Below are 144,179 nucleotides of genomic sequence, written 5' to 3' on the forward strand. Positions count from 1 at the left end.
AGTATTTAACTCGTTTTAAAAGCGCGGAAGACTGTAGCCCAGGGCAGAATCAAAAAAACAACCGCAATTTCGACAGTACTGACTGAAACGCTAAAGAAAGCATTGCGCATGCGTCAAAAAGCAGCTCCACGTCCTTAGTAAAAATGGCGCGCACAGAACACTTTCAGCCAGGCGCTTGCGCGATACTTTCACTTGTTGGCAAGCAAAAAAAGTTAGTGACCATAAAACTGACAGTTCAAAAAGATTCTTGTTTCTAACCCTCGGAGATTCTAATGCCATGGCTGAGTAAATTTCCCAGACGTTTGTGCTATCACTCCCATCAGCCGCTGCCAACTTTAGAGGAGCAATTGGAAACTTTCCCCTCCAGATGTCTCTCGGTCTAAAGTCTCCGCCCTGACTTAAGATGGCGGATAGAATCAAACGGCAGGCTTTTCTCCGCCGGGTTGCAGTGACGTAAGCTTGCAGTTCCGGGTGAGTGACAGCGGGCGCCATTTTGTGTGGTTAACGCAAAGCTAACCGGAGAGACGGGGCAGCTGAAGTGCTGCGAGTGTTACCGGTCAGCGCAGAAGGCGCGGGCGGGGTGAGTAACTGCCTGCGTAGCGGCTGCGTTTGAGAACAGGCGGAAGCCGGTCGGAGAGTTGATTATCCTTCCACCACTATTTGGATTCGGCGCTGAATTCCGAACAGGCGGAGTTCGCTGCGGCGAGGCAAAGGGGGTGGGGAAGAAGGTGCAAGGCTGGTGCTCTGGGTTCGGATTAAGAACCCGAGGGTGGGGGCGCTAGTCTACTTCGCTTCTCCGGGATGGCCGATCGTTTCCTAACAGGCGCATTCGCGGTAGTCGTAACCGGGCGGCGGGGGGGGGAGGGGAGGGGCGGGGCGGGAAGAGGGGAAAAAACCCGACCCCGTTGTGCGCATGCGCCCTGATCTTGCTGGACTATCCAGGCGGCGGGCTGAGATTGGGCTCGTTACGAGCCTTATGTGCGCGTGCGTTGAGGCCCCCTAATCTCAACGGGATAAATAGCCTGGATTGACACTTGGGGCGACGGCTTAGTTCTGTTGCCATGGTTGCCACGTGAGAAGGCCAAGAGCCAGGCGCGCGCTCACATTGTGTTGTAAACATGCTGGGCCGACCTTGTGTGGGGTTGCTGATAGCTAGGAGATGTGTGAAAGGTGTGTGTGTGTCTCTCGCAATGGAAAAAAAAACTTGTACTTAATATATATAGTCTGATGTGAGTCTCACCCTATGGGTGTTTATTCAGAAGGAGGCATTTTCTAGTTTTAATAGGATTTCCCCTGTCCACAAATGATTAAAATAGTACCCAAAATTCTGGATAGAGGGTGTGTGTGGCATACAACAAAAAGAACTGCTTACTTTCTGGACAATTATTGGAAGTCATTTGCCCAACCTCATAGGACGTTGATATGAAACACTAGAACTGCTCTGGGTCTGGATTTTGGTTTCAAAATGTAGAGTGGGATTCTGCCTGCCCCAGTTCAGGGTGTCCCAATCCATAACAACTGAAAAAGTAATAACCTCACTTCGGTTGTACGAAAGGGAACAAAAAGCAACTCTGATGAGAAGCGCAAGCTAAGTTGTAAGCAACCATTGCTTTGCTGTCTCTAGATTAGGTCCCCCTTTTTGTCCTTGTGGGCTGCAGGTGACTAACAGAGATTTGTCATTTTAGTGGAATAAATAACCCTGGTCAATTTACTTTCAGAAATGTTGGTGTTGTAAACAAAAGCAGCATAATTAGATGTATTATTGCATATATCCATGTCATATTCCTAATTTTGTAATGTAATGCCATTTTCATATCAAATTTCAGACTGTACATTTCTAGAATATGTTCTTAAAATAGGAATAGGATTAGTCATCTGTGGCAGAGGACTATTTTTTTAACTTTCAATTTCTAAACGAAATCAGAAATACAGGTAGTCCTCAGCTTACCATATTTGAAATCAAAATTTCTGTTGCCAAACAAGACATTTGTTAAATGAATTTTGCCCCATTTTATGACCTTTCTTGCCACAGTTAAGTGAATCATTGCAGTTGTTAAGTTAGTAACACAGTGTTTAAGTGAATCTGGCTTCCACATTGACTTTGCTTGTCAGAAGGTTGCAAAAGATGATCATGACCACGGGATGCTGCAGCTGTCATAAATATGAACCAGTTGCCAAGCGTTCAAATTTTGATCACATGACCATGGGGACACTGCAACACTTGTAAGTGAAAAATGGTCATATCACTTTTTTCATAGCTGTTGTAACTTCGAACGGTCACTAAATGAACTGTTGTAATTCGAGGACTATCTATATTTGTTTTAGATTAATTGATGCTTTTGCATGAATCTGTCATTATTTTTCAAGTTTACTGATTGTACTATGTTAGGAAAATATGTATGTGGTGCTTAAGAGGTTTTTGAGCTTACAAACTTTATTTACCATACTTCTACCCAATGTTCAGTAAACTGAAGGTATTTTGTATTAAGTTTATTGTTATTTTTTTTTGTAAAGAAGCATTGTGATATGTTGAACCAGTGGCTGAGAGAAATATCATAAATGAAAATAGCATGAACTAAGGGATTCTTTCTTGCACGCTTATTATATACTCAATATTATTTTGTCAGTGGTTTGCTCTCCCAAGCTTGTTTCAATTTAGTTTCTGAACATTTTGTTACCAGACTAGGTAGCATCATCAGCATAATGTTTTTGTCCTATTCTTCTTAGCGTATAATGTTTTGTGTGTCAGTGTGGTCAGTTGGACCAACAAAGATAAATAATTTCTTTATAGACAGAAAACAGCTAGAAGTGGCTATATTTCATGGAATGTGTGTTCTCGCTTAAATGTTAGAAGATTTTCTCTTCATCTGAAGAATTTTGTACTTCTACTACTTCAATTTTCCCAGCACTTTCTACTGTTACTGATTTTCCAACTAACTTGCCTATTTCTGAACTTTCCTGAAACATAAAACCTTGATTTAACAGATTTTTCTCCATTATTTCAGGGAGGTGTGCAGGCCCAAATGTTGTCTATTGCATCCAGATTTGATTTTATCTTCCATAAAAATGGAAAGTGGAAGCAGGAAGTTTTAAAGTTGTAGGCATCTAGTAATGTGCATGTTGTGACTATTAAGTTATAATCTTCTTTTCTTTTTGGCATATTTTAGGTGAGTCCTAGGTTTGCTGCAAAAATACATAGAGAAAGTGCATGCCACCAATAGGGAGAGGACAAAATCATAAATACTGGCATTGTGACATTGGAGCTATGTTTTGTCTGTTAGGAGTTGTAGGATTGTTCTTGATTCTTCTGGGTGTTGAAACACTTTATATATCCACCAAAGCTTTATTCAGAGATATAAGCAAATTCTGAGATAAAGTAGTATTTTGATAATTAGAGGTACTCAACTAATATACCTTACAATCAATTAGATTCTGAATTCCATGATAAAATTACTGTGATGGAACCAAGAAAATTAAGCAATTTGAATATGATTTAAAAAGATATGTGAAATTATAAAATAAATATGTAAGAAAGATTATGATTAGGATAACTTTGCAGATTTATGCCTGTTTGCTAGAAACATTTGTATACCAAATAAACCATTGCATTTTATGTAGTCTGAATGCAGTATTTAATGGTGCAAAGGGATTGAAAATTAAACTTTTATACTATATATAATGTGATGTAGCATTGTTCAGAGTTGTGTAATCTGCAAAGGAACCATGTGAAGAGAGGAGAAAATAATTTTCTAACAGCGATTATCTGGTTTATAGTTATCAGATTAGTTTTTATGATTTATAAGGCCACTGAGCTAAAATGGTATGACTCAAAGAAAAGCATTCTTAGCCCCAGTAAATAAGATTTTTTTGTATTTATTCCTTCTGTTTTCCAAAGATTTTTGTATAAATGATGGTTGTTTAAAAAATATAGCAGAAAATCAAATCAAATTAAAATAATTAGGAACTAAAACTCATGGCTTTTAAATTCTGAAGGTCAACCCAGGATGGCAGATCTTGTTACTTTACATTGGATAGATAATTTTTGCAATCAGAATGGTAAAATACCTACATTAAAATATTTTTGTTTGATGTTGCAAATTTCCGGGAAATCCTATATAGTTTCTGTGGAATGTTTTGCTTACAAGAATATAATTAAAAAAATCTTTTGGAACAAGGTTCAGATAGCTTTGAGTGGGTAGTTTGGAAAAGGTTGGATGTCACAGTACATAGATGAATGACTTAAAGTGAAGCTTGTACTCAAATTTGAAATGTTATTTTTGCTCCAGTAGAGAACATATAAATAATTAAAGATGTGGGATCAAGGTGGGCAGCCTTGGCAACAGTGGCCTTTGAATCAGCAACAATGGATGCAGTCATTTCAGCATCAGCAAGATCCAAGTAAGTAAATAGCTGTGATTTTGCCTTCAGCATTAAAGTTAAGATATTAATCCACATTTTATAAACTGGGTTAGAATGTTACTCTTTCATTCATATAAAAAAGATTGCTAGTGATGAGTTCACACAAATAAATATAACCTGTTAAATCGAAACCCAACAAACTATTCTTTAGTGTTTACAATCTTTGAAAGTTGTTACAGGTTGCTTCTATATTGCTTGTAAGTACTCCTTCAGACTCTTAGTGAATAGGAGAAAATGCTGCTAAGCAGCAATATGTGCTGAGCTAATGATTTATTCTCTATCCCAGTATGCCTTTATTGAAATTCTTAAACAACATCTTCTTTCAATGACCATTTTCCAACTTGCTAGTATACAATGAAGGTGTTTTGAACTATTACAATATCTATGTCAGCTATATGTATGTAACAATACTGACAAATACAGAAAGGCTATAAATCTTTTGAATCTTATGCATAATGGAAGTTCTGGTGGTTCTCAAAAAATGTATTTTCAAAATACATTGTATTGTAGACTTTCTAAACACTTTTCTCTTTTAAATTTGAGGTATTCATTTTATAGTGCAGCCCTCAAACAAATTTTAAATTGTTCAGTATTTTGCCCAAATGTGTGCTTCTCCTTCAACAATAATATGCAAAATAATGCAGGGAGAAGCTGGTTAAGAGTTTCTTGCTCTTTGATCCTTACCCCTTTAAGACAGGGTTGTTCAAAAAGTGAGGTGTAGCTGCCTCAGGGAGGTGCAGACTGAACTCAGAGGAGGTATGAAGAACTTTTTAGTTACACTGTTGAAATAAATCCACCTTTCTCAAAGTTTCATTGTATTGTTTTCATAGTTCATTATGTTCATTTTGGTGTTTGGATTTTTAGTGGAGGTGTGTACGTTAATATTACATTAAGGGAGGTTTGATGGCAAAAAGTGGGCAACTTTCTTGTGACAGGAGCTTTACTAATTTTTTTTTAACTTAACTTCTGAGACTTAGAAAGAATATATTCAATAATGTTATGACACATCTCTGGAATTGGAGGGTCCTCTTTTTTGGCCTTCTATTTATTGGTAATAGAGTTAAGGGGCAAAAAGGAACAACTTTATACTTCAAGAAGCTTAAGTCACCCATTTTGGTATTTAAAATCCCCCTACTCTTAAGAAATGTTGGGCCCATCCACTGCAAGTGGTGGGATCTCTACTTTTCTTTTAAAATGTGCTTTATTTTATCCAAACAAGCTATATGCATGCCTTTTCCTTTGTATGCCTATACTATTTTTCTGTTATGTTTTAATAGCTTTTTATTCTTTTATAAAACAAAGTAGAAAAGAATAAATAGTCTATATATTCATCATATCCTGCAGATCTGGATGTACTAACTTGAGGCCAGTGTTCCAGTTCTGTTAATTGTTACATTGTTGCAACAAACCAATACTCTGTTTGCCTGACTATTACAATTATTTCTTTCAGAAGTAGTGTTTTGTAGAAGAGTAAGAAGAAAAGACACATCTATGTCAGTGATCTCTCTTGTTTGATCTCTCTCATTCATTCACTCTCATGGATATCAGTTTATATCTGAATATCCATATACTGTAGGTGCTTAAATTTTTTAAACTCACTGAAACTGGCCCATGTTCAGGATTGAGTTGTAAAGCTTTAATAATAATAATAATAATTTAATTTTTATACCGCCCTTCTCCCAAAGGACTCAGGGCGGTGAACAGGCAGATAAAATAATACCATATATTACAATAAATTAAATTGCATATTTTTTCAGTAATAAGTTCTTAATTCAGGAAAGTTCAAATTTCTCAGTAGGTCAGTGGAGAATTGCTATATGGGGTGTGGTATCAATGTTTAGAGGCCTCCAAAATATAGTCATAAATGATGCAGATTTTTTAAATGGAGGATTGGAATATGAATAAAATTCAATACTTGATTGTGTTTTGGAAAGTTGTATATTGAAAATCTAATTCTGTTTCTAGGCCAAATTGACTGGGCTGCATTAGCTCAGGCATGGATTGCTCAGCGGGAAGCGTCGGGGCAGCAGGGTGTGGTAGAACAGCAAGGAATGATGCCAAATGGCCAGGAGATGACAGGAATGGAACCTGGACCAAACAACCATGGTAATTTTCAGAATGATCCAAATTTCAACAGGATGTGGCAGCCAGGTATGTTATTGGTCCTTTTTTTTCCACTGCACTTGGAATCTTCCTAGTTGTGGATACAATTCTTACAAGAGCACTACTACAAATTAAATCTGATTTAGTTTGCAAAATTCTTATCAATACTAGCCAGAATTAAGTTAGGACAAAATTTCTTTTCTGATAAGGACAAGAAGTATTGATTCTTCCAAATAACTGTTGCTTATAAAGATATATGATATATTATGGATTTCTCTGCCTCAGACTTCATATATTGATTCAGATTGTGATCAGAAAATAATCTGCAGATGCTTTGAAAATCAAGCTTTGTAATGTGATTATACTATAAATTATTAGAAAGATTACATAAATTCAGAGTTGTTTAGATAGGCATAAAAATTGAAAAGGACTAGCAATAAACCAACAGGACAGAGTTATTCCCATAGTTCCCCAACAATTTTATTCGGTTCAATGCTAGTTCCCCAAAACATTTTAGAATAGTTTTTATTGAAACAGTTTCTCTGCTTGAATTTCACTCAGAATTATCTTTCTGAGTGAAAGTAAAGAATATTCATTGGTTTTTGAATTTAACAGAAATTTATAGTAGAAATTACCCTTGATAAAGGAATATATATACTGTAAAAAGGTTGCAATAAGCAATTGAATCAATTTTTAAAAATACATTTTTAGACAATAGTATTTCAAAGAGCACTTCACCTTCAATCAAGGCGTAATATCAATTTATGTTGGACACATGTAAGGAAATTTTTCACTGGGTCAGCCATAGTTCTCCTTGTTTCAGACAAGTTGCACATTTTTATTTTTATTTTTTTATTTGCATTTATATCCCGCCCTTCTCCGAAGACTCAGGGCGGTTTACACTATGTTAAGCAATAGTCTTCATCCATTTGTATATTTTTTATTTTATTTCTTTTGTCACAACAGTATACACAAACAATTATCATAGATATAACAACATATCTTGAAGAAATATCGATAGATAGATATATATGAGTAAAAAAATATGCATCAACTATATTAATTTGATATAATGAAGGGAACAATATTATATACAATATTATATACAAAGTCAACTTATTGCCCCCAACAATCTGGGTCCTCATTTTACCTACCTTATAAAGGATGGAAGGCTGAGTCAACCTTGGGCCTGGTGGGACTTGAACTTGCAGTAATTGCAAGCAGCTGTGTTAATAACAGCAGTCTGAGCCACCAGAGGCCCCATTGCCATGTTTATCTTATACAAATACCTGCATGCCTTTTAAAGGATTTGCAAAAACTGGATTTGTTCTCTTTGGACTGTTTGTGTGTGTATGTGTGTTGACATCTTGGCATTCAACCTTATTCCTGCCTTTTTGCCATTTTGGGATTAATTGTACTATTTGTAGAACAGGTTTTTCAAAGTGTTCACTAGAATAACACAAAATATTTATTTTAAGTATTGTGGTGTTATTGCAGGTGGTCTTACTACTTTAAAATTTTAAATATGTCCATATTCTGTAACATAGATGAAAGAATTGTGTCTTCAAAAACATCACTGAATTTCAGTTTCTGATATCCATTATTTTACTATACTTGCTAGGACTCTTGTGAGTTGAACTTCAGAAACATGGAATACCATAATTTCTGCTGTGTAAGATAACCAGTTTCTACAAAAATGACGTTCTTTTGGGCCTCTTTTTTCACCTAAAGTTGATCCCTAGAAAGTGCTCTCCAGATTCGTTGAACTGCTTCTTTGTCAGCCATATCGAGAATTGCCATTAGTTATAAGCACTGCGAATGCTGAAAGTGATAATCCACAATAGCTGGAGATGCTGATATAATTATTCTCCAGAGGGATAATGTGTTAGTTTAGCCAGCATAAACAAGAGTTTTGTGGCAACTTAAACACTAATAAATGTATTATTACAAAGTTTTTGTAGCTCACATCCATTTTATTTGACATCAATATTTTCTTTGATGATTGGAGATTATTCTTATCTCTATCCTTGAAATTGCATTTCAGATCTGAAAGGCCAGATTGAGTTGGAAAAAATAGCTGATATAATATAGACTTTCCCTGTAATAGATGTTGTGATTTGGATAAATACTGTTCATACAAAGGACTACTAAACATAGTTTGGATTCATACAAAAATGAAAACCAGAAATGTTTAATGATATATCCTTCATTATAAAAATCAATAAAGCCTGATTAAACACTGATTAAAATGATTATTAACATTTTTTGTTATGACATCAAAACAGAATGGAACATACCCCACCAGCCGCCTCATCCGCCTCCAGAACAGCCATGGATTCCTCCAGCCCCTGGATCAATGGATATTGTTCCTCCATCTGAAGACAGTAACAGTCAGGACAGTGGGGAATTTGCCCCTGACAACAGGCATATATTTAATCAAAATAATCACAACTTTGGGGGACCACCACCTGATAACTTTGCAATGGGGCCAGTGAACCAGTTTGACTATCAGGTGAAAAATTTGTTATTTTAATATAAGCATGTGGAGTTCCGGCAGCATTGCTCTAAAGCAGATTTCAACAGAGTTTACTTGTTTATTAAAATAGATTTGTTTACAAACATTTACCCAGCTCAATTAGTTGTTTTACCAACTGTATTCTTTATCAGATTGGCTGTGATACTGTACATATGTTGAGCTACACTGGATTAGTGTGATGTGTTCTGTTTGGGATCATTTATGAAAGGTCTGAGAAAGTTCAGCTACAGGCAAATGTAAATTTTATTTATATGATATTTCTTTTTTTCTGCTTTTATAATTTTTACTAAGCTTTTTTTGGGTGGTAGTGTCTTTTTTGGTTTTTGTTTTGCTTTTAAATTCCCCATGTGATATTTATATGTTAAAAGTATATAGGGGATAGCTGTGTTTATATAAAACAGATTTATGTTTTGTAAAGGAGAAAAATATTAACATCACAAGGATGAGATTAATTACTTATTCCTAAAACTAAGAAAATAAGCCTGAAAATATGTTGAGATTCTCCCTATTAAGTCTCTGAATAAATAATACTTTTATAAATAAAATTATGTATAAAGAATATAAAGGTTAACATAAAGGTAAATATTGTATAGAATCGTGATGCATACACCTTTAACCACTCTGAAATTGGACTTGTCAGAACTTTAGAATACAATTTTATTTAGTTCATCTGTTTTGGGCTAGTTAGTTAAAAAACATGCTGGAGTACTTTTATATACCTAGGCATTCCCATTCATTTTGGTGAAAGCAGAGAATTAGTCTCTACATTGAAAGGGGGTGGGGCATGAGAATTTCTGCACATCTGTTATCTGTGCATGTTTCTGGATGTTATATCTATGAATGGAGTCTAGATGTCTAGACTAAATGTCTAGACAGCATTAAGTGTATTGTTTCAGGAGCACAAGGTATGGCTACATTTTTCTCAATTATTTGTTAGTGCTGTACTAAAATTTGGTGTTACATTTCATAGATATTTATAAAGTAAATGAAGAGACTGTTCATAATAAGTTAGCTTTTTATGTCCTTATATAGTTTGTTAAAAGTTGCAAACTTTAATTTATTAGGTAGATTGGTCATCTGAAGTTTTGAATAAAGTATATCCCATCCCATAGACCCACATTTGTATTAATGGAACTGAGATTGAAGACTCAATTGATAAAGGCTATATACACTATCTAATAATTAGATATAATTTAGGGAAGGTAGAATAATGACATAATTGACTAGCTATCTGTAGCAGCTTTTCTTTTTAACAGTAACAACATGCAACTGAAATGTATTATTTATTTAGCATATGGCAAATCCATAGATTTATAGTAGTTCAAATGTTAATATCCAGACCACCCATTGTGATGGATATTTTGCCGAGGAGCGCCACACACGGATCCTGTTCAGAGTTGACAAGAAAGCTGGCAAGAAAGGTCAAAACCTGGCACCTTTTATGTAGGGTCATCTACATAACTGCCTGTATCTGGGCATTCAGCAGTCCATTTTGTGTGTTGATGTCAAAGTTGTTAGATAATTTTGTTGTACTCCTTCACTAAGGCTTCCTGCCTTTATAGAGCTGGTGGAGCAATGTGGCTCAAGACGGGGAGCCAGCAGGCAGGAGTAGATTTTAATCCATTGCCATGTATATAGCGAGCCAGGAGTTCTACAAAGATGTCTGGCTGCCAACTGTCGTTAACTGCCAATTCTTCAAGGTAGTCTGGCTGCCAATTGTTGCTAGACGTTTGGTTCACATGACTGTGTTATCCAGGATGCACTGCGAGGAGCGAACTAGCATCACACCCTGCAACTGAAATGAATTTCTTAAATCCACATTTCCAGAAGAGATGATAGCACTTATAAGAGAAAATCCCAAATCTAATGATTAGATGGCTTTATTTCTGATAATGAGTGAATTTTCTTTCCTGAAATCATGATTCATGTTTAAAAGAATGCATATTCCCCCTCCTCACACATACTCTGAAAAACGGTTATACTCGGATTTCAGTACTATGCAAATACTTTTAAAAAAGACAAAAATTGCTTGATTGTACAGATCGTTTAAAAACAGTATGGACAGTTTTCTTACAATTACCTTTCATTAAAAGAAAAAAACCAATGCGCATCAATTCATGTACATCGTGCTCTTAATGACCAGCATTGTAAATGGAGTATTTGACAACTGATGTTAAACATATCCTTTAACCATAAACAGGTTATTTACTCACTTAAATAAAATATATCAATTTTTGCTTAAGAAGTGAGAATTGATCATAAGAATTTGACCTAATAAATCACTTATATTTGTTCGCTTGCACATGCATGATAATTCATTTATATAATAGAAACGCCATATAATATTATACGATCATTAGAAGAGCAGGTGATTTAATTCCCTTTCCCTGTCAAAATTACTTCAGAAAAATAAAATAAGAATATTAGGTATATCCTGATGACCTACAAATAAATGCCAAACCCCCAATAAAATAAAAAATAATGTATGTTCTTATAGATCTCTTGGGCCTCTATTTCCTCAATGGAAGATTCCAGCTCCATATTATATATTGTTTTTAAAACTTTCTAATGTCATAGTGTAATACAGCATGGGCTTCTCTTTTACAAAATTACTTTTTTAAATGGTAAAAATCCCTTTTTTGGTTCATTAATCTTTGCGTTCTCCCTAAAGTACTCCGGACTCTCTAGTAGAAACAAAAAATATTCTATACAGAGATCAAGTCCTTTTCTTTTCTTTTCTTTTCTTTTCTTTTCTTTTCTTTTCTTTTCTTTTCTTTTCTTTTCTTTTCTCTTTTCTTTTCCTATTCTTTTCTCTTTTCTTTTCCTATCCTTTCCTCTTTTCTTTTCTTTTATTTCACCTTTTTACTGAGAAACTGTTAGGGCAATCTGTAGCATTGGGTTAAAGAAAAATGAACTTCATTACTTTTTCAGCATGGGACCACTTTTGGTCCACCTCAAGGTGGGTTTCATCCACCTTACTGGCAGCCTGGACCGCCAGGGCCCCCAGGACCTCCAGCACCTCCTGCGCCTCCTCCAAATAGAAGGGAAAGGCCAGCATTTAGAGATCGCCAGCGATCACCGATCACATTACCCGTGAAACAGGAACCCCCTCAAATTGGTATGTCTTCAGCATATTTAGTTCAATGTATGTGATACACACATTTTGAAAATACAAGCTGTTGGTCGCTGAGTTTCAAGGCTTGTAACTGAGTTATGCATACTATACTTAATTTCACTTATCTGTGCTTCATCTTAAATAGAACAACTTATGGACCTTCAGCTACAGCCTAACAAATGTTCTATGATATGGCCCATGGAAAGAATTATAAAACTTATTAGAGATGGTTAACTTTTAAAAACCCTGATAGGGCTCAGAAAGTATGCATTTATTAAGTAATTTATTTTATGATGCTGTAGATGCTGTTAAACGTAGAACTCTACCTGCTTGGATTCGTGAGGGCTTAGAGAAAATGGAAAGGGAAAAACAGAAGAAGCTAGAAAAAGAGAGAATGGAACAGCAGCGTTCTCAACTGTCTAAAAAGGAAAAGAAGGAAATTACAGAACCAGGAGAAGAGGGTGGACCTCGGTTACCACAGAAAAGTAAATTTGTAAGTGGGAAAATTCCCGTATAGTATGTACAAGTTTGCATATTTAAAATGCTTTATTTTAATATATTTTTTTTAGAAAATAAAGTATTTTACCAACAGTGTTGGTAGCACAGGCAGTAGTTTGTCCATACTTTTCTTAATTTGTCAGGCTTCTAAAGCAGATGGGTAATTTTAATTGCAAGGTCCTGCCCAAAATACTGGTTTTGTCCTTGCAAAATGATGGAATGTATCAGGCAGTCTTGATCGGGCAAAATAGGCCTTAACCTTGTCATTTCTTTTTGCATCAATATCTTTTTTGATTTTGTCAGTGTGAATAGTTAATATTTGAAATATGAAAGTTCCTTGTTGAAGAGCTACATTTTTTGTTGTTTTATAGGATAGTGATGAAGAAGAGGATTTTGATAACATAGAGGCTGTAAGTAGTGGAAAAGTCACCAGAAGCCCATCTCCAACTGCTCATGAGGAGCAGAGTGAACCAGAAATGACAGAGGAAGAAAAGGATTATCAGATGGTACAATTCATTTTTGGATCACTGTATTTACAATACATTTTACTGTTGATATAATAGGAACCATACTTAAGAAAAAACAATTTCATATTAAATTCTAATTTTTTAAACTTAATTGATAAAATTTAATTATAAATTTGTAATTTGAAATAAATATATTTAAGCTTAACTTAGGAAAGTTTCTTTTGATTGTTAATCGTTATTGAAATAAATCAAAGATTTCATCCTTAGATATTCAGGCAAGTTGCTATTCTTTAGTCAAATTATTCTAATGGAGACATCAAGCAACCGTTGCTAAATTGAAATTTTATTTGTGTGCTGATACATCTGTTGCATCAAAATGTGTTAAACTGAGATCTGTTACAATGAGAGTTTACTGTGGAACATTTTTTTTCTTGGTATTCTGCATAGGATGCCATATAACTAGTTGGTATAAATATGCTGTTTCTTTTACTGTTAGCAAGTCCTTTGCGATTTCTTTTTCAAGAAGTGAGATGCCTTGAATTTGGGTAGTTGAGAATAGCGTCTGAATGAATGTTTATCTTTAAATTTGTTCAGATGTTGCTGACAAAAATGTTGCTGACAGAAATTCTCCTAGATGTCACCAATGAAGAAATTTATTATGTGGCTAAAGATGTCCATCGTAAAGCAATAAAAGGTATGTTTAGGCTTCTAATAGGTTCATTAATTGTCCTTGTGCATGTCTTGTAATAGTTTAAAGTATATAAGCATATGTTCATATATAATATCTGTATCTAAAATAATTTAAATGTAAAGTTCCAAAAATTCATTTGTAATCATATATTGTTGTTCTGCGCAGTTTATAGCGTTAAATATTTCATTTTTTCAATTTAACTTCTTAAAAATTGTGTTGAGTTTTTGACTAGCATTTTCTAGTTGAAATTTAGATGAGCAAAAAAACTCCTATAAGTCAAACTTGTATAATTAAATGTTTTTGTGATCCTGCTATTCAGCTTTTTTAAAAAACAGTAATCTTATTTCATATAACTGAATAAATTAATTAATATACTGATTGCAGGTATAATGTATTAATCTGTTAATGCCTTACTCTAAAGAACTGCCTTTTTAATTGTATTCATTATTAATTTACAGTTTAAATTTCTAAACTATCATGGCCAGAAATTACTGGGCTTTCAATGGATGATACGTGTTTAATGTTTTTTCTCTCCTCCACAAAACAGCAATAGTAGTAGATTTAACAATACCATATACTCTCATGACTATGAAAACGTGGCTATTTGTGTTAACATGTTGTTCCTGTTGTTGATGTGATACAAAGCTCCTGCAAAACAGCTGGCACAGTCCAGTGCATTGGCTTCCCTCACTGGACTTGGTAAGTATGTTCCTGATTTTGAGAGGGACTTAATGGGGAGAGCTGTTGCTTGCATTCCTAAATATGTATTGAAACAAGAGTGAAACTATCCAATATGCATTAGGCAGGCATCAAGTGACTTAGGACTTATCTCACAAAAGTTATACTGAAATCTGTGAAAACTGTAGTACTCTTTCTGGGCAAGCCTTCCCTGAGGTTGGAGGTTGGGTGTTTTTGGCCAGATATCTAATATGGTATCTAAAATACAATGGACTTGAATGATTTGTATTATTTTTTTTTAACTTTACTGTCTTAGTGTATGTTTAAATTAAAAAAAACCACAATAACACCTACTACTTTGTCTTGCCAAAAATCCCACACAACAAAATGCATATTTTGAATTCTCATAGCTAGTGCTTAACATGCTGGATATGAAATTCAGAATTGCATCCTATATTGTAATAGATTGTGTAAAAACTTTGCATGTCAGTGTAACATTGATAATGCTGTCGTATTATTGTGACATTAAATAAATATATTATTTTGACCCCTATGATGAATTCTTTTGTTAGTTTAAATGTATTTGGAAAATAATTCTAAAATTAAGAACCTGGGAAAGAAAGTAAAGATGCTTCTGAACCAGATGCTCAAGATTACTTTCTACCAGTTTTCCAGATCTATCTTTTGGGGGAAGAGAAGTCCATTCCTATTGCATATCTGTACCTTTTTAATGTACAGTCTTTTCTGAATGCTAGACAATTGATTGGCATTAGGACTTTTTAAAGCCCTGGATATTGAAGCTGACTGAAATCACTGTAACAATATCTTGAAGGACAGATCTTAGGCATTGCACTTCAGAGTCTATTTTCTTGCTGATGTATTCTAAGCATTTGGTACTGGCTCTGTAAAGAGCTTTTTCACTCATATTGAGCAGAAAGTATGTAATCTTAGCAATTGCTTGCTGGAAAACATGGCAAGCTATTCCGGATGAAGTAAAACCAGATACTGAGCAGCAGGTCAGATGTGTGGGCCTTGAACACTCCAGTCAACCAGCATTGGCACTTCCTCCAGAATAAGTGGCTTCTTCAGTGAAGAAGTGAAAGATGGGCAATATGCACTCCTCTTTGCCCTGCAGAAATATTAAGAACCAGGATTGATCTTTCCTCGTGATAGACTAGGCTTTATGCACGCAGGTGGACTGGGTGGTTATGGATCAGGAGACAGTGACGATGAGAGGAGTGACAGAGGCTCTGAGTCATCTGATACTGATGATGAGGAACTACGACACAGAATCAGGCAAAAACAAGAAGCATTTTGGAGGAAGGAGAGAGAACAGCAACTACTGCTAGAGAAACAACTGGAAGGTATGTATATATGCATAGGGAGAGGGACTCTTATGCTTAAATGAATATTTTATTTTATTATTTTAACCTCTTAATGTTAACCTCTATGTGTAGCATTTCATGAGATAGTTAGGGCAGCAGCCTCTTTTGTTCACACATGCACAGATAAGGCCATGAAATAGCCCTGCCATGCTAGGTGCTTATTTTATACCTTAGTGATACAGATCCATAGAGGCCTTTCACAACCACTGAATCAGATGATCTGCACAGGTCTAACTTACTATGTGATACTATATACCCAAGCAAAGCTGTTGAATTTATGGTAAACTAATTGTAGGAAATAGGGTTATGGTTTTTCCTGAGAGTCATCCAGTGATTTTTGCTGCCATGGAACAATTGTGGAAGAATTACTATTCTAACACATTTTATCTTGACATTGTTACTGGCCAGAAGCAGTGGGGAAATTTCGATTTTTTTTACTACAGGTTCTGTGGGCGTGGTGTGGCTTGGTAGGTGTGGTTTGGTGGGCGTGGCAGGGGAAGGATATTGCAAAATCCCCATTCCCACTCCACTCTGGGATCAGCCAGAGGTGGTATTTGCTGGTTCTCTGAACTACTCAAAATTTCCGCTACCGGTTCTCCAGAACCTGTCAGAACCTGCTGGATTTCACCCCTGGCCAGAAGAATAGAAATATTATGTATCAGTTCCACTTTATTTGTATGATTTGGGATCTGTTTCTCTGGCACATATTTTACAGAAGAAAAGCTCCAAAATGAGAGAATTGCAAAAGAGATGAGTGAACTTGCCAGTAAAGAGCAAGGCAGCAATTCACCAATAGAAGATGTTAAAGAAGCTGAGGAGGAGGATGCATTTGGTGAAAAGAAAAAGTCTCCAAAAGAAACAACGCCAGACATCGAACCCAAAAAAGAGATTAAAGAAAAAGAGAGAGCAGGAAGGAGTAGGTCAAAAAGTTCAAGTAGTGCTAGTTCAAGTAATAATAGCAGAAGTAGCAGCAGTAGCAGCAGTAGCAGCACAGCTAGTAGTTCATCTTATAGTAGTAGTTCAGGTAGCAGTCGCAGCTCTACACATTCTTCCTCCCCCAAAAGAAAAAAAAGACGTAGTCACAGTAGGTCACCTAAAGTTAGGCGTAGCAGAAGTAGGAGCTATTCACATAGAAATAGAAGAGAAAGGAGCAGGAGCAGGGGTAAAGTAAGAGAGAGACAAAGATCTAGTAGACACAAGAGTATAGAAAGAAGGGAGAGGAGACGAAATCATAGTCCTTCCCATGACCGAAACTGGGAGAGACGTAGAAGTGATAGTCACTCAAGAGATAGACTTACTAGCCATTCCACTTGTAGTGGGAGTCGAGATAGGCATAAAAGTGAAGATCAGCACAGGAGCATAAGCGGGAACAGGCACAAACATAGTCACGATAGCAAAATTCAAGAAAGAAAAAAGGAACGCAGTAGGAGCATAGAGAAAGATAAAAAAAAGAACAGGGAGAGGGACCGAGATCAGGAAAAGCGCAGAGAGAAACAGAAAAAAGAAGACAAAGAAAGTAAAATTGGGAATCATGAAGAGAGATTAAAAAGAAAAAGAGATAGCGAAAGAACTTTCTCTCGCAGTGATTCCTTGTCTTCAAAAATGTTAAGGCGTGATTCTAGGCAGGAAAGCAAGAAAAGTTCTACCAAAGAGAGCAAAAAGCATTCAGGTTCAGAATCTAGCACAAGAAGCAGTTCTGAGTCACGAGGCAGCAGCAAAGAAAAGAAGCCGAAGAAATCAAAGCATAGTCGGTCACGGTCCATGGAGAAATCTCAAAGGTCTGGTAAGAAGGCAAGCCGCAAACACAAGTCTAAATCACGATCAAGGTAGTATTCTTTTAAGTATTTTGCTTGATTTATGTATTTCTTTGTATTTCAATTCTTCATCATGCTTGCCTGCAACATATATATAAATATTTTGCAAATTAAATTAATTTCCATAGATTATCCTTCTGGTGGGATGGGGAGATACCTTTGATCACTTAAAAAAAAAGAGTTATTAAGCCTAACGTGTATGCTCTTTATGATTCTTTTCCCTTTAATTTTCCCCACTTTTTCTTTATTTTTCAGATCAATGACTCCTCGTCGTAAACGCTGAGGAATGATATGACATTAGTCATAATGATTTAAAAATTCCATGAGTTTTTAAGGGCTTGTCTCATTATAGAGGCTCATTATAGAGGCTACAGTTGTGGCTATGTAGATGGAAGCTGACCCCTTTTTTAACGAAAAGATCTGTAAATAGCTGTATTTTTTGGAAACACTGCTCGGAGTTAAGTACTTGCTAGGAATTCTTTGTATTTACATTTTTCAAAACAGTAGTGCTTACCTAAGGCTATGAAATATGTCATTCTCTTTCAGCTGTAATGTTCTTAAATTGCTATTGAATGTATTGTGATGTCAATAAAGTTCTTTAGTTCATTTTTTTGTTTAAATTCTTCTATTTTTATTTATTTTAAATATTTATTTGAAAGGCATTTTTCTTTTGTAAAATTCTTAATAGTAGTTTAACTTCTGGGTTTCATTTTTGGATAAATCCAAGTCAATTCTCTAATAAAAGAGAGAATTTGGGGAAAACCCCCAAAGGTTTTTGTTTTATTTTAATGGTATGCTTCGTCATACTATGTGTGAATGAAATGTTGATAATTACTGTAAGACATACCAAGACTAGCCAAACAAAAATAGTAAGTTCAAGTAACTTAACGTAATGAAACAAGTTTATAGTTTTGCAACACTCTTCCTCGGAGAAGTTAATACTGCTTTTGACTCAGTTTCTTTCTGTAATTATAACGATAAAGATCACTAAAATAACCTTGTGTTAAGAAGTTTAAATAGGTCCAATCTTACAACTTACCAACTAATACGATGATTGCAAAATAAAAATGCTGTTTATAACATCTTAGAAAATGCTAAAGTAAGCAGTTTTTTGCTTGGTAAACATGAATTCTAAAGAGATCTTGATGTTGAAAGTAGTCTTAAGCATCTTCCATCTTCCTATCAGAGATGGGAACTTTCATTTTGATTTTTCATTTATTTCAGAAAGTTACAGCATATCCTGATATTTAGCTTATAATTATGCAGACTAAATTTGTAGGGTTCAGGGAAGTAGAGTTGATACAATCCTAATGAACATACCAGCTGAAAAAATAGGAACTAAGATGTCAATATCATGCTATGTACTTGGAGTAACCTTCATGTATCGTACCTTCCAGGTGCATAATACCGATAGTCCTTGCTTAATGACTGGTTGCTAAGCAATTGAAGTTACAGTGGAACTTCTGTAAGCTACTTACAACCTGGTCCCAAAGTTAGAGCTGCTGCAGCACCTCTCCAGTCATTTGCCTTTACAACCAATTGCAGGGATACTGCCAGGCTCCCCCTATTTTATCCCCACCAATTCCCAGCAGCGCTTGGGCCTCATCCCCACCCTCCCCATCAAGCACTGCATACTTACCTTTTGAAGATATCCAGAGCTTTCTGCAGCTTTGTGATCTGGGCAGCCATATGGCATGATTCCAGAAGAGACCACAATTGTTTGAGCAACCTTCTAGTCGCTTGTTTGAGTTGGTAGTTTCTTGATTGATCGATTGTTTTCCACTTGACAAACAGTAAACAATCAAGGAACCATAAAGAAGAAAACAGCCCTCCCACATTTGCAGAGCATGCCACTTACATGTAAACAAAGAGGAATCCCTCTCCTTTCTAGCACTGATGATATTATCTAGTTAGGTAATGAAACGTCTGCAAGAAAACAACCAAGCTCAGAGAGCACCAATCACCCCACACACCCCAAACTTCCAGGACAAGAAAAATGATACATTTTTTTCTAAACAAATAAAAACTTGAAGCACCCAGTGTATATTAACTGTAGGTGAATGTAATACACATTTTGTAGCATATTAACAGATAGCGTTTCCTCTATTTTATTTCTCCCATTTTCCTACTTGGAAAAAGAAAATAACGCCCAAAAAGAAGAGTTCTGTAATAATGGAAAATTAAATGTTTGTTTCTGTATTTAACTTGCTCCAATAAAAGAACTACACTACTGTTTCAGTTTGTTCTTTTTAACATACACTTAACATGCTTAACATTTTAAAAGAAACTAATGAGATTATTAGGTTATAAGAGAACGCAAGAGAAGCAAACACTAAGTGTCAAGGTTATCTTGACTAGAGAACTTTGAACTTCACTAACCTCTCCCTTACGTAATTGTTGTACAATATTGTTAAGATAGAGGAGAAAGGTATTTATTTACATATAATACTTTATTTACATATATTTTTATATATCCAGTTTCCAAGACACTGGTAGAATCAAGGTGACTGGATGAAGTGGAGCATTTACTGGCCAGATACCCTTCCTGACACCCTGTGGAGTTGGCAGCAGATATTTTTTGTTTGGCCCTACAGGATAAAAATCAGAGAAAAATAGTACATAATTTATTGCATTCCTTATTGTACCTGTGTCTGTCTCCTCCGCACATCCTCTGTTCCAGCATTGAAATGGCTTGCTAACAGATTTTTTTTAAAAAAATTGCTGTGCCCTTATATTTATTCCCCCCATGCCGTCCTGAGGAAGGTTAAACTAAGGGCGACCAGCCCAAAATCAATGAAATTTCTGTGAGTCAAGTGGATCCAGAAGATGAATGTCGCTATTTAACCAACACACATTGGCTTTCTTTCTATGGAGATTCTCAATCGTCTAGGTCATGGTTGTCCAAAATGTGCTTTTCCAAAAGCAGCTGCACTTGGTTTTTTTTCAATTCTGAAGAAACTTCTTGGATGAGAAGTGAAACATTTTCAAGGAAAAAACTTCTAGTTGCTGTTTGGAAAAGCACATTTGGGACATGCTGCCTTTCACAAAGCCTCACAACAACGCCCCCAACCTTTGTGCCAGCTTACCTCTGAGCCGGTCTAAGATGAAGTATTTCTCTACTGAGTAACAAAGCAATCTCCTCAGAACACTTAATTCGCCACGGAAGTGGAAAGCTCAGCCATCTCCAGGTTGTCCTGGACTGGCTGCAGGACTGCCCCTCTCATTTTGGTCAAGGGGCTCTGCTTTAACTGCTGGAGAAAATAGAGCCTCACTAAGCTACCTGGTGGTGTCTCCTCCCTCGCCTCTTAATTAGCCAGCATTATCAGCTCTGGCAGCAGAATAGCCAGCGTCTGCTAAGAGCCTCGGTTATCTTCCACAACGCTGGTGAGTCACTCAGAAACAAACTTCAGCTCTTAATCAGTGGATTTTGCCTGTTACAAAGAGACAGCAGCTCTCGCTGTCTTTTATATCCTGTGGGGTGTGGCTCCATGACTCAGCACTTCCTGGGCCTGCCCCACCCTTGCTTCTGTTGTTCCCTCCTCCACCTGGCCTGCTTCTGGCTCCTAGAGCTGAGCCAGGGAAGCCGGTGCTCCCGAGGGTAAGTCCTGACGGCCCTTCCCCCTCGCTGTCCAAGTCACTTTCTGGCAGCAGGCCCGGCTCCAAGTCACTTTCTGGCAGCAGGCCCGGCTTGGGGGGCGCAGACACAACACCTGGAGAGTCCATGACACTGTTCTTCCTATTGCTAACCTGTGCAGCTATATCCCACTGGGTAATCCCTGTCACCTTAGGTCTTCCTCCTCTCCACAAAGCACAGCTCCTTTGCCCGCCATGCATCGATTTAGAGCCATGGTGACCAAGTGGTTAGAATGTGGCTAGAATGAAGAATAGGCTAATTTTGCTGACTGCCTGCATTTCAATTCTCACTGGCTCAAAGTTGATTCAGCTTTCCATCCTTCGGAGGTCTGTAAAGTGAGGACCGATAGTTGGAGGCAATACAGGTAGACATCAACTTGCAAGGGTTTGTTTAATGACCCTTCAAAGTTACAAAGGCAATGAAAAAAGTGACTTATTTTTTAATTATTATTATTTTTATTTATATTTATATCCCGCCCTTCTCCGAAGACTCAGGGCGGCTTACAGTGTGTAAGGCAATAGTCTCATTCTATTTGTATATTTACAAAGTCAACTTATTGCCCCCCCCAACAATCTGGGTCCTCATTTTACCTAGCTTATAAAGGATGGAAGGCTGAGTCAACCTTGGGCCTGGTGGGACTAGAACCTGCAGTAATTGCAGGCAGCTGTGTTTTAATAACAGGCTATCTTACAACCTGAGCCACTCAAGGACCCTTATGACCATTTTTCAGAGTTATGACCTTTCTAGCATCTCCATGATCACGTGATCAAAATTCAGATGCTTGGCAATTGGTTCATATTTATGACGGTTGTAGTGTCCCAGCGTCATGTGATCACCTTTTGCGACCTGGCAAGCAAAGTCAGTGGGGAAGTCAGATTCACTTAACAGCTGAGGCAATAAAGGTTGTAAAATGGGGCACAACTCATTGAATAAATGTGTCACTTGACAGAAATTTTCGTCTCAATTTTGGTCGTAAGTCAAGGACTACCTGTATGCAGACTAACCCACTTAGAAGTGGCTGTGAAGCAGGTGAAGCAGTATATAAGTCTAAGTGCTTTTGTTATTTAGAAGCAAGCAAAAATGTAGAGGCAGCTCCCCCCCCTTTTTTCCCCCTAGAAATGTGGAGGAAACTCCCACAACACATTGCACAATTCGCTTTACAGGGTCGCTTTGTTTTCATTCCTTCATTGCTTTGTTCTCATTTCTTATTTGTAGCCTATGACTATCATTAAGTGTTAAATTTGTACCCTATGACTATCATTAAGTGTTGTAAGTGCTGTACCTTGATGAAGGTATCTTTTCTTTTATGTACACTGAGAAGAGTATGCACCAAGACAAATTCCTTGTGTGTCCAATCTCACTTGGCCAATAAAAAATTCTATTCTATTCTATTCTATTCTATTCTATTCTATTCTATTCTATTCTATTCTATTCGCCGCCTTTTCTGTCAAAAGTTCAAGGCGGACTACGCGAGTGCCTCCTCTTCATTTTAATCTGGCAACAATCACAACAAGCTGCTTGGTCTGAAAAGACTCCAAGCTCCCCAACGATTGCAGTCCCGGTCCCGGTCCCGGCCATCTCCCCTCCCTACAATTACATTGCACCGGCTCCCGCTTTTGGTCTTCGGTACCCAGAGCCGCTGCAGGCGGGCTCTAGTCCCCACCCAACCCCCGAAAATACTGAGCACGTTTGCTTGGCCTGTGGGGGAGAAGCTTTGCTACGCTTAGGCTTCTTGGCGCCCAGCTTGCCTCCCAAACCGAAGTCCGTTTTGAGGATTTGGAGGTCAGAAGAAAAGCTTGCGAGGATCTTCGGTCGGGTCTGCTCTGCTCTCCCTTCAACGACCGGCCGGGGCGCTTCCACTCTCCCGCCGAAGCTATTTCGACGAAGGTCAGGTCAAAAGCGACGAAACATCTCCTTCCCGGAACTGGAGGCTGGAGCCGAGACGAGAAACTGCCAGGCCTATTGGCGAACGGGAGGCCGGAGGTGGAGCCGCGTTTGGCAGAGCCAGCCCACCGCTCCTCTACTCCGGGTACCCGGGAAGCCGTCGTAGCTCATGGAGGGCTGGGCTAGGAGCTCGCTATGGGGGACAAGGCGGCTGTGGGCTCCCCACGCCCACATGACGCGAAGCCGGGTGGTCTGTGGGCGCCCCTTGAATCTCTGGGCGTCGTCGGGTGAGTCCAAGACCTTTTTCCTCGCCTCGGCCTCCGCCTCGGCTGCCTGCAACCGAGGGGTAACTGCGGGGAGATTTGGGGTTGGTTGGCCTTTAAATTCTTTGAAGGTTTTTTTCGGAGGAGGATGAGAAAAACCTCTTCGAAGAGTCTTTGGGAGCCTTTGCCGAGTTTACCGCCACCCTTGGGGGCTTACGGGTGCTGATCTTCGGCCTGTCTTTAAAAGCTTCAGGTGGGAAGGCTATCCGAAGTATATGGACTTATAGGCGGTGATCTATTTGCCTGTCTTTGGGCGCCGGGCTTAAAATTGAAAGAAATCTTTCTCCTCCCTCCCCATTTTAACAAATCAACATAGACTGCATCTGTTGCATTTCTGCCTAATTGGTCGTTTTTGTCTGCTTCTGAGCCTTTGTATCCCTAGGTGAAAGTTATGCAGATCCATTCAGGGGTGAAATCCAGCAGGTTCTGACAGGTTCTGGAGAACCCGTAGCAGAAATTTTGAGCAGTTCGGAGAACCAGCAAATACGACCTCTGGCTGGCCCCAGAGTGGGGAGGGAATAAAGATTTTGCAATATCCTTCCTCCAGGAGTGGGGAGGGAATGGGGATTTTGCAGTATCCTTCCCCTGCCATGCCCACTAAGGCACACCACATCCACCAAGCCACGGCCACAGAACCGGTAGCAAAAAAACTGGATTTCACCACTGGATTCATTGGTATTTGCTTCTTACATAACATTCTTGTATTGGTTAGAAATATGCATTTCATAATTAGGTCTCACCTTGAATTATAAGACTGATAACGATAATACAGAATGTGCTATTTTGGGGTGTGTTGTCAGACTGGAATAAAATTTCCACAAATTTGAAAGAACTTTCTTTTTTAGTTGCAGCCGTAGACAGGCAAAAATAATGCAATTGTCACACAGAATTAAATTCTTACGGGCTAGTAATGGTAACATAAAAAGAACAGGGACTGTTGTTCCATTTTCAAATGAAGAAAAAGATCCTTACTTGTAAACATGGTCAGTCAGTCCTAATACTTCAGACGAGTATTTGGACTGATTGATCATATTTATCATTACTAGCAGGTAAGAATTTAATCCAAGTGCTGCCTGACTTTTAGACCTCATATAATCCTGCGATTAACGTCTTCTGTCATAGCTAACTCTTCAGACCAGAGACCTGTTTATCCTGTTCAGTCAGTGGTAGAGATACTGTACATACCAGTAATAAATAAAATAGATTAAGAGAGATAAATAAATTTGCCTTTGGATATGTCTTTTCACATCATTAATCTGTTTATCACTAGTTAATTAATTTTGTACATATATCTATCTACATACTTACATGTATGTTACATTGGTAAATAAATAAATAAATAAATAAATAAATAAATAAATAATTTTAATATTAGAAGTGAGGGTGAGTGAGGTGAAATTTGTCCAAGAATACTAACCACTGTAGAAGCAAACATGTATTTGTGACATTAGGTGTAATGTCAGGTTTCTTGATAATTTTTGTTCAATTTTTGTTCAAAAATGCATTTAAAATGTAAAGTAAAAATAAAATTGGAATGCATATGAAGCAATGCCTTATGTATTAAGATAATCACTTCACAGTACACATATGTAAATCCTAAGATTTCCTGAATCCAGTATTCTATAAATGGATTTCCATTCATGCTCCTGTCTCCGCTATATATATCCTGTAAACATCTCTGCAGATCTCAGGGATGAATGGGAAATTGGAGAAACGAGGAATCTGGTTTGTTAATGGATTTTAGTCAACCAATATTTATTATTGGAATTAGTCTGTGGTCACAAACAAATTAATTATGGCTGTAATAAATGTGCCCTTAAAAATATGTTTCTTATAATAACTCTTTGGAAAATCTGTAAATTAAAAATATTGCTTTTCATTAGGTAATCGCAGAAGTCAACTTCATCAGATATTTCAAGAATCCTTTTGTATTAAAGTTCAGTTAAACTATGGTAAACTTGTAAATTTGACTAAAGTGATAAACAAAATGTAAGTATAGTATTTTGGTTTACTGGTAATTATTCATAATTATTTTATAGAAAATGTGCTTCATAATAAATTATCATTTGTAAGAACATTCTAATAAGAATGGCAATTCAAGTCTTTTTTTTAAATTAGTCTTCATATGTAGGAAATTATATTGCACTAAACTAATGCCCTCTGGATGCGCTGGGATTTCCAATTTTGGTCATCATGATGTTAAAAAAGATGTTGGAACTCCTGAAAGAGTGCAGAGAAGAACAACAAAGATGATTAAGGGACTGGAGGCTAAAACATATAAAGAATGGTTACAGGAATTGGGGATGTCTAGTTTAATGAAAAGAAGGACTAGAACTGACATGATAGCAGTGTTCCAATATCTAAGGGGCTGGCAAAAGAAGAAGAGGTCAAGCTATTCTCCAAAGCAGCTATAGGCAAGACAAGAAGCAATGGGTGGAAACTAATCAAGGAGAGAACCAACCTAGAACTAAGGAGAAATTTCCTGACAGTTAGAACAACCAGTGGAACAACCTGTCTTCAGAAGTTGTGGGTGCTCCATCACTGGAAGTTTTTAAGAAGAGATTGGCAACCATTTATCTGAAATGGTATAGGGTTTCCTGCTTGAGCAAGGGATTGGACTAGAAGACCTCCAAGGTCCCTCCCAATTCTTGTTATTCTGTTAACTTGAAATTTCACATCTTCCAACAAACCAAGCATCACACTAGATAAAGAATATTACTTCCCCAGCATATGGACTGCCTGTAGCATATGGATTCAAAGTTCCAACATCTGAAACTTGTTATAATTATGTATTACGTACTATAAAGTTGTTATAATACGTTATACATACTATGAGCAGGACTTTAAGAAGTGTTTTGCTGGGCCTAACCAAAGTATCATTAACCCAACAGAAGTTGGGCAGATGCTTTTTTGATGTTCAAAAACAGGACATGAAGGTCATCTGTTGTGCCCACTGATATTCAAACTCTCATAGAATAGAATAGAATAGAATAGAATAGAATAGAATAGAATAGAATAGAATAGAACTTTTTATTGGCCAAGTGTGACTGGACACACAAGGAATTTGTCTTGGTGCATATGCTCTCAGTGTACATAAAAGAAAAGATACCTTCATCAAGGTACAACATTTACAACACAAATGATGGTCAATATATCAATATAAATCATAAGGATTACCAGCAACAAAGTTACAGTCATACAGTCATAAGTGGAAAGAGATTGGTGATGGGAACGATGAGATTAATAGTAGTTAATTATTTAATTAATAATTTAATTAATTAATCATTTAATTTTAATTAATTTCTTTAATTAATTAATTAATTAATAATTAATTAACCATTTCTTGAATATGGAGATTCTATTACCTAACTTTAAGATTTAATTCTTGTTTGTTTGCATCCTTTAAATTATTTAAGGCAATGTATGTCACCACCTGTTGTAACACTACATGTATTAATTCATTATAGAATGCCTGAAATATTGCCTTTTATCAGTCAGTGGAACTGTAGTTCCAAAATACTATTCGAAAGAGAAGCTTTTCTTTTGCTGTTTCCATTTTCATTCATATTTTTTATATATTAGTGTTGTGTTGTCCTAAAATAAACGTCCCAAATGCCTCAGCATTTTCTCAGCAACACCTCCATGCCTAGAATGAACATTTGTTCCTGCTGCAATCTAAATTTATCTACTTCTTCCACTTTTTGAATAGAATAAAAATTATAGTATTGAAATTATAGTATTGATAATATATCATGTTTACCTGATGATAAGACCATGTCTTACATTCTTTTGAACCCTGAAATAAGCGTTTGGCCTTATTTTTGGGGAAGTCTTATTTTGGGGCGCGTGGAGGAAACCAGAGGAAATGGCAGTGACTGACTGTGCACACGTTTAAATATTTTCAAGGAGGGCTTATTTTCGGGGGGGAGGCTTATTTTAGTGCATGTGCTCAAAAGCCCGATTGGATTTATGTCTTATTTTTGGGGAAACAGTATGGGGTTGACAAATCCATGTTTTCCGCAAACAAAGTTACTTGCTGTTGCACTTTACAATCATTTTTGCTAATTTTGTTTGACCAGATGAAACTTTTGTTTAGAAAATTTACAGGTCAACCATACAGCACTTCGCAAACAGTAGATCCAGGAGAACTTAGAAAATTCCAACGACTGGCACAGAAATGGTGGAATGAGGATGGAGAATATGCAGCCTTGCATTCTATGAATGATATTAGAGTTCCTTTTATTAGGTAAATTTTTAAAATACGTTGATATTTTCAAGCTCTTGCCAGAAATTTGATATTAGTAAGAATTATCAACTTTTGAAACGGAATCATAGCCTTAGTTACTACTATTTAATTAAAGCTTGCGTGGATCCCAAAACTAAAGCATAATGGTTATAAAAAGTCTACACACCCCTGTTAAAATGCCAGTTTTTTGAGATATAAAAAAATCAGACCAAAATAAATCACTTCAGAATTTTTTCCCCACCTGTAATATAATGTAAGCTGTACAATTCAATTGAAAAACAAATTTTGAAAATTTTGTAGGGGGAAAAAGTAAAAAAATAAATAAATTCTTGCAATTACATGGTTGCATAAGTGTGCCCACCCTGAAACTAATACTTTGTTGAAGCACCTTTTGATTTTAAAACAAATTCAGTCTACCAGAATGGCACATCTTGCCTTAAGAAACTTTGCCCGCTCTTCCTTGCACAAGCGCTCCAAATCTGTCAGATTGTAAGGGCATCTCTTGAGCGCAGCCCTTTTTTCTGTCCACCCCGTACATTTTCAGTTGGATTCAAGTCTGGACTCTGGACCATTCCAAAAGTTTGATCTTCTGGTGAAGCCATCCCTTCGTTGCAGTGGTGAAATCCAATTTTTTTTACTACCGGTTCTGTGGGTGTGGCTTGGTGGGCGTGGCATGGGAAGGATACTGCAAAATCTCCATTCCCTCCCCACTCTGGGGCCAGCCAGAGGTAGTATTTGCCAGTTCTCCGAACTACTCAAAATTTCCGCTACCGGTTCTCCAGAACCTCTCAGAACCTGCTGGATTTTACCACTACTTTGTTGGTTTGTAGGTATGCTTTGAGTGCTTGTGGTGTTGAAAGGTGAAATTCTTCTTCCTCTTCTGCATTTTAGCAACGGTCTGTAGTTTTTGTGCCAAAATTGACTGATGGAACTGTTCCTGATTCCCTCCACCGTGACTAAAGCCCCAGTTCCAGCTGAAGAAAAGCAGCCCTGAAGCATAATGCTGCCATCATCATACTTCACTGTGGATATGGTGTATTTTTTGGTGATGCAGAGTGTTCTTTTTGCATCAAACATACTTTTTGGAATTATGCCCAAAAGTTCAACCTGATCTCTTCAGACTATAACACATTTTCCACATGCTTTTTCTCAGATTTGATGTAGTTATTGCAAAATGTAGCTGGGCTTGGATGTTTTTTTGTTTGTAAGAAAGGACTTCTGTTTTGCACCCTACCTCACAGCCCATACATACAAAGACTATGGGAGATTATTGTTCCATGTAGTAAGCAATCAATCAGTATTTGCCAGAAATTCCTGCAACTCCTTTAATGTTATTGTAGATCTTTTGGCAGGCAGCCTCTTAGACGAGTTTTCTTCTTTTTCATCAATTTTGGAGGGACACCCAGTTCTTGGTAATGTCATTGTTGTGCCATATTTTCTCCATTTGTTGATGACTATCTTTACTGTGTTCTATGGTATATCCAATGCTTTGGAAAACTTTTTGTACTCTTCTCTGACTGATACCTTCCAACAATGAGATTGCATTGATGCTTTGTAAGTTCACTTTAATTGATGGCAGATGTATACTGATTACTATTTAACATCAGTTTGAGTGTGATTGGTTAATTCTGAACACAGCCACAGCCCTACTTATAAGATGGTGTGCACAGATATTCAACCATGTTATTGTGTTTTTATTTTTCCCTGAAAAGATTTGTTTGTTTTTAAACGAATTGTACAGCTTATATGTTATATGAAAGGTGGAAGCAATTATGAAGTGATTTATCTTGGTCTATTTTTTTTTACATCTCAAAAACTTGCCATTTTAGTAGGGATGCACGGACTTTAGATCCACTGTATAATTAATGGTAAATTAAACAAATAGTGGAATATATATCTATATATCTATATATCTATATATTTGTTTTCTGAGGTTTTCGCGGGTGTTTGTATGTAGGTCTTTGGTTATTCGGGTTGTCTCCCGCGTAAAATTGGAAGTGTCTTGGCGACGTTTCGACGAAGTCTCATTCGTCATCTTCAGGCTTCAGCTTCGTGCTTCTGGGAGCAATGTACATATATATGGTTTTCACGGGTATAGGTATGTAGGTCTTGGCATATTTGGGTCTTTTCCCGTGTAAGGTTGAGAGTATCTTGGCGACGTTTTGGTGAGGTCTCACTCATCATCTTCAGGCTGGTGCTTTCGGCTTCGAGCTTCTGTGGGCAAAGCGTGGTCGGAGCTGCCGTCCCTCTATAAATACTGGTAGGGAGGTGGGGAGTGTTGCTGTGAGCGGGTTGGTTGGCTGTGTGGTTGCATCTTGATTGGTAGATGGAGTGGGTGTTTGCAGATTGGTCCGCTGCCTCGCAGCATCCTGTGTGGGTGTGGTCCTAGTCTTTTGTTCCTGAGCTTTGGTGTTGTGGCCTCTGGAGTTCTGTGATATGATGTCTTGATCAGATGGCTGTGATGCAGCATCCTGGGCCCTGGCCTGGCTCCGAGTCCGAGGTCCTGTCATGTGTTCCTGTCCTGTGTCAGTTTGCTTTGCATGGGGATCAGAGGGGGGTGCAGCAGCCAGTGGTGCAAGCATGGTCTCGCTTCTGGATGGTGGTTGTGTTTCATCTGTGGGATGGGTTTGGGTTTGAATCTGGTAAGGATGATCGGTGGTGGCGTTTTGTGTTATCCTGAGTCCAGTGTCAATTTTCGTGGCTGGGACTCATTTGTTGACTAAGGCCAGTTTCCAGATGTCTGGTAGGCGGGTGGTGTCATCCCATTTGTTCATGTTGTGGGGGTGTTTCTCTATTTCGATGGCTTCCATAATTATTCTCTTGTTATAGTGTTCAGTTTTGGAGATTAATTTGGTTCCTTCAAAATCAATTTCATGTCCTGTGGTTTTAAGGTGCTGGAAAAGGGAGGAGGTTTTTCCTTCTTTCTTCTGCGTTCTTCTGTTCTGCGATTCATGCATTTATTCTCCTATTAGTTTGTCCAATGTATGTGGCTGGGCAGACTTTGCATGGTATTTCATAGACTCCTTGGTTTTCTAGATGGATCTTGTCTTTGGGGTTTCTTAAAGTGTTGGCTATTTTTTGGTCTGTGCAGAAGGCTGTCTTGATGTTGTGTTTGTGGAGAATTTTGCTGATTTTATCTGTGGTGCCTTTGATGTACGGGAGGAGGGCGATACCGTTGTCTTGTTCTGTGTTTTGGTTCTTGGGCGGTGTCTCCCTTTGGATTAGGTTGGTAATTGTGTTTCTTTAGAATCAGTTGGAGATTAATACGTTTGTGAGAGTGTGTAATTCAGTTTTCAGGTGGTCTTTGTCGGCTAGGCGTTTGGTTCTGGAGATCGCAGAAAAGACCCGAAAATGCGAAGACTTACATATATATATGTATATGTATATGTATATGTATATATGTATGTATGTGTGTATATATATATATATATATATATATATATGTATGTATGTATGTATGTATGTATGTATGTATGTAGGTCTTTGGTTATTCGGGTTTTCTCCCGCGTAAAATTGGAAGTGTCTTGGCGACGTTTCGACGAAGTCTCATTCGTCATCTTCAGGCTTCAGCTTTGTGCTTCTGGGAGCAATGTGTGATTGCAGCTGTTTCTTCCTTTTTAACTGCTAGTGGGGGTTTGAACTGATTGGGTGGGAGCTTGGCTGTGCTCTGATTGGATGGGGGGTTTTTTGTGCTCTGATTGGCTGGGGGTGTGTCCTGTTTGGGTGGGGGTTTGGTTGTGCTCAGATTAGTCTGAGTTGCAGGGGGATTTGAGCTGGTGAGCTGCACTGCTGCTGTTTGGTTTCGTGGTCGTGGTCGTGCTACATCTTCGTAGTGGGTGTCAGTCTGCTGCATGTATGGATTGGAGGGGTTTGAAATGGCTAATGTTGCAGCTGCGGTCTGGCTTTTGGTCCTACATACAAACACCCGCGAAAACCTCAGAAAACAAATATGTATGTATATATATATATATATGTATGTGTATATATATAAACTGAGAAACCAGTCCCTGGATTTTACCATCACTGTTTGCAAGATGGTGACAATATTAATTAGGGAATATTTTAATCAGTTACAGTTATTTTTTTTGAGTAAATGTTTCTGGAGGTGTGTGGTGGTAAATATTATAATAGTGTATGTTGAAAACAAAGATGCTGATATTAAATTGATTTTTCTCTTTACGACACTTTAAAAGAATAAAATGTTGCAGTTGTGATAATATGCAAAAGTCTTGTTTTTTTGTTTTTAATTAAATCATGTTTGTTTTCTATTTTGTATAAGAGATACTATATTGAATCTGAGAAATGACCATGAGCTAGGAAGCCCACTCTTTAGCATGAAGATCCTAGATGTTGGCTGTGGTGGTGGACTACTTACTGAGGTAGTAATTGCACATTTGATGATGATGAATGTTCTTCTCTTCTTCCTTTAATTAATAGGAGGAAACACCAAGCTTTTAGATATGTTTTTAATTCTTTAAAAACCCTATGTAGCTAGTTAACTCTCCTTGAAACCACAAAGACATTTGCTTTTAGCATCATAGAAATTGCTGTCACATTTTATCCAGATTAGGTAGCTAGCAAGAAACAGGCTACAAGTTTTATATTGCCATTTAGCACAGGAAACCTGATCCTTACCAACCAGTAAAACACTTTATCGGGGGGGGGGGGGCTGGATAGCTGGTTTCACCATTGCTGATTACAGAGGGAATTCCACCATCTGCAATAGGTTATTAAGACAGAAAGGAACTAAGGAGGGAGAGTATATGGCAAAAGTAAGGGAATTTAATATATCTGTGTTTGTGAAGATGTGCAGGCATTAGAATGACTCTATAGAACGTGTGTGATTCCTAACTCAGAAATTGTGGATCTCTTGGTTATGATAGAATGTTTCCAAACACTATAGCATGGAAAGCTGGCTTTAAATCTTTCTTTATTGCTTTATTGAAACTACTGCCACATTTGTGATTACTCCATTTGAGTGATATTAAATTTCAGTTTGGGGCAGATGTCCCTTTTTTTCTTCTAAACCTTTAAAAATGATATTAGTATACTTAAATACTGTAATTTCAATTTAATTATAATTATATGTGTCTCATTTAATCAATTAGAAAATAAGAGGCAGAATTAGTCTAAGGCAACAGGTCTGAGAAACATTTTGGGGGGTGGTCAACATTTTAGGAGTACCCAACTTGATAATCAATGAAATAGTTCCCTAACAAAATGTTAGGATTCATATTTTATTAGTGCAATATTTATTTTTAGAGGGCAAGGAAGTATGAGCATTAAGTTTAAATAACTTTAGTTATATTTGTCAGTGATATGGAGACTTTTTCATAGTTTAATACAGGATAAAATGACATATTTATGGTATTAGCCCCTAGCTAGACTGGGAGCTTCAGTTACCGGAATTGATCCTTTGGAAGAAAACATCCGGACAGCAGAACTGCATAAATCTTATGATCCAGCCCTTACCAAAAGGATTCAGTACAGAGCCTGTACACTGGAGGATATTGTGGAAGAGGGATCAGAAAAATTTGACATAGTTGTTGCCTCTGAAGTAGTAGAACATGTGGCTGACGTTGAAAAGTTCATCAAATGCTTTGGTGAAGTATTAAAAGTAAGTTTAAAAATGATAAAGTAGATCTCAGTGCTATACTTTTTTTTTTACTATATATTTTTTACATTTATGTTTCATTTTAGTAGCTCATTTCTCTAAGGTAAAATTTGGCTCATAATATATTCTGATTATCTAGATTGAATGCAATCAGGAGTATTCCTGTCATAGTATGTCCTTTCTATTCTGAAAATATTGATCTAGACTATCTGAATAGTGAATACATATGAATTTTATTCTTTTATTTTATTTTGTACAATACTCAATTTTTTCAACTACATGACTTTTTTTTCCAGTAGAGTCCTTTTATCCATATGCAGATGTCATTGACTTAAGCTTTTTATATTAACTTTTTTAACCCAAATCTTGTAATTATATTCTTTATATGCTTTTTATTGGTAGTTGTATAAATAACCAAGTTGCCTTTTGTTTTACATTAGCCCGAAGGTTCCCTCTTTATTACTACACTGAACAAAACTCAACTGTCCTATGTTTTTGGCATTATCGTTGCTGAGAAATTACTGGGTATTGTTCCGGTAGGCACTCATGACTGGGAGAAATTCATATCACCTGAAGAGTTAGAGCGTCTTCTGGAATCAAGTAAGTATTATTCAAGGAGGCAAGCAATCATATGGCATCCTTTAAATATGACTAATTGTTGACTTCGAGTTATCTGTAACAAGGATGTTGCGTAAAGAAAAGACACTTCGGTCAGATGATTTTGAAAAATGAAAAGTTAATACTCCGGTATTTATTTATTTATTATTTATTTATTTATTTATTTATTATTTAGATTTTTATACCGCACTTCTCCCGAAGGACTCAGGGAGCCAGATTTAAAACAATACAATATACAGATTAAAACAACAGTTAAAATAACATATTCTATTAGTGGCCGAAAATTTAAAACCGTCAAATTTGACCCATAAATAAAATACCCCAATTAAAATTATTAAAATTCAAAAAATTTAAAAAATTAAGAAATTAAGCCAGTCCCGCTTGGATAAACAAGTGCGTTTTCAATTCACGGCGAAAGGTCCGAAGGTCAGGTAATTGACGCAAACGTAGTGTATCTTTGGTCAGCCTGGTCTCTTCCAGCTCTGCCAATTCATTGTTAGCATTACTGGTTGAGAATTCAGGGAGTTGAAGTCATAGCACATCTGGAGAATTCCAAGTTGAAGGATAATCTAACAGCAATTTGGTGCCTTCATGATAAATTGATCGGCAACTTTTATCATTACTGATTCATAGGAGATTTGAATAAAGCTGGTTATTTTACAGAGGAGATTAAAAAAATGTTCCTTTCACATGAACCTGCTTTTCTAAGGCATATTTCATTTCATGTTAAAATTGTCTGATTAAATATTTTGCAATTTTAATATCAGCTCCACTAGTACTGCTACTACTAGTATTACTGCTGCTACTACTTTTTGCATATATTCCCCATTGGGTTCATGTTTGTGTTTTCATAATCCCTTTCTCTCCAATTTCTTCATTCTTCAGTGGGAGGACAGGAGAATAAAAAAAGGCAGCATGCAAGAGATTGTTTTCAGAAATTGCTTGGGTCCCCCCCACCCCATACCTCCAGAGTGGTGAGATTGGAGAGGAAGGGATTACAAAAGAGTAAATAGACACACAATAGAGAATACACTGGATTGGTCTCCCAGCACCAGCACATTGCTTTCAATGTGTTTTCCCACTATTTGTTTACTTCTCTCTCACCAATGCATATAAATACAAACATTAGTTCCCTTCCTGCTCTACCCTAATGCCAGGGTTAACATTCCGAAGGAGTGGATTTGGAAGCAGACAAAAGCCAGACATGTAAAACTGATTAGAATAGAATAGAATTTTAGAATAGAATTTTTTTTATTGGCCAAGTGTGATTGGACACACAAGGAATTTGTCTTGGTGCATATGCTCTCAGTGTACATAAAAGAAAAGAAACGTTCATCAAGGTACAACATTTACAACACAATTGATGGTCAATATCTCAATATAAATCATAAGGATTGCCAGCAACAAAGTTACAGTCATATAGTCATAAGTGGAAAGAGATTGGTGATGGGAACTATGAGAAGATTAATAGTAGTGCAGATTCAGTAAATAGTTTGACATTGTTGATGGAATTATTTGTTTAGCAGAGTGATGGCCTTTGGGAAAAAACTGTTCTTGTGTCTAGTTGTTCTGGTGTGCAGTGCTCTATAGCGTCGTTTTGAGGGTAGGAGTTGAAACAGTTTATGTCCAGGATGCGAGGAGTCTGTAAATACTTTCACGGCCCTCTTCTTGATTCGTGCAGTATACAGGTCCTCAGTGGAAGGCAGGTTGGTAGCAATTATTTTTTCTGCAGTTCTAATTATCCTCTGAAGTCTGTGTTTTTCTTGTTGGGTTGCAGAACCGAACCAGACAGTTATAGAGGTGCAAATGACAGACTCAATAATTCCTCTGTAGAACTGAATCAGCAGCTCCTTGGGCAGTTTGAGCTTACTGAGTTGGCGCAGAAAGAACATTCTTTGTTGTCCTTTTTTAATGTTTTTGATGTTAGCTGTCCATTTTAGATCTTGCGATATGATAGAACCTAGGAATTTGAAGGTTTCTACTGTTGATACTGTGTTGTCTAGTATTGTGAGAGGTGGAAGTATGGAAGGGTTTCTCCTAAAGTCTACCACCATTTCTATGGTTTTGAGTGTGTTCAGTTCCAGATTGTTTTGGTTGCACCACAAGGCTAGTCGTTCGACCTCTCGTCTATATGCGGATTCGTCATTGTCTCGAATGAGACCAATCACTGTTGTGTCATCTGCGAACTTCAGTAGCTTAACAGATGGATCATTGGAGATGCAGTCATTAGTATACAGAGAGAAGAGAAGTGGGGAGAGCACACAGCCTTGGGGGGCCCCTGTGCTAATTGTACAGGTATTTGATGTGATCTTGCTTAGTTTCACCTGCTGCTTCCTGTTTGTTAGGAAGCTTGTGATCCACTTACAAGTCTGTTCCGGTACCTGTAGCTGGTTTAGTTTAGTTAGAAGAATGTCTGGAATGATGGTATTGAATGGGCCGGTTTAGCTCTGCCTGGTAAGGCCTGTTATTAAGAACACAAAGCCTGCAATTACTGCAGGTTCGAGCCCGGCCCAAGGTTGACTCAGCCTTCCATCCTTTATAAGGTAGGTAAAATGAGGACCCAGATTGTTGGGGGGGCAATAAGTTGACTTTGTAAATATATACAAATAGAATGAGACTATTGCCCTATACATTGTAAGCCGCCCTGAGTCTTCGGAGAAGGGCGGGGTATAAATGTAAACAAAAAAAAAAAAAAAAAAAAAAAAAGAATGCTGAACTAAAGTCTACAAAAAGTCTTGTCACTTTCAAGCTGGCTATCACTGCAGACCCAGCTGAGCTTTCCAAAGGGTGGAGGAGTTGAGAAAAGGAAAGCACAGCCATGGTCACATGGTTTCCCACTTAGTGACCTCTTCACTTAGCAGAGCTGCTGGTCCCAATTGTAGTCAATAAATGAGGACTCCCTATAGTAATTTCACCATTGTGTCAGAATTATATTGCAGGAACTTGGAGGCATTCAATGTAAATGATAGCTTTTTAAAAAAAATATTTTGTCCTCAATCTGTCCCCTTTCTTTTCCTTACCTGCAGATGGTTTTTCAGTTAAGGTGGTCAAAGGCATGTTATACAACCCCCTTTTTGGATCCTGGAGTTGGACTGGAAATACTAGCATTAACTATGCACTCCATGCAATTAAATCAAGCATGCAAGAACAACTGGATCTGAAGGAACCCTCCACAGAGAATCAACAGGCGGAAGCTAACTTCAGAACTGCTAGCTAAGGCAAAGTCCATAGTTGCTACAGAAGCACGGAAGATGATGTGATAAATAGCTGTAATAAATCAGAAAGGCGAAAGAAATCTTGTTTTCAAGTGTTGGCTAAAGAATTTGCTGCCATCTCAGCATACGTGGTAGAGGAATTATAGTTTCAGATATTTGTGGATAAACATTCTGTGCAACTTGCTGGAAATCTGACATAATTGTCAGAATGAATTGTTTTTAAAACTTTAGAATTATTGGCTTTTATTGCCATTTGTAAAATCATTGCTCAAATTCAACAGGTGGCCTATGTTTAAATGTAAAATCATATACATCACTAACTTGGTTTTTTCCCACCAGGGTTAACTTTGTCTAAGCATGATGTTACAGTTCTAAAGAGAGTGAGGCCAAATTCTGTGCAAAGACCAATTTTTTTGAGCCTAGAATTCGTAATTGGAAGTTCCAAGTTACCCATTTATTCAGATACTATAGGGCACAGGTGTCAAGCTCACTGTGTCATGTTGCCATCATGTGATGTATTGTGATGTTTTTCCTTTTTGTGGAGTGGGCGTGGCCTGCATATGACGCATTTGGCTCGCGGGCTGCCAGTGTGACACCCTTGCTGTAGGGCCACCAAATCAAATTCAAAAATTCAGATGACCACTAGAGGGCAGAAAAGTGATGCAAAAAATTAACTCTCTGCTGTTGTCTAGTGGCTATGTGGAACTTGAATCCCAAATCTGGTAGTGCTAATTGCCAAGCCTCACCTGCCTGTTGTATCCTCCCCCTCTCAAAAACTGTTTTAATTAGAGTGACATTGAAATGCTGCAGAAAGCATCTTGTCCATACCATCACCTTTATTTCTAAAAATGCAGTGGGAACCAAACAGGTTTCATGCACTTATTTAGTAATAAAAATAATGGGCAGCTGTAACCATCTACTAAAAAAAAAAGAACTGAAATAAATAGTGGTAGTATGGAATCGCCTTTATGTGTGGGGAGATAAATGGGTGGCCTGCTAGTTTGGTGCTTTGTTGCTGAGTTCATATGTATATATGTTCATATGTATATATGTTATGGATTTGTGGATAAATCTCACACAAATCAGTTGCAGAAGTGCCCATGACAGGTTGTTGAAGTTTAAAATATATGTGCTGCCCTGAATGCTTTAGGGACAAATTGTGACTAGCTGGTACATTGAATGATACAATGGTTTTTAAACAGGTTTTATGAAATAAATAAAATTTGAGTTCACATACCATGTAAGACAAAATACAAAGATTACATGGTTTAGTGTGATGTATGAGTCTGATTCTGTTACAGCATTGGTTCATGACATTGATGCAATATAAATCCTTCATGTTTTATCAGATTTTCTTCCCTACACAGAGATTTTCTAGGTTTTAGAAAATAACCATCACTTTTTCTATATCTGTTTCAATAGCTATCTGCTTTATGGTGGAAAGTAGTAATGGAGTGTTAAATGAGGAAATTTGAGGTGGTAGGAGGGGAGGAGATGATCATAACTGGTGGGAGATGATCATAGCTTGCTTCTTTGAATGCATGGTTACTTTATGGGCAGAAAGAAACTATGACACCAGTAAATAGATCACTGATGGTCTAGTCAGACTTGCATCCTTGAAAAATACTTTTGAAGTGTCTGGGTTTTGCCACTGTTTCATCTTCACATTATAACTTGGCTACAAAAATGCTCAGAATTATTTTGTTGGATGTTGATGTCACCTACTTTAAGAAACATGGGCTGCAAAATATGCTTCACAAGGGATGAAACATATTTTATATTGAAAGGACAGTAATTACAGACCACTTCAAAAATATTTTGAAATAGAAATAGATAAGGTATAGTCTTAGACGATCTAAGATCTGCATTGTACGTATCATGTTTAAGAACAAGCCGCATACTTTTTAAGCATTACCAAGCATAAATATTTTATATGAGGTTATGATAGAGCCATTGATGCCCAATAGTTAGAGTAATGGCCCTCTTTCCATATATAGCAAGAAAAAGACAATGACAGTACATGTCAGTAGTTGTTTACAAGGAGAAACTGTTTGCCAAGTTTAATTTATTCAGTGAACTTCAAGTTACTATATTCTATTTCTTGAATGGAGACTTCTACAGTATCATCTGCTCTGATCTATTAAAGCAGCTAAGCTCCTGCATCAAAAGGATCTTTCCAAAGGCTGTCTTCAACAATAATATCCAAAAACTGATTTTGGAGAAGGCTCATGAATATTCCTTGGACAGCAAAGGTGATTAACAAGCAAGTACCAGAGTGCATAACACCAGACATGTCACTGGAAGGCATAATCACAAAACTGCATCTTGCTTATTTTGGCTATGTCACACACAGGAATTCACTGGAGAAAGCAATTATGTTTGGAAAAGGTAGTGTAAAAGGAAACCAGGCCCCCAAAGAACATGGTGGCTGGACACCATCAAAGATGATATCAACCAGAGCATAGAACAACTCAGAGTTGTAGTGCAAGATTGGAAGATGTGGAGAGACCTTAGAATTGCCAAGAGTTGGACACAACTAAATGGATAACATCATCATCATCATCATTTATATCTAAACAATAGCAGTCCAGGGGGTGAGAGATAAAGCTGTTTCTGCTTCTTCCCTAAATAGATAAGCTTTTAGGATTTATGTATGTGAGGAAGAACTTCATACTGGCAGTTCTGCTATAAATTTTTCCTAGTTCTCAAGAGCAAGGAGCAATGGAGTGCTGTACTATTTTCAACTTGAATTTGGCTTGGAAGCAGGCCCTTCAAACTGAGTCTTAGAAATGTTTCAACTATTTAATCTGTTCCTGTTTAGGATAAACAAAGTGTTCCAAAGATACGTGAAAGCTGGTGATTTCCAAAGTAAAATCAAAGTAATGAAACCAAAGTTATGAAACCAAAGTAAAATCCATCTTGGCAACCCAAGAATTAAACCTTTTTAATCTTACGAGTATAAGATTGAGAGGAAATATCTTACTAAGATGTCACTAGAGAATATTAAATACTATATGTATTTGCTAGTTAAAGAAACATCCTCCTCCACTCCTTACTATTATTTTGTTTAGAGCACTTAAGCTGACACAAAGATTTGCTAGCAGAGACAGGCCCCTTATTAATGTATAGCTTATTGTAGAATCTATACTTTGTATAGATTGTACTGAAATAATGAGGTTAGGACAGCTTTCTGTCATCTCGGTAATGGCTGGATAATATTAGGAAATCCTTTATGTCAGTGGTCTCAACCTTTGCGGCTTGGTGGCCTGGCTGGGGGGTGGGGGGAGGGGAGCTGGGCTGCATAAGCATGGCCCAATTCCAATAGGCCACAGCCTGGTAGTGGACCTCAGCCCAAGAGTTAGGGACCTCTGCTTTAAGTCATAAACTGGGATCCTGCTATAAACTCAAGAGAGGCAAGAGAAGTAGAACAAGTCTGCTGGGTTTGTCTTTGGCAATCTTGCAGCTCAGCTACTCAATTTTTTCATCCAAATTTGGCTAATTTTTGCAAAAAGAGGTCAATGTGTACATTCGGTTGTATGTAATACGGTTTTTCTGTGTGCAAAGACCCTGCAAAGAATTACAGATGTGGATGGATACTTTCTGGAACCGGTACAAGAATATTTCTAAGTATAAATAGGGAAATGTGGGAATTTGATTATAGAAAAGGCCAATTGCCTTCATAAGAGAAATGGCTGCAAGGAGTCTCATTAGGCTTGCAGAAGAAACGGAACTGGGGAATGGCTTCTATCATCTCCCTTACAACCTTTAAGGAGATTTATGTTCAAAATTACCTGTTGTAACTTCACAGGCACAGTGACCTTGTATTCCCCAATTCCCCCATGATATTGTGTTCAGCCAAATCAAGCCTGAAGAATAGAAACGCCAATCTCTAAAAGGTGAAAGCAGAGATTAAAACTGGAAAGGGAGAAAAACAAAGGGGAGAGGGGGGGGGGGTTTCGTATAAAAATGCGGAAACACGTAGATACTTAAGGCACACAGGTCGCAGTGTACCAAACGGAAGCGATTATATTTTGGGCTCCGAAGGTGCAGCTCACCGCTTGAAGGGGGGAGACCACGTGACACAACCCTTGGCTGATGCCACCAAAGATGCAGGGCACAACAACAACAACAACAACAACAACAGCAGCAGCAAAATGAACCAATAGAACAGAACTCCGCTTCCATCCGGAAGGGTGTGTGTATATATATATATATATATATGCTAATCTCCCAACCATCCTTCGGTCTGCTTGCCGGGAGCCGCGCAGCTCCCCCTTAAATCGTGTCCTTCGCTCTTAATGGGTGACCTCCGCCTTCCTCACTCCGCTAAGCTCGCTGCTTTCGTGTTTAATTCTCCACGGACCGGACTCGGGCGCTGGTTTTTTTAGGCAGATTGAAAGCCATGACATCACCTCCCTCCCTCCTTCCCTTCTCCTCCTCCTCCGGGCGAAGACATAAAGACCGAGAGGTAGCGGCAAGGAAAAAGTACCGCCGCTGTTGCCGCTGCCGGTGATGTTGGTGCTGATGTTGCAGAGCTCGCCAAGGACACTCGGCAGAGCCGCCGCCGCCGCCGCCGCGCTCTTCCTTTTCTCTTCCTCTTCCTCCTCCTCCTCCTCCTCCTCTTCCTCTTCCTCTATTGTCGAACTCCCGGCTTGCCCCTGCCGTCCGCACCTTGACGCCGCCCGCTTTCTCCCCCATGCAGACGGCCTTGGCGGCGTCGATCCGTGGGCAAACGGGAGCTAGCAACGCCCGCGTCGCGCAGCATGCCCTGGGGGGTTGGCTTCGCCTCATCCAGGTCGTGCGTGGTGGATCTAAGCAGGAATCAGAGCCTTTGGTGCGCGAGGTCGGACGATCAATTTTCCTTTTATGGGGAAATCCTTGCTTTCCCACTGCAGGATTACGGCGGGATCATGACAGGGCTGGGATCTGATTCGTGGTGGAAGAAAACCCTTTATTTGACTGGGGGGGCCCTGCTCGCCGCTGCCGCCTATCTATTCCACGAACTCCTGGCTATTAGGTGAGCGAGAGACCCGGGGTGTTTTTTTGGTTTTTTTTTTGGAAGGAAGTCATAGATGGCGATAACACAGCAGGGGCCCGATTGTGTGGATTATGTTTTCATTAGAGCAAGGTTTCTTTGACTTGGGCCGGGAAGGGGAGGAGAGGGCAGGGTTATTGGCCCACCCGGATAGGATACAGAATATCATCGGGTTTTAAGAATGCAGGCCTTCATTTAAGAGGAGGCTCTGTTCTGTTCTGCAAAAATCTACTTTGGATGTCAGCCTTTAAGCCCCTGGGCAGGGCCTCTGAACATAGGCAGAGTGTTTTTCTAGTGGTGGGCCAATGCATTCTGGGATTAAATGGTAAACTGATTTGCAGACTGCCATGATCTCTTTCCAGCAAGTACCCTCCTAAAACTGGGATTACACATTTACGTCGATTAGAAGGGAGTTTGCTTATATAGCCTGCATATTTTAAAATGGAAGATCGATTGTAAAAGAAATAATATCACCATAAAACATTAGGAGTCGACATTCAATTGTGCTCTAGTTTAGAGAACCAGTTTGGGTGATGTAGTTATGAGTACTTTGTTACACAAAATGAAGTCTTCCGGTCAACCTGCACTTCGGATGGTCACATCCTTGTAGCTTTCTCTGACAATAATGAACATGTTTTTAATTCCCCAGTCTAGGCAACGCCTATTGTGTTCCTCAATGTCTCCCATGCAACATAGAAATCGGGCCTAGGCCTGTTTAGCTGCCATATTGGATAGACATATAGAAACAGGCCCACTACAAGATTTCCCACAATCTTCACTGAGTTAATGGAAACACCACAAGAACAGTTGTACAGAACTGTGGCAATGTGATTTATACAGACTTGCATACTAAAGCAAATAATATTTATATTGAAATGTATTAAGTAAATATGAGATATGTGGTGATATTTAACAATAGCTGTTTCTATTTCCTTTAAAGTAGAGTTTGATAAAGAATTTGATAAAACAAATAAATAGAATGGGGAGAAAAGTTGGGATGGTGATGGAAATAGAAGAATATTTCCTCATTTTAAAGACCACTAAATATGCTGGACTACATACCCAATCATCAAAAGTCAGTACTGTTCTAGGGAAGTCTGTTTTCTCTTTGTTTGTATGAGAATTGCTAATCTTAATAGGAAACTGTTAAAATGCTATTGCCAACCTCTATTGTGACCTGCCTCTTTCCCCAAGGGTTTAGCATCCCTCGTGAAAAAAGAAATTCTGGACAACATTGAAACCTTTCTTCCTATATTGTAATAGTTTTATGGGTGCCGATAAAAATTTGTTGTGGTTTTTGCCACTCTCAACTCTGGATTAACCAGCATGAGTAATTGCAACTTTTAAAATGCTTTGCAAATGCTAAGACCAGGAGTTCAGCCACATACTGACTTTATATCCAGTATCAGTTCAGTTATTGGTCACAAATCATAATGTTTTAAAGTTCAGATTTCTCTTCATAACAGTTTTCTCTTCATTAACCTTAACTTCATTAAGATAGTTTTTCCCCCCCATAAGCTGCAAATATTGGAGACAATACCTCATAAGAAAAAAACAATTTTTTTTCAGACCAAGAGTCATTTTTGGGGTTTGGAGTGCTGAGAGCCAGATTCCAAAAGTAGGCAGGACCGTGGCAAATAGATGCAGCCAGACAAAAAATAAATTTTGTTTAATTAAACTTGCATTTATTTGAGTGAAATTAATGATGACTTCCTATGTATTTAAATAATTTTGTCTTTCAGTCACATTAAAATTGACAGTTTTATGGAAACTTTTGGAGAGGCACTAAAAGACTATCCATTGAAGTATGCAACTAACAAAAGAAAACCCTGCCTTCTTTTCTGTCACAATTCAGACTTTATTGTAATCAGTGTTTTGCTGAAAGCAATACAAAAATTTAAAGCATATAACATAAAGTGAAGAAAAAATAGAAAAAGTTGTATGATCAATATGATGAGGTCATGGCAACTTTTACAAACAGTAAAATAGAATTTGACCACATTCAGTGAAACTGAGTCTTATTGATTACTGAACAGCAGCATATATCCAAATTACCTGAAAATGTAAAAAAAGGAGTTCTAAAATATAGCTTGCAACAAAATGTTTTCAGTATTTTGAAATTCTCTACCAGGGCACAGTCTTAATATGAATGATTTTTCCCCTTAAATTTCCCTTCAAGAACAAATTTCCATCGAATTATATTAAAAAATGCTAGTGTTAATGTCTTTCTGAATTTGAAGATAGTTATTTAAACATTTTGCAGGAACAACTGTTGTACTCAAAAACACATCTCTAGAGAAGGCTGACAGATTTAATTGCCCTTCTGTGCCCATAACACTTAAAATGCTTGACAGTGCTTACTTGTAGCCCAAATGGCACAGCTTTCCTTTGGGCACCACAACATCTTATGCATGCACAAAAGTAGTAGAGTTGTGGCACAGTGTTGCTTTTGTCATTTTAATGGCACTAAACTAATTCAATCTCTTCACAAGAAAGCACCTCTAAACTCAAGGCAGTATAGAACCAAATAAGTAGATATATCATTTGGGGATTTTTGTAGGGTGCTTCAAGAAAGAGGATTCCTAGAATTACCAAAGTCCAGCTATTCCATCTTTTGATCTTCCAATGTTTGATAGTTTTGAAATCATGATAAATCTGAGGATCAGTTTATTTGGAGCTGATTAGATATATTTGTTTTATTTCATTTATATTGTACTTGTCCTGCATTTCCCCCCCTCTTCCCCTCTTTCTCCCTCTTCAATTTTATTTTCACAAGTACTCTGTTTGGTAGGGTAGACTGATAAATAATGATGGCCCTAAAAGCAATTAAAGAGGCTTATATAACTGGGCAGAAATTCAAAGCTGAGTTTATCCAGATCTAGTCTATATTAGCATTGTTTCATGTAGTACATTCTGAATAATATATTTGTGGTTGTTTTGATGTTAAAAGTTGGCTAATCAGGTCTTGAACTCTCAACAATGATACATTACAAAGTAAGATTAGTGACTATCATAATTGCATAACTACTAAATTATCTTCTCAGTATAATAAAGTATAAGAAAGGAAGTTGATATTAATTTAATCAATGAATGCTAAATGTGAATTGCTTTATATTCTCTTGACCTGGTGATAAAATTATTTAAACATGGTGGCGAAACTTTCACAAATTGCTAGTGGAGACATTGAAGCATACATTTTTACATATTTGATTAATTATTTTCCAATGACTAAATTTCAAACATAAGAAATTATATATAATTGTTTTAAAGGAGATCATTTTATATCTTTCTTACTTGGGTAGTATATAGCTCTTCCATAATGGCTCATGGGATTTAGATTTTGTTATAGAAATCTCTTAAATGTGTTTCTTTAAGGCAACAATCTGTTAGATGTGTTTTATCATAAATCCAGAATTTTTAAATATCTGAAGAAAATATTTTGGGAAAAATTAATATAGGTGATTAACGTACCTTTAACTGATCTGATTTATTACTGGTTGATTTTTAAATCCTAAGCAAATGCATAGATGATTATATATTTGAGAGTAAGTCCCAATAAATTCAGGGGGCAGAGGTTGAACAGATATGTCTAGCACTATTTCGTAATAGCATAATCCTAATCATGAATAGATCCCGCTTAATAGGCTCTTTTCTAAGAAAGTACACATGTACGGCTACCTTGAATTAAATTACTTCTGGAGAATATATTTACTGCCTTGAATTCAAACTAATCTCTAAGGCAACTTGTTGTGGTTGTTGTAAAGCTGGAAAGAACTTAAAATGAACATAAGAGAGTAAGAATGTTCTGGTTAGGTCAGCCTTTGGAGGTAGAACAGACTTTACAAGAATGTCTGTAGGTAGGCTATCATAACAGAAGCTTCAAAGCTTGACTGTGTTTTCCCTTAGTATACCTCAGGGAGTTAAGAAAGAGTCACTTTGAATTTCTTTCCGAAGTTTTCTTTGCTTTCCAGGCTTAAAACATGTTTTTGTAATTGACAAAAGGTCATCTCGGTGACTCTCCATAGTTTAGTTATGTGACTCTGGCTGCTGTACCCCAGAATATGAGATTGTTTGGTCTAGTTAAGGTGTTAGACTAGCACCAGAGAGATTTAAGCTCAAGTCCGTCTTCAGTCCACTGGGTGACTGGATGCTGCTGATGGCTCTTTCTCAATCCAACCTGTGTATCTCATAACGTTTTTGTGGGAAGAAAGGGGAGAGGGAAGGTTAGGTATAACAATTTGAATTTTGGAAGCAAACTCAGTTTATGAATATAATTAAAATAACTCCATAAGGCATAGTAGTTTTTATCATTGCTGCTAACCCTAAATAAACTGGGGGAAGCTACAAAAAAGAATTCCATTAGTTATGTTGGGTGGGAATTCTGGGAATCCCATTATTTCGGAACAGTTTTATATCAGAGAAGGTTGCTATTTGAGAACCATGGCTTCAGATCTTAATTGTTATGGGGTGGTACCTGGTGCAGCAATCTACAGGTAAATTTATTGATTAATGGGAGGGAATAGTCCTGGAGGCTGTTCCCACAGATTAATTCTGCTAGGTAAAATGGCCATTATTTGGATAAGTCGGATAAAACAAATACCTGTTATATCTAAAAGCTTTGTCCATATATAGACAAATAAAGACAAATTTAGTTACATATAATACTAAATGAGTTATCAGCTATTATGGATTATTGATGGAAATCCCATACCCTGAGTTGTGCTTGGATATTATTTTTTTTCCATAGGCTTAGGCTTAGTCTAGACCTTAGTCTAGTTCTGTTATTTTGTTATACTGTTCTAACTGAAGAAAGGAATGTGAACTTTTCAGAGTCTTGTTGGATTGGAGTGGCCTTTAAGCCCCAGTAAATAAATAAAAATAGATAAATAATTAGAATCAGCTAACTCAAAGTAGGGAAAACGTGTCTTTGTGCTATATTTTCAGCAAGCTTGTAGAATTAGTAAGATGGATTGATCCTGAAATATGATTTGTGTTGGTCTGAGTCATCATAAAAGCATATTCTTGTAACAACAACAATCAGTCAATGTTTCAAAATATCATTAGCTACAGAGTATGTTTGAGAGCAGGAAATATAGCCATAAAGCATATTCACTTACAGTGTAGATACCAATACTGTAAAATCCCTCATGAATTACCTATCCATCATGAGCAGCACAGATAAGAACACAAAAGCAAGGAGAACCTGATGGAGGGTTGTGTTCTCTGGATCCCAGTTCCTAAACACAGAGAGACACTGTACTCAGCCTCAATTAATATTCTGTTGCAAAACAGAGCTCAGAAGCCTGCGGATCACAAGTTGTCCCAAGAATTCTCAAGGTTGCATTGTTGACATTTGATGTCGTATTTTCGCCTTTCTTTCTTGCTATTAATAAATTAAGCCATAAGACAGATTCATTAAACCTCTTTAGGGTTGTCAGACATGTCTATTGAGCAAGCCCCTACTTATCCCTCTCCAAAGTCTAAAACTAAAAAATAATAAATATCTAGCTCTCAGAAGCTCTTTGATCCAGTAAATAAAAGGGCTTGACCAGCTGAAAGAAAGTTGCCCATGTTGTAGACGATGGAGTCTCTAAAGCATTAAAATTGCCCCACCGAATCATGAGTATTATGAGAGTTTCTCTCAGTGGCCTGCAAGAAGGAAATAGTTCCACAGGAGAATTTAGAACAGAGGTGTCAAACTTGATTTCATTGAGGGCCACATCAGGGTTGTGTTTGACCTTGGGGCGGGGGATGTGGCCAGGGTGAGCATAGCCAGTTTGACGTCACTTGTGTTGGGGGCACCTGTGGTGGCCAAGTGCTAAGGCAGACCCTCCCTTTTCCCTCATTATAATCCTTCCTTCCTTCCTTCCTTCCTTCCTTCCTTCCTTCCTTCCTTCCTTCCTTCCTTCCTTCCTTCCTTCCTTCCTTCCTTCCTTCCTTCCTCTTCTTCTTTTTCCTTCCCTCTTCATTCTCCTTTCTGCTTCCTTCCCCTCTTTCCTTATTTTTCCTTCTTTGCTTTCTTCTCATCTTTCCATCTTCCATTCTTCTTTTTTTTTGGTCTTTCCTCTTTCCCTTCTTAGATGTTCCTTTTGTTTTGTTTTGTTTTTAGTTTGTTTTGCTAGTCCTCTGCCAGTGAAAACGGAGCTGAGTGGGGGGGGGGCATTTTTGCTGGCAGAGGGCTGCAGGATGCTGCTGTAGCTGAAAATGGAGCCCACGCGCAGCCCACCCAATCTCTGTTTTCGCTGGCAGGGGCACCACAGGCCAGTCCTTTGCTATTTTCAGGCTGGCCCTGTGGGTCAGATCTAAGCACCCTGTAGGCCGGAACTGGCCCGGATGCCTTGAGTTTGACACTCCTGATCTAGAACAAGCCATTTTTGTTTTGGCTACTTCAGAGAAAGTTGAAGAATCCATAGGTTGAAGTGACAAAACTCCCTCAGTAAGATGAGAGAAGGATAAATAGGAAAGGAGATTGTTTTTTCTTTCTTGTCCTCTTTGTGGCTTTTTTTTTTAGAATTTATATTTCAGCCTAAAAGCCAATGTCTGCTCTGAGTCTCTTGGTATTGATGTAATTGTTTATTTTCTGGAACTGAAGCTAAATTTTGGTCCAATCTCCTGGAAGTTGGCTGGAACATATCCACAGCAAATTCTGAAACTGGGATAATGCATTATTAGCCTATACCGCTGGAAGAAGATGTTTCCCTAAGTGCTGAGTAGAGGGAGGCAAAGGGACTCAAGAGTTAAGGCACGTGATGACAAGGGTGTTGTGGCTAAAATGCAGAATCATGCATATGATGTTTGTAAATAATGTAACTGATTGTAATGACGGAAGTGTTTATATACAATGTCAAGTCATGATAAATTTTGCCTTTTTTCTAATTGGGCAGTGATTTAAAACAAAGACTAGGATTATTAAGCAATCTTAATACGTTACTGATGATTTTGCATTCTTTGGGCACAAATACAAAGGACCATCAAAAGTTGGTCCTTGGCTATTGAATTTCAGTATGGCGGCTTGGAGGCCTTACATAGCCCTTAGGCTATGGATTGTTCATCTTTGTACTAAGTCAAAACAAAAGCAAAGCAGATTACAGGTAGTCCCTTGACTTAAAGCCACTTGTTTAGTAACCATTCAAAGTTACAAGTGGTACTGAAGAAACTGACTTAAAACCAATCCTCGTACTTATGGCTATCACAGCACTCCTGTGGTCGTGTGATCAAAATTCAGACACTTAGCAACCGGCAATTCTACAACAGTTGCAGTATCCCAGGATTAGGTGATCACCATTTCCCACCTGCCCAGCCGGCTTCCAAGAAGCAAAATCAGTGGGAGAAGCTGGATTTTCTTAACAACTGCATGATTTGCTTAACAATTGTGGCACAAAGGTCACACGATTGGGTTAACTCAATTGCCTTGGTTAGCAATGGAAATTCTGGTCCCAATTATTGTCATAAGTTAAGGACTTTTTGTATATCATAGCATAGTGTGTGAATCCAACAAGACAATCAAAGGCAGTACTGGCAGTATGGGAACAAAGGTCTATAATTCTCTTTGAAATGATCTTCTAGTTTATGAAGACATCTGTCTTGGTATCAGACCAAGTGAAACAATTGGATGAACAATGCACAGTATTCTAATGACTTCTTCAGGGTGATGTCTCTTTTTATCAATAGTTCAACTAAAGTCTGCATGTTCTATCTGGAATTTGAGAGATATGCAACAATAATTCCACTGTGCTTTTGGTGTATACTTTTTAAAAAAAAATATGATTACTTGTTTTATTTTTTATTTATTATGTAGTGGCATGGGCTTTTGGGGGAAAGAACAGAATAGAAATAAAATGAATATTAAATAAAATAAATACCGTATATACTCGAATATAAGCCGATCCGAGTATAAGCCGAGGTCCCCAATTTTACCCCAAAAAACTGGGGTAAACTGGGGACTCGAGTATAAGCCGAGGGAGGGAAATGAGGCAGCTACCGGTCAGGGAAAGCCTCCCTCCCTCAGCCGAGAAGGCTGGCGGCTCCCCCGCCCCGCCCTCTCACTGCACCGGCAGGGCTTCCCCGCGCTAATGCAAAAGCCCGCCAAGTTTGCACCATCCGGTATAATGTGAAAAAAAGAAGAAAGAAAAAAAACTCGAGTATAAGCCGTATATACTCGAGTATAAGCCGAGGGGACGTTTTTCAGCACAAAAAACGTGCTGAAAAACTCGGCTTATACTCGAGTATATACGGTAATTATTTTATAACTGACCCGTTAAACCATCTACAACAGTAAAACTAAACAATTAGTAATACTAAATGTAGATCAGTCTGCTGATTTCTGTGTTGTGAAGTCCAAATAATAAGTTTGTCCCCAGCAAGATTGCATTCCTAGTTAAAATTTATTTTGAAACCATTTTCCGCTAAGTTGAAAAAAAATGGATTATTTATGGTACAAGGCTAATTCAGTTGACTAAAATCGTGAAAGTAGATATAAAATGAACTCATCTAATACCATAAAGATGAATGGCTTATCTGAAAGAAATAAAATAGAAATAAAACCCAAGTTAAAATTAAGCTGAATAGTTTAGGATTAGAGTTGCAAACTGCTTTCCCCACTACAAGTGTGTATTGTTTTTAATTAACTTTAATATTCATATGCTTTTAATTTACTGTAGTGTGAAGTTTGCTATATGGTATCAACTCAGTGGAATCAAGACTTGAACCTTCAATGCAAGCCATACCTAGAGATCATCATCATCATTATCATCACAATGTTATCACAATCACATCAATATATATATATATATATCAGTGAAACTTGGAAAGGCTTGTAATTTCCAATACAAATTCAGTTTGGCTTATTGGCTTACTTTGCTATTGCTAAGTGCCTCTTAGAAACTTCAGAAATGATGAATAACAATGACAGTAATCTAAGACAAGACAGATAGAGTTCCTGCCTGAGCAACTGCATTGTAGTTTGTGTGTGTTATGTACTTTGATGCTCTCCAAGATGCAATTTTTTCTGCTTTTTAAACCACCTTGCTTATTTTTCTTCTAGGAAAGAACAAGAAGTTGATTCAAAAGATGCCATCATCCTACATCAATTCTCAAGGCCAAATAATGGCATTCCCAGTTTATCTCCTTTCTGCTTGAAAATGGAGACTTACTTGAGGATGGCTGATTTGCCTTACCAGGTAACCTGGTGCATCATGAAATTTGGACCAGAATTATTTAGCTTTCCTAAATAGATGTACTTTAATGTTCTTTTTGGTTCTAAAGATATAATCAGAAGCAGCGGCATCTGCAGTGTGGGGGTGTCAAAATTAGCAAAGATTGAAGACAAAGGATTATTATGGAAGTTCCACCCCTTTTTTTGAATGTCCATGTGAGAGTTACAAATGGACAAAAAGAAAAATTCCATCACAACTCTTTGTTTGCTATCTTTGACTTCCTCATCCAATAGGCGCTGTATATAAAATTACATTATTTGTATCTTTAAATTATATAAAATTAAGCATACAATATCATATGGAAATATCTATGTGTTATGTACACTTTTCTGGATTCTTGTATTATTATTGCAGCATCTAATCTGGGTCAGTTACTGGCACCAGAAGTTTTGTCATCTGAGCTTTTGGACCAGTGTTGGGTTTCAAATTTTTTTACTACTGGTTCTGTGGGCATGGCTTGGTGGGTGTGGCAGGGGAAGGATACTGTAAAATCTCCAGTCCCTCCCCACTCCAGGGGAAGGATACTGCAAAATCCCCATTTCCTCCTGATCAGCTGGGACTTGGGAGGCAGAGAATAGATGGGGGTGGGGCCAGTCAGAATTTTTACTACCGGTTCTCCAAACTACTCAAAATTTCCACTATCGGTTCTACAGAACTGGTCAGAACCTCCTGAAACCCACTTCTGTTTTGGAGGCCATCTTTAGGGAGGCCATCTTTAGGGAACTTCTCTCTAGCCCTAATTCTAGAGAGAAGTATGTACGTGCATACATATCCTAACTCTAGAGAGAAGTTCCCTGAGGATGGGCTCTAGGATGCATCTGAAACCTTGAAGACAAAACCTCTGGTCCCGCTGACTGACACAGATTGGATCCTGCAACATTATCCTGGGACACCAGGGGTGAAATGCTCCTGGTTCTGACCAGCTCGCCCAATCCGGTAGCGATAGTGGTAGATGGTTCGGAGAACCGGTAGCAAAAATCCCTGGCCCCGCCCCCTGCCTCTGCTGAGCCGAGCCATGAGGGTTTTTTTTTTTTACTTTTAAAAGCAGTTTTTCTTCAGCCGAAAACATGTCTTTAAAAGTTAAAAAAAAAAAAGCCTTTGAGGATCCCGCGTTTCAGCTGAGACCGTCAGAACCCTTAAAAAAATTTTTTTTAACAACCTCTTCGGCCGGAAAAAAAAAAGTTTTAAAAGGCTCCTCTGGCAATCCCAGTTGAGTTCCACATCACCAGAGAACCTTAAAAAATATGCTGAATTACATTCAGCCGAAGAGCTTGTAGAAAACCTCCTTTTAAGAGGTTCTGGGCTGCTATGAAGGATTTACCTTATTACTGCTCCTTTCCGGCTTGCAAAGCCATGTTTTACATCAGTTGCATTACCTAGCAACTGATTCTGCTTGCCTAAAATCCATCTCCTCAGTGCCTCCTCAATCTGCCTGCTTTCCTGGCTGAGGAACTCTGGGAATTGAAGTCCACAAACCTTAAAGTTACTAAGGTTGGAGACCCCTGATCTAAAAAATATAAATAAAATAAAATAATAAAATAAAATATTTGTGCAGCTTTCTGAGATTTGGTGTGTTTCTGTAGTGTTTCATTCTACCTACACAAACACACAAAATCTCACAAAGCTGTATGTGGAATTTTGTGTGTTTGTGTGTGTGTGTGTGAGTCAGTTGTGTTGTGTTGTGTGTGTGTGTAAAGTGTGAAAGTTGGTTTTTGAGCTTTTTGTGGCTGTGTGAGATTCCTGCTTGTTGCAGGGGCCATTCTGGGTACAGTGCAGCTGCTTTTACATTGTGTGTGAGTCAGTTGTGTTGTGTTGTGTTTTGTGTGTGTGTGCGTGTGCGTGTGTGTGTGTGTAAAGTGTGAAAGTTGTTTTTTGAGCTTTTTGTGGCTGTGTGAGGTTTCTGCTTGTTGCAGGGGCCATTCTGGGTGAAGTGCAGCTGCTTTTACATTGTGTGTGAGCCAGTTGTGTTGTGTTGTGTGTGTGTAAAGTGTGAAAGTTGGTTTTTGGTACTTCTTATTGTTTTGTATACTTTGTTTATTATTTTTATTATTTATTGTTATTGGCCACACCCACCCAGTCATCTGACCACCAAGCCATGCCCACCAAGTAAGCCACGCCCACAGAACCGGTAGGGAAAATTTTTAGACCCCTTTAATACAATTCCCCGCGATGTGGCGACCCCAACCATAAAATTATTTTTGCAGCGATCTCAGCGCGCCTCAGCAGCTGCAGAAGGGGGGAAAAAGTGGCAAACTGTTTTTTTGAATTTATCGCGCACGAAGCCGTATTGGCTAGCGATCTGAACTGCTTGCGATTGCCTTGAGGACGGAGGCATTAAAGCGGAGACTCCTCCCCTATTAAATTTATCACACCTGAAGCCAGATTAGGCTAGCAATTGGGAGTGATTGCTTGTGGAGTCAACCATTGGAGCGCGATTCTTCGACTCGCAAGTATACTTCCCATATTTCCGATGGTCTTAGGCGACCCCTGGCAAATCGTCATTCGACCTCCAATGGGGTCGCGACCCACAGGTTGAGAACCGCTGCATTAGGTGATCATGCCAACTTTTTGGAGGAGTGAAATTGAATTCATTGCAAGAGCTGAACCTGACTTAGCTTCCATGTGATTGCTTTATTTTTGTTTTGTTGTTTTGCTTCACAGAACTACTTTGATGGAAAGCTTTCTCCCCAAGGGAAAATGCCATGGATCGAATACAATCGCAAAAAGGTATCCGGCACAGAGTTCATTATTGATTTTTTGGAAGAGAAGCTTGGAGTGAATTTAAACAAACACCTTGGCCCACATGAGAGAGCTGTTTCTAGAGCAGTAACAAAAATGGTGGAGGAGCACTTCTACTGGTAAGTTGACATAGGAATAGGAGTGCTCTTGAAAGATTTAAAGGATGTAGCTGTGAGACATTTACAATGGACAACATACTTTTTGTGAGGAACATAGGACTGCATGCAGTGTGTGCAGTGGGCCTGCTGCCAATGTGTTTCTCCCTTTAGCTACCTGTATGGCAAGATCTTAAGGCAGATTTTGCTCAAAGTACTTGAACACACTTAGACTTAATGCACATTTGGGAGTTCTCTGTTGTAAGAGTCTCTAACCCCATGGAAAGTTTTACCTACTTTTAGAAGAAGACATCCATCTCTCCAATTTAACCCTTGTTAACTCAGCTTGGTGGTGCCTGGGCCTGTTGGCACAAATTAGCAAACTTTTTGTAGTCGCAGTGGGCAGGGACATAATAAAAAGTGGGATAAACGAGGAATAAAACCAAAATGAAGAAATTAAAATAATTGCTCACCCCTATTTTAAAGGAGAAAAGGAGTGCAAATGTGCAAAACACACACACACACACACACACACATACACACACATGCACATCTACCGCTTTTTAGATTTTCCAGTGATTCTCCAAACATCCTAAGTTTATATCCATTTAGTTTATTTAATGGGCTAGAAAGGGATGCAGTAGTTATAAAACATAGAGGTGTCAAACTCGAGGCCCAGGGGTGGGCCTGCGGGGTGCTTAGATCTAGCCCGCAGGGCCACCTGGAAACAGCAGAGGACTGGCTTGCGGTGCCTCTGCTGGCGAAAATGGAGCTTGGGAGGGCCGTCCATGTTTTCACTGGCAGAGGTTTGCAGGAGGCTGTCGCAGCCGAAAATGGAGCTTAGGAGCCCGTTTTCACTGGCAGAGCACTAGGGCCACCAGAAGTGCCCCTGTCACAAGTGATGTCTAGCTGGCCATGCCCATCCTAGCCAGGCCTAGCCCCGAGGTGACACAGAACCCTGATGCGGCCTTCAATCAAATCGAGTTTGACATCCCGTTATAAAACAATTGGGTGAAAGGATAATAAAAGTGACTGAAAATATATAGCCCAGTTTCCTCTCATTAATTTGCACCCAGATTATTCTTTTTTAAAAATTCATTCTCATTGAGCCGACATAATGTTTTCTTCTTCTTGATCTGGAGGATCGATGATAATTAAATAAGCAAAGCACCACAGAGGCAGTGGTGGGATTCAAGTAATTCAACAACCGGTTCTCTGCCCTAATGATTTCTTCCAATGACCAGTTTGCCAAACTGCTCAGAAAGTTAACAACTCCCGAAGTGGTGCGAACTGGCTGAATCCCACCACTGCATAGAGGGATTTTGTGTTCCTAAAAATGCTTTGTCTTCTGTGGAGTTAATTTTCCTTCCCACCAAAGTGTTTCCCAAAATAGGCTAATGCGTCAATTAGTTGATGGGGTAGAAGGAGGAGATGAATACATAAAACACTGGTTGGCTTCCATAATATATAGTCCAGGATTTGAGACAGTGGATGCATATTTGTCTTTAACAAAACTAGCAGATGCAAGTTGAAGAACATAATTCTAGTTGTACTTTTCAAAATATGCCCGCAGGCAAGCAACAGAGTCTTTCTCTTGGTTTGTTTGAAAGGATGGCTTTTTGGCAAAAGCATTTGGAGCAGTCTTAGAATCATTTTCTAAGATCCTGAAGGCTCTCATGCCGCATTCACATAAAGTGAATAAGGAGGGAAAAAGATAAATGAGTCAAATAGTGGATAGGGCAGAAAACGAGAAGGAACCAAAATACCTACATACAAATGCAATTGTTCTTGGTAACTTTAAGGAAAACACATCAGCGCAGGTCAAATGTAAAATATTGTTACATCTTCGGTACCTTTCTTAAGCCTTCCTGCTCAGCAGCAGAGGCTCAGGCCACCGGAGTAAAAGACAAACTCCCTTGTTATCCGCTTTGTACGTGCCTCTATTGATGTGTGTTTTTTTTCTTCCATTTGAATGAGATGCTTCTCTTTGTAAATAATTTAAGATGCAGATCCACAAAATCTGCAGCAAAGCATCTGCTCTTTCTCCTGGTGTTTTTCTCTCTTCTCTCCAAGCTCTCAGCAGCTCTAATTTGTATGGCTCAGTGTGCTCTGGATGAACCCCACCCCCATCCCTAACTCTAACGCTTCACAAAATAACTGAACTTGGGTCATTTTGAAGCTATTCCCGAATGATTTCCGCCAGCACTAATGAAACTATTGAGCTGTCAATATCAATCTTTTCAAAAGAATTCCCAAAATCGCCTGGTGGGAGTGCTTGATAGCTGTATTTGGTGTTAGCAGGTAGTCCTTGACTTATAGAAATTTGTTTAGTGCTCATTTAATGGCACTGAAAAGGGTTTACTTGTGATTGTTTTTCACATTTACGACTGTTGCAACATCCCCATGGTCATATGATCAGAACTGGGATGCTTGGTAACTGGTTCATATTTGTGACCGTTGTACTGTCCTGGGGCCTGTGATCACCTTTTATGACCTGATCAGCAAAGCCAATGGGGAAGCCATATTGATTTGACATCTGTGTGACTAACTTAACACCTGCAGTGGGTCACTGAACAAGTGTGGCAAGAAAGATCGCAAAATGGAGCAAAACTTACTTAATGAATCTCTTGTTTAGCAACAAAAATGTTGGCCTCAATTGTTGTCATAAGTCGAGGACTACCAGTATTTAGGTTACTCAAAGCATATGTTGTGAGAAAGGCCTATCATCAGCCATAATGGTCACCTGATATTCTGCATTCCCTTGTGTTCGTTCCCAGCCAAGTTCTCTAATATCAGCTGAGGTGATTTAACTTGATTCAGAAGTTGTGAGCAATGGGAGAGATAGTAGATAAGCTCTGTCAGGATGTGACCTGACCTGATCCCACTTAGAAAATAATCTGGGCTTTATAAATATTTCATCCCGCATATTGCTGGGAAACTACTGAGCCTATTTTCATGGCAGTCTCTCCCTCTCCTTTTGAAGCTAGGGTTTATTCTGCTTTCCAAATAATCATGTGACATATTCAGGAGAGGGTTGTGTGAGGTTACTGCTGTGAAGGAGAATTCACAATCACACGCAACATAATTTTCACACTCGAATATTTGTGCCATCTGTTATTATCAGTCTGCATTGACAATTGCTTTGCTTCACAACTTTTTCCTCGTCATTCATTTGCAGTTGCTGACATTGGAAGAGCAAAAAGGGATCAACTCACTTTTACAATAGAGGTTGTACTTTCATCAGTTTTCCATAGCTAGAATATTTGTTTTTATGTCAAGCAGCTTCATCCTGCTCTTCCACCAAAGATCACCTGGCAGGCTCACCAACAATAATAAACACGAGATACTTGATGTCTGCAAGCCAGCAATCTAAACAATATGATTTTTAAAAATGAAAAAAAAAATAGGGATTGAGAGGAAAGAGAAAAGGAATATATGAAACAGGAGCATCAATCCTTAAAGTTGAAAGAGAATGTGAGGTGTGGAGTAACACTAGATGGCTCCAAAAAACTGACCAATGGCAAAAATTGTAATGTGGGCATATAAAATCCTTTCAGGAAAATTACAACCATGAATTCTCCAACCTGCACTCTTCCAGTTGTTTTGAATCCCACCTTTGCAAATGTTCACCTTTTTAGCTGTGGTTTATAGAGAAGTCGAAGTATCAATAGGACATTAGTTTGGCGGAAGCTGCAGTAGACAGTTGAACCGTTTCAACTTCTGCATGAAAATCCTTTAGACAAACCGCAGTCTTTTAAGAAAATGTTGAAAATTTTATTAAAGCGAATAATTTAGTAAATCATTTAATCACCCAGTTCTCCCCCTCCCTTTTTTGAAAGTGCAATCAACAGTAAGACGTTGTAGTCCATTCTTTCCTAACCTGGTATTTTCCATAAGAGCTTGATTGCTAAAGTTTGTTTCTGGACACAAAGATAGGTTGGTGCTGCCCGATAGTCGGTGCTTCTTCTTTGAAGTACTTTTTCCATCTAGTACAATAAAGGTCAATGGTGGGGAAGCTACTGCCTTCTCATATTCTGTATTTTTTTACTGCAGTTATAGCACTGCTGGAAATCAATGTTGTGGTTGTCTTCAATGTTTAGGACCTTAGCCTATTGCCAATGGGTGGACAATCTCCATGAGACCCAGAAGATGCTTTCTTTTGGTGGGCCCTTTAGTGACCTACTGAAGTGGATTCTCTGCCACATAACCAAAGGAATTGTGAAGCGGGAAATGTACGGACACGGCATTGGCCGCTTCTCTGAGGAAGACATATACAAGCTGATGGAGAAAGATATGCGCTCGTTGGCCAGTCTTCTGGGTAATGAATAGTACATTTCATTAAGTTCTCTAGGCACAATCGTTCTTCCTTTGCAATTTCTGGTATTTGGTTAAACTTCAGATTATTACTTTTAGCTAGTCATGCGACTGTCATGAACTTTCTGAATTTACATGGGCCTGCATGACTAATGACCCATTCAGTTAAACTGATATGAAGTACAGAGAATCTTTGACTTATTGTTACCACAAAAAAGGTGGTAGAATCCAATAGGCTACATGACTGACCCATTTTACAACTTTACAGAGACATAAGACCATAATGGGGCAGGCTCCATTAAGGGTCTATATTGAGGACTACGTATGTTATAGTACAACTTTTCCTGTTCCACTGTGAACAGTCCTATAGAATAAAGCTTCTATTAAGTCAATATTTCTCTGTTATACTAGCTTGGTTAAACGTTTTGGAGTTAATGGGCCACAAACTGTGCAGGCTAGATGCTATTTGTCAGCTTGGTACTGGAATTGACAAGTCATTCAATAGTAATAATTACTTATGATTTATTTGATAATTAAGGATCAGTTTGACTTACCTATCCAAATAGTTTGGAAGTATTATTCTTTGTGCAGTTCCTTGTGTAGCTTATAGTACTGCAATTCATTGGAATGGAATGAGTTGAAATGTATATATTCATTGAAACTTGAAACTTCTAACTTAGAATGAAGAGTTGGCCCAAGTCAGAAGCTGTCAAATTTCTTTCCAGAAACCTCTTAATTTCTTGAGAGGATGTGAAGGCTCCTGGCTTATCATTATGGCCTATGTTCAGCAATACTCTAAAGCAGTTTCAGCAGTAGGATTTAATATGAGATATTATAAGAAGCATTCATTTTATTTAATAGTACAATATCTGGAAAGATTTGCATCTGTCATTTGTACTTCTATAACTGTCTGGTTTGGTACAGCAACCGATGGATAATTAAGACTTCAGAAAAAAATGATTGCAACCAGCCTGCCTTCCATAGAAGAACTGTACATTGCACAGGTCAGAAGGAGGGCTAAAAAAATATTTGCAGACTCCTCAAATCCTGGACATAAACTGTTTCAATTCCTCCCCTTGAGATAGTGCTATAGAGCATTGCATACCAAAACAAAACACAGGGGCAATTTTTTCCTTTGGGCCATCACTCTTCTGAACACCTAATTCATACAGTGCTATTTAACGTCTATGTATATCTTACTCATGTAGTACAGCTATAGTATTATTATTTATGCTTATTATCTTCTTTACTACCCTCACATATTGGTATTATGATGATGATTATTATCATTATTCTGTTGCTTTGCATATACACTGAGAGCTTCTGTACCAGAGATAAATTTGTTGTGTGTGTAATCATACTTGGCCAAATAAAGTATTCAATCCAATCCAATCCAATCCAATCCAATCCAATCCAATCCAATCCAATCCAATCCAATCCAATCCAATCCAGCGTTGCCTGTTAAATCTGAATCACATCTGTGCAAAGTAACTTTCTGATGAAAGAGACAGCAAATTAGAGGTTACTGGAGGCCTGAATCAGAATTCTAAGATTCAGATTGTTTTCCGGAAAGTATAATGAGTTATTATAAAACTCTCCTGTCATTAAAAATAAAAGCCTCTTTGAGTCACCTAAATGTTCCATGCCTATTGAAGCCCTACTGGAGGAACTTCATGGCTGAGTTGTGTCACACGAGTTGTTCCTTGAAGATACATTTCTCCATTTCTATTAGTGAGGTTGCCGAATTCAGTTCTGTTCCAACAATTGCAGAGGGATTGCTCTTCCCATTTATAGACTCAGTCTGTTTGGCGTGATATCATTCCTGCTGCAAAAAGTGCACAAGGAATTTCTTTGGGCAGGAAATTCATAGTGAGATTTTGAATTGCCCAAAAATCTCATGCTGCATAAGTTCTTACCGTTGTTGGGACTGTGAGGAAATGTTATGTTCCTAGGATTAGCCATCGTCACCTGCATTTTGCCTAGTCACCTGGAAAGACTATTGCTTACCGTCTAAAAAAATGTTGTTTGAAAATTATGATTTTTGCCATAAGTAAAAGTCAACTGCATTTGGGGAAACAAATTGCCAAGCTCCCTGATCTTCGGACCTTTTGACGCGAGCTGAAAACATTTTTGTTTCACCGTGCAGGACTGGCCTAGTGGGGTTTTAATAAGGGGTTTTATTGGTTTTAAGTTCTTCAACCAACTCTAAATTTTCCTTTTAAACTGATCTTAAAAATTGTACTAACTGTCTTTACTTTGGCTGTAAACCGCCCCGAGTCCTTTGGGAGAAGGGCGGTATAGAAATTGAAGCAATAAATAAATAAATAAATAAGCAGAGGAAAATCAGGAAGTCCACGCAGTTTAAAATGAATATAAAGGTTTATTGCAGGCTCATGCTTTGTACAAGAATATGAACTACTAACTGTCAAAGCAAAGTGGCAGTAGATAGGAGTCAAGAATTCAAGGGGGGCTGGATTTAGATCTCTTATGGGCATGAAGAGACTTGAGACTGATGATATGTTTGATCCCTCCCTCGGGTTCAGCCTAGTCATCTCCTACACAAGCCTTACAAATGCAACAATGCATATGCAATGGAGTTTGTGTATATGTGTGTTTTTATGTATGTATGTATGTATGTATGTATGTATGTATGTATGTATGTATGTATATATATATATATATATATATATATATATATATATATATACACATATACATATACATATATATATGTATATATATATATATATATATATACACACGTTTTCTGAGGTTTTCGCAGGTGTTTGTATGTAGGTCTTTGGTTATTCAGGTTTTCTCCCGCGTAAAATTGGAAGTGTCTTGGCGACGTTTCGACGAAGTCTCATTCATCATCATCAGGCTTCAGCTTCGTGCTTCTGGGAGCAATTGCTCTCAGAAGCACGGTTGAAGCCTGAAGATGCCGAATGAGACTTCGTCAAACGCCGCCAAGACACTTCCATATATATATATATATATATATTTGTTTTCTGATATATATATATATATATATATATATACACATACATACATACATACATACATACATACATACATACATACATACATACATAATAGTAAATTTGGCTGTGGAAAAAAACTGTGTCAATACAAATCTGTAAAATTCTTAAGAGCAACAGGCTTCAGATATAGCCAAACATATACTGAATGTTCCATACTCTTTAAAAAAAAAAAAAAAGGTTAATTAATGAAACATCCATGAAGGACTAGAGGTCACAACAACTTGTTCCATTTTACAGAATCATTGTATGTATCAGTGCAAACCGTCATGTGGTGACTGCTACGTTTATTTTTTTGACGGCGTTAGCAAGCATGAAGCAATATGAGACTGAAACATAGGCCATGCATTAAGAAAGACAAGCGAAATAAAATATCACAACCCACTTAAATGTTTGTTGACATCTGTTTATTTTTCTAGGTGATAAAAAGTACATCATGGGACCCAGACTTTCTACTTTAGATGCTACGGTGTTTGGTCATCTGGCTCAAGCAATGTGGACGTTGCCTGGAACTAGACCGGAGCGCCTCATTAAAGGTATGAATGCTTTAAATCCAGCAACAATAGTGATAAGAAAAAACATCAACACAGCTCCTGTTTTGGGTTAGCTTCAAGCCTTAGTCATGCACTAACCAAAAATGTGTGAATAAGGAGATTGGAGTCCACGCTCATCCTTCCTATCCAGCATCTGCTTTTTGAGAAAGGTCCAAAATGAGAGCCCTTTGGAAAGGATTTGCCAACAGATTGGAAGTCCTGAGCAATAAATTGTGTGGGCAAAGTGATGCAATTCATATGTTAAATCTTTTTTTTTTTTATTAAAGAGTTTTATATAAAAAATTTTTAAATACATCCCACTCCCCTCTCCCCCCTTCACCCCCCCTCCCCCGGACTTCCCAGAGCAAAATACAGGGTATAAAATCTAAAAACCATAAGCTAGAATACACTATTTATCCATAAATTCCCATCCCTCCCCTATAACCTCAATTCTCCTTCTCCATAATAAAGAAAAAAAAAGGAAATGTTCATTCATAAGATATTTGATATTTCTTCATCCAATAATTGTTCTAATTGTAGTCAGTCTATCTTCTTCATTCCAGTATATTTTCTTGTGAGTATTCATTCAGGTACACTGAAATTTCCGCCACTTCCAAGAGTTCAGTACTTTTAACCAGTGATGAGATTCAAGTAATTTAACAACCGGTTCTCTGCCCTAATGATTTATTCCAACAACCAGTTTGCCAAACTGGCCAGAAAGTTAACAACCGGTTGTCCCGAAGTGGTGCGAACTGGCTGAATCCCACCACTGCTTTTAATATCCATACCCAATAACATCAATTACTAAATAAACATTATCTTCTTCTAATTTTTTTATATAATCAACCAAACTTTAACATTTATAAAATTTTCTCTCTTAACTTTTTAACTTATATAAAATTTAACTTTTAACCCAATTTTTTCCTCCCCCATATTTCCATATCAATAAATTACCAAATATTTTATAACCATTTTCTCATACATGCCTTAACCAATTCCATTTCTTTCTTTTTTTTAATTTTTTCCCAACGCTTTATATGACCCAACATCAATTTTTGTCTAACATAACTAAATCCACCATATATAATAAAATAACATCAATATAATCTATCTCCCACATTTAAGTTACAGATTAAGACCTATACACCTCTCATATGTTAAATCTGATCATGGAACCAGGGAAGTAGATCAGATCTGATGAACACTAGGAAGGAAGGAAGGAAGGAAGGAAGGAAGGAAGGAAGGAAGGAAGGAAGGAAGGAAGGAAGGAAGGAAGGAAGGAAGGAAGGAAGGAAGGAAGGAAGGAAGGAAGGAAGCATGGCCATATTTTTTCAGCATTGGATGTTTTCCATATCTCAGTTCATTTGTCATGAGAGAAACAAAGGATCCCTCTATGTAGGTGCCGCTTCTAAATCTAACAACTTATATCAGTCATTGAAAACTCTGCTGCATCTCTTCAACATGCTTTCAAACTTATAATGAGAGCATAAGAATGTTTTTTAAAAAAATGAAACCTGGGATTTTCAGGGAGCGATTGGGAAACTCTGCTGCTCTTCAGGAAGAGCTGCCCTAAAATGACATCTGAAAATGTTGACCAAAGTAATGATGTAGGAATCCGAAAGACAGAAAATAGGTGAGTGGTATATCAAACATTGGGAGAAGGGAAGAGTTTTCTCATTCTTGTTTTTGGAAACATTTCCATTGATTGTGCCAACTGGATGATGAGTTCTGATTTTCTGCATCCTATGGCCAGATGTCCTTGATCATTCCAGAATATGTACTGGTATGTATGTATACCCATGCATATATACATACATGCACAAGCACAGAAATACTCGGCCAGCATGGAAATAAAAAGATATCAAACAGAGGTGTGTATAAGGCAGGTTGTATAATATATTACAGTTTTTAGTACAGTAAATACCACTTTCTAGTAGCATGGAGTAATTTGAGCTCTCGGAGAAAGTAACAGGTGCTCCAACTTCTAGCTGCAGTTACGAAAGTTAAAATGGAAGCTTCCTTCTCTGTAACTAGGAATAAAGTGAATTGCTACAAGCAAAATAGTAAGATAATTAAAAGTTTTATTTGCTCTACTAAGCTCAGTACCTATTAGTTCTTTGGCAAAATATCTTGAGTTTTTATTATTAAGCAGCTAGTTTGAGCTAATGGTTTAAGGCACCAGGCTAGAAACCAGGAGAATGTGAGTTCTAGTCATACCTTAGGCATAACACACAGTTGTGTGACTTTGGGCCAATCACTCTCTCTCAGCCCAACATGCCTCATAGGGTTACTGGTGTGTGGAAAAATTGGAGGAGGAAGAAGTATTAGTGCAGTGATGGCTAACCTTTTTGCCGTCGTGTGCCAAAAGCGGGGGGAACATGCTGTGTGTGTGTGTATCATGCGTGCATGCCCACACTCATAATCCAATATGCCCCACGCACGACACCCCCCCCCCCGTGCTCCCCTCGCTTTTGGCACATGATGGCACAGTAGGCCCCTTTTTTGCCTTCGCCAAGCTCCAGAGGTTTTCTTGGAGCCTGGGGAGGGCGAAAATGGCCTTCCCCACCACCCCGGAGGCCCTCCGGAGGCCGGAAATGGCCCGTTTCCCGCCTTCCAATAGGACTGGAAGTCCCGTTTTTCATCCTTCCCAAGCTCTAGAAGCTTTCTAGGAGCCTGGGGAGGGAGCAAACGGCCTTCCCCACCCCACCCTCCAGAGGCCAGAAACAGCTTGTTTTCCAACTTCCGGTGGGCCCAGAAGGCTGAAAATCAGCTGGCCGGGACGTGCTTGCACACTGGAGCTGAGCTAGGGCAACACACGTGCCATAGGTTCACCATCACAGTATTAGTGTGTTTGCTGCCCTGAATTATTTATAAAAATAATAAAGGCAGAATGAAAATATAAAATAAAATGCTATCATTTTCTATTTTCCTACTTCCTTTCATCCCGAAACACCAATCTGCCTATAACTTTCAAAGGGACAATTTGCATTTGTTCTGAATACAATGTCTGTGGAACAGAAGCCTAACTTAAGCTTCTAAACTTAGTAGATGCTCCGTTTCTACTAAAATGGAAGTTGCCTTTGCATTGCAGTGACAGAGATCTGGATTCAGTGCAACTAAAGTTTACCAGCCAAAGATATAAAGGTGTTGTGAGATTAAGAGACAAATTTAATGGTTTAGCTGCTAAAGTACAGTGCCTCTCAGTACCTAAGAATAGATTTAGAAACTAGCTTTTTGGTGATAATGCTATAATTTAAATAATTGTCAGTGATAGCTGACAGCTTCTTCAGAGTTTAAAGCTGTTTCAAGAGGAAGGATATTTCGCCATCATTTTAACTAGATTATTTTAGATAATATCCTGATTGCTTTAGCTAGCATAGTGCTTTGTTGATTAAGAAAATAAGTATTCAGAATTCCTCATATGCGAGTAACATCTACTAATACAGTAAAAAGATGCAAAGGTTATGAACTGTGGGTATAATGGATCGTATAGTGTTACTTTGCAAATAAATTCAGTGGAATTTCATGCTGTCTCCAAGGTTTTTGCTTTAACAGCCTTCTAGAGTGCCATAGACAATTTAAACCACTTTCTTCAGATTGATATTGGAATCCAAGTTCCTGTTTATCTGATCAACGCTAATGGAGATTCCTGGGACTTGTAATTCAACAAATCTAAAGGCAACAGTGTTGTATAAAGTTAATTTATTAAAAAAATGTTAGGGTGAACCTCACAAATAATGCATGGAAGGCAATATGACAAGGCTTCTCATTAACCTGTCCCATGGGCCAGGAATTCACTGGTTAATGGGATGGAATGTTGCACAAGGACTATTTGTTCAAGGAAGAGTGAAATAATATGGAGAACAAGCACCATCGCTGCTTTTGATATAGTTCTGATGTTGCAATTCATTGTGTGTTCAAGTCATTTATTTATTCTGAAAGCATATACCCCATTTTTTTCTATTAAAAATTGACAGCTGCCTTTGATAATCCTAGCAACAAATGTTGGCAATAAATGGTGCACAGGCTGCACATTAAATGCGCATTACTATTGCTCTAAAGCAGGGGTGTCAAACTTGCAATGACATGTTGTTGTCATGTGACATATCACAACTTTTTCTCCCTTCGCTAAACTTTTTTTTTTTTAATTTACATTTATATCCCGCCCTTCTCCAAAGACTCAGGGCGGCTTACAGTGTATAAGGCAATAGTCTCATTCTATTTGTATATTTACAAAGTCAACTTATTGCCCCCCACAACAATCTGGCTCCTCATTTTACCTACCTTATAAAGGATGGAAGGCTGAGTCAACCTCGGGCCGGGCCTGAACCTGCAGTAATTGCAGGCTGCTATGTTCTAATAACAGGCTTCTTACAGCCTGAGCTATTATGGCCCCTCTGGGGGGTGGGCGTGGCCAGCAGGTGATGCAGGTGATGCAGGTGATGCATCTGGCCTGCGGGTCGGGAGTTTGACACCCCTGCTCTAAAGTGAAACTGAGTCTTACAGTATGGGCAAATATAACAACTCTTGAAGACTCTACATCATGGGCATCCACTCTTTACCCTATTCTCCCAAAAGTTGAATATGTTTGTGATTTATATGTTCATTTTCTTTTTATATGTGTGCAGGTTATTTTTAGCAACAGGACCGCAGCATCACCTTTTTACATCAATATTACAATTCTATTTGAATTGAATCGAATTGTTAAATAATTTGTCATTAAAAGGCCTATGTTCTAGAATAAGAACATGGAAGTCATAAATAACTCGCCCCTATACTGTGGAAACCAACTGGCCTGGTGTCAGACTTCCATGAAGGTTTTGGATAAGATCCAGAACCTTTCTGTAAGTGAGCTGCTACTGAGAACAGTTGTTTACTTTATCTTGGAAAGAACTTTCTATAAAGAGTGGAAAAAGAAACCTGATATGGTTAAAGAACTGCAATTATTTATAGCAGTTCCTGTGATCTAGGAGACTGAGTAGTAAGTCTACCAAGATAAATAAGTCTGATCTTGGGGACATTGGTATATTAGGTCCTCTCTTCTTTTTCACTGGTAAATCTGGCATCTAGATATTTTGCCGCTAAAAACTATAATGATTGAAATCTGAGAAAGCTATCCAGATCCAAACATAACCCATAATACCAGTCTTGGACTGGATAAAGGAAAACAATTATAATATTTAATAAGGTGAGGCAAATGGTTACTTTATGCCATTGTGAAGAGAAAGAGAAATATAAAACAAATACATAAATAAAAGCCTTTTTCCCCAGTTTCTTTTACCTTTTAGCACTTGATATGGCTTGCTGCCTATCAGTAACTTTTGTTCTCTTGTAAAGATTAGATGTCTCCACAAAAAGTTATGTCCTACCTAGAGTGACACAGAAAAGAGTTCCTCAGGCTGACCTGAGGAACAACAACATGGAAGAAGGATCCTTTGGCTTTCTCTGGGGATTTTGTCACCACTTCCCAATGTCGGCCTGACTCTGGAATTTTCCGCTAGTCTCTCATCCAAACACTTAGCAAAACTTCAAATCACCCAAGGGCAGCTAGTTGTTGGAAAAGAGATTAATTTATGAGCTAAACCCTCCTTGGCACCAAAGAGGAGGAAAATCCTCGCCCAGAAGGCAAGAGAAAAGAAAATTTGATGCCTTGTTTAATTCTACTCATAACAACCCCCCCTTCACTGGTCAACTTCACTGTGTTAATGACTCCCATTGTTCTATACAAAAATACAAGACTTTGTATGGGCACGTATAATGAAATATGAACTCATTTGTACAGAATAAAGTAGGTTAAGAGAAAAGATAAATGTATTAGAAAGATACACATCCTTGAACAATATTTGCATTAGACAAGTGTATATAGAATTGCAATTGTTTATTGTTGTAATGACATATACTATGGGGATTTTTGTTGTATTTTTTTCACTTTTTGCTAGAGCACTTTTTGTGTGTTCTCCCCCCCCCCTTTCTTTTTAATAATGGATGCATCACTATCACTATCATTTTTATATTTTGCTCTTTTGCTGCTTCTTTTTGTTATTATGGTAATTAGAAAACAATAGAAAATACATAAATAAACAAGTGAACTTCATAGTATCCCCCCCTCCAAGTCCCAATATATCAAGAGACTAAATCACAAGCACTAGAGCAGGGGTCTCCAACCTTGGCAACTTTAAGCCTGGTGAACTTCAACTTCCAGAATTCCCCAGCCAGCAAAGCTGGCTGGGGAATTCTGGGAGTTGAAGTTCACCAGGCTTAAAGTTGCCAAGGTTGGAGACCCCTGCACTAGAGGATTGTGCAGAATCCTCATACTCCATTCCCCACCCTCCACTCTTGAAGATGGTCTTTACCTTATTGGATTAGCTTGCAGGACTATCATAATCTCTCACTCACCATCCTGCTTTTTGCAACAAGAATATTACACTGATAGATTTTCTCCACAGGCATTGGAATAGAACCCTTTGCATGTTTAGAAATTCAGGGGGAAAAAATCACTGGCTTTTTTTTTAAAGGTTCAAGCTTCTGTCTTTGACTTGATTAGACACATTACTGAGATATCACAGCAACACCAAGCTGTGGATCTCTGAATTGTTTTGCAGGAAAAAGCAATTTCTTCCCACCGGGAAGATTAAAACCCTTCTTTTAGACTAGCTCTGTGTGAATCATTGCTAGGACTCTTCACTCAGGAGCTAAAGACATTGAAAAGCTTCCAAACCCATCAGAAAATTGATTATATGTTTTCTTTTATATTTCTACAGGCTAGCTCTTTTTAAAAATGAAAAGAGGGACATTTGGGATTTATGGCTTATTAGGAGTGGGAGGGAAGTACCGATTGCCCATGGCTCTCCATCATAGATGCTGCTACAGGTCCCCCACCCCCCACCCCAGGCAGATCAAATCATTATGCATAAAACTAAAGCTGTAATTTTGGGGCCATACCAGTAAGACAGTTCATACTGTGACAAGCAATGCACAAATGATGTTCATATGCAAAGCATCCTGCTGTTTTGAGAGAAATTTCTACAGCTATTACTTTTTTCTCCTCTGCTTTCTTTCTATGTCCTTCTCTCATGTTCTTAGACATTCTGGAGAAGAATGGACAATGGAATCTCTCTCTCTCCCTCCCTCCTTCCCTCCCTCCCTCCCTCCCTCCCCATCCTTCCCTCTCTCTCTCTCTCTCTCTCTCTCTCTCTCTCTCTCTCTCTGGAATTTTTAAACAATGCTGCCATCTGGTGGTTCAAATATATCACCAACATATTCTCTTATACGTCTCCATTCTTTTTGAGAATGTAAAATACAGGTAGGCCTCAATTTACGACCACAATTGAGCCCAAAATTTATGCTGCTAAGTGAGACATTTGCTGAGGGAGTTTTGCATCATTTTACGACTTGTCTTACCACAGTTGTTAAGTGAACCGCTGCAGTTGTTAAGTTAGTAGCACAGTTGTTAAGGGAATCTGATTTTCCCATTGGCTTTGCTCGTCAGAAGGTCGCCAAAGGGGATCACTTGATCCTGGGACATTGTAATCGCCATAAATATGAACCAGTTGTCAAGCATCCGAATGTAAATCACACGACCATGGGGATGCCGCAACGGTCATAAGTGTAAAAAATGGTCATAAGTCACTTTTTCAGTGCCGTCGTAATGTCGAATGGCCACTAAACCAACCATTGTAAGTCTGTACATTGCCTGTGTTCTAGTTTGAAGATTCACAGTGTGGTAACCATATTCTCCGTCCCCCTTTTTCCCCCCAGGAGAATTAATTAACCTGGCTATGTACTGTGAGAGAATAAGAAGGAAATTCTGGCCGGAGTGGCATCACGATGAAGACAACACGCTGTACGAATCAGAAGAAAGCAGCGAAGCGAGCAAAAGTCACCCACTGCTGGACTTCAGTTTTTATTCAAGGACAGAAACATTTGATGACGAAGGACCTGAAAACAGTTTTTCCCGAACGCCTGATACTGATTACACAGGGCACTCCCTCTTTGATTCTGACGTGGATATGGATGACTGCACAGATCACGAACCCTGCAAATGACGTATCTAAAATACCCTCCGCCATTTTATGTCAGAAGCATCAGTACTTCTTGGGACTCAGGCAAACTGACTCAGGTTTCAAAGAGCCCCTTGTTGGTTGGGAAGAGACCGTTACGTGCAACGCTATCTTCATCTGTTCTTTGGACCATTTCACCTTTTTTCCATCTTAGGAAAGAGCCCTCATGGATCCTAGGCAAACCGGTTTTAATAACGGTCACTATGGAATTGAAAAGATGACAAGAAGGTAATGGGAGTGGGAACGAGGATTCATGTTAAAAAAATAAATAAATACGCAGAACTTCCCAGAATGACGGAGGGAAGCCAAGGGTCAAGAAAATCTCATTTGGATGTTCTAACCTCCTCCTCAGTGGACTTCCTGTCCCCCAGGATACGTTGTGGTGAAATCAGCATAATGAGGAATGGGAAACGTCTTTCCACTTAGGGTGCGCTGGGTAATCCCTTGCACAGGTGATAAAACAGGTTCTTCGAATACATGGTCTCGAGGAAATGTTTTGCAAAAGAAAAAAAGTAACGTATGTTTTTACATTGAAATCAATCATTTATTGGTCCTCTCTGATCAAAACTACTTTTTTTTATTTTTAAATGTATTTTGATAGCCTTGCATTTTTCAAAGGAGAAAATGCATCCTTCTTGGTTTGTTCCTTTGTATCAATTCTGCTGCGGTAATTATTCAGACTACAATATAATAATTATACCAAAAATCTTGCAAGGTCAAGTTATAGGAGGGTGAAGAATTGGTTGGGCATATTGAAGCAGGCTTGATTCTCGTTGGCCACCAGAACGCAGAAGCAGACAGTCTTTATCCAAGAGCAGTTGCCAACTTTTACTTTCTTTCATTGAGATGTATTCATTTAGTTCTGCCTTGGATTTATGCCCTGCCTTTCCACTTACACATGGATTCTCTTACTTAGTAAGATCTTGCAATAGACTGCATCTTCCCACTGATAGCATTGCAGCCCACGAATGTCTTTCCATACAACACCTATTGATTATAATCATAGCAAGATTTTTGTTCGGGGCCAATCACTTGGACAATCAGGTTTGGCTAGATGCATATTGTAAACATTTCTGTATATCGGGGTATAGTAGTATAACAATTGTATATGTAAAATACAGGTAGTTCTCGACTTGCTACAGTTCGTTTAGTGACCCTTCAGAGTTACACGACGATGTTGAAAAAAGTGGCTTACGACTGTTTTTTGCACTTATGATTGTTGCAGCATCCCCATGGTCTTGTGATCGAAATTCAGATGTTTGGCAACTGACTCAGGTTTATGATGCTTGCAGTGTCCTGTGGCCATGCGATCAGCTTTTGCAACCTTCTGACGAGCAAATTCAACGGGGAAGTCAGATTCAACTAAGAGCCATGTTACTAACTTAACGGCTGCAACTGAGTCACTTAAAACATGTGGCAAGAAAGGTCGTAAAAAGGGCAAAATTCACTTCATAAACATCTCACTTAGTAACAGAAGTTTTGGGGTCAATTGTGGTCGTAAGTTGAAAACTACCTGTATTTTGTTTTTAGTTCTTTTGTCCACCGTGTAGGCAACTTTCTAAAACATTTTCAAAAACTATCAATGTTACTATATAACTATGCAGGGTTTAATTTTGGGAAGAGGAAATGCTGCTAGGAACTAGAACTTCTGCTCCTTGGGTCGATATCTGGTAGGTATGTTTACAGTTATTTAAGGGAAATGATAGATGTTTTACTGTAGGATCCTATTTATTATGCCTCTCATTGCAAAACACATGCCTGTGTTTTGTGGAGATGGATTCTGGACTTTATTTGATTATATTGATATTGATATTGATATTCCTACTCTATTTTTTGAATCCAAAACAGTTTTCAAGAGGCTTTAGTATCTTTTAAGCTTTAATATCTGTTAAGATTCCCCCTCCCCTCATTTTTCCTAAAATGAACTTCTGCCTTTCATCAGACATAGATGCTGTCGCTTTTTTCCCTTCCACTTTTAGTGGCTTTTGTTTGTTATGTCACCTATGTACCTGTTGCATGCAGTCCTGAGATCAGTGCTTATTTATTTTTTTATCAGTATGTATAACCCATCCTAATAGATTCTGGATGTGGTGCAACAAAATCAAGAGCAAAAGAGAAATGCAAAAATAAAAGCTCAGTTGTTAAAAAAAAAACCTGTTAAAATAATATCATTCAAAATCAACAATAACCATCATAGTTGCCCTTAGACTAGTCTGATCAACTGGCTCAGTGCATGCTGCAATTAAACTATTTTAGCCTGTTTACTAAATGCCAGAAGGTTCGGGGCCATCCATTCTTTGGGTGGAAGGAGGTTTCTGGTGTAGCTCTGGAGGAGGGGATCTAAATCAGATCCACTCAAGGTGATTGGATAGCATAGACAGGTTCAATTCTAATTTAAGCATCGGCTTCAAAAGCCCAGAGTTCAAAAGTGAAGAACTTTTCAGGGAACATCATTTTGAAGTGAGCTTGAAACCCTTCTGGCAACCTGTGTAGTGACTTCCCATCAGGAGTCCAGCTGCTGCATTTTATACCAGCTGTAACTAACGTAGAAAACATAGAGCATGACTCTATGGTAAGGATTATTATGATCCTCCTACCATCATGTGGTGATCAAGGCATGGATTACCATTACCAGGCATCTTGGCCCAAGTAATGTCACAACAGGCTTGTCCAGATGGAGCTGAGCTAAGATTACTTTGACCACAGTTATTTGCTATGTAAACAGAAGTGAAGAGTCTAAGTGAAACCCCCATCCAGATCCTCACAGTCTCCAGGGTCTAGTTCAAGACTTTTAGGGCTTGGGCTAGGGTGACAATGTCTACTGATGACGCATCACACCCCAATGCTGATTGACCTCCTCTTTTGTTTTCACCACATCAGGAGATGTTAAAGAAAATGGGGAAGGTCATGGAGTCCTGAAGAACCTTTATTGGAGTTCCTGGAGCTTGAGTGCAGGCTCTGACTTCTGAAAATGCCCATTGATGTGGGAGCAGAACCACCATAAAATAGTGCCCCTAATTCCTGCAAGTGGTCCGGAAGAATAGTATGGTCGATGGTACTGAATACCATTGATGAGTCTAATAGGCACAAGAGGGACACACTTCCACCGTTTAGTTGCAAAGAAAAGTAATTGACAAAGCATGCAATGCCATTTCTGTTTCATTAAACCATTGGTTCAATCCACTGAATAATCCACATCTTCTTCACGGTATAGGATATGAATAATAGCTGATCTTAGAAATCTATAGAAATGTGGTTGCTTCTGTTAGATTTCAAAATTTGGAATAATAATAACATGCGCCTATCTCAGAATCTTGAGAAGCACTCGGGTGGATAACAATGCCAAATCCAGTATAAACTTCTGGCTGACTGTGTGACCAACCCTATAAGAGTGCAGCATTCTGGAATTTTCAGTGAAGTTAACAAGACCTCTTTCTCTCTCACCTTCCTTCCCTCTTATGTTCTCTCTTTGCTGGTTTCACAAATACCCCAAAGAACTGGAAGGTTGACAGTTGTATTAAATCCCTTGTGCCTTGTCGATGGTCTTATTATTTGGAGATGGCTCCAATGGAAGCCTTAAGTTTTGTGAAGGAAGGAATCTTGTTTCCTTCCTTCCTCTGAAATACTGTTGCGTTGCAAGGGCCAGGTAGCCTTTGATATGCAGAGTAATATCTTTATTTTACAAATATCCTTCTCTTCAATAAAATGACACTATTTCCAGAAAGCCTTCCAATTCATGTAAGTATATCTGAATGAATATACAGATGACTAAATATAATACATGACACCGACCTAATCCAAATAAAATTCTACACCAAATGAAATCTGAGAGGCCCATTAGAAAAAAAAAATCCAATTTATTGAAAAGAGAGCAATAGCAATAGCACTTAGATTTATATATCGCTTCATAGTGCTTTTACAGCCCTCTCTAAGCGGTTTGCACAGTCAACATATCGCCCCCAACAATCTGGGTCCTCATTTTACCCACTTCAGAAGGATGGAAGGCTGAGTCAACCTTGAGCCTGGTGAGATTCGAACTGCTGAACTGCTGGCAGCCAGCAGTCAGCAGAAGTATCCTGCAGTACTACATTCTAATCACTGCACCACCATGGCAATGTGTTATATGATTTAGTTTCTAGCAGAAATTAAATCATATAACACATTGAGACAAAATGTCGTTTGTTTGACTTTGGCTTAGCATAGTACATGAATTCATTGGGTCGTAAACCTTGGTATACTGTAAAACTTAGATGCATGATTCTAGGTTCTATAATTCTCAGGTTTTAAAAAAACACATAGTTCTCAATGTACTACCATAATTGTGACCGGAATTATGGTGTTAAGCGAGGCAGTCATTAAATGAGTCACACTTGATTTTACAACCATTTTTGCCATGGTTGCTAAGTGAATCATGTGGTTAAGCGAATCCAGCTTCCCTCATTGACTTTGCTCATTGGAAGCTGGCTGGGAAGGTCACAAATGGGGGTCTGGGACAACTCACCATGGCCAATTCGCCGTGGGACAACTTGCTACGGGACAAGAGTTACACTAATATTGAAGAATTGTTGGAATAGAATCATTAAGTAAAGAATGCAAATGGAGGTACAAAATGAAATGTGAATGGCAAAAATTAAAATGTTTTTAAAATTATTTTAAATAATTCTGTTTAAATTGTTGAATTGTCCTGCAGCAAGCTGGCCCACAGTGAGTTGACCATGGCGAGTTTTCCAATTTTGCACAAATGGTGGCTACGAGATCCCAGGTTGCTGCAACCATTGTAAATACTTGCTGGTTGCCAAATGTCCAAATTTTGATCCCATGACTATGAGGATGGTGCAATGGATGTTAAGTGCCAAGGACTGTTCATAAGTGACTTTCTTCAGTGCTGTTGGAACTTTGAATGTTCTTTAAGTAAATGGTCATAAGTCAAGGACTACTGTAATCAAGACAAGGCTTAGCACAGTTATGAACCCAGTTTTTAGAGTACCTGGACTGTGCATTACTCCACTTTTGTCAAATCAGGCAAAGGACCTCTGGACCAGATCTGAATATCTGAGAGAGGTTTAGCTTAGAGATAAAAGAGCTTGAATTATTCGACTGCTAAGCAATTTATTGCTTTGTATAAGACTATCAGTACTTGAAATTGTGTCTGATATAGCTATTTCAAATCTGATCATCTTTGCTTGTCAGCCATGGATCAGCTTGATCATCTGTATGATCATGGAACAGAATGCCATCTTCTGTTCCCACTAGTAAATTTATCACTTTGTTCCACTGACTTGTAAGATACGGAGTTTCTGAAAGCAAGCATAAGGCGATCCTTTCTTCTACTTTCCTGCCATCCAGCTGTGGTAAATTTGCTGCTATGCATTAGTTTAGCACACACTGGGTGCCTTCATTTAGACAATGGCATCTCTTGGGACCCTGAAGTGTGCCTTCTCTGTTGCCCTATAAAGTTCCCTCAAGATCCCACTCTGCTTTGGAAGGTCTTTTGAAGATTTGACTTTTTTTTTTAGGATGACTCTTAAAGCCTCTTTTGAGCCACATGGGCATATTTCTTGTTATCTGGTTTGCTATGTTTTGTTCCTTTTGTTTTTATTGTTATATTTGTTATTTTTCTATGTTTATCTCTGGTGAACTGCCCAGAGTCACTGGGAGTGAGGCAGTGAAGAAATAAAATTAATAACAACCAAAAAATTAGAGCATAGTAGAAAAGTCATTTGGGCCTAGAACAGGGGTGTCAAACTTGATTTCATTTTTTTTTTTTTTACATTTATACCCCGCCCTTCTCCGAAGACACAGGGCGGCTTACAATGTATAAGGCAATAGTCTCATTCTATTTGTATATTTTTGAGGGCTGTATATCATTGAGGGCTGCGTCAGGATTGTGTTTGACCTTGGGGCCGGGGGAGGGGCCGGGGGGCGTGGCCAGGGGGCATGGCCAGCTCAATGTCACTTGTGTTGGGGATGCCTGTGGAGGCCCAAGTGCTCTGCCAGTGAAAAAAGGTTCCCAAGCGGCCTCCTGCAACCCTCTGCCAACGTTTTCGCTGGCAGAGGCACCATGGGGCGGTCCTTTGCTGTTTCCAGGGCAGTCCCATGGGTCAGATCTAAGCACTCCCTGGGCTGGATCCGGCTCATGGGCCTTGAGTTTGACACCCCTGGCCTAGAAGATCCAAATCTACTAGCACTCCTGGTCTATCTTTAGGAAAAGGATCTAGAAGAAGCTGAATACCGTATCTCAGAACAGGACAATTAAAAATCTGGTGAAAGAGGTGCCCTTTTCACATTTTCTCAGTGCTGAGAGACAAATATAGCAAAGCAGAAATAAGCTTTCTTGTATATGCCAGAAACACAGGCTTCTGACAATTGGGGGCATCTTTAAAATATGGGTGACTATTGGATGGGGTATTTGAAATGTGATGTGGCAATGTACAATCGTTTCCTTTTCTTTTGCGTTGTGACAAGTAGGTATGAAGAAGAGGTTTTGCTGTTCATTTGCTATAGTTGTCTGTGTTCTGGAAGGGCTTCTCCTCCTGATCTTAACAATTGGAAGATTTATAAGGAGAGATGGGGTCGCTTATAGTCAGTCCCTAAGTTAAACTACTTAGGACTTTAAAGGTTATTTCCAATATATAAAGTTGTGCTTTGTAAGCAGTTGGCGACCACTTCAATTGTTTCAGTACAGGACCATTCATTCATTTCATATTTCAGTTTTGTAGATGTCAGCCCTCCTCTACAGACCGTAGATATTGGGCAGCGATCTGTCACATGGTCTCTGTATCTTATATCAATTAGCTGCATCTTTCAGATGCTTATCAAGGGTAGCCTCGTATAGAAGATAATGCGATAGTCAAGAGGGATATATCTGAAGACATGCTGGAGAACAGTGGCGAAATCCAAATTTTTTTACTACTGGTTCTCTGGGTGTGGCTTGGTGGATATGGTGTGGCTTGGTAGGTGTGACTTGGTGGGTGTGGTGGGGAAGGATACTGTAAAATCTCCATTCCCACCCCTCTCCAGTGTAAGGATACTGCAAAATCCCCATTTCCTCCCCACTCTGGGGCCAGCCAGAGATGGTATTTGCTGGTTGTCCGAACTACTCAAAATTTCCACTACCAGTTCTCCAGAACCTGTCGGAACCTGCTGGATTTCACCTCTGGTGGAGAACCATTATTGAATCTCAACAGCTCAGGAAAGGAAACAGCTGCTATACTAGACAATATTTTGCAAAATGTTGTCCCACCAGTCCTACTAGCAAATTTTACCACAGCTGATGATCAAGGATCACTCCCTTTCAGCAAACGTCTTTCAAGAAAGCTTCAAATGCATTCCGAACAGACAGAAATGCTGAGAATCTCAGAATTTCTGAGATAATTTCTTCACTGATTCCCATTTACATAATTGCTATAGACAAATAGTTGGGTTAATGATCTGCTCTTTAGATTTTCTGTGGGCTGAGTGAGTGTCATTTGCTTTATTGGATTCTTTTCCATCCTGAGGAAAAGAAAATGCAGGATAGCTGTATCAAAAATGTGTTTTAAAATATATAGTTACAAAAGAAGTTAAATTTGGGGAGGGGAATTAGTGCAGAAACATACATGAATATACACATATTTATATATGTATAAATATATACATGTTTTTATACAGGAACTGCAGAAAGACTGTGTAGCACCCAGACACACAGTGCAGATTATTTAAGTTCAAAGCATTGCCTTCTTTGCATACTATTAAAATTAATAAACAAATAGCATCATTTTCCTTCAAATACCTTCACATCTCTCTGTATAAATCAGGGGTCTCCAAACCTGGCAACCTTAAGACTTGTGGACTTCAACTCCCAGAACTCCCAGCAAAGCTGGCTGAGGAATTTTGGGAGTTGAAGTCCACAAGTCTTAAAGTTGCCAAGTTTGGAGACCCCTGGTATAAATAATGCCCCATTGTGCTAGTTTAAATTAGAACAATACCAGTGCATATATTTTATTGAGTTCTGTCACCTACTATACAGCTAGACATATGTATGTAGTGTGATCTAGTCTAGAGCAGGTGGTCCTAAGGCTTTTGGTGTTCGGCCCGTCCTGACTTCAACAGTTATTTTTCCTAGTCCCAGAGTCTGAAAAACTGAGTATTTAATTTGGATCTTGGTGCCTTTAAATCTCTTTATGGAGTAGTCGTCTTCTTTTTCCTCCTCTTTCTCCTTCTCTGATTTTTTTTTTTAAAATTGCCACAGAACTTTCTAGTCTTTAATATTTTTAGCTGCCAGCTTTTTTTTATTCCCCCCCCCCAATTTTTTTGGGGAAAATTTTGGAAAGCTCAAGTTATAATGAAACATTTTTTTTAAAAAAAGTTATTTTCCTCTATTATCCAAGTTGATAATTAAAATTTAAATATAATTACAACATGGAACCTGAAGGTACAATGTCAATATATTACTTAAATAACTATATTTATTCTAAAATACTGTTGGAGAATTATTTAAGAAATGTAGTTCTTAAAGAATGCTTCACATTTGATTATAAAGTCTTTTTAGAATCTGAACTTCCTTTAAGTTTTGGAGATGAATTGATCTGGTTAATAATTATCATTTGGATAAATTGGATTGGTTCACCCAGACCAAAAAAAATCTGTACCCTTCCCCCCAAATAATAAAGCAAAATAATTTAGTTTTTTTTAAAAATCTGAAAGTATTTTAAATATAGCCTAAGGAAAAATATTCCAAGTTAACTCATTGAGGAACTGGAAACAGCCCTTCTCATCTGACAATCCATTACTTGTTTATTGAATTTATACTCTACCTTTCTGTCAAAAGTGGTTCTCAAAGATGGAAGTCAAATCTAAGGGGAAAAAATCCAATATAATATCTGTCCAAGTAAATAATAATATTTTTTTAAGGAAAAATCAAAGGGACAAGGAAGTTTAATTAAGATAGTTTGTCAATAAATCCTATTATAACCATTCTTTTCTCTCTTTCAATTTTCTCCTTGTCATCCATAATCAATGATGGGGAAGTTGACTAGTTCCTTGTCTTGCTCACTACAAACCACTCAATATAATAATTTAATTTTGCACTGTAAACCCAATAATGGTTTCAGGTAAATTATGACCACTTCAATAGTACTTTTCCTTCACCAAAAAAATGCTAAAAAAGCAATTTTGGGTTTGCAAATCTAAGAGAGGGCATGTATCTTTACTAATATGTATTAACTTAAAGTTAGCAATAGCTTGGCAGATTTTTAAAAATATTTCCAGGGTTTCTGTTTGTTCTTGTTCTTGCTGCTGTCCAAGATTAAACCTCTTTGGATTTTCCATTTCACATCTAGAATATAATGGAATTTTGTATGGAGCTATGTTGATAACATACGGTAAATGCTCAATATTCATCACATTAGCTAGAAGCATTGTGTATTTTGCTTTTATGCCATTAACAACTACATATATCCTATTACCCAACAAGAATAAATGAATGAAAGAATGAATGAATGAAATTTCCTGGTGGAATGAATTTCAATAGGAAAGCATCACCTTAAATTGGTATTTTCTTTATACTATGTGAGTTAATGGAAGCCTCCTTGAAAATCTTTTGCATTTGCTCTATATATTTATATTTATTCTCATGAAATTATGTTCATAATGCCCGCCACTATACAGTTAAATATAAATTTAGCAAATGGAGATATATACAGATGAAAGTTCAGTTATACATATTTGATTGAGGTACGTTAACATGAAATATCTTTCCTTGGTATAAATGAAGACATCAACTGCCTGAGAAGCTGATGTCACCATATTGTGCTGCACAATATGTATAGTTAAAGCAAAGTTTGCTGCAAGTTATGTAAGGGAGCATTTCAAGGTCAAAAAATTAAATTAGTAATGTACCGTATGTGTAAATTCAGTTAAATGTATCCTTTCCAAATATCATAATTGCTGTTGTTTGTTTGCTAAATTTATATCTTGCCTTTCCTTCAGGACTTAAAGCAGTGTAAATGCAACTCTCTCTTCCCCTTTGCCATGTAATGTAGTGATTGTTGGGTTAAAAAAGAGACTAGCTAAAGTATCTGGTGAACTTCTATGCCAGCAGATAGAAGTTGTTCTCACTCTTCAAACAATTAACCGCTACATCACATTGTCTCCCATATAAAATGGATCTTACATCCACTTCAATAATGTTTTGATAAATTAGTGATAGAACATCCTTCATGTTCATTGGTTCAACCATTGAATGTAATGCCTGTATTACAAAATAACCAGGATTTTGACTGCTATGATTTTGGTGCTATTGCTTAAACCTCACTAAAGAATGCAGGAATTTATGCTGTTGCACTTTTCTTTTCTTTTTTTTTCCGGAGTGTTTTCTCTCATAACTCGTCTGAATTTATTGTCCCAATAACTTGTTCATGATTTCAATTTTAGGAACATTGAAAAATGACAGGGTCATTGTGATGGTGAAAAGAATGCGATGCACATAGCTGGTATGAAAATAGAAGCCAACATTGTTTTACTGAAACTATCAGCATTATGTGTAAAACTACCAATCACACATTGGTAGGCGACTAACCAATGCTGTGGATTGTTACATGAGGCGTTCATTATTCTAGCACTGTTATGACTACTAGTTTTTAAAGCCATGTTTAAACTTGTGCACTTGAGTGTAACATACTTTTAAATTGTGCACTCTGTTGATTAATGTGTGTGTGTACATACATATACATATATGTGGAATTCTGTATATTTGGCTTCAATGCATATGTAGTTGAAGTGTAAATTATAATGAATAGCTATCCAAAATGTTGTCATGTTTTTCTTCTTGTCTCAAGTATTGAGAAATAGAAAGTTGCACAATCTACAAATCTTAGATCTTTCTCTTTCCCTCTCCCCCCCATTTCTTTCTTTCTTTCTTTCTCTCTCTCTCTCTCTCTTTCTCCATCCATCCATCCATCCATCCATCCCTTACTCAGTACATTAATGTTTGCAAAGGAAGGAGTCAAAGACCAGGTTGTGAATGTTTTCACAAATGGCAGTGATGCTGAATATGGCTGGTCATAATACACAGATTTATTAGAAGACAAAGTGGTGAAGAAATTTGGCACTTCCTCAGAACTCTTTGATGATGGCCATGCCTTTAAAGGAAGTACCGGTATTATATACTTGGCAATAAAATTAATGCTGGGCTCTGATGCTTTTCTTTGCAGCATCCAAGCTTCTAATTATAAACTCATTTATATTTTTAATCAGTTGGGGCAGAGTTTGGCAGGGGCTAACTGAGGTGCCTATAGGAGGTAAATGCCTGTAGATGCCATACTGAGAACAACAGAAATATTGGAAGGGTCTGATCTCTCTTGCTAGATCTGTATTGTTTTCATACTGATAATATTTGAGTGTGGTGCCATATTTGGACTAGATGACCTACAAGGTCCCTTCCAACTCTGTTAATCTGTTTAATTTGGATGCAAGGACAGAATGGTCCTCAAGATGTGGTCACAGCACTTGTTTCCTTAACGCAATATTCTCCCCTAGGATTTCATGACTGCCTCCCACAGTTGTTGCAAGATCTTAGGAAAAATGTGTTTGATTTAAGGAACATATTCTCATCCCTACTCCGTGGACTTAAAATTACTTTTTGCTTTCAGGTACAAGTATTGCTGTGCCCTACTGCTGTCAACTCTCAGTGTCCTTGGTGCTTTTATTTTAATTTAATGTCATTTCCCAACATTGCCATGTCCTTGCCAACAAACTGGAAAGTGTCAGTTATTTTTGCCACAAAACATTTTCAGGAATTAAAAGGAACAATAAATATATTTTTCAAGATATATTTAATGCATAGGAAATCTAGATTATTTCTAGTTTTAAAAAAAAAGGAAATTGGTACCAAATAGTGTGACTTGTCTGTGGTGGCACTGTCATTTGTTATCAATTTGTATCCCATCTTCCACCCAGACCAGCAAGGATTCATATAAATCTGGATTGTGGATACTGGATACATATTATTTTGACAACAACATCTAAATATTTCTCTCTGGTTGCATATTTGTATCTCTCTCCTTCCTTCCTTCCTTCCTTCCTTCCTTCCTTCCTTCCTTCCTTCCTTCCTTCCTTCCTTCCTTCCTTCCTTCCTTCCTTCCTTCCTTCCTTCCTTCCTTCTTCTTCCACTAATGCACATATTATACATTTGCTAGAATTTCAGCATACACCATTTCAAGTTTAGAAAAATCTGTCTGCATAAAAACAGCAACATGGTTACAACCACTGCAATCATCTCAAAATTGGATAACTATATATATATATAAAAAGGCTGTCCAAGTATGTAATCTGAAGTTCCTTTGTTCTTAATGGTAAATTTGACTCTAATATGCAGAAAATAAAAACTAATCTGGCTCTTTTTAATTCTTTCCAACTCAGTCAAATATTGGAAAGAAATTGTAGGAAGTTTGATTGACTTTGATTGTATGAAATAGATTCCATCTATTTGTCTGCCTGTCTGTCACTCACTAGAATAACTTTGCAAAAAGTGAACTGAATAGCCACCAACTTTGATAAGGGGAGGAGAAGCTAATTGAAAAAAGATTAAAAAATTAATCCAAAAATGATCTGGATTTAACCTGGGGCTGTGCAGAAAAATATCCTAGGAAAAAAAGCCCAATTTACCTCTATGGAAGAAACAATTAGCTAGAAAGTCTATTTGTTGTTTGTATAATTTATTGGCCACCCATCTTACCACAGGATAACTCTGGGCAGCTTGTCATTTTCTCTATTTGATGCCCTCCTTTCCTGCTCCATCCTGGTCATGTGATTCAGAGCAGAGCAGTGGTGCAATTCAGCCGGTTCTATTCAGATCGTGTGAACCGGTAGCGGCAGCTGCGGGAGGCTCCGCCCACTTCCCCTGACATCGGTTTTTACCCTCTGCACATGCATGAAACGCTCTGCGCATGTGTATAGGTGGTGCGTGCGCTTACATTTGCGAGCCAGTAGCGAAGGTAAGTGAATACCACCCCGGAGCAGAGGGTATGTAAACTGCTCCATGCTTTCCAATGTGTACACAAGCATTGAGAACCCAGTACAAACACAAAGCTATAAGAAGTCACTTTGTTACACAGAAGAAAACATTATCATTGCTTATGGACACTGCTGCTCATGGTGTTGGAAGGAATTCTAGAAGCCACACTTTGCACAATTTCCCTAACTTCTATTTTTCCCCAATCCAACAGAATTTGGAAAGAATTATCTTAGGGACTCTCTGCCTACCCATTTGCTAGCAGGATAATGTTCTAAACCAGAGCAGAATGCTACCAAATTTGTTATGGCAGAAGAGGCTGGCAAAAGAAAGTTCAGGTTAGACAAATAAGCCAGATCTGGTCAAGGCCTAAAGAGCAAACATTTCACCAATGCTGCCCCATGGGGGAGACACAATGGGGGAGAAGCTGGAATGCCATAAGCTCTTCCATTCTAAGTCACCCCTCTTACTTCTTGGTGATATGACCCAGAACAGAACAGATGCTGTCTGCCCCATGCTTCCCAGTGGACACCACAAACACACCCACAGACACAACACATACATCCAAACTCTCAGGCACACAGAAGCAACACACGCATGCATCCTGGGGAGCAAGGTCCCATGTGCTTATACATACATGCATAACTGCTTGATCACACACAACACAATTCCTGTCCAATTGTAGCCTTTGCCGAGAAGCAGTTGGAAAGAATTCCGGAAGACGTGCTTTGCCTAACTTGCCTTTTAATTTAATGAAATTAGTAAACAATTAAAACGGTTAGCTCCCTTATTTTTCTCCTTCTCCTGACTGGCTCATAACTGTCTCAACTAAAATGGACAAAGGAAAGAGGCATAAAAGAGTTCAAATTGGCATCTAGTATGGGATTTTTTGTGTGGGTGAAGGCACTGGATGTCCTTCCCTTCAGAGAAGCATTGTTAACTAAAGGCCTTTTTCTATCATGGATTTTCTATTTCTTGCTTAGGATAAAAGATAAAACAGAGGACTAGGACTTACAAAGCATCTGAGCCAGTCTTACAAAGCGTGCTGAGGTGAAAATCCTTCTTGTGAGCTATTACAACAGTCACATCTTCTGTAAGGCTTGGCATGGTTGCTTTCAAGACATCCTGGTTGTCTGTGCACTTGACTGTGTACACAACTACTTTACTTTGTCAGCATCCCAGTGCTGAGATGTTTCTTGGGAAGCCTGAAACATCTATCTATTTCTATCCATGGTATGTGACTTTCCATCCCTTAAAGAAGGGTAGGTGACTTGTTCTAAAATTTGCTGGACAAGGGACAAATTTTTGGCCAATTTGCAATGCAGAAGTGTCATGGGGAATAGATAGGACCAGTTTTTTTGGGTGAGTGAATTATTAAATGCTATGTTTAGAGCTACAGGTAGTCCTTGCCTACTGACCACTTGTTCAGCAATCATTTGAAATTGGACGCTGCTGCATGAATGTACTTTTGACCATTCCTCAAGTTTTGCTGTTTGGAGCATCTCCTGCTGTCATGTGATCACAATTAAAATGCTTGGCAACCAGTTTGCACGTACAAAGGTTGAGGAGTCCCACACTCATTTGATCACCATTTGCAACTCACTTTCCCACAAGGAAAGTCAATGGGGAAGCTGGCAAGGAAAGTGATCAATTGCTCTGGTAATTTCCCTTAACATTCTGTATTTGCACTCACCATCCATGTCCCAGGCTTCCTGCATTCATGCCATGCCATTCTATCCACCCCTTCAGTCTTCCTATGCTTGTACTACACCACACAATTTAGCTGGCGCTAAGGAAATTTAATGACATTGACTATCCAACCTCCCTCCCTGCCTGGCCTTCCTGTACTCATAATCCCATGTTCATTTTCAAAGGCCTGCAGACAGAACAGTACAGAACAGAATAACAGAGATGGAAGGGACCTTGTAGGTCATCTAGTCCAGCCCCCGCTCAAGCAGGAGACCCTTCACCATTTCTGACAGATAGCAGTCCAGTCTTCTTAAAAGCTTCCAGTGATGAAGCACCCACAACTTCTGAAGGCAAGCTGTTTCATTGGTTGATTGTTGTCACTGTCAGAAAATTTCTCCTTATTTCTGGGTTGAATCCCTCCTTGATCAGTTTTCACCCATTATTCCTTGGCTGGCCTTCAGGTGCTGTGGAAATTAGGTTGACCCCCCTCCTCTCTGTGACAGCTCCTCAAATATTGAAACATTACTATTATGGTCCTTCTCTTCACTAGACTAGCTATGCCCAGTTCCTGCAACCATTCTTCATATGTTTTAGCTTCCAGTCCCCTAATCATCTTTATTGCTCTTCTCCGTACTCTTTCTAGAGTCTCAACATCTTTTTGTAGTGTGGTGACCAAAACTGGATGCAGTATTCTAAGTGTGGTCTTACTAAGGCTTTATAGTGATATTAGTACCTCACGTGATCTTGATTGAATCCCTCTGTTAATGCAACTTTGGATTGCATTGGCTCTTTTGGCTGCCGCTGCACCCTGTTGGCTCATATTTAATTGGTTGTCCACTAAGACTCCAAGATCCCTCTCACAGTTACTGCTATGGTATTAAGCCTGGTTTCTGCTGTAAAGCCTGAAAACCCCTGAAGGCCAGCTGCTACCTGAGAAGAGAGACTGCTATTTACGACACCTTTTTAATGCTCCTACTGACCTTCTTTTGCTTTCATTCTCATTCATATCTTTTGCCATGTTTTCCACAAGTTATATTCAACAATGTGCTGCAAAATACTAAACCGTACCGAACCAACCAGTATTTTACTGCTGCTGCTAAGGTGACATTGACTATTAGCTTGAAAATACCCTTTATATTTTGGTTATTAATTCAGACCAACGCTTGAATACCATGCATTATTATATAAATTGCTTTTTAGGGTTTTTTTTTAAAATACCTTCTTTTTGGTTTTGCTTTTCTTACAGGGAAACTGTCCTATGCTATTCTGACAGAGACCACTGGAGGGTAGTCAAACACTTGAATTAAATGAACAGCCTCCAGTATATTTATTTGTATATTGTAATCAGTTGGCCCCTTTCCCTGTTGAACTTTTAATGTTAGAAGGACTGATGCAGAAAGGGGATGAGATTTTTCAGTTCTGTACCATGCTTTACACCTTTTCTGTATACTTTGATTGGTTTATTGGTTTTACATGACAAATGAAGGCTAGCACCACCATCTCTGGTCTTCTTCACTGTGAAAATTTGTAAGGAATAATCAGGGCTAAAGACTGTTCAAGGTCAGGATTTGCTCCTCAAAAAGAAAGCAAACAGCTAGGGGGGAAAATTAAGCTATACACATGCAGTATTTTCTTTCTTTGTTGTCTTTTCCTAGTGGAGCCCTCAGGCTCTATGGCTTTATTTCTTTAACATCACAAACCAGGTGATAGGTCACTGAATAATATCAAAAAAGAACTAAGAAGGATCTCCAGTTGTGAAACATATATCAACACACAATGATCACACTGACACCTTTCAAAATCTTGCTATCTGCCCAACTTAAAGTATATCATTTATATTCTTTATGTCAAATCTATTCCTCAGTAGAAAAAAAATACAAATAAGATGTAAACCTAATCCTTCACTTTGGCGTACAAGGCTTTAACCTGACCTTTTTCAGTCCCAATGATCCCACTCCCTTATTGGGTCTATTTCCACCTCTAAATTTGCATTTAGTAAGAAGTCATTAAGCATCACCTACTGAGTTTTTTCTGCTTTTGTCTAACGTCACAGAATTTCTATTACAGAAATGTACTTTTACTTTACTTTACTTTTAATGCATATCAAATAGTACTATAAAATAATTTGTGTCTTCTTAATACTGTGGTCACAGCCTTGTACAAAGTGGGAAACTCTTTAAGCATCAGGGTCAATTAACCAATCTCAGCTGTCTCTTTCCTTTTTTTCCTTTTCTACCAGGAAGGTAATTCAATGTACCTAATTATTTTTCCTACCCAATGCCACTGTTGTCCCCTGTCAACAAAGTTTTGTGAAAGTCCTCCTAAACTATTTTTTCCTGAATTCTTTCTTTCTTGTCCTGTCTTCATGTATCATCCTTTTTTGGTCTCTTCTGAGCAAAGTGAATTTTCATGGAATCTGCTAGTACCAACTCAATTTCCCCCCCTTCATTTATGTGTATCAGACAATAAAAAAAAAAGGATGAAATGACATTATTGGAGCAGCCTGAGCCCTCAAGAAAATCAGGAAGTAAAATTATGACACCCAAACCAGGGGTGAAATCCAACAGGTTCTGACAGGTTCTGGAGAACCGGTAGCGGAAATTTTGAGTAGTTAGGAGAACTGGCAAATACCACTCTGGCTGGTCCCAGAGTGGGGTGGGAATGGAGATTTTGCAATATCCTTCCCCCAGGAATGGGGAGGGAATGGGGATTTTGCAGTATCCTTCCCCTGAAGTTGCGCGGGAATGGAGATTTTGCAGTATCCTTCCACTGGAGTGGGGTGGGAATGGAGATTTTGCAATATCCTTCCCCCAGGAATGGGGAGGGAATGGGGATTTTGCAGTATCCTTCCCCTGAAGTTGCGCGGGAATGGAGATTTTGCAGTATCCTTCCACTGGAGTGGGGTGGGAATGGAGATTTTGCAGAATCCTTCCCTTGCCATGCCCACCAAGCCACCCACACGCACCAAGCCACACCCACAGAACCGGTAGTAAAAAAAATGGATTTCACCACTGACCCAAACCATAAATATTATCTATGCTTTACTTTAACGCATCCTGTTTTTTACTAGATTTCTTTGGGGAAATCTCATTCTCAGGTGCTGGTCATCACATCCAAAGATTCGTAGTATTACTGTGTAGGGGTAGGGTTATCGACACACAGTCTAAAGCAGTGGTTCTTAAACTGGGAGAATTCCCCCCAAGAGGATAATTTGGCCATATCCTGGGGTAACAGAGCAATTTATAATTGCTTGTTTGTGAGTTGACAATTTCGGCCTGCTGTTGCCAAGAGGCTTGTGCAAAAAAAAAAATAGTCTGATTTTTCTATATGTGCATGTGTACATTAGTGAAGATTGAGAAACAGGGTAATTGGGTCCAATAGTTTAAAAACCACTGGCTTCGTGGCATTTAAAAACATGCCTTCTATATTACAGTAGAACCTCTGGTCACAGCCATAATTTGTTCTTTAACTTTGGTCACAAACTGATTTGGTCGTGACCTGAACTTAATTTTGGAAATTTGGCGCTTACAAAAGAAATGGTGCGGAAGCTGAAAATCAGCTGCGGAAAAAAAATATGGTGATTTTTTTTTGCTCAGAACACGATTTGGTCAAGGTCAGAAGCGTTTGTGACCTGAAGTTCTACTGTAAATTGGTCCAGCCTAATATGCCGTCTGTTGCCACTGTCCATAATTATTGCCACTAGACAGGCTGTTTTCAGACGCTTCTAAACTGTTTATGAAGAAAGGGTATTGTTTCTATACTGCTATTGCCTTCAAGTACAATGGCTTTATTTCAAGTAATTGTTAGACCTATTTTCCTCCTGCTGTACCACTGCTGTTTTGTTGAAAGAAAAGATAAGCCAGTGCAAATTCTTCTCTCCAATCATGATTGTGCAGCATTGATTCTGGGCACATGGAGCCTGAATCTTTCAGTTTATGACCTCACAGGCAAAATTCATGTGAGTCACAGAGGTGAAATGTGTGAGTGTAATGCCAATGGTATAAAAGTCAGGTAACCCTGTAGTATATGTGCAACTGTTATGCTACAGGCAGAGAAAACTGAACATAATGGATTCAGCTGGAAAAAGCTGCTCCAGGCTACTTTCTTAGATTAACAATGCACTGCGCATGTTAGCTATAACATAGAGAACAGACCTCAAGAAGGAATATTCATTATTTTTCATAAATTCATTTGCTTTGAAATGCCTTGAAGAGATGTGTTTTATGTGATGTTCCCAAAGCTGTTTCTTGAGCAATCCTGATCCACTGTGTCATTTTGTTGCCCCTGTTCTATGTTGTGGCCTGCTGAAAATGACACAATGTACCATCAATGCTAGGATATGGCTGACATTTTTGGACGTGACCTCCTTATTGAATATTGTATATTCTGCCCTAGTTCAGGATTGCACTAAGATTGCACTAAGCTGGTCCTTCCATGAGATTGACCTAGCCTGAGGTAGGAGATACTGAATAGCAATAAGTGGCTTGCGCTTATTTTATTTTCACTGCATTTTTCATTGCCATCAATGGAAAGATATCACAGGCCAAAAATCATTCAACAACCTTTTGGTACTTTGCATCCTGACTTGAGCAGACAGAATCCCAGCAACATCTTAAGAGTGGCAGATTGTTGTGTCTGCGCCCCCAGAGCCGGGCCCCCTGCCAGAAAGTGACTTGGAAAGTGAGGGGGAAGGGCCATCAGGACTTACCTTGGGAGCACCGGCTTCCCTGGCTCAGCTCCAGGAGCCAGAGGCAGGCCAGGTGGAAGAGATAACGAGACCTCTGTCCCCTGACTCTTCCCCCCCCAGGCCACACCTCCAGACTCAGCTGATGGCAATCAGGCCTGGCTGGACCCTAGGTTTCGTAGGCAGGAGAGGTGGGAACAACAGAAGCAGGGGTGGGGCAGGCCTAGGAAGTGCTGAGTCATGGAGCCACACCCCACAGGATATGAAACCAGCGAGAGCTGCTATGCCTCTTCGTAGCAGGCAAATCAACTGCTTAACTAAGAGCTGAAGTACTGTTTGTTCCTGGGTGACTCATTGGCATCAAGGGAGATAACAGAGTCACTTGGCATACACTCGCTAGTTTGCTGCCAGAGCTGATAGTGCCAGCTAATTAAGCCATCACTTGGATGGAGGCGAGGGGGGACAGAACACAGATACAATGGTATACAACAGGGGTGAAATTCACTTACCTTTCCCTACCGGCTTGCAAATGTGCGTGTGCACACGTGCTTGCTATGCTCACGCGCACCTCCTCCATGCATACACAGAGCCTTCTGTGCAAGTGCAGAGGGTAAAAAATGGGATGTGATGACGTCCCAGCAGGTGGGCAGAGCTTCCCGCCGCTGGCGCTACCAGATCATGCAATCTGGATAGATCCGGCTGAATTTCACCCCTGGTCTACAACATGGATCTATCTATTTGAGTAGCTTCCAAGAGGAAATATCAGAGCTTAGTAGGAAAATTCATGCTTCATGCCAGCGTTTCAGGTTTAATTCCCAAAATCTCAAGTGAAAAGGATCAGTGATGCAGGCATATTCGCCTAACAACAGGGGTGCCAAAATGATGAAAGCTGTGACATGACACTATAGCGAAAACTCTAACACTGCTTTGCACTGTGGCACGTAAGAACTTATTATTGTGATGTTGCTATGTATGTTTGTCCCCTTTCTGGAATGCTATGCCAGAAAGGGGAGGGTCAACATGAGCATTGCATTGTGGCAATGCAAGCTCCTGAGGTATCAAAACACACAAGGCTTGCATCACATCATTGTGCTGATCATGTCTTCATCTGATATAATTGTTAAATTCTTTGGGTGTATCACTGGCTCACGTGTCAATATCCACAATATTGCTTCCAATGAGCTATATGCATCAATACTTAGTGTGAATTTAACTAGTGGCTGATTTTGTAAGATCCAATCTGAAATAAAATCTCAAATCTGCAATGAACTCTACAAGCGAACTAGGAAACAGGAAATAGTTTGAATCTTTTTCACAAATGCCATAGATGTCACAGAACAAATCACATTCTCTCTGTGCGCAGAGTTATTACCAGAAATACAGTGTTGGAAGAAATATCCATCTGGTTCAGTTCCAAGAAGGGAGAAAGGCACTGGAGACAAAATGGAGGCTGGAGGCTGATTGGAAAGATGGTTAAAAGGTGAAGAAGAACCACATGGGTTCTGGTGCAGCTGACTACATGGAGTTGAGAGTGAGGGGGTTTTCTTGGGCTTTGTACTTGAGCTTCCTGTTCCTGTGCATGGACATATATTCTATTAGCTGTTGTCAGGCTCCCATGGTACCATATAGAGGTTATGTCCTTCGGGAGAAGGGCGGTATAGAAATTTAAATAATAAATAAATAAATAAATAAATGTAGGGGTCATAGCTGGCTCTATAGGCAAAATACAAATCCTAGGTGTTTGTCTGAGCTAAGTTTGGTTGATGTTGGAGGGTGATGCAATGAAGGGGTGTTGGGCAATTCCTATTGTGGCTAAGGGCTAATCCTACCTTCATTGGATCTTTGGTGAGGGTATTTGCCTATGAATAGAGCTATCTATCTCTTTATCTCTTAAGTGCTGACATCTGCTGTGGGCTATTAAGGAAGAGGGGGGCTGCTTTCCAAGAGCATGTTTCTCCATTTCTCATCCAGGGAAATACAATATTCTGCCTTTTTAATATTTCTCAAAATATTTCATTCTTCTAGGAGAGGGGTGGGTGCTAACTTTCTACAACAGCTATCATGACATATTTCTTAATCAGCAAAATGCCTTATCAAAAAAGATGGTATTATATTTATTGTTAGATTTACGGGCCACTTTTTCTCCAAGAACTTAAGGCAAGTTACATGAGGATCTTCTTTATTCTCCACTAGAGGAAGTTTGTGCGGAAGGCTGGACTGAAAGAGAACAACTGCACAACTGAAAGAGAACAAGGTCAACATGAACTTTTGTGGTTTAGGAATGGATCTGAAAAGGTGACTTGATCAACACCTTAGCCACTACATCGTGTTGGCTTTCACATTTATTTTCACATGTTAAGAAGGTTACACCTTATTTAAAGTGAAATGTTTAACCTTTCTACTAAATGTGTTCCTTTCTCACTTTCACTAGGAACAAAAATTCTCTCTATATGACCAATATCCTTTTTTCACATGGGTCCCTCACAGTTGCAAAACCAACAGTGATTCAGTTACATGCAGGTGAAGGCAACGTTTGATCTGGCTTTTAGGAGGTGCTTGGCAGGTTTGCTTCTGATGTCAAAGACCTTAAATTGCTTATTAGTCCACTTCTGGACCAGGAAGTGTGGGGGTTTCTCTGACTGATAATAGAAAAATTATTTTGAAGCATCACTTATTATACAGGGCAGGGCTTTTCTGATTTAGATGGAAATTTTTATTTTGAACCACTGCCTATTATTCCAGAGAAAGGATTGTTTTATTTAGAAGAGAGATTTTATTTTCAAGTACTGCTCATCAAGTACTGCTTTGCTACGGTTTGGCTTTATCTCCAAATGATGCCTCAGAGTGTGAATGTAGCACTCATGGGCAACGTTATAAAGCATCTTTCCCCAGCTTTACATAGCAATTTTCAGGGGAAAGGTGCCGCTTTTTGGGTATGTTGTAGTCAGGTGTTCTGTTCATGCTCCAGCAGGCTCCAAAGCACTTTTTAAGATCAACTCCAAAGCACTGCACAACTCCAATATATTATGCTCCCTGTGATACAGGAGGCAAAGCCTACCTTCTTTCCCCCCCTCTTTTTTGGGCTTCATATTTATAAATATTATAAACAATACAAAGAACACAATGTTTATAGGTGTGTATGTTGCTCGTGTTATAGCCTTCTTACCCATTCTGTATGCTTAGACTTCATTATTATGTCAGATATATTACCGCATGCCTCCCACCGACCCGTACGCTCTCACAGAGAGGGACTTCTCAGGGTGCCATCCGCCAAGCAATGTCGGCTGGCGGCCCCCAGGGGAAGGTCCTTCTCTGTGGGGGCTCCCACATTCTGGAACGAGCTTCCCCCGGGTTTACGCCAAATACCTGACCTTCGGACCTTCCACCGTGAACTGAAGACACATCTTTTCATTCGCGCGGGGCTGGCTTAAATTTTATCGATTTTAAATTTTTTAATATTAATTTTAATGGGGTTTTAGTTTTATATATTTTAAAGTTTTTTAGGCCAATTATAAAATAAGTTTTTTAATTTGTATTTTAAATTGTATATTGTATCGTCTGTTTTTACTTTTGGCTGTACACCGCCCTGAGTCCTTCGGGAGAAGGGCAGTATAAAAATCGAATAAATAATAATAATAATAATAATAATAATAATAATAATAATAATAATAATAATGATGATGATGATGATAATGATAATGATAATAATAATAATATATATAATGAATAGATAGCAATAGAACTTAGATTTATATAGCACTTCACAGTGCTTTCCAGCCCTCTGTAAGCGGTTTACAGAGTCAGCATATTGCCCCCCAACAATCTGGCTCCTTATTTTACCGACCTCGGAAAGATGGATGGCTGAGTCAACCCTGAGCCATTCAGAATCGAACTCCTGGTTGTGTGAGCAGTGTTAGCCTGCAATACTGCATTCTAACCACTGCACCATCAAGGCTCTTAATATATAACAGACAAATGTATGAGATAAGCTACAATTTCTTAAGTATGGTCTAAAAGGATTCCTGAGAGTCTCCCAAGAATGTCTCAGGGGTCAGCAAAATGGTACGCACATCTTGTTGTCTGATAAAAAGTGCTACATCATGTCACTTGCTTACTATCTGACCTCCCCTCCTTTTTTATTCTTTCCAGCTCAATGGAATTCTGGAACAAAAATATGTAAACAGACTTGTGATTCTAAAACTGTCCATCTGTCCATCGGCAGGATAATTCTCTAAAACCGGAAAGGAATGGAACCAAATTTGGTACAGTAGAAGAAGCTGGCAAAAGAAATATCAAGTAGATCAACAGCTTAGATTTGATTGGAGCTGCAATGAAAAACGCCAAGCAAAATAATTAAAATTCTTCCATGAATCCCTATGAGAAAGGCAATTGGGCAGTAGCTTAGAATGCTGTCAACTGCTCCGTCCTTCTCCATCTAGTCATGTGACTTGAAGAGAGCTTACGCTCCCCTGTCCTGATCTTCCCAGAGAACATATACCATGCACAGATGCTGCACAACACACATACCTGAACACACATTTTCTTTCATTTTGTAGGAGAAAAGAGAGACACCTGCTGGCAAAAATTTGGGAAATAATTCTAAAGGCCATGTTTTGCTTGCTTTCCTTGATTGATTTCATTTCTTCAAAGTGTAATCGGCAGAACAGGAATAGGACAACCACCATGTTGAAAACTGAGGCTGTGTGTTGAAGCTACTGTTCTGTCTCCCTCGCCTCAGTCTGAGCGATGGCTTAATTAGCCGGCACTATCAGCTCTGGCAGCAAACTAGCGAGTGTCTGCCAAGTGTCTCTGTTATCTCCCTTGATGCCGATGAGTCAACAAACAGTACTTCAGCTCTAGTCAAGCAGTTGATTTGCCTGCTACGAAGAGGCATAGCAGCCCTTGCTGCTTTTATGGAGTGTGGGTCCATGACTGAGCACTTCCTAGGCCTGCCCCACCCCTGCTTCTGTTGTTCCCGCCTCTCCTGCCTACGAAACCTAGGCTCCAGCCAGGCCTGATTGCCATCAGCTGGGTCTGGAGGCGTGGCCTGGGGAGAAAAGAGTCAGGGGACGGAGGCCTCGTTATCTCTTCCACCTGGCCTGCCTTTGGCTCCTGGAGTGAGCCAGGGAAGCCGGTGCTCCTGAGGTAAGTCCTGATGGCCCTTCCCCTACACTTTCCAAGTCACTTTCTGGCAGGGGGCCCGGCTCAGGGGATGCAGACACAACAGCTACCAAGACATGTTCAGATAAAAGAAATCTGAATCCAGAACAGAACTATAATCTGATTGAACACCTTCGACAAGACTCTCCTTAATTCTCATGAAAATAAAGGCATGGAGGGGGAAACACACTCGGATTTGCAAGATTCTGTTAGTGTGATCTTATAATAAAAATAGTGATAGCATTCATAAATTTGGTGTCCTAGTCTGTTTACCTTGAAGGCTGACAAAACATCACAAATTGTCTTCTCTTTTTGTTTCTGAAAGTCCATGATTAATACTTCCAGACACCAACTCAGGCAAATGCAGGTCAAGGTATTTTTTTAATGTGTTCATTCTCTGCTAGGAAACTATGCGAACCCACCAGAACATACTTATTCTTTGTTTCTTATGGTTGTGTCTGTAGAATTGTTCCATGCAGGGCATTTTTACCATACTTCAGTGATGCAATATTAATATTTTCCACTCTCTTAATTTTAATTGTATTTTACTATCTGCTTGCAACTTCCAGAATAGCACTTGAACTATAAGAAGGCTGGAGCTTATTATTTTTTTGAAGGCTAAATAGGAATATTTTATTTAACTAAAATAGGAGCATATTAGTGAACAGGTTTTGTGGATGTTATTAAGGTTACTCAATCTTGTCTTCCATCATTTGCATAGAGCTTGACTTAGACAAGGTGTATAGGAAATTAAAAAAAAAGAAACAGAGAGAAAGAAGAAAAAGTAGAATGAAGTTTTTGAGATTCTATGTTTAGATAATGTATTCTTTTTTCAGAAAAGAAAGGGAGGCCTTCATGGCAAAATGTGAAAGCAATTTATTTTAAACTACAGAGAAGAGGGTTGAAGCAAGAAAGAGGAAAAAAAGGGGAGAAAATGTCTAATCAAATAATTGGTAAATGGAGAAATAGCTTTTTAATAAATGTCAGGGAAAATTGTAAGTGAAAATATTTTGCCATTTCTAGTTAGAGTGGCTGAGTTCTGAGGTGTCTCTGAAGGCAGTGTAAAAAGACAAAGAGAAAGAAAAAAAACCTCCATTTTCCCCTCCATTTTCAGGGGAAAGATGAGACAGAAATCTAGTGGAATTGGAATAAGACAGTTTAAGAATTTGGGAGGTAATAGGATGTGGGTGAACATGTTTCCTAGACAACTGTGTAAAATTATTGTTGTCGAAGTTCGGAAGACAAATAATTTTTTCAGGGAATTTTTTTCTCCCACTCTTCTTGAAGCCACTGAGTATTTTCAGCAGAATGCTACCATGTTCATTCCCTGGGGAAATGGAGTGTCCAAAGGAGTATGTGACTGCCTAATTCAGATTCTGCCCAGAATTACTCCACACAGCTACATTTTGTTTCAGGTGCCTCTTTTCTAGTGCCTTTTGCAAACTTAAGATTTAAATCCTTCCCGAGACCATAGAAAAGAGATGAGAAAGAGAGAAAAAGAAAGAAAAAAGAAAAATATGGATCCCTTCTTCACCCTTGTACATTCTCAAAGTATTTAATAAATGTACGTTTTAAGGGATATTGCATGCTTTCCTTTCGACTCTAAAAGAAAATGCTCAGAGTATTGCTGCTATCTTTTAACTTTCCTTTCATTCTTCCATGTTATTATTACTAGTAATGGACATTAAAAAAAACGAACCAAGAATAAACGTTTAGCTACCATGAACAATTTTTGAAGCAGAAGGCATTTTGGTTTATGAGATGTTTTCAACAATGTGGGCTTGACCACATCTTTGAGGTTTATTTTATTTATTTATTTTATTTTATTTTATTAGATTTTTATACCGCCCTTCTCCCGAAGGACTCAGGGCGGTGTACAGCCGAATAAAACCCACAATATACACATTAAAATAAGATTAAAACCGAACATATTACAAAGACGGCCAGAATTTAAACCAATTTAAAAACCCTAAAATATAAATAGCCCCAATTAAAAATTTAATAAAACTTTTAAGCCAGTCCCGCTTGAATAAATAGGTGCGTTTTCAGCTCATGGCGAAAAGTCCGAAGATCAGGCACTTGACGTAAACCAGGGGGAAGTTTGTTCCAAAGCATAGGAGCTCCAACAGAGAAGGCCCTACCCTGGGGGCCGCCAGCCAACATTGCTTGGCGGACGGCACCCTGAGAAGGCCCTCTCTGTGTGAGCGTATGGGTCGGTGGGAGGCATAAGGTAACAGCAGGCGGTCCCGTAAGTACCCGGGCCCTAAGCCATGGAGCGCTTTAAAGATTGTCCATATTCTAAAAATCCATGTCTTAACAGTCTAAATGAGAAGCTTAATAGGTGGTAAAAAGCTACATGGGTGAAGTGTGGATCCATCAATCTAATCCAGGGGTGAAATGCTCCTGGTTCGGACTGGATTGCCTGATTCGGTAGTGATGGTGACGGGTGGTTTGGAGAACTGGTAGCAAAAATCCCTGCCCCCCCTCATTTTTTCTTCTGCTGAAAAAAAGCTTTTAAAAGTAAAAAAAAAGCCTCTGATGATCGCGCAGCTCAGCTGGGATCGTCAGAACCCTTTAAAAGCTTTTTTTCTTCTGGCGATCCCAGCTGAGTTGCCTGATCATCACAGGCTTTTAAAAGCATGTTTTCTACAAGTTCTTCGGCTGAAGAGGTTGTAGAAAAAATGCTTTTAAAAGTAAAAAAAAGAGAGAAAAAGTTGGCCACGCCCATCCAGTCATATTACCCCCCCACCAAGCCACGCCCACAGAACCGGTAGTAACAAATTTTACATTTCACCCCTGATCCAATCTACCAATCCATACTTGACTTATATCTAGATAACCTAATCCACAAAGAACAACTATAAACTTTGTTTTATGTAGAGACTTAGTATAGGTAGCCCTTGACTTACGACAGGTCGTTTAACTACCATTTGCAGTCATTATAGTCTTGGAACAGGGGCACTGAGCATAGTGGTCATGTGGCATCTTGCTTAATGTCCAATTTACTCAACAACTGTAAGTGGAGGACTACCTATATAGAAGAATTAGCTACGAATGTTTTATCTTGTACCAATCTAGAGAGTCTGGCAAAGTTTTGAGGAAATACAGTCTGATTTGTAGATAATCAGGACTACAGGTAGTCTTTGCTTACTGAACACTTGTTTGACAACAATTTGAAGTAACGACAACATTGAACAAATGACACTTACAACTGGTCCTCAAAATTCCAGCTGTTGCAGCTCTCACAGTCATGTGATCACAATTCAGATGCTTGGCAGCTGGTTCATACTTATGGTGGTTGCAGTATCCTACCGTAATGTTCTTGCTACTTGTTACCTTCTCTGCCAATTTCCCACAGGCAAAGATGGTAGGGGAAGATTGCAAATCATTCCATTAAATCCCCTGTGCCTTCTTACACATGTGTGTACCCTGTGCTGGTCCTCCCAAGCCTCTTCCAGTCTCTCCCAACTCACATGCAATATGCGCAGGCCCTCCCAGGCCATCCCCCAGCCTCTCTCATTCCCCACACTTCTATAGCACCCTTGCAGCATCCCTATGCTTCTTATCTGGGACACCTTCCACTTCCCACTTAATGACTGTCATGTCTTGGGGTTACGACTGCAACCGGGATTGCTGGGATTGTTATCGTTAAGTGATGCAGTCACATGACACCGTGCCTTACAAACACCTCACTTCACAATGGCAAACCCTAACCCAAAGACTATGTATTGTCAAACTACGACCAAACCAGGACAGAGAGAAATCAGCTGGATATAGGAAGCATGCAATAGTATTTCAGCAAGGGACTGAAGATATATTAAATAGACATTTTTTATGAGTGTTTATTAAGTTTTAAGTTCTATCTCCTCTGAGAAAGGAGATTGGTTTAAAGAGGATAAACCTATACTCTCAGATATTGGCCCTAGTAGAACTAGGGAGTTTCCTGTTGGTATTATGATCACAGAGACCTTTCATGAATTGCTTAGGGATCTGATCTGGATGGGTTTATGTGAATGACAGCATTGTCACTTGTATGACTATTACAGTTTGTGTTGAGTTCTATGACTTCCAAAGAATAATGTAATGGTTAAGGCATTAGGTGAGGACTAAGGAAATGCAGCTTCAAATTCCTCCTCAGCCATGTAAACACTGCTACCAGACTGAGGAAAGCTATTATAGAAGAAAGATTTTAGATACTTCGAAAGGAAGATATAGTTCTGGATATAATGGTTTAAATTATCCAAAGCATCTACAATTGCCTGAAAGTGACAATGCAGCCAATTCAATGTGATGGCAGTTTCTTCTCACAGTGGGAGAACACTTTCAGACCTATTTGCAAATGTTAAATCCAAAATCCCGAATATGCCAGTTAAAGGAGAAAAATATCACGAAAACATTGGTATTCCCTTGAACACATGCCATCATACTGACATACTCTGAATAAGAACATGAGATGGAAGATACATGCATCACCTGTTACTGTCCTATCTTGGAAAACTCTTGGGGAAAAAAAGAGTTGGGGAAACAAGACTAAAAGTTTCGGTGGAGACATATTCTAAAGAACTATATACAAATAGAATGAGACTATTGCCCTATACATTGTAAGCCGCCCTGAGTCTTCGGAGAAGGGCGGGATATAAATGTAAACAAAACAAAAAACAAAAAAAAAACTAAGAGTAATCTCCATCTCAATCAGAACAGAGCTGGATCTTGGAGGTATTTTAGTCCAACCCGCTGCTCAAGTAAGAGACCCTATACCATTTCAGACAAGTGACTGTCCAGCCTCTTCTTAAAAACCTCCAATGATGAAGCACCCACAACTTCTGAAGGGAAGCTGTTCCACTGGTTAATTATCCTCACTGTTAAGTTCGGGAAGTAGCGAGGCTGGAGACCAGGGTAGTGACAACAGCTCTTTAATATAGGGTGAACCCAGCAACAGGCTGGGGGAAAAACCTCTCCTTTTATACAGTTCTACTGGAGGCTTCGTCCAATCAGCAACGTGCTGATTTCCCGCTCAAATATTTAAAGGTACAAACATGAATACATAACACTCCTCCCCTCCCAGAAAACACTTTGCCTCTATTTACATATTTATTTACATGTTATTTTTCGACGTAGTCACGCAAATAACCTGGGCGTCTCCTAGTTCTTTCTGACCTGCGCGGTTCAGTTCTGGGTGGTGTTTTGAGCTGGTCGGAGGGGCTGTTTTCTCCTCCCAGCTCTTTCTCTGAGCCAACGGGCTCTGGATTATTGGCTGACTCTTTTTCTTGGCCATCCGGCCTTGGATTATTTTGGAAACTGTCCCTGCTGTTTCCCTCGGGAACCTGATGGCGTCGCTGGAACTCTGGGACCTCAGCTAAGTCTTGCGCCTCCCCCGGGTCATTGTCAGCTGTGAATTCAAATTGGTATTGGTCATGATTTGTTTCATTTGGTTCGGTTTGATCAGTTATTCGTTTCCTTAACTGATCTATGTGGCGCCTCCACACTCGGTTGTCTGGTAGCTCTACCACGTACGATTTTGGCCCGGTTATCTTTATTATTTGGCCTGCGAACCAACTAGGGCCGTCCCCATAGTTTCGGGCCCACACCCGGTCGCCTATGCTCATTTCCCTTGTCTTTTCTAGTTCCCCCTTGTAACCCTCTGGTGTGTAATGGGGGTTCAAACGGTCAAGTGGGCACCGGAGTTTCCGTCCCATTAGTAATTCGGCTGGGCTTTTTCCGGTGGCCGTGCTTGGGGTTCTGTGCTGGACGGCTAGGAAAAAGTCTATCTTTGTTTGCCAGTCACCTGGCTTGAGCCTGGACAATGCCTCCTTAGCGCTCCGGACGGAACGCTCTGCAAGGCCATTCGACGCAGGGTGGAAAGGCGCAGAGAGGGCATGTCGGATGCCCTCCTCTGCCAGGTATTCTTCAAACTGGGCTGCCGTGAATTGAGGCCCATTGTCGGACACCAGAGTGTCCGGCAACCCGTGAGTTGCGAATAGGTGGCGCAGGGCTGCGATTACTGCTTCGGCCGTAGTGGATTTCATGAGTATGATCTCCAACCATTTAGAGAATGCATCAACAACCACTAGGAACGTTTGGCCGTGGAAAGGGCCAGCAAAATCAATGTGGATTCTTGACCAGGGCCCTTGGGGCTTTTCCCATTCCCTGACTGGGGCCGTTGGGGGTAGAGGTCTGGACTCTTGGCAAGCCTGGCATTTCCCTACCCTCTCAGCAATCTCTGCGTCCATGAGTGGCCACCACACATAGCTTCTAGCTAACCCCTTCATCCTTACGATCCCTGGGTGACCCTCGTGGAGGAGGTCCAATACCTTTCCCCTTAATTTATCAGGAATTATTACACGATCACCCCATAACAGGCACCCCCCTTGAGCCGAGAGCTCATCTCGTTTTTTAACAAATTCTTTGAACCGTTCGCCCGGCGCGGCACACCTCTCTGTACCCAACCGAGTACAGTCCTTAACACAATGTCGGTATGATGCCGAGCCACTTCCTTAGATGTGACTGGCTTCTGCAGTGTCTCTGCCGCTTGGGAGGACATTTCATGTGCTCTGGCTTCGTCCAGAGCGTTGGCCAGCGTTAGGTTGCTCTTTGCTAGCAGCCGTCGCCGCAAACGGATGTCTTTGACCCCTCGGATGAGTTGCTCGAGGAGCACCTCGTCTAGGTCACGGTATCCGCAGTCCTTGGACGCTTTTCTTAGGGCGGCCATGTAGTCACCGATGGATTCGCCCTCCATCTGTCTTCGCTCTCCGAATTCAAACCGCCGCACGTATTTGGACGGCGTTGGTGCGAAGTGGTTTTTTAGTAAAGTCTGTAAAGTTGGCCACGACACCGACTGCAACGGCGTTGGCTCTGCCAGGGCTTCCGCGATATCAATGACCTCCGGACCACAGTGGCTTAGGAAATAAGCCCTTTTTCGGTTATCTGGAACTCCGTGCAGTTCGTTGGCTTCTAGGAAGCTTTCGAAACGGGTCATATACGTTCCCCATTTCTCTTTAGCCGGGTCAAACGGTGCGGGCGGAGTGTAACTGGCCATCTCCGCTTTTCTGCCCTGGGTTTGCTGGGTTCGGGTCTATCGTGCTTCAGCTCGGTTCTGGTTCTCCTCAGCCTCGAAATCCCATCCTCGTTGCCAATGTTAAGTTCGGGAAGTAGCGAGGCTGGAGACCAGGGTAGTGACAACAGCTCTTTAATATAGGGTGAACCCAGCAACAGGCTGGGGGAAAAACCTCTCCTTTTATACAGTTCTACTGGAGGCTTCGTCCAATCAGCAACGTGCTGATTTCCCGCTCAAATATTTAAAGGTACAAACATGAATACATAACACTCACCATTAGGAATTTTAACTCCTTAATCTAAGAACACATGAACAGACTCAACTATAGTTTCAGCTGGGAAACTGTGAGCATTCTACCTAGACTAAGCCAAATCCAAAAGTTTAGAGCATTCCTTGAAGTTTGGCACTCAAAAGCATTAGCTATCAATAGACACATAGCAAAATTAACCACATTTAAACACCAATTAACATACAATAAGAAACCAAGGCAATAAATAAGCTAAGAAACAAATAAAAAGATCAGAACACACTCTCTCCAGGAGCCTACAATTAAATAAGCAGAGATTAACAAAGGCAAAAACCAAGCAGAAAACAATACCCTAATTAAAAAACTACCAAAAGTGACAAAACAGACAATCAAATAAAAACGAAAACAAAAAAAACCCCCAATATCTTAATCAAGGAGCTACCAGAAACAAAAATACACCTCAATGAATACTGGCAAAATATGGTATACAAATAGGGAGCAAACACAACACTTACTCAAACTGATGATGTTATCTAGTTGGTTAATGAAACATCTGCAAACCAACAACAAGGTCAGAGAGCACCAAGGACTCCACAACTTCAAAACTCTTTTGAGAAAGACACATTTTCATTATCTTTAATCACTTAATAATTAAGAGCTGGTTGTGAATGGAAGATCCAGGCATTCAGTGACTTGTATGCTAAATATTATATAATTCCTACAGGATCATGTGATAGGAGTTATTCTAGGCAGCCTTAGATGGCAACAAGACCAAAGGAGACTGGAGCTAGGATGAGCATTAAATATCACTAAAATTTATTTCCGAGAAAGGCTTTAAAGAGGAAAAATATGCTATTTTAAACAGACTGGTAATGTTTCATCACAGGATGGCAGCAAAGAATTAAATTTTTTTGTGTATCTCTTTGCTGCAATCGAGTGGTTTGAGTTTTCACAGACTATTATGATTGTGAACGTTTTAAAAAAATGTATATTCCACCCAACTCCCAATGACTCTGGGAGATATGGAAGTCCTAGAAATCAGGAAACTCCACTCCCACGTTACGCCTGAAAGCCAGCTGGGTGACTTTGGGCCAGTCACTCAATCTCAGCCAACTCACTTCACAAGGTTGCTGTTGTAGGCTTGAGTTATTTATAAAAATAACAAAGTAGGGAAACAAAAAACAAACGTAATGAAAAATGTCTGTAGACCAATTGTGTATTACTTCAATAGTGTAGTTAGCAAGCAGGTTAGCATTTTGTTGAAAAACAGTACCAGATGCAGGATATGTATCGTAATCATGAGACCACAGCCCATCTAAAGGAGGTGTAAACCTTTCCCTCACAGTCATGTTCCTGCTGTTGTTTTTTTTTTTATTTCCTGCTCATGGCAATCAATTTGCACTAGGGAACAACAACAAAAAAAAAGAAAGACATACAGTAAACATAAGATCTCCCTTTGGTTTCAGTGACCTAGGGCTAAGGGAAGATTTTTAAGTTTCTGTGGAGGAAACCCGTGACACTAAAATTGGGCTATCAGATCTGAGCTGCAAAAATTATCATTGGAAGACAGAGAACAAATATGAACAACTCTAACTTTGTAAATTTATTTAGGAAACTTATACGGTTTATTATTTCAACGCGCTGGACAAGCCTAAGAATAAAATGTTTTAGCTAAATTTTAACGGGTTTTTAACTGGTTTTGTACTGTTTTTAGTGATTTGGCTATGATAATATTTAGTTTTAATTGGGTTTTTAATGTTTATTTATTATACTGTCTTTTAATATGCCTGTGAACCGCCCTGAGTCCTACGGGAGATGGTGCGGTATAAAAGTATGATTAATAAATAATAATAAATAAATAAATAATAAACGGTGGCCCATCTTAGATACCATGGAAGTTAGACCATATGACATAGCTCTGAGCGTCTCATAGCAATAACAATAAGATTGTTAATAATAAGGAAGAATTCCCCCCCCCCCCCCGCCAGCATCTCAAAAACAAACAAACAACTCCTTCACCCGAAGCCCTAAAGCAAGAGTTCCTAACAATAACAACAGCAGCTGTGGGCTTCAGGCTCATCTCATTCCAATGCTTGCAAGAAGAGATGAGGGCTTAAAGGTGGAGACCAGTCCGATGTCAAGAATGGTGTTCCATGGCTTTTTCGTGAATAAAAGAATACGGCTCTGGTTAACTTTATGCTCTCATCAAATGACCCATATTTGACAATATGGGGCTTCATGCAGAATTCCTCTCTTTTGCCCTTTAGAACAGTTGGATGGACTATAATTTGCATCATTTCTCATAATCTCAGAGAGGCGTAACTCAATATAATTCCATTTAATTAGGTATATGGGCTATCAGAGTGGGCTGTGAGCATATTGTACAAAGGATTAGAGTGCTCTGTATCTCTTTTTGCTTAAATTTAGTGACCTTCTGGAAGAGCCAGTTTGGGCTAGTGGTTAAGGCATCAGTCTAGAAACCAGGAGTTTGTGAGTTCTAGTCCCATTTTAGGCACAAAGCCAACTGGATAAACCAGTCACTGTCTCTCAGCCCTAGAAAGAAAGCAGTGGCAAACCATAACTGAAATCTTGCCAAGTAGACTGCAGGGATTAGTCTAGGCCAGGGGTGTCAAACTCAAGGCCTGGAGCCCGGATCTGACCCGCAGGGTGCTTAGATCTGGCCTGCGGGGCTTCCCTAGAAACAGCGAAGGACCAGCCCGTGGTGCCTCTGCCAGTGAAAACGGAACTTATTAGGGCCTCACATTGCCCTCCAGAGCTCTGTTTTTGCTGGCAGAGGGTTGCAGGAAGATGTCACAGCCAAAATTGGAGCTCAGGCTGTCCCAGGTGCGCTCCCCATGATATGAGTGACATCATACTGATCACACACTCCCTGGCCCCCAGCCCCCTCCGAGGTCAAACACAACCCTCAAGTGGCCCGCAATGAAATTGAGTTTGACACCCCTGGTCTAGGCAGTTGCTAGACGTCAAAAACGTACTTGAAGGCATACACATGAAGGTGATCTTCTGTAGTTTTACAGACCACATCCTCTAACCCCAATCAAGTAGGTGATGGTAGCTGAATCAAGACAGGGGGAGAGGAGGATACAAGCTGCTGGACTGTTCTTAAAGGGATAGAGCACATTTAATTCATGAGAGTTGAATATAATTCAGGAACTGATTCCACTTAATGCTGTTTTGTTCAATAAGTAAAGAGGGTCGGGAATTTAATTCTATAATTCTGAGGCAGACAGCATCTCAAGCTGCTCTCCAGGTGAGCATTTGTTTGAGATTGAATTCTATGGCAAATGCCTATATTTATGCAGGATTCCTGTTATACTCCTTAGCTTAAATTTTGTCCTTAGTTAAAAACGTCAATGTCTTAATCTTCACAAAGTTTGGAAATCATTCACGTTTTGTTCAAATGTGAATCTGAATGTTTTTGGCATGGGCTTTTCTGAGATTCCTGCTAATAACAAGATAGCATTTCTTCTCTTTTCTTTTTAGCACTATTATTGCTTTTTGAGATAATATAGCAGAATAGTATGCGATTTGAAAAGACTGGTGATAAAAATCTAAACGCCAGGGCAGGATGAAAACATGCCCTTTCTTCCAGCTCCCTCTCTTCTGTTGAGTGTGTTGTCTAGATCTGTAATTAGGGTGGCATTCAGAAAATGTGAACAAAGTTGGTATTCTTTTCATAACAACTCCCCCCCCCCCAATCTTTGCATTGCTGCATGAAACTTTTGGCTCTGACTTTTCCCTGTTCATTAACCATGCCAAAATTTTTAATCTAACACCACTGTTAAAGAGTGGCAGGCTTCCAGGGAAATATATCAGCCAGGCTTATTAATTTCATGCCAAGTGCTGGAGGCGTGAATGTAGAAAACGCTGTTTGACTTTGGATAATAGGAATCAGGCAGCTTCAAGGCAAGGGATAAAGATCAGGAGCCCTCTGTCTCTGGGGAAGGAGCAGGTGCAGGCTTTAAGCAAGGCCTGCAGGCCCAAAGGGGCAGCCTAGGCTTAAAACAATCTGCAGTGCCTCTTTTTTTTTATATTTATTTTTTTTTAATTTGGCATGTGCCTCTCACAGCTTAACAGACCGCTGCTCCACAAAGAGGGGTAAACAGAGAAAGGAAAATTAAAAAGGGAAGTCCCTTGACAGACAAAAACAAATTAGGGCAAACAAATTACACAGAGTCAACAAATAAACAAGGGAACATCTGTGAATATATTTCTTGGATTTTTGGATTCTGAAAGCAACCTGAGCAATCGTGTCAGGGATGTAGGAAGAAGCCATTCTCTCTCTGCTTTAGAAAGTGGAGTAAATCTAACAAAAGAGACTTTCTATATCTATCTATCTATCTATCTATCTATCTATCTATCTATCTATCTATCTATCTATCTATCTATCTATCTATCTATCCTATATCTATCTATCTGTCTATCTTCTATCTATATCTATCTATCTCTATTATCTATCTATCTGTCTGTCTATCTATCTATCTATCTATCTATCTATCTATCTATCTATCTATCTATCTATCTATCTATATTCTCTCTCTCTCTATATATATATATTTATCTATCATCTATTTATCTATATATCTCTATCTATCTATCTATCTATCTATCATCTCTCTCTCTCTATATCTATCTATCTATCTATCTATCTATCTATCTATCTATCTATCTATCTATCTATCTATCTATCTATCTATCTATCTATCTATCTATCTATCCTATGTATCATGTATAGCTATATCTGTAAAATTTATAAATATAAAAGTAAATAAAATATCTATATCTGTATCTATCTATATTAGCTATATCTCTATATCCAAATCTATATCTACATCTATCTATACCAGGGGTGTCAAACTCACGACCCACGGGCTGGATGCACTACACTCTGGCCATGCTCACCCCTGGCTTAGTGAAGGAGAAAAAAAATCATGATACGTTACGTGATGACAATGTGACGCTGCAATTTTGGCACCCCTGATCTATACACACCCACCCACTCTTTCTTCCACATCACAGTCTCACTACATGGAAGGCAACAAAATGGGAATTCATCTAAAGCCTAGTTGAGACTTATTATAATCTCTTTGTTGGTTGTACTAAATAGTCACAGTTTATATTAGCAGGTGAGAAACTAGGCTCCATGCACTCTGATACACATAGAAAGATACTTAGAGGAGGTGGCACAGCTGTGACTACTGTCTTTTTTTACCTTGTGGGGTGGCTTGTTTTTGGCCTCTGTAGCTGCTGTTTCACTCTGTGGTCAATAGGGGCTTCATAGGCAAAGACCAACTATAGGATTTGTATAGTTGTGAGTATGTGCACTGTTCAGGGGAAAATGAGCAAAGTGAAAGGTTTAAACTGCTGGGATTATGTTCATCTTTCAGACTGCACTGAAGTTAAATAAAGAGGAAAATACACCTACAGCAGATTGAATGTCTTATTTCATTTGATTGCACAGTTAAGCTTCATTTGAAAGACTAAGCAGGATGAAAGCTAGTAAGTACTGAGGTGGGAAGCCAGTAGGAAACCCTAAGGCTGTAGGTTACACTGGAAAGAGAAAAAGTCATCCGAAGAAGGTAGCGAGAAACCGTTTCCATAATACAGCAAAGGAGTGTCTATGAAGTCATCAAGGGTTGAGTGCAACATGAAGGATGCTTCATTTTTATTCATTTGGGCCTCATGTTTTCAAGAAAAAAATGTGTACCTTGGCAGCTCCATTAATATCACTGTGGGGTTGTCAGCTTAATATAGCAAAAAATGCATACCCTGCTGAGATGGCTTCTAAACAGGAGACCTCTGAGCCCTTGCTAAGGTGACAAGCAGCTCTACAGTTAAGGTACTTCATGCCATGGTACTACAGCCATGATATTGTTCCATTGTCCTTATACAACAGCTTATACCCAAGAGTATTAACAGATGTCACCCTTCATTGATATAAGCATGAATTAAAGATTTAATTGCCGGGGTCACTCAAGATGCACTGCTAAGTAACAGCTCTATAGACCTGTTGCCTAGATATCAGGAAGATCCAAAGAAAGTGCCTTCTTAGCCCACATTTCTAGCATTTCCGAATAGTGTTTTCATCCCATGAGAAAGTTGTTCTGTTCTGTTGCTTAATCAGGCTCTCTTTATGAGCTGATGGCTTTATTGTTGATTATCTTATTATGATTTTTGCAAAAATTTGTAATACCCTTCAACATGTGGGAATCTTTTTCCCCCAGCTGCTTCTGCTTAAATTATTGAGTGGGTTATATAATGAATTAAAGAAACCTGACTTACAAAAAAAACCTGTGGAAGTTTTATAATTGCCTAAGAGTCATTCTTTCCATCCCATGCTCCTTCTCTACCAAATTAACATAGACCTCACTAGCCAGCTGAGTCGCTTAATCAAGATGGTGGAATAGATTCACTCATTACCTGTGGTTGCAGTCATAAAATCAGATCTGAGCTTTGTAATTTTGTTTGTTGACTTATGCTTCAACTTCTGGAGCAGTGGCTCCCAACTTTTTGAGCACCAGGGACTGGTTCCATGGAGAGAGATTTTTCCATGGACCAGAGGGTGTGTGGTTTCGTGTGCTGCCTGCATCCTGAGGATGGGGCTTTGCTTGTTTGCGTGGCCTGGTTTTTGGCATGCCACAGACTGGTGCTGGTCCATGGACCAGGGTTGGGGACCCATGTCCTGGAGGACATATTTTAGGTAGAGCAATGGAACTACAGTATCTTTCATCAAAGGATTTCTAGCCGATTAAAAAACTTCCTATAGAAAAACAATAGCACCAAATTCTCCTTTCAGCTACCTTTTCTTCATAGGCACCATTTATCTATAGTTGGTTGGCTACTAATGGGAAGGATATGTTGAACAATGCATTCATTTGAAAAGAAGACAACCTCTTTTCATAAATATTTTATTTTTTAAAAAGAAGTCATCTTACATCAGATAAAAATATAGCCATGCATTTTTTCTGTCTCATTTTCCACTGCAGGTGTGTTGTCATAAATTCGGATTCATCTTCCTTTCAAAATACTGTATGTACCACAAACTATCTGATTTTTTAAAAAAACATTCTTGATCACACAAAAAGAAAAAAAGTTTTAAAAGGGTATGCTGGTTTAAACTTTTGTCTCCGAGATGCAAAGCCCCCAACAACAACAACAACCATGCTTTGCATCTCAGAGACAAAAGTTTAACTTATCTTCACCCTTTTTTAACAGCAAGGTTAGTTTTTCTGTTTTCTGTTTGCTTTTATACAATGTATACAAATTTGATTCTGTCCTTGCAATCTGAAGTGAGGTAGAGCAGAGAAGCACTTTAGTCCAGCTAGAGAATTAAGGTAAAGCCAATACTACAGCTAAGAGCTTAAAAATTGTTTGGGTTTAAAAGAAAGTGGGGCAGAAGTAGGGATCTTTTTGCTATCATGTGAAGTATTAGTTCCACTTTATAATGCCTTGGTAAGATAACACATGGAATATTGCATCAAGTGCTGGAAGTGGCACTCAGAGCCATCTCTCTGGGCATGCAAATCGTTGCCCGTTTTTTTTCCGGGTTCTGGCAAGCTGGACTTCACGTACGCAGGCACGCTGGAAACCGGAAGAGCAGCTACCCGGCGCGCATATGATCTTCCAGTTTCTGGCACACGCCGGAAGATGATCTTCCAGTTTCTGGTGCGTGCATGCACGTCATCTACCTGATCTTCCGATTTCTGGCACGCATGAACTCGCGAAGACCGGCTGACCAATGTACATGTGTGTGCTGGAAACCGGAAGATCATCTTCCCAGCATGCACATACACATTGGGTGCCTGTTCTTCTGGTTTCTGGCATGTGTGGATGTGCGTGCGCCTGCACACGCTCCTGTTTCGTCACTCGGTGCCGAAAAGGTTCCCCAACACTGCTCCAGAACAAATGCAGAGAAGACCAACAAAGATAATTAGAGGACTGGAGGCTAAAACATACAAAGAATGATTGCAGGAACTGTGTATATCTAGTCTATTGAAAAAAAGGACTGGGGTGACATAATAGCAGTGTTCCAATATTTGAGCGGCTACCACAAAGAAGATGTGTGTGTGGGGGGTCAACATAGTATCCAAAACACCTGAAGGCAGGACAAGAGGAGAGAACCAGCATAGAACTAAGGAGAAATTTAGACAGAACAATTGATCAGTGGAATGACTTGCCTCCAGAAGTTGTGGGTGTTCCAACTCTGAAAATTATTAAGAAGAGATTGGGCAACATTTGTCTGAAATGGTATAGGGTTTCCTGCTTGAGCAGGGGATCGGACTAGAAGACCTCAAGGTTTCTTCCATCTCTGTTAGTCTGTTATTCTGCTATCCGTTGGAATCACATCCTCAAGAAACTACTAGAGTACATGATGGATAATATTTTCCACTTGGTTAGCATCACAGGGGCAGAGGCACTATTACACTGGATATTTATAAAACCTTCCTTTGAGGTTTGTGGAAGGCTGATGTAAGAGACTTCCTCAGTGAAGCATTAGTGATGTTGGCCTGATATTGGAAGAAACTTCTATGAAATTCCACTGTAGCGTCTCCATAGAGATCTTATTTGAAAAGCCTGAGAAATACAATGAACAAATGACATGTTTGAATCTAGTATGGAATTTTAGAGTGGTGTTCTGTGGGTATGATTATGGGTGCATTAACTTTGTGAGGTCAGATTGGCTTATAGAATGATTGGCCCAAAGTCAGCCAGCAAGCCTCTATGACTGAGCAGGAGCTAGAATTTCACTTGTAGTCAAATCCCACAGACCTCATAATACCTGCATAACATCACCCTAAACATTAAACACAGACCTTGGGCACTAAAATGTTGTTCATTGTTGATATATATAGTGGCTTATTTCAAAATGCTACTTCATATTTAGGTGAACAAGGGAGCCTGGATGGCCCACCTGAAGACTTGTATTGATGGGAACTGTTGGGCCAAAGTTTTACAAAAAGATCCTGTCCCTTAAATTCATTCTCTACATTGCTACTACAGCCATTCATACAAGTAATCTGTCCCCTGCACTGGATTATTAACCTTGAAATCCATGCATAGAATTCCATTTATACTAGAACCTTTGAATTCCCATTCAAATGCATCAAATGAAGCATGACCTTATAGATGATTGATTGCCCCCTTCTGCATTAATAAAATAGTTTTTTTAAAAAAACACAAGGAGATAACTTGGCACAATTTGGTACCACAGGCTAGGCTGCTTCTCTCCTTTGTTGCTTCCACCTATTTCATAAATCAGTTTCAGAAATTCTGTATTGGCCAGGCTGGTGCTCAGTCCATACTATTAAGACCTGACTGATAATTCCCGTGCTTCTTTTAATTTCCATCCATGCAAGGAAGGCAACCTTAGTGGTTGACTTTTGTATGGACTGGTCTGTCTGTGACTACCTTCTCCTTTATGGATTATTCTCTCCTCACTAATCCCCATGCCTTTTCTTTGCTTTTCCAGATGTTTGCCTTCACCCACATCCCCACAGAATCTTCTTTAAGAACTTTCTATTTTTATTTTTTTCATTTTTTTGCCTTATGGTATTGCCATGACTCCAGTGCTATGATAATCAAAGACAAGGAAACAGTTCCTCCCTCCCTCCCTCCCTCCCTCCCTCCTTCCCTCCCTTCCTTCTGTTATGTAATATATAAGGAGTGAGCTATAGGTTTCACTCAGGTCCTCCAAAATGGCAGGAAAATACTTAAAGCTCATTGGTTAAGCCATCTGGCAGCCCTCTATAAAAGGGGACACTGCCAGAGAAGCAAGTTGTTGGGTTGTACTGGTCTACTAATGTCGTGTCCCACTCCTCCGCTGACGGCTGGGTCGGGGAAGTCCGTATCAAGCATGCCTCTGCAGCTCTGCCAAAGTCCTATCAGAGTTCTCAAGGCAGGCAGGAGACCAGGAAGTGACTTCAGCAATCCAAGTTAGACTTTGCCTGACTCAGAGAATGCCAGAAAGCAGATCCTTTATATAGGCCATGGGGTGTGGCTCCATGACTCAGCACTTATCCAGGCCTGCCCCTCCCTTCCTTTTGCTGACGTCGCCTCTCAACTCTCCGGAAGCAAGGATCTCTCCAGCCTCCAGCTGTTGGTAATCTGAGCTCATGACTGGCTTCACATTCTTCAGGCTCACATGCTGTGGGGGAGGGGTTTAGTTGCTCCGTTTGCCTGGGCATGGTGCCAGGACTGGGGGCTGAAGGCACATCAGGCCCTTCATCTTGCTCGGCCTGTCCGGGCATGGTGCCAGGGCTGGGGACTGGAGGCATGCCAGGACATTCTTCCGAACTATCAGCGTCCGGCAGGAGATAAGAGGGGCCCGGCTGCGGCAGGGGGAGTGGGCGAGACACAACAACTAATAAAGAACTGTTCTTACTGAAAGAGCTGTGTCTATCTCTTCCATCATCAAATCTAACTCCTTCCTTCCTTCCTTTCCCTCTCCTTCCCTCCCTATGGAGCAACTGATAACTGATAAACTGATAACTGATAAAACCAGATAGCAATGTTCCTACATTGAAGCTTTTTATTTTATTTTAAAGAAAGAGAAGTTATGTAAAGTAAGGGCAAAGGCTGGGAAAGCTACAGGAACAGACCTCATCTAGTCTAAGTAAAATGGCTGTCCAGGAATGGAAAGGTAGAAAGGAGGGTAAGAGTCTAGATTTGAGGATATTTTATTAATGGATTTACGTGGATTAATTTCAAGATTATAAATAGACACAATAACAAGTGACCAGCAGAGAACATAGAAAACCTGCAGCCCAGATTGACATGACCAGGAGTTGAAGGGAAGGTCTTGCCATACGCCACCCTCAATCAGAGCTGGAGCTGCTGTTAGAATGGAAGGAAGCACTGGAGACCACTTTGAAGGGCTTAAGATGGATCAGATTGGAAACAATAATTTTGAATCCACGCTGGAAAGCCCAGGTTTGAGATGCATTTGCAATGGGTTGGCAGGGCAAGGATGATGATGTCATCTGTTCCTGGAAGCAGTGAGAGGCTCACATGGGTGATGGTCATACAGAAAGTGTACAGTAGGAAATGTAATCAAACTCTGGTGATATAAGTAGAAATATTACTAGTCAGAAGTTGGCATACTTCACTTTTTAAAAGTCTTCAGAAATGTAACCTTGCGGTTGTAAACATATGTCTGAATAATTATCTTGGTGCTATATAAAAAACTCCACCTCTGCCAGCGCAGCCGGATTTTTAATTTAGCAGCCTCTCCACAGCTACAAAGGGCAAGGTGGATGATTACAAGGGCAGCGCTTCAAGGGCTATCTTTATTTGCATGAATGAGTAACGGGAAAGCACACAAATATCTTTAAGTAAGTTCTGCCTGTCACCGACAGCAATCTAAATAGAATTACAGCAGTGTGAAATCCTCTCTTTCTCTATATTGGAATTCCTTGTTCCAATGCCTTCATTTTGAAAGCACATATAACCCCCAAATTCTGCACCTTTGTTTTACAGCAGAGGCAAATAACGTTTTAATGGACATGGCCCATATTGAATTAAGAGTTGCTAGTGATGGGGCAGTGATGTAATGTGGATGAGGTCCAGGCACACACATATGAGTTGAACCATTTATTTTCGTGTTATATGGGATGTTGGAAAGGTTTTTTATTTTTTTTGTTGGTTTTAAGATGTTATTTTAGGGTTTATATTACAGTTTATTTATTTATTTTATTTATTTTATTCGATTTTTATACCGCCCTTCTCCCGAAGGACTCAGGGCGGTGTACAGCCAAGTAAAAATCACAGTATAAACATTAAAAGAAATTAAAACAAAACATATTATAAGGTGGCCAAATTTAAAACAATTTAAAATATTAAAATATAAATAACCCCAATAAAAATTTGGGGGTTATATGTGCTTTCACAGTTGTTTTGTGCGCCTACCTCAGGCAGGAGTTTTATGGCAGAAAGCTGATCCATCAGTTTTTGGCCTTCGAGGGCACAGCTCCAAGGTGCAAAAATGGAGACTCGGGGCCACAGGCTTCCCATTTAGCGCTTAGGGTTGTTATACAGCTGTTCAGTCCCTTGCAGATCTTTGCAAACTGGTTGATATAATTTCACAAGGATTGTCTCTTAGTAATTGCTTCTTTGAAATCCTAAAATTATTCCTGTGTTATCAATGATACTATCCAGCCATCTTCCCTTTGGTCAGCCTTTTTTTCCATTTTCTGCATCATCAAGTCTTATCCAACACTTTTTACTACCGCATTACATGTCCCAAATATCTAAGCTCCAATGTCATGCTTCTGATGAGCAGTATGGTTTGATTTCCTATACTACAGGTAGTCCTCGACTTATGACCACAATGGAGCCCAACATTTCTGCTGTTAAGTGAGACAATTGTTAAGCAAGTTTTGCCCCACTTTACGACCTTCCTTGCCACAGTTGTTAAGTGAATCACTGCAGTTGGTAAGTTAGCAACCAGATTGTTAAGTGAATCTGTCTTCCCCATTGACTTTGCTTGTCAGATGGTTGCTAAAGATGACCATTGCAACCAACAATGGTCAACATGTGACCATTGCTATGACCTTGGGACATAGCAATGGTCACATGTATGAATCACCAAACCCTAAAAAGCTGTGTTGGTTAAATCAGCATTTTAAATTGCAGGGGGTTGGACTAGAAGATCTCCAAGGTCCCTTCCAACTCTGTTATATTGCACTCTGTCATGGTAAGTAGAAATTATTTTGGGGGACTGGGGAAAGTGATGCAATCAAGGAAATGATAAGATAAAAGGCTACTTAGCCCATAGCAGGAATATGAATGGAACAAGTAGCTCAGACTAAAGTCCTCCCTAGTTTCTTGGAAAAAGGAGAAATGCATGTTCAGTTTCTTGGACAAGGGGAGAAATGGACTTGCAATATTCTGTTAATGTAATCTAACACTAAAGTAGAATTAGGTCATCTGGCCATGTTTCCTGTCTAGTCCACCTCTCAAAGCTGACACACTTGGAAGGTGTTAGGAAGCCATATATTAGCCACAAAATACATATTAATATAGGTGTACCTGCAACTATTCATGAAAATCTGGACCGCTTCATCATTTGAAGGTTTTGGGTGGTCTTTGTAGTGTATGTTGCAATAGTCTATGCATGTGAGTATATGAGTTAACATAGTCAGGTCCTTACCCCCCAAATAAGTCACAACTAATATACTAATTACAGTTAGGTAAACCACTCCATCCACAACTTCCAGCTGCTGATCCAGCAGGAGCTACAAGTCCTGGAAGGTTACCCAAATCATGGACCCGCTCCTTCAGGAGCAGTACATTCCCATCCAGACACAATACAGAGAACCTGGATGAACCTTGATACAGAAACAATAGTTTTATCTTACTAGGATTTAACTTAAGCCTGTTTTCTCCCATCCAAATCATGTGAAGTATTAATGCCAGTTTATAAATCCTTGGTAAGATCTCACCTGGAATACTGCATCTACTTTTGGTCACCACATTACAAAAAAAGATATTGAGACTTTGGAAAAAGTGCAGAGAAGAGCATCTAAGATGATTAAAAGCCTGGAGCCTAAAACATATGAAGAATGGTTGGAGGATTTGGGTTTGGCTAGTCTAGAGAAAAGAAGGAGTAGGGGAGACATGATAGCAGTATTCCAGTATTCCAGAGACTGCCACAAAGAAGAGGGGGTCAAATTATTCTACAAAACTCCAGAGGGCAGGACAAAAAACAATGGATGGAAACTAATCAATGAGAGAAGCAACCTGGAATTGAGGAGAAACTTCCTAACAGTAAGGACAATTAACAAATGGTACAGCTTGCCTTCAGATATTGTTGGTGCTTCATCACTGGAGGTTTTAAAGAAAAGACTGGATGGTCTCTTGTCTGAAATGGTATAGGGTCTCCTCCTTGAGCAGGGGGCTGGACTAGAAGACCTCCAAGGTCCCTTCCAGTTCTATTATGATTCCTAATGGACTCTTAGCTTCTATGGCAGTATCTCCAATGGGGCTGGGGTCAAGATGTACAACTATTTGTGCCTTTTAGCACAACATTGTTGGAAATGTGTATTGGTCCTTCTAATGTATGCGAACCTCTGCTACTGCATCGACTAGCAAGAAACATTTTCCTTGATTCTGCCTGCAGCTGCACTGCTTAAATACAAATAGGCAGGGGTCATGTAGCTGGTATTATTATGGTGGTGTTTAAATCACACAGAAACAGACAATTTTATCTCCTCTGGTTGAGTGAATTTTTGAAGTGCATAAAATTATTAAAGCACAGTGTTTGGCTGGTGACATATGCATGCAGGAAATTTTGTGTATCTCTCATTCATACTGTATCATTGTGTGATATAGTAGCAGCTGGATGTTGTGGGCGGTTTTGTCTTTTGTATTAAGCATCAAAGTCTTACTTGAATCTCAGTAACTCTGAAGAGCCTTTGTTCTATGCATGCTGTATATTCTTCCACTATTCTGCGTCAAGAGAAGCTGGTTGTCCCCTGTTTCGCTTAACACATTCTTTTATTTGGGGTAACTCTTGCATTAATATTATGCACCTGTGATGCTCACATATGTGTGGGAGCGCACACGATTTTGAGAAATCAATGGCCCTGAGCTATTCTGTTATTAAATACTTCCACGGGCTTGCTTCAGAAAGTGTAATAGATCTTATGCCAAGTTAAGTGAGGGCAAATAGAATTTCAGCCAGTTTCCACATATTTCTGGCTCTACATAAGAGGTGGGAGCTATTTACTCTTAGACTTATGGCCATGAAATTAAATCTAGTGACCTGAGCTGCAGCAATTTGGTTCTGAGTAGGTGTTGGTCAGCTAGTTAGTCAGGACAAGTCGGGTTCAGTGACCCTGACAGCTCTGTTTTTGAGAAGAGCAGGTCCCTTTCAATAGGTCATTCTGTCCCAGATTTCTACTTTTCATAGTCATTCTGCCTATGGTACATTCCAACCATTATTACAAAAAGAGAGGGATGCGGATTCTCAGTCAAGCTTGCCAGGTAATAAAAGTCGGACAGGGCTCCGAGAGAACACAATTGATGTAGCTTTTGTTTTTACCGATGGGAAGCTTCAATCAGTGATCTGAGAGAACAGCTTTCAAAAGTGAGTACAAAGTTGATTCCATAACTAAGAACTCTGCCACTTGCAGGATAAGCCAGAAGCTTGCTACAAGGACAGCTACAAGAAATGGTTATAACATTTATACATCATGCTAAGCCATAATATGGTTTGGTTGTTTTTGTTTGAGCTGTTTGATACGTTTCAAAGCTCTAGGGCTTTGAAATGTATGATGTATGAAAGTCCAACCCATTATGGTTTATTCATCAACCTCTGGTCACAGAGTGCATTTTACAGACACATCTGTCACCTTGAAATCCTTCATTTCAGGACAGGAAAATTCAGTCTTGAAATTGTACTTAGTGAGAGCTACAGGTAGGTAATTGAGTCCAAAATCAGTTGCCAAGCATCTGACTTTCAATCACATGACCATGGGGATGTGAAAAATGCTCATAAGTCACTTTTTTCAATGCCATTGTAACTTCGAACGGTCACTAAATGAACTGTTGCAAGTTGAGGGCTACCTGTATGGAAGGTGATGAATCTGAGATGCAGATGAAGTTACAGAGTATAAGATAATACGCTCTTTAGAATGCCATCTTCCCTTCCCTGATTCATACAATCCCCAAACTGGCCCTAGTTAAATAGGCCCTGGATTAGAGTGGGCGATGGTCCTCTTGGATGATATTCTATTTCTTCTAAATGATTGATAGCATTTTCTGGACTTTCTGATGATATTTCTTTCAATGTTTTCTTTTCAATTGTATTTTTACTGCGTATCTGTAAGTTGCCCAGAGTTGTAACAATTTGGGATGGACTAAAATTCCATAAACAAACGAACAAACAAGCAAATTTTCGTTAGGTAATATGAGCAAAAACATTTCACACAGCTCTGTAGCAAAAGAACAACCTAAGTATTAACCTTTTATTTTAACTTCTTTCTGCTCAGGTTATATAAATAAATTTTGGCTTTCACATGGGACTAAAATGGTATTATAACCATTTTAACAGATTTACGGATTTTCATTTCCATAAAATATTGCTCGGTAAATTTCAGTGACAACTATATCCCAAGTTCATTATCCTATTATTGACCCATCTAAACTAAGTACTTCTTATACCGATGGAAAACCCTTAGTGAATCTGATTGAATTACTTTCTTTTTTTGGGGGGGAGGAGTATTCTTGGAAGGCAATATAACTGGTTCTTTCATCGTGAGAACTTGAAAGATGTATCTGATGCATTGATAATGGTGCTTCAATCATGATGCTTTCTGGGATCTGCCTATTATTATGTTCTCATTCCCCCCATGCACTCCCCTTCTCTTTCTCACTCAAACAATGCCCATATTTAATTGGTTTTGTACAATTATGAGTTTACTACCCTATTTCCTACCCAAGGCACCAGATAGATGGAGTTGAACTCTCAGAATTCCCCAGTCAGTACAATTTGGTTGAGAATTAGGGAAATTAATCCTAACCCAGAATCCTAATTTTGAAATCACATGGAATCCTAAACCTCTATCTGCAGTTTGGTATATAAACCTAATCTCTTGCCGAGTGAAAAAAAATCTGACTTGTTGAAGATAAAACAAGCAGGAAACATTTTCAAGTGTTATTCTCAGAAAGTCAAATTTACACCTGAAATCCTAATTTAACACTGAAGCTACAAGATGAAAGGGAAAAGAAAGAAAGAAAGAAAGAAAGAAAGAAAGAAAGAAAGAAAGAAAGAAAGAAAGAAAAGGGCAAGGCCAAGGCGAAAGAAAAAGAATGCAATCTGTGACCAAAGACAAAAAATAAAACTTTAAGTAGAGGTAACTGAATTTCACATATTCATATTTGTTTTTTCTGCTCAGAGGGCATTAATACAGACTAAAGTAATTTATTGAGACTCATGAAAGATTCTTTAACTTTGGATAGTTTTATTCATATGTAGTCCTCATTTTTAGTCCTTTTAACAATGTACTTAGGGAACACAATGGTTCAGGGTTAAAGATGATGAGCTTGTCAGCTGGAAAACTGACAGTCCAGATTTGAGAACCAAGTGCCGTACACTTGCACCTGTTATTTGTACCAGCTCCTGCCCACCTAGCAGTTCAATAGCATGCAAATGCAAGTAGATAAATAGGTACCACTTTGGTGGGAAGGTAACAGCATTCCGTGAGCCTCGGTATATAGTCATGCTGTCAGCATGACCACAGAAGTTTCTTCCGACAATGCTGGATCCCTTGTCTAAGAAGTAGAGATGAGCACCATACCTAGCGTTGGTAACGAGTGGACAGGGGAAACCTTTACCTTTAACAATGTACTTAATAATTTGATGGGTCCTTGTGCTCACAGCAACTATGGCTATTTTATCCTTTCCTTAGCTATTAAAAGTCTATTTTATATTTGTAATGCAGCAATATCATTACTGGTTTTCATGAATCACCTAGATGACTGAACATTCAGGTTAAGGTATCTTTATCCATGAATCTGTCTGGGCAATATGTCAGCAGGTGAAAGCCTTGTTAAAGATGACTGACTTTGAAGACCAATTTATAGGACTAAATAGGAAAATAATTTCTCTTGTATCATCATGCCAATCAAGTACATGCATGCCCTGAGGAGCTGCAATTCAACTGCACATTCTTTGCATTTAGGAAAGGAGTTCCTTTTCATCCAGGATTACACATACATACACACACAAATTTTTTGGGTGAGGCTGTGTGTATATGCGTGTATATGTTGTTTGTTTACTGCCTTGAACATCCAAGGAGTGGATAGACAGTTGCAATGGCAATGGGTGTACCATTGGAAGTTTTCGCTAAGAGTCAACAATGACTTGATGGTACATAATCGATATGACCTCTGGTCTGCTTAACTAAGAGTGGTTGTCAATTCAATTTCTTGTAATTGATGATACCAAAGACCGAATCTGGCATCTTTTGCATAAAAGCACTTAGCTCTGCTTTTTCCTTCTTTGTTGATGTGCATTATTTGGAAGGTTGGCCCAAGACTTCTCTATGCTCAGTTCTTAAAAGGACTGTTTTCCTGAGGTTCTCTCATAGTGATATGTTTTAAGCCAGGGGGATCCCATGGATTGTCTGGCTGCCATTGTGGAAGAATTTGTGTCATCTTTGGAAGCCATATTGATTTACTGAGGGAAAACCCGGAACTCTCAGATTTGGGTTTCCCCAGATGTGCCAGTATACCTTCTAAATTAAAAAGTACTTTGAGAAATGCTTGCTCCAGACTTTTTAATTGGAAAGGGTTGTTCCTGGAACGCTGACATTTAGCTGATTCTGTGTCATTGCCCTAAGGATGGCCAAGTTTAGGGTTCCTACGTTCTTTGGGGAAGCTTCTTCCTTATCCTCCAATATATATATATATATTCTAAGGTTTTCGCGGGTGTTTGTATGTAGGTCTTTGGTTATTCAGGTTTTCTCCCGCGTAAAATTAGGAGTGTCTTGGCGACGTTTCGACGACGTCTCATTCGTCATCTTCAGGCTTCAGCTTCGTGCTTCTGGAACCCAAATTTTATGCGGGAGAAAACCCAAATAACCAAAGACATATATATATATATATTTATATATATATATATATATATATTTATTTTCTTAGGTTATCACAGGTGTTTGTATATAGGTCTTTGGTTGTTCGGGTTTTCTACCGTGTAAAATTGGAAGTGTCTTGGCGACGTTTCGACGAAGTCTCATTCGTCATCTTCAGGCTTCAGCTTCGTGCTTCTGGGAGCAATGTGTGATCGCAGCTGTTTCTTCCTTTTAACTGCTATATATATATATATATATATATATATATATATATATATATATATATATATATATATATATATATATATATATATGTTTTCTGAGGTTTTCACGGGTGTTTGTATATAGGTCTTTGGTTGTTCGGGTTTTCTCCGTGTAAAATTGGAAGTGTCTTGGCGACGTCTCATTCGTCATCTTCAGGCTTCATATATATATATATATATATATATATATATATATATATATATACACACACACACACACATACACACACACACACACACACACACACTGTGTAAATAGTCTACCTTTGAATTTGTATATAGGGTAAATGGTTTTATATTTGCCCATTGAGAATGTAATTGTGATGCGCTTTCTAACGTTTTTGCCACATGCTAAATAAATCAATGGTATTTATAAAAACATATGCCATATCTTCAGATCTTGCTGAATAGAAGTAAAACAGTTTCTATTAAGCAGAATAATAAAATAAACTTCATCAAATATGGATGAAGTAGATTAGAATTTTCTTTCCGTCCTTCCTTCCTTCGGTCAGCTTCTACCTTTCCCGGACTTCCAAAATAGAAAGGGAATAGCAGAGAAATCACCATGCTTGCATGAGGGCAGAATTGAACCCTGAATCCAGAGCTCGTGTGGCATTTTTGGGGGCTAGGATTTCGTGCAACTGATATATCTTACCATCGGAATAATCAGGGCTTGTTCCGCTGTGCGACAGAATTTGGTGGCTACTAAAAAGGCCACCATTGCTATGTTGTTCCCATTTTGCACGCTGTCAAAGAAGCAAATCTGATCGTCCTTGTGGCACACCATGGGGCCTATAGGAGAAACAAGGCAGTGCTAACTGAACTTCTCTCTCTCTCTCTCTCTCTCTCTCTCTGTGTACGTGTGTATGTTTCCTTTCTGCTTATCTCTAAATACATTAAAATAAAAAAAAAAGCTCCAAGTTCCTATTGGACCTTTGGTTGAACCACAGCAAGCATATTTTCCCTGTCTCTCCTGAAGCACCATGCTCCACTTTGGGGATCTTCATTTATATGCACATCATATACAATCTGCCTGACTCTGACTGTACCTTTGAACAGATCCAATCAGGCACCCATATGCATGTAAATGAGGCTCCTGCAGGCCTGTTCTCTGCGGCGGCGGGAGAGGAGTTAAAGAGCAGCTGGGGGGGAGGGGAGGGGAGGGGGAGGGACTTGCTCCTCTGACAGTCTCCACAAAAAAAAAACACACCACACTTTAATTCTTCCGTTTTCTTTTTTTTTTTCTTTCAACTTCCCATTGTGCAGGGCCTGGACCTCGCTTTTCCCAGACAGGCGCAATTTTATTTGGACAAGGATTATTTATAAAATGGGAAGAGCTACAAGACTAGGTTGTTAATCCTCTTGCACACAAGGAAGCGACGTTCTCCTCCTGTCTTAAAAGAAATGGGGGGGGGGAGAAAGGGGGGGGGGAGGAAGGGAAACAAAACCACCCCAGACAAACAAAAACAGAATGCTTGTGTCACAAGTCAGTGAGTGTTAAAAAAAGAAGAAGAAGAAAAAAAGCGGCAACTATTGTTTTGAGAAACAGGCAAAAATAATTAAAATGATTATGGAATAATTGCATATCACAGAGTAACCTCCCCGTCTTAGGAGCAACAATCCAAAACAGCTCCCGCACGCAGGCCCAAGGGCAGAGGTTCTGTATATCATTCAAAGACCATCTGTCACTCAGTGGCTGGGTTCCCTTTCCAGTATTCAGAGGGCAAGCTTGAAGAGGGAGGCTGGCACTTCCTTTTCCATTTGCTCACAAGCAGCAGTGATGGCAGATAAATGAGGTGCACAATAGGCCCTCCTAATGAACTGGAAAGGGATACGGCTGTTTTGGATCGGGCACCAAACGATTCTGGTTCCACGTTGGGCTCGGGGGAGCCTTGTAGGCTGGTTCTGCCATGTGACTCAACAGGCAGACATCTGTACTGCTCAAAAACCTAAGCTTTCCAGCAGTCAGCCAGCTTGCTAAGGGCTTCATTGAAAGAAGATCAGATTCAAGCACACAAGCAGAGGCATCTACACACCCGTGCGAGCACTCACACAAAATAAAACCTGGCTTTGTAGTGAGAGAGAATAAGAGCCAGATGAAATGGCACAATGGCAATTACAGTTTAAAATCTCTCTCTCTCTCTCTCTCTCACACACACACACACTCATTGTATTTTCATATCTTTATGTAGGTTCTTTGCCATCCCTATCTGTGCATTCTCCCTCACAAAATCTTGTTTAAGACATTACCTTTATTTTAGGGCCTTTGAACATAAATCAGGATCGAATTTCAGAGTGAGTAAAGTACAACTTGTATCTCAAGCTAGAATAAATATAGCACCAGTTAACACACTGGGGAAAAAGAATCTCTAACATATTTAAACAGCCATTCAAACTTGTTAGTGATCTGAAATCTTGTGACATGGGAAAGAAAAAAAAAGATACAAACAATGTAAAAATAAATGCGCAGTCTTTCCCCAGTGCTAGCATTTGAAGAGTCATTTCCCTTCTCCCTTCAGATTTGCACAGAACTGTCAAGAACAACAGCAATAGAACAGGAGAAAAACAAGAGGTTGACTGCTTTCATTTAAAGTATCATTTCTGAAATTTAGCTTAGCACCTTCCTTCAGATTACTTCGGGCCTTGCTTTCAGCTCTGTTCCCAGCAGCAAGGAAGAGAAGTTAAAGCGCAGCTACTCTGGGATCTGGGTTAACTCTAAACTTCCACTCAGGCCAAGAGGTGAAGTTAAGAAACACGCAAGGACAAAAGTATACCTATGATCCTGAGCAAGGCATCTCTGGATACCAGTTTTTTAACAGACATTTCTCTTAACACCTTATAACTCCGACAAGACCTGTGTTTAACACACAGAATCATCTATTGCAATGTCCTTCCTGTTAAAGACTACTTCAGCTTCAATCGCAATAATGCAAGAGCAAACAATAGATTCAAACTTAATGTTAACCGCTCCAATCTTGATTGCAGAAAATATGACTTTTGTAACAGAGTTATTAATACTTGGAATACACTACCTGACTCTGTGGTCTCTTCTCAAAATCCCCGAAGCTTTAACCAAAAACTTTCTACTATTGACCTCACCCCATTCCTAAGAGGACTATAAGGGGCGAGCATAAGTGCACAAAAGTGCCTACTGTTCCTATCCTATTGTTTCCTTTCATTGCATGTGCTTATATATAATGTTGTGACAAAATAATAAAAAAAACCTTATATATAATGTTGTGACAAAATAATAAAAAAAAACTGAAATAGGAAGAAGGGTAGTTAGAGACCGGCACAGACTATGAACGAATGAACCTTGCATGTGGAAACCTTAATGACTGACTTGAATACCATCTTTCTTTCCAAACATGCTCCTGATTGTAGAGGGTATTTCCAACCTACTCCTTTAGTTGAAAATAAGCCTTTTTGTCCAGACAAAAGATAAATTAGAAGACACTGAACAGGAATGTTCTGATCTGACATCCATTTTTGTGAATGAGCAAGCTTTTCAGATATGTGGACCAGGCTGCCCAGTGGTGAAATCCAATTTTTTTTACTACCGGTTCTGTGGGCGTGACTTGGTGGGCATGGCAGGGGAAGGATACAGCAAGATCTCCATTCCCACCCCACTCTGGGACCAGTCAGAGGTGGTGTTTGCCGGTTCTCCGAACTATTCAAAATTTCACTACCGTTTCTCCAGAACCTGTCAGAACCTGTTGGATTTCACCCCCGAGGTTGCCCTAATGCAATACAGATTGCCATAATTGAGGAATCTTAGTCAAAATGGCCTCTGGGCCTTTCTCACTCTAAATACCACAACTTTCCTCCCTTGTTACTCTTCTTGATCTTCTTCCTTTTCTGCCCAGCAAAGCCCTTCTACTGGGAGCTTTTTCCCCCTGTCTTTATTTTAACACCTAAACAAATTTGGGGCCAAACAAGACAGGACCTCCCTTGAGTTGCAGGTACTCCATCAGTGGAGATTTTCAAGAGAGGAGAAGATCATTTATTGGGATGGTATAAAATCTCCTACCTTAACATTAGAAGACCTAATGTTAGTTAGGTATGAGATAGGCATTCTCTGCATGATGATAGCAATGTCATGCAGAGAAACATTTAGTAGCATCATGAACATAAACATAATTTCTCTTCTTTGTTACTGGTCCATCACAGCTAATCCTTTTTGTGGGATAAGAAATAAAAGCAATAGTACGGTTTTAAAAAAACTTCATTTATTTCAGTAATACAATATATTGTATTACTGCAAATTACACTAGGACTATATTTTGATAATGAACCAAAGTAGAAAATGTTAGCTTTCCCGGAACAGATTAGAGAGGATTAAAGATCAAGGGAAAGGCAGCCGGTCAGTTTTTCTACCCTCCATGTTGATATGGAAATATTCCATAAGGAGAGAGTATGGAACAGAGTAATGGACGAAATACAGTAATTATTTTAAATATATAATCATTTTAATTTAAAAGGACCATATAAAGAATTATTAGAGTACAAAGTAGAAAGGATTCTCTACTAAATTAATGCAAAATAAATCCAGCCAAATGATGGGATGGTATTATAGTGGCTAATGATCAAGAATGTAGTACAGAAACAATAGACCAGAACCAACCAAGTCTTTTATAATCTGCTTGGAAGGCTTAAAGTTGAATCATCTCTGTTAAGAGTTTTAGCAGATGCACCCAAGAACATGGAAATGAAACTCATCTTCCACATCTTATTACAGTTGTCTTCAAGCATGATAAACAATGAATTATCATGTGATGTGTCAATCCCTTTACTTCTGAATTTAATGAAAAAAATCCTAATTGATAATAAACTCCCCCTACTAACTGTAGGAATTAAGGGTCAAAACAATATTGCAATAGCATAAATTCATTAGTTACTTAACTCTACAGATATTTATAGCCCAGGCATTCTTCTGTTCAGTTTATGCGAGCAAGAAGCATAGAAGATGAAAATAATTCAGATTTTGGTTATAATTATAATTACAAATTATTTACAGCTAAGCACAAGGGTAGTCATTTTTTTCAAACCAAGAGCCACACTTGGTCTTTTCTAAATGGTATGCGGAATGCCACACTCCAAAAAGTAGTAGGCAAGGTCAGGATAAAAACAAAAATTAAATTCATTCTCATTGTGTTTGAATTAAATTAAAATAGTACGGCTTACCTTATTAGTCATTCATCATGCATTTAATTATTTTTGCTCTGGGTCATATTAAGAATGAAAATTAGATGAACAAAATATAGGGACCATATATTAAGCTTTTGCAGACTGGGCTTTAAATTGTGTAAAATTGGTTAGCACATCTGGTATTAAACATCAATATTATCCCACAGGTTATAAAATATCCTTTAAAAACATTTCTTTTTTTAAAAAACAACCACCATATGCCTATTTTTCTTACCATCTCCAATTAAACAGAACATTTCTTACTGGGCAGAAGAACTGTTCTGTTTCTTATTTAGTGCATAAATGTATAGAAATCTTGGGAAAGAAATCTGGTAGGACTCAATTTTGACCAGATAGTCTTAGCTTCATTCCATCTTTGATTGTTTATATTTGAATTCCATCCAATAAAGATAAACTTTATGAGTGGTTTTCACTAACCATAAATGGATGATGGCCAATAGAAGCTTTTCTGCAGAAAAAAAATATGCATTTTCATTTTAAATACCTTAGAAGCTGAAGAACTTGTAATGATTGTTCGCTGTATGAACCTCGTGTGCATTTTTACATATGGAACATTATGTATATCAATTTTCATTGTATCTCAGTTTCTCCTGGCTGGCTTCTAAAATTGAACTTCGCATCATTTCAACTATAAAGTCCACTGTCAGTTTAGTTAGTAGCTCACTGTTATTTTGCCGGTTTCCAAATGTTTTTCTTGCTATGTCTAAATTTTGCAACTTGAGGTCATTCTTAGGATAACGTATTTAATTCTATTGAGTTATGGCTTTTTAGTGGTCTATTTTGTATTCTGGCATATATATTTTTTATTTGTTTGTTTGCAGGGTCAAATGGCTGTTCACCTCCTCCTCATTTTTTTTAAAGATTAAAAATGCTGATGGCTTCCTTTCCTGTGTTATAGAAGTGGAAAAGCATTCCTGTCGAATGCTACCATGGCAGTAACTCTTAAAAATTGTACTTGCCTGCATAAGTCTACTCTCAATTGTTCTTCTGTGACTGCTGAGAATGATTCAGGATGCTGAAGCAGCTCATTGCCATATAAATATGCACAGACTTTGCAGCCCTTGCAGTAAATACATCAGACTCCATAGCTGCCCTACCCAGCTGCCATTGATTTTGCCTAGCTAGTACTTCACATATCATAAAAGTTAGGAAGCCTTGGACTTGGGCAAGCTGGAAGGCATCACTAGATTGTTAAAGAACTGCTCTCTGTCCTGGAGAAGGATCTTCCGCAGGATCTGGGTACCTGGTGATGGTCTTGCTAACATTTAGAGGAACTTCACCCTGCAAGTAAGATCTATCTATCTATCTATCTATCTATCTATCTATCTATCTATCTATCTATCTATCTATCTATCTATCTATCTATCTATCTATCTATCTATCTATCTATCTATCACATTCAGTATTGCAATAAAGGCTCATTGAAAGACATAGATCTACATTCTAGCATGGTACTTTCCAAGTGTCTTGGGATTGCACTGCAGTTCCCAAAATTCGTGATAAATATGGCCAACAGTCATATCGTCTGAATTTTGAGAGCTGCTGTAGAGCACATAAACCATCTTTGATATAATTGGCTTCAAGTCTCAGTTATTTATTTATTTAGTAAATTTATATGCCACCTGTCTCAGTATCCAGAGCAACTCTGGCCAGCTTACAATGGCATAATAGCATAAATATGAAAGCATTAAAATTAACATCAATTAAATAAAGGTTCTCTTGGGCAACAGAGACACCAGAGGTGGGTTTCAGCAGGTTCTGACCAGTTCTGGAGAACCGGTAGTAAAAATTCTGACTGGCCCCACCCCCATCTATTCTCTGCGTTCCAAGTCCCAGCTGATCAGGCGGAAATGGGGATTTTGCAGTAACCTTCCCCTGCCACACCCAACAAGCCAGGCCCACAGAACCGGTAGTAAAAAAATTTGAAACCCACCACTGAGAGACACACATGCTTTGTAAATTATTTAATAGAACTTTAGATCTTGTGTGACTAAAGCACTTTTCCACTATAATCAGTTCTAGATAAAAAATCAGAAAAGGGGCAGGAGAACATCCAGAGATGATTTGAGGGGCTTCCCCGCCCTCCACCTACTGGACAATATAATCATATTTGCATAAGCAGAAACAAACTAATGGACAAAATATATGGTGGTATAGATCCAGTTTCTCAGATAGGTACCAAATTGGAAGGTTATTGTAACATAACTGATACGAGGCATGTTCATAACATATAGACACCAGTGGTGAAATTCAATTTTTTTTACTAGGTTCTGTGGGCGTGGCTTGGTGGGCATGGTGTGGCTTGGTGGGCATGGCAGGGGAAGGATACTGCAAAATCCCCATTCCCTCCCCACTCCTGGGGGAAGGATATTGCAAAATCTCTATTCTCACTTCACTCTGGGCCAGCCAGAGGTGGTATTTGCCGGTTCTCCGAACTACTCAAAATTTCCGCTACCAGTTCTCCAGAACCTGTCAGAACCTGCTGGATTTCACCCCTGATAGACATGTATTATATACACAAGTTACCCATATTTATATTATTTGCATATACATTGGTCCATACTGCTTGAGTGTTAAAACTTCAATGGGATAGTCAAGTATGAACTTTTGGGTGCTGGTTGAAGTAAGGTGTAAAGAATGTCCTTCAAAAAGCAAAACAAAATTCCTTTTGGGGAAACTCATACAAAGGGGAAAAGACACAGGCAAATGATTAATAATAGAAGAGAACACATGTAGCTCAGGGTTGAACTGCAAAGTCCTTGGTGCTCTCTGAGCTTGGTTGTTTGCTTGCATTCATTTCATTTCATTCCAACTTTACTTAAAAAGAGAACACCAAGGACTCCACAAACAGTTAACATTCCAAGGCTCAATTTGTATGCTCTGTTGAACTACATTGTAGACTTTTACTTCTTAAATAAATGCATTCATATAGAATTTCACTATGTCCAAGAGAAAGAAAGCCAAGCTGAATTTTCTTTGGAAGTCTCTAATATATTAAGAAGTTTATTTATTTATTTAGTATTTATTTAGTCGTATTTGAATACCGCCCTATCTCCCGGAGGATTCAGGGCGGTTCACAGGCAAATAAAAACATATATGTACAAATTAAGATAACCATTAAAAAATCTTTTTCCTTCCTTCCTTCCTTCCTTCCTTCCTTCCTTCCTTCCTTCCTTCCTTCCTTCCTTCCTTCCTTCCTTCCTTCCTTCCTTCCTTCCTTCCTTCCTTCCTTCCTCCCTCCCTCCCCCCTCCCTCCCTCTCCATGCTTCTTCCCCTTCCCCAACATACCTGGAGCAGAATCGTGTGATGTCTCTCTGTGAGCTTCCTCCATGTAGAATTTGAGCTTGTGCTGGGACAAATAAGAAGACAAAATGAGGAGAAGTCCCATTGCATAAACAGACATTTGCTCATATAATATTAGATTCAGTCCCCACAGTCTGAATTTATACAGTCTAGAAATAACCTTTAGCATCTATTCTAGGGAATTTAAGGATAAACTCAATCACAGCTTCTTCTCATGTCTGTCTCCGGTAAAAGCATCAGGCCACCTATATACATACAGTACTCTGTGTTACTGTCCACTGGGCTTCCTAACTTCGTCAGTTTTATTTTATTTGCACAGCAGCACTGGCAAGGTTTATGCTTACCAATTACACAAAGCTCAAGTAATCTTTGAGAAAATAAAGCTGCCAGCACCACAGGTGAGCAGTTCGCACACTGAAGTTTTGACAATTCATATATTAGAAGTTGATAAGCAGTGAGAGATGGTTTGGTGCCTCCTCTATCTCAGGGGTTCTTTGTATTCCAGGACTGATGCTATTGGTGCATCACAGTGCATCAAGCAACAATCTCTCCTGATTATACCAACTTGAAACCTAAAACTATTTACGGCCACACACAAACATGACACTAACATTGCATTTATTACAAGAAGCTGTAGGGATTTATCTGCATCACTCTAGTCTCCTATGTGGGCTTTATTTTTGTTTGGAACGATTCCATGTTATCATCTCAATATGTACAGTAAAAAACAGCACGAGTGGGGAATCTTTAATCCTCATTTCTCCAAATTATATTGTGCTTCCTACTTTATTTGCAGTCTTTTAAATATATATATAAAAAATCCACTGGTATAGCAAGTCACATTGACACTGTCTACGCATCCTCTCTAATCTTATTCAATGGCATTTCACATCTTAGCTGGATAGAAGGCCATATATGTAAATCTTTCCAGGAGATTATAGGGGTCACCTTCAATTACCTTTCTGGTGTCCCTTGAAGAATTCGTTTAATCATAACTGGTAAAATAAATGTCACACAGCCCAAAATTAAATTAAAATCTCTTTGCAAAAAGGAAGATAACATTAAGACATATCCATTTTGGTTCTCTGTACACAAGATAAACAAAGAGATTTATAAAGCTGGAGTTATTGCTGTATTAAAATAAAAAACCAGCAATATTGAATTAAACTTTATGTATTTGTCAAAGGCTTTGCAAAATGTAGTTAGAGGCCATGCTGGGTAGTCTTTACCAAGGTTCAATATGTATTATAGAAAAAAAAAAATACAAAATGTTGCACTAAATCTTAAGTAACTGAGAAACAGAACCAGTGTGTTTTGAAGATACTCAATTAGTTCCTGTTGTGATTCTGTAGGTCATGGATTCCTAAGGATTCTCTAGTAACATAGGCCTGGTTCTCATAGGATGAAGATGATTCATAAGAGCTTTCCAGTTTCACCTCAGGGAAAATTGTGTTGTGAGAAATTAAATCGTAGGAATCATGATCCACAAATAAGCCCTGTTGCTGTTTTGTTGCGATTACATCATTTTGCTGCATTGGCTGTAGAAGAAAAACCAACGAGCATTATTAAATATGCTTCTGCTCCAGATTACAGGATATTAGATCAGACCTTGATGAATGGGTGGGCAAGGCCCCCCCACTACTTTCAGTGGCAGCTCAGACATTCAAAGGTAACATTTCTCTCCTTCAAGCAAGGTTTTCCTGACTGAGGACATTTCTGCACTGTATTTTTATGCTGCTCCTGTCCTGGGCTCTTGTTGGCTTGAATCTAACCTGATTTGATAGAATCCGATGTGGTCGGAGATCCCTGGGCAGCAGTTTGTAAAGTTTTCAAGTCCAGACAAAAGGCTACTGGGTCTTCCCACTGGATACGTCCTTTGCAGTTGGGCCGTCTCACCTTCCTGTTCTGGAAAAGCAATTTCCAGTTGTGTATGTTTGCCTGTACAGCATGCCTGTGTTTGTTGTGTAAATATATGCATACCTGCAAATATATACAAACATATTTGGATCTATGTTACTTTATGTAGAGTTTAAGCATCAAAATGCACATATACGCACACACCACAATAAAATATTTTTGTAGCAATTTTCTTGCTTTCTTGAATATTTTTTTTTGCTACAGAGTGCTCTTTTTGCAACAAGTCTTTTTTCTTACCACAGAGCTTCGAACACTTGTCTAACAAGCAGAATGTTCCCAGTTGAAAATCCTGCAAAATCTTTTAAAAAACAAAACAAACCCCAAATCCTGAGTTACCAACTTTTCTGGTAAGCTTTTAAATTAAAAAACAAACACTGGTGCACTATTTAAAACAATAAAATGGTGCTCATATTAAGTGTCTCTCTCTTTCTCTTTCTCCATCTCTCCCTGTGTTGTAAAGTAGCCAATCAAAGCTTCCTAGAAGAAAGTTAAGGGTAAACTGGACAGAGGGCTTGAGCTAACAGAAGCAGGAAAACACTATTTGGAGCAGGAATGTATGTAATTAGACTTCATCTACTTAGATTTTCCAAAAGCCTTTGATAAAGTCCCTCATCAAAGACTTCTCAGTAATCTTATCAGCTATGGAATAAAAGGCCAGATCCTCTTGTGGATAAGTAACTGATGAAGAAATAGAAAACAAAGAATAGGAATATATAGAAGGATATAGCTAGGAGGATCTCCCAGGGTTCTTTCCTAGGATCGGTGCTTTTAACATGTTTATAAATGATTGGCAATTAGTGTGAGTAGCGGAATAGCCAAGTTTGCTGAGATCACTAAATTGTTCAAAGTGGTAAAAACAACAAGGGACTGTGAAGAGCTCCAAAGGGAACTCTGCCCTGTAGGTATCAAAATGGCAGGTGACATTCAATCTGATATTTACATTCAAATGTAAAATAATGAGCATTGGTGCTAAAAAGCCTAACCATTCATACACATGAGTTGCCTTCGGAAGTTGTGGGAGCTTCATCACTGGAAGCTTTCAAGAAGAGACTGGACTGCCATCTGTCAGAAATGGTATAGGCTCTCCTGGTTGGGGGGAGGGATTGGACTAGATGACCTACAAGGTCCCTTCCAACTCTGTTAATCTGAATCTGTCTAAAATGATCAACGGCCTGGAGACTAAAACATATGAAGAACGGTTACAGGAACTAAGCATGGCTCAGCGAAGTGAAGTGAAGGACCAGGTGAAGAGAAGGACCAGGTGAGACATAATTCCAGTCTTCCAATATGTGAGGGGCTGCCACAAAAAGAAGGGGGGGGTCAACCTGTTTTCCAAATCACCTGAAGGCCAGACAAGGAATAATGGATGGAAACTGAACAAGGAGAGATTCAACTTGGAAACAAGGAGAAATTTTCTGACAGGGAGTACAATCAACCCATGGAACAGAAGTTGCCTTTGGAAGTTGTGGGAGTTTCATCACTGGAAGCCTTCAAGAAGAGACTGGACTGCCATTTGTCAGAAATGGTGTAGGGTTTCCTGCTTGGGTGGGGGGCTGGACTAGATGACCTACAAGGTCCCATCAAACTCTGTTAATCTGTAAATCTGTAGCAATGACTGAAGAGAAAAGAGATCTTGGAATAATAGTGAAGCATTCAGTGAAGTTGTCAACACAATATTTATTTATTTATTTATTTATTTATTTATTAATTAAACTTTTATACCGCCCTTCTCCCGAAGGACTCAGGGCGGTGTACAGCCAAGATAAAAAGCAATAAGTATACAAAGTTAAAAATCAATTTAAAATACCTATTCAATAGTGGCCGAATTAAAACCGTCAAATTGACCAACCTAAAATACCCCATATAAAATTACAGAAAATTTAAAAATTTAAAATTTAAAATTTAGAAATTTAAAAAATCTAAAAAATCAGTCCAGTCCCGCTTGGATGAATAAATAAGTTTTTAATTCCCGACGAAAGGTCCGAAGGTCAGATATTTGGCGCAAACCGGGGGGAAGGTGGTTCCAGAGTAGGAGCTCCAACAGAAGGCCCTTCCTGGGGCCGCCAGCCGGCATTGCTTGGCGGACGGCACCCTGAGAAGACCCTCTCTGTGAGGCGTGCAGGTCGATGGGAGGCATAAGGTAACAGCAGGCGGTCCCGTAAGTACCGGGCCCTAAGCCATGGGCGCTTTAAAGGTGGTAACCAGAACCTTGAAGTGCACCCGAAGACCACAGGTAGCCAGTGCAGACTGCGCAGGAGTGGTGTTACCGGGAGCAACGTGGTGCTCCCTCAATCACCAGCGCAGCTGCATTCTGGACTAGCTGAAGTCTCCGGTGCACCTCAGGGTAGCCCCATGTAGAGAGCATTGCAATAATCCAGGCGAGAAGTGGCGAGAGCATGAGTGACCGTGCATAAGGCATCCCGGTCCAGAAATGGGCGCAACTGGCGAACCAGGCGAACCTGGTAAAAAGCTCTCCTGGAGACAGCCGCCACATGGTCTTCAAACGACAGCCGTCCATCCAGGAGAACGCCCAAGTTGCGCACCCTTTCCGTCGGGGCCAATGACTCACCCCCAACAGTCAGCTGCGGTTGCAGCTGACTGTACCGAGATGCCGGCATCCACAGCCACTCCGTCTTGGATGGATTGAGTCTGAGTCTGTTTCTCCCCATCCAGACCCGTACGGCCTCCAAACAACGGGACAGCACTTCGACAGCTTCGCTGGGGTGGCCTGGGGTGGACAAGTACAGCTGAGTATCATCAGCGTACAGATGATAGCTCACCCCAAAGCCACTGATGACCTCGCCCAACGGCTTCATATAGATGTTGAACAGGAGAGGCGAGAGAATCGACCCCTGCGGCACCCCACAAGTGAGGTGCCTCACGGTCGATCTCTGCCCTCCTGTCAACACCGTCTGCGACCGGTGCATCTGCTGTAAAAAAAAAAAAGGCCAACAACCTGTTAATAAAAATGGTATTGAAAATAGAGGTGCCAATAGCACAATACCATTATGTAAATCAATGGTATGACTGCCTCTAGAATATTGTGTGTAGTTCTAAGATTATTAAGCAGTTGGAGTAACTTCCCTATAAGAAAAGTTTGTAGCACTTGAGGGCTTTTAGTCTAGAAAAGAGGTGAAGGGACAGGACATGATTGAGGAGTACAAAATTACGTTGTCTGGTTAAAGTGAACATGGAGAAACTATTTTCCTCTTTCTAAAATATAGAATCAGAGATCAGCCAATGAAATTGAATCTCGGAAGAATCAGAACAAAGAAATTTTTTTTTATACAATGTGTAATTAAAGTTTAGAATTTGCTCCCATGACGTTGATACTGGTTAACAGCTTGGCTGGCTTAAAAAAAGGGTTGGGTCTATTTATAGAAATCATGAGGATCAATAGCTTGATGGGAGTGTGATTGCCTCTGAGATCAACTGCTATGAGACCAGTAGGATTTCCTGTGCAGTTGGTTGGCCAACATGAAACTAGATCAGGGGTCTCCAACCTTGGCCACTTTTAAGACTTGTGGACTTCAACAAGTTGGAGACCCCTGGACTAGATCGCTTGACTAGATGGGCCAGAGGTCCAGTCCAGCAGGCACTTCTTATGATCTTATGTTTCTTCCTTCAGTGTGCACATTCATCATTCAGGTTTCACTTGCCTATAACCACCCTTCCTCTGCCATTTCTTATTTGCCAAATAATAACTCTAATTTTCTTGGTTGAAGGAATGGTTATTAGAAATTTTATTCTGATAGGTGAACTAAGGAATAGATATACAAACTGAATTGCATGATGAGTTGAATTGTCAGCCACTATACAGGAGCTATTCTCCATCATCATCCCCATGTCCATATGTTTTTTAAAAAAAATACCCATACCCATCTGGACATTTGTACATGTGAGAGTTGATGGTTTTATATGGATAGAAGAATAGATACCTATGCTCCTTTTTTTGTTCTATAATGGCAACCTTATCTCAGACTGTCATAATGCTTTGATATGGTGGTGAATTGCTACAATGGTTAATCCAATGCTTTTTATAGTGCGTAAAGATTCTGATACCATTTATTGCAATTGACCTTGTTACTGTGTTCATTAACTCTAATGTCTCTTTCACAGCCCCTTCTCTTGCAGAACAATTTAATTTTAAAAATTCCATCCTCAATAAGCATTTTCTGGAGCTTTGATTCCTTTTTTCAAGGTAGATCTGACTGGTGCATCCACCACTGCAACCAGACAGCATCGTGTATGTTATAAGAATGTGTATCTGAAATGAATTAAGGTGAAAGAGACGAGGAAGGAAAGGTGAAAGCAAAGCCAGCATTCTTGCAGAAGTTAGAATGACTGAGCAGTGGGTCACTGATTACTTTATAATTATGAACAGTAGGAGGGGCAAGATACCTGCAAACATCTTCCTAGAAAATCCTTCTTTGTAGAATGGAAAATAGATTGAAGCTAGTAAACAAACAAAGTTACAATTCAGTTTGCAGAGCTGAAAGTGGGACACCCTAGCCAGGGCCAAAAGAAAAGTCAGGAGGCTCTCTAAAGTAGCCCTGTTACTCTCAGATGTATTAGACCATATGCTGTTTTAGGATGACAAGAATAACAACATTCTTCCTTGTACCTGCAATGTTAGAAAACCAGGATAGTCTAAATGGGCTTCAGAATCCTTGCACAGACATTTGTTCTTCTTGTGCAGCTCATTTCAAAGGTGACATTAAGCAGATGCAATTCAATATGTGAGCATATTTAAATCAGGATGATGGGTCAGAATAAGCCACAGAGCCATCAGAAATTACCAGGCCACAGACGAAAAATACATACCTTCCCAGTGGTGAAATCCAATTTTTTTTACTACCGGTTCTGTGGGCGTGGCTTGGTGGGCGTGGCTTGGTGGGCGTGGCAGGGGAAGGATACTGCAAAATCTCCCTTCCCACCCCACTCCATGGGAAGGATATTGCAAAATCTCCCTTCCCACCCCACTCTGGGGCCAGCCAGAGGTGGTATTTGCCAGTTCTCTGAACTGCTCAAAATTTCCGCTACCGGTTCTCCAGAACCTGTCAGAACCTGCTGGATTTCACCCCTGTATCTTCCCCCACAAACAGGCTTATCTCATGGTATGTGATTGCAGGTCTCTTCTGGGAAGGCTTTGCTTACATGCCCCCGACCCATGGTCTCAAAAAAAAAAAAGCAAAAAGGCCTGCTGAATAGTTTTTAGATAGGGTTCTGACCTAGATGAGCAAGCAGCACCCTAAGAGTGGTTTGGTACTAACAGGATAACATCTTGAAGATGCCAATTTATTTATGTGAATGGGCCTTGACTGATCTAGTCTTCCATTCCAAGTCTCAAAGCAATAAACAATTTTATGCAAAGATCTCTTTGCCAGAAGGGCTCCTAGATCAATGACTAGAAATATAGTTATCTGGAAGTTCAGATTGAAAAGCAGTCAGATGTACTTGCTGGTAAATGCGTTCAAAGGCGGGCCCCTAATAAACCAGTGACTGAAAATGCTTTCAGAGAAAGGGGAAAAGGTAGGAAGACTATGCCATTTATTAAATGATTGACTCATTTTTTCCCCACATATATGCTTCTGCATTCCATCCCCCTCTCTGTGTTCCAGATGTGGTTTTCACTTACCTTTGCTACAGGTTCGTGCACGCCACTTCTGCGCATGCACAGATCAGTGGTGGGTTATCCCTGGTTCAGACCGGTTCTATAGAACCGGTAGTAAACCTGGCGGGAGACTCTGCCCACTGACCCAAATGTCATCAAAACTCTTCTGCACATGCGCGGAAGCTTCTGTGCATGCACAGAAGAGCGCACACACGCACAAGAGGAGCTCGCGCGCACGGGCGGGCATAATGCGAACCGGTTGTAAAGGTAAGTAGAACCCACTCCTGGCACAGATCGTATTTGATGATGTCTGGGTGGGTGGGCGGAGCCTCCCACCATTGCCGCTGCTACCGGTTTGTCCGAACCGGGGTAAACCGGTAGCAACCCACCACTGCTGTGTTCCCATGTACATAATTGTTTATAAGCAACTATTTGTTCTGCAATATGTTAAACAGCAATTTCAGTTTTTACATCTGGCCACTACTGATCACATGTCTATCTGAGCATAGAAAAAGCCAGGTCAAGGTGGTGTGTGTTGCTCTGAAAGGTAACAAATGCATAATCCTCATTTAAAGACCACAACCTGGACTGGCAAGCTGGTCGTTAAGCGAAGTGGTGAGTTTATGACTGTGTTTATGATCTTGCTTCGGGTTTTCCTTTGCTCTACAGACCTGCAAACAGGGGTGAAATGCTCCCGGTTCAGACCAGATAGGCTGATTCTGTATGGATGGCGGTGGGTGGTTCATAGAATCGGTAGCAAAAGTCCCTGCCCCCGCCTGCCCAGGCCCAGCTGAGCTGCGCGATTGTCAGAGCCTTTTTTTTTATTTTTAAAAGCATTTTTTAACAGCCTCTTTGGCCAAATATTTTGTAAAAAAATGCTTTTAAAAGGTAAAAAAAAAAGTCTCTGACAATCCCAGATGAGCTGCCTGATCGTCAGAGGCTTTTTTTTTTTTAAAGCATTTTTTCTACAACCTCCAATAGTAATAGTAATAAACCGGTTCAGATTTCACCACTGCCTGCAAAAGTCATAAATGCAAGGGCTGGTTGCAAAGTTAATTTTCATTATTGTTGTAACTGCAAAGAGTCACTAAATGAGTCAGTTGTTAAACAAGGACTACCTGTTGTTTACCTCTCCTATCCCACTACTGCCCCTACCCTAATTATCTACCATTGACCTCACCCCATTCCTAAGAGGTCTGTAAGGGGCGTGCATAAGAGCACAAATGTGCCTACCGTTCCTGTCCTATTGTTTTCCTTCGTTATATCCAATTAATATAGTTATTACAATTAATACTCATATATATGCCTATATACTGTATAATTATTTCATGCTTATGCTTATATATACTGTGTGACATAAATAAATAAATAAAATAAATACCAGCTCCAGTATTTTCTGAGAAGAGTTTAAGCAACTTTGGTTGCTCCTACCTTTGTCCAATATTCACAGTTCTACTAATAAAAAGGTTGGTTCTCCTTACTACAGAAAAAAGAGAAAGTATCCACAGGTCTCTCCCACTTTCTGAAAAAAAATGGAACTTGATTAAACCAGCTCATGTACCCAAGTGTGCCCAGTACAGCACAAGGATCAAGACAAATCTGTAACATTCCCAGCTCTGATTTCTAAAACGGCTCTTTTTGTCAAGTCTCGAATTGGAAACTTGCGTAAATAATTGCCATTATTTTTATATGATGTTAATACCCACCTGCCTTGTTCACAGTTGCACTTCGCAGGAGGGCAAATTATTTTCAAGTGCAGGATTTTTTTATGCTATGTGGCAGGCATTACAATGCTTTCCCCCATTGGCTTTAGTGTTTCGTAAGTGGATTGTATACTGATAGCACACCAGTTCATTCTGATTTGCAACTGGCTTGACCTGTGGTTTTTCAGAGAAGGGATATATAAGATGTCTGTCTGTCTGTCTGTCTGTCTGTCTGTCTGTCTGTCTGTCTGTCTCTCTCTCTCTCTCTCTCTCTCTCTCTCTCTCTCACACACACACACAAACACACACACACACACAGTATGTCAGGGGTGGGTTCTACTTACCTTTACTACCGGTTCACATTGTGCCCGTGCAGATCACTTTTGATGACATTCGGGTCAGTGGGAGGAGCCTACCGCCAGTTTTACTATGGGTTCTATAGAATTGGTCCGAACCGGAGGCAACCCACCACTGCAGTATGTGAGCATGCAAGCATTTGAATATAATTTTATTATTGAGATCTGTGTAGCTGAATTGCTGTTGCACCCAGAGTTTAAATAAGAATCCAGGGAATCCAGGGAACCTTTAAATAAGAATCCAGGGAATCTTATTAGGTTTTTTTAAAATTTTCTTTTAGCAAAAAAGAATCTTAAGTGGAGCTATAAACGGACTTTCTCCATCTTTTGCTTTCCTCTCCACCTGGGCTTCTCCCATCCGGCCACCAGGGGGTGATCTTGACATAGGATTGCTTTCCCAGGAGGCGATTCTTAATCTCCACTCACTTGGCTGTCTTCACATAAAGAAAAGCCGTCTGAACCAGGACAGATCTTGCTACCTTGATGAATCAGAGCTGCCACTCAAACGGTAGTGCTAAATTATATTAGCACAAAGGCGACCACTCAGCTATTTTTAAGCGGTGTCTTTTTAGCTGCCGATAAATGAAATGAAAAATAGCATTATATCTTAGTCACAAGTGTTCTTATTTCCTAGGCACCTTCCCATCCCATCCTTCTTTTCCATTCTCACAATCACCGGGATTTGTTTATTTATTGTGGTTGATACTAGGTGGGTGATTATTTTAATTTCAATGCATGGATATTATTCTCCTCATTTGAAAAGTATTTTTGCCATTAATTTACGTGTGTGTGTGTGTGTGTGTGTGTGTGTGAGAGAGAGAGAGAGAGAGACAGAGGATACAAGTACTTCCTATTTCTTTTCGCTCTCTTGCTACCTAATTCCCTGCCTATTTATCCATTTCACTCCCTCCTTGGTTTCTGTTTTCCTTACTACCCTTCAGAATTATTCATGAGGGTTTATTTTTATCCAGCTTGGTCTTGAAATTCCAGTTTATCTTTTGTATTAGATATCATATGCATGTCAAGTATATAAAAAGTCACACCAAAATAACTCATTAAGACCAGAAACTGGTGCTTATTTTCAGAATCATCTCATGCCTCTTGGGCCTCCATTCTGCCTATTAGGTTCTTTGTCCCACCTACAATTATTTCATTGTAGCTTGCTTTTATTTAGAAACTAAATGGCAAAGTCCTATCTGCCATATCATCTTTATTTCCAAGGATACCCCTCCATAAACTCCAGAGAAGCACTTAGAAAATTTAGATGATGGAGGTCTAGTGTTTTGTTTAGAATTGTGCCTATCTGTATATTTAAAGCAAGGATGAGCAACCTTCAGTCTACCCTGGAGCCCATCACTTGTCCAAGCTGAGTAGCAAATCGACAAGTTTTGGTGGTTCAGTTCTTTCATTTTAGTCTTTATGACTAAAAATACACATTTAGTTGCTTTATGACTAAAAATACAAGTGTATTTTTAGTCATATAGCAACTAAAAAACATTCACCACCACCACCCTGTTAAAATGTTGTACCTTTTTTGCACATTTCGGAGGGGGGTGCGGTTTAAGGGTGGGGATAGAAGTAACAATTTTCTAATTGTATTTTAATCATACTACAAATTCAGAGGTGGGTTTCTGCAGGTTCTGACCAATTCTGGAGAACCGATAGTGGAAATTTTGAGTAGTTCGGGGAACCTGTAGTAAAAATTCTGACTGGCCCCACCCCCATCTATTCTCTGCCTCCTAAGTCTCAGCTGATCAGGAAGAAATGGGGATTTTGCACTAACCTTCCCCTGGGGTGGGGTGGGAATGGAGATTTTACAGTATCCTTCCCCTGCCACGCCCACCAAGCCACGGCCACAAAACCGGTAGTAAAAAAATTTGAAACCCACCACTGTACAAATTACCTTTCTAACTACTTCATTGTGGCTTTCTAAAGCTGAAAATCTAGACAGCATACTAAAAAGCAGAGACATCACTCTGCCAACAAAAGTGTGTATAGTCAAGGCTATGGTTTTCCCAGTTGCAATGTATGGCTGTGAAGGTTGGACCATAAGAAAGGCTGAGCGCCAAAGAATTGAGGCCTTTGAACTCTGGTGCTGGAGAAGACTCCTGCGAGTCCCTTGGACTGCAAGGCAAACAAACAAGTCAGTTCTAGAGGAGATCAACCCTGACTGTTCTTTAGAAGGCCAGATCCTGAAGATGAAACTGAAATACTCTGGCCACCTAATGAGAACAAAAGACTCACTGGAGAAGAGCCTAATGCTGGGAAAGATTGAGGGCAAAAGAAGAACGGGAAGACAGAGAATGAGGTGGCTGGATGGAGTCACTGAAGCAGTAGGCGTGAGCTTAAATGGACTCCAGAGGATGGTAGAGGACAGGAAGGCTTGGAGGAACGTTGTCTATGGGGTCGTGATGGGTCGGACACGACTTCGCAACTAACAACAACAACAACAACAACAACAACAAAACTGAAAAGCAAAGCAGGCACTCAGGTCTTGCATCTCTCCGTCTCTGTCTCTCTCTCTCTCTCTGTCTCTCTCTCTCTCTCTCTCTGTTTCTCTCTGTCTCTGTCTCTGTTTCGCTCTCTCTCTCTGTCTGTCTGTCTCTTTCTGTTTCTCTCTGTCTCTCTGTCTCTCTCTGTCTCTCTCTGTCTCTCTCTCTATCTGTTTCTGTCTGTCTGTCTATTTCTCTCATGTGGCTCATGCTTGTCACAAATAGATGGTGCAGCTATAAACTATTCTGCAAATTGCTCGCTTTTGTACTCATCCAGCAGTTGGGCAGATGTGCACATGTAGAACAGCCATTAAAGCTGGTATCTCTCAATACACAAAAGGTATGAAGATCTATGCTGGATCAGCTGAATGCACTGCTATCAGTTTTCTTGCAATGGGGGAGGTGGGGGGAAAGGCAGCATTGAAGTTTGTATGGCTACATAGAAGGCTAAAGTTAAATGAGCTTAGACAAATGCTAAACAAGCCTGGCCAAATGTCTTTTGGCCCCTTTGATAATTTGAAAATGCTGGAACAAAAGTATCACATAAATCCTGGATTGTGATTTAAATTTTGCAACGAAGCAAATGTGAAGTTGGCTAAGGATGGTCAGAGGCTAGGGTTGTATAAGCCGTATGTACAGATGTCTTGCGATTAATTTTTAGTTGTATTTCTTTTGCAATATGTGAAGCATTAATTTATATATTCTGTATGCACAATGCTTCTTTGTCCACTCATATTAAAGATCTGTCAGGGGGCATTCCAAACTTCCTTTTAGAGGCCAGTTATTTTATCCATTCTCCGACTGTGTTTCTCCCTCCCTCCCAGTGAATTGAATTTTTCCATTGTTTTCTGATGCTTGCTTATGAAAGGTCGAAATGTCTGGTTTAAAAAGTAACTTATGTCAGCATTGGAGTGGATGTATTCCTCACCTTGTTTTGTAAACAGATCAAAAACAAACAAATTATATAGTGTAAGAGGAATCTGCTGACACAGTATTTTTATTGGCTTCTAATGTACCAAACATGCAAAAAAAAAAATATGGAGGAAAAATAGATAGCAATAAATAATTTAAAAATGTAGAGTCACCTCACAGTTTTCAAGTATTGATAGCCAATTGTCAAAATCACATTTACATCTTTTGAAACTAGAGGAAACGTTCAATTTGCTCCTCGCAAAACACGAAAAAAGTAATAAATAAACTTGAGACTACAATGCCATCAGGGTTGGGTTTCAGCAGGTTCTGACCAGTTCTGGAGAATCGGTAGTGGAAATTTTGAGTAGTTCGGAGAACCAGTAGTAAAAATTCTGACTGGCCCCGCCCCCATCTATTCTCTGCTTTCCAAGTCCCAGCTGATTGGGAGGAAATTGAGATTTTACAGTATCCTTCCCCTGTCATGCCCACCAAGCCACGCCCACCAAGCCATGCCACACCCACCAAGCCACACCCACAGAACTGGTAGTAAAAAAAATTGAAACCTACCACTGAATACCATGCATATTTACTTGGCAGGAAATCCCACTCACATTTATTTAGGGGTACTGGTAGAGAATTGGACTTTATGTATACAAAATATAGCATGATTCAGTGGTTGGTTGGCATGGTAATCATTACTTCAATATGGTTCAAACTGACCAGGTGACTCTGGATCAAATGATATAGAATCACTCCAGATGCAACAGGAAAGCCTGGCTAATTTCAAAATGGAAGCAAAAGAAACAACCTGTTCTCTTTGTGGTCATATCAAAGAAGAAGGGAAATCTCCAAGCCTGAGTTAGTTATTGCTCTGGTATGGATGAGAGGTTGAGTTGCATGTGACATCTGCCATCCTATTGATCACTAGGATTAATTTGGCTGATCCAGGTGATAAAATAGGCATCTCCTTCCTCCATCATTGTTCCATGCGTCTCCCTCCTGAAGCTGTGCATTCTGTGGAAGAAGATGACCGTCCCGGATAGGAATATTATTTATGCACCTAATGCCAAACCTAGAGAGTATTTAAATGAAATGGCCTTATGAAGGGCTAGTTTTGCACCTCCCAAAAAGAAGGCATAGATTTGCATGGGTATTTTCACCAACATATACAGAAATAATGTATATCCATTAAGGGGTCATTGATTTACACAAACTTATATGCCTGATTTTCCTGAAAGTCTAACACATATATGAAGAAATCAAGTTGGACATAAGCAGTAGTGGGATTCAGCCAGTTCACATCTATTCGGGAGAACCGGTTGTTAACTTTCTAAGTAGTTCGGAGAACCGGTTGTTGGAAGAAATATTATTTTGGTTTTTTCCATTTTACAGGGCTAATCCTGTAAGGGAGGCAGGAAGGAAACATTCTGGTGGTGTTTCTAGCCTAACCCTGCTTACAGAAACTGCCTCTCTGCTTAAACCTTATTACATTGTAACAGCTAAGGCAAAGCGCCCATCGACGTGAGTGAAGTTGAATTGGCCACACCCACACAGTTACATGACCACCAAGCAATGCCTACCCAGGTGGTCATTAGGGCAGAGAACCGGTTGTTAAATTATTTGAATCCTACCACTGGACATAAGGATTATTATTTCAATAAAAGTTCAGTACTTTTTGCCACTGAAGAAAAAAGTCATGATTAGCTGAAGTGTTTGCGTAGCTT

General features: G+C 39.3%; 3 protein-coding genes across 7 annotated transcripts; all 3 read left to right on the plus strand.

Moving 5' to 3' along the window:
• The first annotated feature begins 470 nt into the window (after nt 1–470).
• On the plus strand, nt 471–19,939 carry PNISR (PNN interacting serine and arginine rich protein). Of its 3 annotated transcripts, none has more exons than XM_058174886.1 (12): nt 471–580; nt 4,290–4,398; nt 6,385–6,570; nt 8,808–9,034; nt 11,990–12,176; nt 12,476–12,666; nt 13,043–13,177; nt 13,733–13,832; nt 14,475–14,528; nt 15,701–15,871; nt 16,608–17,718; nt 17,962–19,939. In XM_058174886.1, the coding sequence occupies exons 2-12, from the start codon at nt 4,311–4,313 to the stop codon at nt 17,987–17,989; spliced, it is 2,478 nt and encodes an 825-aa protein (XP_058030869.1). In that variant the 5' UTR covers nt 471–580; nt 4,290–4,310; the 3' UTR covers nt 17,990–19,939. The 3 variants fall into 3 exon arrangements, with proteins under 3 accessions (XP_058030869.1, XP_058030860.1, XP_058030876.1); XM_058174877.1 differs by having other exon boundaries at nt 474–580; nt 4,287–4,398; XM_058174893.1 differs by lacking the exons at nt 15,701–15,871; nt 16,608–17,718; nt 17,962–19,939 and having other exon boundaries at nt 474–580; nt 4,287–4,398; nt 13,733–14,570.
• Nucleotides 19,940–23,321: 3,382 nt separating this feature from the next.
• Nucleotides 23,322–38,533, plus strand: COQ3 (coenzyme Q3, methyltransferase). Of its 3 annotated transcripts, none has more exons than XM_058174917.1 (7): nt 23,322–23,511; nt 25,441–25,536; nt 27,644–27,793; nt 32,073–32,172; nt 33,168–33,410; nt 33,848–34,007; nt 37,052–38,533. In XM_058174917.1, the coding sequence occupies exons 1-7, from the start codon at nt 23,420–23,422 to the stop codon at nt 37,240–37,242; spliced, it is 1,032 nt and encodes a 343-aa protein (XP_058030900.1). In that variant the 5' UTR covers nt 23,322–23,419; the 3' UTR covers nt 37,243–38,533. The 3 variants fall into 3 exon arrangements, with proteins under 3 accessions (XP_058030900.1, XP_058030888.1, XP_058030895.1); XM_058174905.1 differs by having other exon boundaries at nt 23,355–23,511; nt 25,431–25,536; nt 37,052–38,529; XM_058174912.1 differs by lacking the exon at nt 23,322–23,511 and adding an exon at nt 24,113–24,222 and having other exon boundaries at nt 25,431–25,536; nt 37,052–38,532.
• A 3,321-nt stretch (nt 38,534–41,854) lies between these two features.
• FAXC (failed axon connections homolog, metaxin like GST domain containing) lies at nt 41,855–80,985 on the plus strand. Its single transcript, XM_058174928.1, has 7 exons — nt 41,855–42,257; nt 51,319–51,454; nt 54,152–54,348; nt 58,425–58,642; nt 62,096–62,212; nt 69,968–70,721; nt 80,683–80,985. The coding sequence occupies exons 1-6, from the start codon at nt 42,004–42,006 to the stop codon at nt 70,252–70,254; spliced, it is 1,209 nt and encodes a 402-aa protein (XP_058030911.1). The 5' UTR covers nt 41,855–42,003; the 3' UTR covers nt 70,255–70,721; nt 80,683–80,985.
• Nucleotides 80,986–144,179: the final 63,194 nt, after the last annotated feature.

The sequence above is a fragment of the Ahaetulla prasina genome, chromosome 1 (assembly GCF_028640845.1).
Source record: "Ahaetulla prasina isolate Xishuangbanna chromosome 1, ASM2864084v1, whole genome shotgun sequence".
Lineage (NCBI taxonomy): Eukaryota > Metazoa > Chordata > Lepidosauria > Squamata > Colubridae > Ahaetulla > Ahaetulla prasina.

Coding starts and splice junctions, on each gene's coding strand:
- PNISR (XM_058174886.1), top strand. CDS start 4,311: ATGTGGGATCAAGGTGGGCAGCCTTGGCAACAGTGGCCTTTGAATCAG. Junction 12,177..12,475: donor ACAGGAACCCCCTCAAATTG/GTATGTCTTCAG, acceptor ATGATGCTGTAG/ATGCTGTTAAACGTAGAACT. Junction 13,833..14,474: donor CCATCGTAAAGCAATAAAAG/GTATGTTTAGGC, acceptor TGTGATACAAAG/CTCCTGCAAAACAGCTGGCA.
- COQ3 (XM_058174905.1), top strand. CDS start 23,394: ATGGAGGGCTGGGCTAGGAGCTCGCTATGGGGGACAAGGCGGCTGTGG. Junction 32,173..33,167: donor GTGGTGGACTACTTACTGAG/GTAGTAATTGCA, acceptor TTATGGTATTAG/CCCCTAGCTAGACTGGGAGC. Junction 33,411..33,847: donor GCTTTGGTGAAGTATTAAAA/GTAAGTTTAAAA, acceptor GTTTTACATTAG/CCCGAAGGTTCCCTCTTTAT.
- FAXC (XM_058174928.1), top strand. CDS start 42,004: ATGCCCTGGGGGGTTGGCTTCGCCTCATCCAGGTCGTGCGTGGTGGAT. Junction 51,455..54,151: donor TGGCTGATTTGCCTTACCAG/GTAACCTGGTGC, acceptor TTTGCTTCACAG/AACTACTTTGATGGAAAGCT. Junction 58,643..62,095: donor CTCGTTGGCCAGTCTTCTGG/GTAATGAATAGT, acceptor TTATTTTTCTAG/GTGATAAAAAGTACATCATG.